This window comes from Zootoca vivipara, chromosome 1 (genome assembly GCF_965207765.1).
Source record: "Zootoca vivipara chromosome 1, rZooViv2.hap1.1, whole genome shotgun sequence".
Classification (NCBI taxonomy): domain Eukaryota; kingdom Metazoa; phylum Chordata; class Lepidosauria; order Squamata; family Lacertidae; genus Zootoca; species Zootoca vivipara.
Genome location: NC_142582.1, coordinates 2,167,594 through 2,298,130, shown reverse-complemented (window position 1 = coordinate 2,298,130; position 130,537 = coordinate 2,167,594). Strand labels below are relative to the sequence as shown.

The window sequence follows — 130,537 nt, the reverse complement described above, 5'->3', positions numbered from 1 at the left end:
AGAACTGCTGCAAATTAAAATACTTTAAAGCTCTAATTGGACAGGCCCTTCAGACAGGCTCCCAAAAGACTTTCCTGGCAGCCTTTCATAAAAGATCACATTGTTTTGCAATTCTTCTTTCTAAAGTTGCCCATAAGCTTAATCCACCCTTCGGCCTTTAGATGAAAAAGAAATATTTCCACATTTGATCTAAGTCATGATATGGGTTATAGAGGGGATGATGTCTGTGTATGAACAGTCCGTTTGCGGTTAATTAGGAGCTACAAGGAACCTTCAGGTCAGGTTTCAAACCCCATCCCATGTCAGGCTCTCTCTTTCGCTGATCCCTTGTAAACTAGGACTTCCACATCATCTGTTTAGGCATAATACCACAACAGGGTTAAGGAAGCAACTCAAACTACAATGGGTTGGGTGCAGATTTAGTCAACAGAACCTCCCATTCAAGTCAATGGGATTTAAAAGTTATGAATAACTTGTCCCATTGATTTCAATGGCACCTAAACTCATCTAATGGGCCAATCTGGCTGCAACCCAACAGAGACTAAATTGTTTACAATTTGTCAGATAGCAGCAGCAGAGTTCTACTTTGAAAAGTATGAGAAGATAGCTTAAAAGTTTAGCAATGGTGTAAATATTTTCCCAGAAAAAATAACCTACTTTTGTTGTTGTTATAAGGGATGAGTGACAGCTTCCAGGTCTGCATTCTCACCAGAGGGAAAGGATTGTATCAGTCATTGGAGGTTTGTAAACAGAAGTTGGATGGCCATCTGTCAGGGAATCTTTAGCTGTGATGCCTGCACTGTTGAGGGTTGGACTAGATGACCCTTTGGTGGTCACCACCAACTCTACAATTCTATACCCACATTCCAGCAATGCAATCCTATGTGTGTATACACAGAATAAAGTCCAATGATTTCAGTGGGGCTTACTCTCAAGTATGTGTATGGTAGGATTGTAGCCTAAGACATTTCAGGCCCATTTGATATCTATGTGCTTAAGTTTGTCTGTGTTGGTTGTGACTGATCTCTTCGCCAGCTATAAATTGATCTGAGTCAGCACAACTGGTAGCACCCTATTATGCAGCTTTGCTGCAAATAGTTCTAGCATTCACACTTGTAAAATGAGGCTGAAAGTTCAAAGGCAGACCTCTCAGAAATGCTTTTAAAATAACCTAATTTGAAATGGGAGCTGATGCAGTGTGGCTTAAGAGAGTGCACTCAGCCCAAATGTCCCTTGTTCAATCCAACGTTGCCTCTTGCATGAACCCCCTTGGTGGCCTTAGGCCAGCTCCTCTCTCTCAGCCTCTGCTCCCACAGACTTGCCTGCCTTGCACAGCGTAAGAAAGAAAACATGTTCATCTCCCTGTAGCAAACTGAACACTCCGAAGTGACAGCGATGCTTCTGTAATCTATGAGCCACTACACACATTAAGAACTTCTGTGAGATGGAGTAAAAATCTTTAAATGAAAAGAATTAAATTATATGAATTAAGATTACAAGGAGAAGATGCAATTGTTTCTTCCATAGAATCAGTGTTAACTTTTGATCATGGTTAAATATTTTAAACATCTTTCTGCTTCGGCTGCAAATTATTGGATGGGGGCCAAATCATTAGTTTAGTTTTGTGGAATGTTACAAGGAAATTACATCAGAGCCACTCCCAGAATATAGGAAAGAAGTTTTACCCTTATGTATCCCAATTGGGACTAAACACAGAGATGTGAGTGGATAGAAGGCAATGTGTGCAGATGATGTCATCCCCAAGGCAAACTTATTTGCACAAATTTCATTCAAAGAAGGGAAGGGGCTGATTAGCAGCAGGCACCCAGTCTTCTGCCTGAAGGGGAGGCAACTTTGGCATGGTATACCACTTTCACTTGAGTGGTATTAGGAGTAAACTGGCAGGGATAAAATTGCCCTAGCCATTGTGCAGGAATGGCTTAAGTTGCCCCATGTAAAGCAATTAGGAAGCTGTAATACCGTATATAAACCGAGTAATGTTGTGAAAGCAAGTTCTCATGTTTCACAGGTAGTGAAAAGTTCTGTTCATTTGCATATGCTAATTTTAATGTACCCAAATTTTTTAAAAATCTCCTTTCTGCAATATTAAGAAAACAAGTTTCCAATGAAGTTGTAAAAGAAACAAGCTTAGTGGGAGGGGGAGAGTGATAGTCCAAAATTTAAACCTGTCTCTATAATTTTGAGAGGCCTTTAAAAATAAAATGCATTTGCAGCTTAAACCTCTGTTAAACCTGCTACAATTCTAAAATGAATGTATATTATCTGATGTAGTCATCCAATGTATTATGTATTTTGTAGTTCTTTTGTCTCGGACCTGTATAGACAAGAACATGGCTGTGCCTCCTGATGCTGCTACTTTTGTCATGGCACAAAATGTGAGGTGTTTTCTTCAGCACTCAAGGGGGACAGTTGGCACACGGCCCCCAAGATGACTTCATCAGGCTGCTGTCTGGCTCCCCTGCTGTGGCAAAGGCTTTGGGCCAGTGTGCCATCTGGCTCCTTCCCTGGGGGTTTGTGGAACCAGGATCGCAAGCGCTTCAGGAAAATTGCACTCAATGAAGCCCCCAGTGGAACTATAAGATATTTCTCAATCCTCCACATCCCCACACCCAAGCAGTAAGCACAAAGCCCTCTCACCCTGTTCCCTTTAGACATTTTGATTTCATAACCATTCATAAGCACCAGTTCATTCAGAAGACTTGCTTGAACTTCTGTTCTTCACTCCTTCTCCACATTTATTTTCCTTTTCACCTGCATCCTATCTGGATTAACACCTGTGGGTTGCAACACCTGTGGGAGAGTTTCAGCTGGACAACAAACCCTCAGGATATAGCTTTTCTCTTGGTATGTGAGCTGAGATGGTAAATAAGTTCAACAGGGGGGGGGGAAGCACATGCATTTATAAACCTCCACCCACCCCAACTCAAAGCCTGCCAAAACAGGTAAAATGGGTGGTGCTCATACTGGGAGAGAAAGAAGAAGGTTGATGAACCTGGCAAGGAAGGAGAGGGGGGAATGGCACAAACAAATGCATAGGTGCCTCCCAGGTCCAACTGCAATAAAATGCATATGGCACTTGGTTTCTCTAATTCCCCATGTTGTCCCCCCTTGGTGCTGCAGTGAGGAGAACTGGCTAGTCCAGAATGAAGCCTCCTCCAGAAAATAATGGCATGCTAGAATAGGAAAGATACAAAGATTTAAATGGAGAATTCCTTCAGCTCAATGCAACTCACTTGCACTGTCTCAGTAATCATAGAATCAAAGAACTGTAGAGTTGGAAAGGACCTTGAGGGTCATCTAGTCCAACTCCCTGCAATGCAGGAATCTCAGCTAAAGCATCCATGACAGGTGACCATCCAACTGCTACTTAAAAACTTCCAAAGAAGGAGAGGCCACCACTGACAACTGCCAAACAGCTCTTACACTCAGAAAGTTCTTCCTGGAATTTCCGGTCTGCTGCGGAGCGGAATGGCGGTGCACTCCATGTCGTCTGAGTAAAAGACGAAACGGTCCTGGCTGACAGGGCACAGGGAGTGAGCACCAGGGCTAGGTGCCCCCCTGAAAGCCCCCCCCACGGATAAGTGGGGACTCCAGGGGTCCAGCAGAGTGAGAGAGCTCACCTTAACCTCGATCTTCCTGTCGCTGGTGTGGTGAGTGGGGAGGGGAAGGGGCTTGAGTCTGCTCACGGCTCCATCGCACCCTACAGCCGAAGCCACATACAGTTGCCGAAAGCAGTGGATCTTCCGATTAGAGGTAAAAAAAAAATTTTTTAAGAAGAAATTAGGTGCAAATTAATTGATTTGGTAAAAACGGAAGCCAAAAAGGAAGCCAGCTTCCGATTTCTGCGGACACACTCTGCAAAGAACTATTTGTGAATGAGAGAGGAGTATAAGCAGCAGCTAATGGAGACTTTTTAGCAATTTGAAGTTTTAGAGACTCTCTTTCTTTTGGATACATATTGGCTACAGCTGTGTCAGTTTGCCCTTCAGAGGGTAACTTTGGGATACAAGTTGACAGTCGGTGGAGATATAATTTGACAGACTGATATTTGGCAGAGTAGAAGGCAAAAAGACTTTCGCATGAAGAGACTGGAATACAGTCTCTAAAATTCTAAACCCTGGAACCTGGAGGCACAAAACCGAGGCTAAGCAGGAGAATTCTCTATTTATATTGGGGGAGGAACCCCCCAGAAAGAAAAGAGAACCTGAAATAGCTGGAGTTGGATTAGAATATAGGTGCTTACTGAGACCAGGGGACTTTATTGCAACACTACCTGCCAGCAAGTAACTTTTTAATACTTTCTGGCATCTTTGGAAGCATACCTCTTAAAGCTTAAAATCTGAAGACTTGGGCTACAATATACTGGATTACAAAGTTAAAGAATTGGCTACTCTTCATTCATTGCCATCTTCTTGAAAAGGAAAAGAACTGCTGAAGAGAAGTATATAATTTTGTATTGATTGTCTGTGCTGGTTTTGTTTAATTTTTGGTTATATTTTATGTCTGAATTGTCCCGTTTGATACTGGGCCTGTCAATTTGGATAAGTAGGATTTGGCTGTGTTAATTACCGTATTTTTCACTCCATAAGACACACTTTTTTCCTCCTAAAAGCTAAGAGGAAATTTCTGTGCGTCTTATGGAGCGAATGCGTGGTCCCCAAGGGCGCAAGGCAGATTGTGCTTTGTTGGGTTTTTTTAATAGAAAGAGCTAAAGGCTAACAAGAGGGAAAGAGAGTGTTGAAAGGACCCGCTCAGCAGCTGATTGCAAGAGATCAGGGAGGGAGATAAGAGACGCTAGCTCCCTTCCCGGCCCTGCCCAGGCTCCTTGCCCAGGCCTCAATTCTTGTCTGCAGAGAGAGGCTGCTTGTTTCCCCAGCGACATGTCACTGGTTGATTAGATTATCTGTCTGGAATCTGTAGAAATGGGTCCCTTTCCTTTCCTAGAGAAGCTGCAGGACTGTGAGTTGAACCCCATAAAAACAGGATTTTTTCCCCTTTGCAAGGTAAGCTCAACAACTTTGAACTGATCCTCAGAAATGGAGCTTTCCCCCTTTGCAAAAAAAGTTTCCTCAAATATTTAATGGGGGGCAAAGGCACCTATGCCTCTAGGAGTTGGCTAGTTCTCCCCCCTGCCACCTCGCCACGCACAGCCGGCATCGGACGGGGCTTCGGAGACCTTCTACGAAGCCCCGTCCCATGCCTGGGAAGACAGGCGGGAGGCGGCGTGGAGAAGCGCTTCTCCCCCCCCCCCGCCGCCTCGCACACAGCCGGCATCGGACGGGGCTTTGGAGAAACGTTGCGCCTTCTCCGAAGCCCCCTCTGATGCTTCCGGGTGCCACACCGCCACGCCAAGGACACCCGGGAGCATTGGACGGGGCTTCGGAGAAGCGCTGTGCTACTCAGAAGCCCCGTCCCATGCCAGCTGTGCACGGCGGTGTGGTGGCTGCCCCTGCCTGTCTTCCCCTTGGCTCGGGGAAGACAGGCGGGGGCAGCCACTGCACTGCCGCGCTTCGGCTCCAGGGGACAGAGCTGAAGCATGGCGAGCGCTGCTTGCCCCGCCTGTCTTCCCCGAGCCAAGGGGAAGACAGGCAGGGGCAGCCACCGCACTGCCGCGCTTCAGCTCCATACCCCCTGGCAAAGGGAGATCAGCTGTCAGCTTCCCGCGCTGCTGATCTTCCTTTGCCACCTTCCCGCGCTACATTCTATGGCAAGACGAAGCGGCGGCCATAGAAAACCTCGTCGTCTTGCGAATGCCTTGCGCAACGCAAAACTCTTTCGTCTTGCAAGTTTTTCATTGTGCGAGGCATTCATCTTGCGAGGTACCACTGTATGTACAAATAAACCAGAGAGGGGAGCTGAGGGAAGTCCTTGGAGGGTGGGAGGGGGAGGGATGGGAGGAAATAAGGGGGGATGTAATTGGATATATGGATTGTTAAATTGTTTTGGTAAATTTGTTTCAATTAAAAAATATTATTATTATTATTATTTAAAGTTCTTCCTGATGTTTGGTTGTAATTTCCTTTCTTGTAACTTGAAGCCATTGGTTTGAGTCCTGCCCTCTAGAGCAGAAGAAAACAAGTTTGCTCCATCTTCCATGTGACAGCTCTTGGGATATTTGAAGATGGCTATCATATCTCCTCTCAGTGTCTTAGTATCTCAGGAACCACAATAACAATGCACTTACCTGGACTTTCCCCCATCAAATAAGGTGACTGCTAGCGAGAAGCAATTTTCAGAAGGGGTGGCCCACTTATGGAATGCCCTCCCCAGAGAGGCTTATCCTGGCACCTATATCTGTGTCATCCTGCTTCTGCCCTTGAGCTATGAGCTGCTTTTCTGGGCTTTTTGTATTTTCTTTGTACTCTTATTGTTACCAAACTTTAAATCTGATTTCACCTTGAGAGCTTTGTTATAGGGCAGCCTACACAATACTTGGCACAAATAGATAAGGCAGGCCAGTATTAAAATCTTTATATTGCAGGATGTGGGGGGCTTGGCTAAGGTCCCTCGGTGAGTTTATGGCTGAGGTGAATCTTGAACCAGGACCTTCTTTTAAGCACCAGGCTGCCTAGGACTTGCATGGCCCTCCGTCATACGCTGTGGGCTCAAATCAGGAGCCATGCAGATCAGACAATGGCTCCTTGCTACCTGTGGCAGCTGAGCTGGAGGCAGGCAATTCCATAACCACCCATAACCTTCCTGGTTGGAAGTTAGAAGATAGGCCAGCCTGGTGATAATGGCAAGTTCAAAGACTTTGAGACCTGCTGACTTCCTCAGGCTGGGCGATGTGTCCCGGAGGGAGGCCTCCTGGTTCTCCCTTCTCACACCTTTGGCTACTCAGCCCCGAGTGGCCTGCCCGTGCCTGAGCAATGGACTTCCCTTGGCATTGATGGCAAATCGTGCAAACAGCCATTCTCAGCTTACACGCAGCGAGCTGTGCTTTGCACTGTCAAGACAATAGCCTTAATTCCCTATCAAACCTGAACCTAGATGGATAGTGGCAGTATTGCACTTCTTAACATGATGCAAGTCACCACCGTGACTCCCATGAAATATGATTGTGTTATGACTTGTTATGCCGTGTCAGCTCTCCCTGCGTAATTAATAAGAGATGATCTGATGCGGCACCAGTGCTTTTGGAATTGAAATTAAAAGTTGTCCGCGCACCACAGAACACATCTGCTTCATGGCATTATTCAAATTAACTTCAGGGGATTGACTCCATTTCAGTGTCTGAGTCAGGGACATCAAATATAAAGGAGCACAGGAAACCCTGGAAGCTTCTGTGGATTCTTGTTAGGCAGATCGCTTTAAGGAGCTGCTTTCCTTGCTAAATGACTGACGCAAACAATTTTATTTAATATGTTGTTGGATACCGAGTGTAATTCTATTAACAGGAACTTAATACTCCAATACCCAAATTGGTATCAACTTTGTGCTTGTTCAGCACTAGAGAGAAGGCTTGAGGGAGGCGGCCGTGACTTCCATTGCATCTCTGAACTTTGCCCAGCCTTCTTCCGCGAGCAAAAGTCAAACCCCAAAGGGCTGCCTGCCACACAGAAGAGGGCAAAGAGCAGGAGGTAGAAACATTTTGTCATTTATTAACTATTATCCTTGCACCTCCAAGGACCTCAAGGTGGTGTGCAGGGTTCTTCCTCTCTCTGTTGTATCATCACAGGCAGGGGCAAACGAAGGTGGCGTGACACCCGGCACGGCAAACCGCTATGTACGGCACATGTGTGGTGTCGCTACATACAGCACATGCGGCGAACGTAGAAATGCTGCACATGCGCTGTACATAGCGGTTTGCCGGCAGTGCCGCTCCAGTGCCGTACGGATGGTGCCGGGATCCTCTGCTCGCAGCTGCAGCCGTGAACGGAGGATCCTCCACATGTGGTCGCAGTGGCGCGATGGCTGCTGGTGCCTCCACGAGCCCCCGAGGGGTGCCTTCTTGTCACCCTCCCAGACATGGCACCCAGGGCGAATGCCCCCCCCCGCCCCGTTGCAATGCCACTGACCCCAGGTTAGGCTGAGAGACTGTGATGGGCCCAGGGAGCCTCATGGCTGAGTGGGGATTTGAGCCCCAGTTTCTCAGGCCCTGCAGCCACCACACCACACAGACTCATTTGGGCAGGAAGAAGAGTTGGGCAATGCAGCCACTGACCGAGAGGGATGGTGGGCTCTCCCTTGCTGGAAGTCTTCAGGAGCTGTCTCTTGAGGGTGGTCTGGCTTTGGGTTTCCTGTGTGTTGAGCAGGGCTTGAGCCTAGATGGCTTCCCAATCCCCCTTCGAGGCTATGCTTCTATTCTCTATTCTGTTCTCTTGATTGTTTTCCTCCACCTTTTTCACTACCACCTTCAGGTTTTGGCAGACCCTCCTTCCCTCCTTCTCTCTTGGTAGCCAAGAGAGCCAATGGCAGTGAGGAAGAAAGCCAGCAGGAAGGAACTCAGGCTGAAGACTATGGGATGGGCTCATGTTGCTATGGGTAGATTTATTTAGCTCATTTTTAAAAGCAAAAGCAACAACAACAACAACAACAACAACAACAACAACAACACAGCAACAATTCATAAAAAACAACAACTGTATGTCCATGGGAAAAAAACCCAATGTGGTGTAGTGATTCAAATCCCCACCTCGCCATGACACTCACTGGGTGAATTTGGGCCAAGGTACACTATCTCAGCCGCATTTACCTCACAGCGTTCTTGTGAAGATGAAATGGGGAAGCAGGAGAAGAGTGTGTGCCACCTTGAGCTCCTTGGAGGAAAGGTGGGATGCAAATATTGCTATTATTACTGTATGCAATTCTTCTTCTTAAAAGAACAGAATCATACAAAATGTAACAAGCCTCTGTAGGACCACACTCCAAAAATAATTCTTCCATGGACCAAATGCTTGGCCAATGTAATGCCTGTAGCCTTTTCTTAAATATTTTTCCAGGGGTGGGGGCCACTGCAGCAAGTGGGAGGGATCGGTCTTTCTTCTTGATCCACTTCTGTTCCATTTGAGGTCTTGGAGCTGACTTGGGTCTTCCAGAGAAAATGCCCCACTTGAATGGTCATTTCAGTGACATTGCCCTCACGAAGGTGGTCCATATCAGACATGGCACAGAGATCCATGACCAGGACACCTGGGAGCAGGATGGTAATCCTTTCACCGCGGCCAAATCAAACCCTGCTCTCCACAGATGCTATTAGTTGGGAAAGGACAGGTCCAACCTAATTTCTCGCCATTGTGGGTGGAACTAGGGGGAAGAACGGGGGTCAAGGACTGAATGAATGACCCCAAGGAGGGTAAGGAAACTCCTCTATGTGCCAAAGAGTCAGAAAGAGCAAAGAAGTAGCAACAAAGACAAATTGTTTATTTGTTGGCAGTGCTCGTTCTTGTCCTTCAGAAGCAAACAAATCAGAGGGAAAGAAGCAGAGCCACATGGCCCCACAGCATGAAATTCTCTCCCATGCTGGGGGAAGCAAAAGGCTTGCCAAAAGGAAGCGAGCATCTCCTTGATTTCCCACAGTGAAATCAACCGCAGCACACATTTTCCTTGCAGTGGCTTTTTGTGGCAACTTTTCTTTACTTATTCGTCAAAATTCCATTTCAGATTTTTGGACTCTGTTCTTTCCAATACACGTAACTAGGACAAATAAACCCATGCATAAATTTATCCCCCAAGAGATCAATATAATATAAAAGTATTTCACTTGGGCTGTATCATGCCCTGTTTATATGCATCTGACTGAATCTTTCCTGCACTCCTTCCTCCCTTCTTCCACAATATTATGTAGTTAGAAATGTATGTGAGTGTGCAAGTTGTTGCATCTATACTCTGAGCATAACTATATATATTTTAGATTGTATACATTCTTTTGTGTGTGGTTGTGAAGTAAACAGGGACTGCCATCTGTAGTGAGCAGTGAGCTGACACACATAGGGAGGTTTCTAAGCTTCCCCGCCCACTTAAAAACATGGGATAAACTCCCAACATCACCTAACATGCTACCACCATTACTCAGGGACAACTTACAATTCAAAAAATTGCAAGTGGAGGAAAAGATTTAAGCAGCCTAAGTGTACCTGGATGGAGACACTTAGATGTACCTAAAGGCTGTATGTGGATTGTGGCCTGTGAATGTCAACTTTAGTACTGTTATATCCTGTTCTGACCACAAGAAACCAAGGCCTGTCAGTGGCTTAATCAGTCAGGCGGCAGGCAGTGTTGGGCTTGAGTTGCAGAACCTTGCATAGCTCCAAGCAGTCAACAGGCTCCTGCAAAGTCCACTCACACCACAGTTACTCCTGTGAAGGAAGTCCACACACTGGATGGGAAGTGGAACCCAGTCCCATCATGCAGCTTCTTGGCTCCACCCCAAGATCTACACATTGAGTGTGGACACAAAGCTGTATGAGCATAGACTTACACATGACCAGAAACCTACATGACAACATGGAAGCCTACATAGAGAGACCTCCAGGCATTCACCACTGCAGATGTCCATGTGTGTTGGCCCAGGGTGACATGTGTTGCCTTGGTCAAGGCCAGCAGGGTGCCCCATTGCCTGTTCTGCTCATGAGGTGGCCTACCATGAAGTGGCCTAAAGTCTGAAGGCTAACTGTGCATGCTTCTTCAGAGAGAGTGTAACCCCATCAAGAGCAGGCCACCTCCCAGCCATCTGGTCTAGGGAACTGCCCTCTAACAGTTGAGCTTCAGTTTGATGGCTCTCATGCAGGCCATTACTGAGGCAAGACGCTGGTCCAGCACTTCCACTGCCTCGCCTGCAGATGTAAAGGAGAAGCATATTGCTGGCAATGTACTCCAAACCTCTGGATAACCCCCACCCAGTGGTTTCATGTAGATGTTAAACAACGTGGGGGATAGGATTGAGCCCTGTGGAACCCCACATTCAAGGTTCCCAGGGCTGAAAAACATTCCCCAAGTAGCACCATCTGGAAATGACCATCCAAGTAAGACTGGAACCACCACAAAGCAGTGCCACTGCCCCCTAACTTGGACAGCCACGACAGAAGCAGTTGAGAGGTTTGGGGGTGTCAAAGCTAATTTCGTTGGAGGAAATAGCCAGACCCAAGTGTGTATTAGGGTGTAGTAATGGTTGTGGTGGACCCACTGATAACCCACTGTTTGAATTGATATTTACATGTTTAGGAGTACAGTAATGGCATTCTGGGTGATGCAAAGGAGGATAATGGCTCTCTCACCTTTAACCGTAATGTAGAAGAAGGAATTCCACAAAACAGGTGCAGATTTTTCACACCTTGTATGTCAAGCAGCACCTGCTAAGATTCCTTCCTCTATATTGTATCTTTAATAAAGTTACAGGGGCCCTGAACTCCTGCCACTCTAATTACATTGTATGTGCAGAATTAAACTAAAGCCATCACCACATAATTTATTCATTATTTAATTAACTTATTAGACATCTACTTGTGTTGAGGTGACTTATGGTATAAATATATCAATGGAATTTACACATGGTCTTATGCAGGCAGAAGATTTTAAGTGTAAACACAAACTGATCTAACAGCCAATAAAACAACCTGTCCCTAGAGCATATACCCCTCTGGGTGCTCTTGAATAGGGTTTCTCTCCCCTTGCCAGATCTGAGCATTCATTGCTGCCCATGCTGGAATCATTAGGTGCTCTGGCCTCCTCTCTCTCCCTGCTGATTTCCTTTTGTGAAACAAACTCTGATCTTTTTGGCCAAGGAATGCCATCTGTTCTGTCTCTACAATCCAGCTGTTTTGCCTCCTTTAATCCCACCCTATTCCCCTGGTGTCTTGGGAAATGCTACTGTATTCCAGTTTGTTTTGATCTTGAAATTAAAACCACTTTACACCCATTCACCCCATTCCACAGCTGCTCATTAGCCTGTGGATAAAAGTAAGGATTACTTGGGCCATTTTGAAAGGATGGGGTGGATGGCCCAAGCAGAGGCTCCCCATTGTAATGTTAACATTTCTATCAAGGTGCCTCTCTAATGAGCAACTCTGGGGAACTGTAATTAAACTTAAAAAATAAGGAGTCATTTTCTGATTTATTTTTTTCTGTACACTAAATCCAGGCTACATGTTTGTGGAGATGGGGCAGGAGAGAGTAAATAGTTCTTTTTTTAAAATTTACCTTTTTTAATAGAAAGCTGAAGTTTGGTTTAGGGTTTATTATTTCAGCAAGTTAGAGTTTGTTTGTTTCTCTGAGATACCAGTCTCCAAATTCTCAGGTAAAGGTGTGGGAAGAAAGAATATTTTCATCCACTGGCTGCCTCCAATCTCTCTCAGTTCTGAAGTAGAAACAAAATAAAAAAAAATCCTTCCAGCAGCACCTTAAAGACCAACTCAGTTTTTATTTTGGTATGAGCTTCCGTGTGCATGCACACTTCTTCTGCGGCTCAGTGTGGTGCCTTCCATAGTACCTTCCTGTAACTAGTTCTGAAGTAGTATGTCAGTGTTTGCTAAGCTGCCTGCTATATTTCTGTGGCCCAAGCAGTGAATGCAATTCACACAGTTTCTAAGAAACATGGCTTTTGAACCCCTGTTGTCTGTGGGAATTTATGGATACAAAAAAGTTACTGGGCACTTTTTGTCCTGAGGGGTGAGTGGGATAGAGAGACAAGGTTGTGGGGTGAAACTATTTGTGTTGCTTTTGATACATTAAAAAACCAATGAAAATATTTTTGGGAGGGAGGAGAGTGAATGCAATGATGCCTTGCAAGATAACAGAAAATCAATCAAGACATGGAACTGGGGTGCATCTCAAGCCAGTCCCATCTTCAGAACTATCTTTGCTGCCTAGACTACATCCTGAAAATTCAGACATAAAAGTTGTTGAGCTTTTTTATATTTTGCCCCAAAGTTGCAAAATCTCTAACAACAACAACAACTTAAATGAAATTCACCAAAAACCCACAGTTCTGACATGGTCTGACATACATCCGGATTTTCCAGGAGATGCTGCATTTTTTGTCCTGAATGCTGTTTCCTTGGGGCGAATACTGGCGATGTCTGGGAAATTCCAGACATGGCAACCCTATTAACTACAGTCTTTAAAAAGTGCAGTACTATGAGTACTACCAGGCTGCTAAAAGGGAAGGGATATATTACATGAATGAATCATGGTTATGCAGATATTCATGCACTAAGTATGGCATATGGTGCTACACAGATAGCACATGTAGGAGTCAATATTATCAACCTTCACTTGGAAGTTCTCAAGAAGGCCTGCACAATATAAGACTGAATGCAGTCCTGACTCAGACAATTGGCCTGTGAAGACATTGCAAGTACCGTACTTCTGTTTCTGGCTTTTGCAATGTCTCTTGGACTGAGAGGCATGGGGTGGTGTGAGTTTTTCCATCTGAGATTCCTTCAGGGTGTGGTTTCTAGGAGAGAGGAAGCTTTGTGCTTTGTTGTGAGGAGGAGTTGAGAGAGAGCAGAAGCAAAGCAAAAAAGGAAGAGAAGAAAGGAAGAGAAGAAGAGGGCTGCAGAGAAACCTGTGATGGTGCAAAAAGAGAAAGCAGGGAGAAAAAGAAGGGGCAGTAACAGAGATGGAGTTGTAGAAAGAAGTTGTGGGGTGGGGAGAAAAAGCAGTGAGATGAGGATGCAGAGGCAACAGAGCATGTGGATTGGACTGAAGGGAGAAAAGGAGGGCAAGATAATGGAGAAGCTCAGAGAGAGACCAGAGGTGATGCAGAGAAAAAAGCAAGCAAGCATGCTCTGCAGTCCAGAGAGATAAAGGAAGTTAAACAGAGAATGGGTAAAAAACAACAACCAGTCACTGAGCTGAGCCCTTGGGTTGCCTCATAAAAAGAAAGGAAGGCAGAAGCACAACATACTTGCAAAAGTTCATGGACGCATGAACCACTTTGTATGTCTATGTTCTGATCTGATCATGATCTGTTGGATATTGACCGGGGAGGTTTGCTCCAAATTGCGGAGGTCACCAAAGCCTCTCTAGGCTGACCCTCGACTTGTGAGAATGGGATGGTGGGGCCATGCACCCACCAGGCCTTCAGATGACAGGACATACTGCCTCGGCCCATCAGGGGCATTCTGGTGACAGATAAATAGGCCTTGTGTGAATGTACTTTTTCTGTTACTTTTTTGCTTTTACTTTTGGATTTTTTGTTCTGTTGCTACTGGGTTGTGTGATTGATTTACTCTTTTAATGTTGTTTTCTGTTTCAATGTTTGTTTGTGAGTTGCCCTGGAGGACTTGTGGAGCATCCTCTATGAAGATGAAAGAGACCAAAAAATTGTATGTAAATTATTTTTTAAAATCCTGCCTGCCTGTCTGCTCAGATCATTGTCTTTTTCTTTTTTAATAATAATTTTTATTAGTTTACAATTACAGTCCAATAACAGCCTCATTATAACAATACCATTGTTGTTGTTGTTGTTTAGTCATGTCCGACACTTTGTGACCCCATGGACCAGAGCACACCAGGCCCTCCTGTCTTCCAATGCCTCCCGCAGTTTGGTCAGACCCAATTTATAATACAGTTATTAATACCAATCATTCAAATACCGAATTATATAATCATATAATTTAGATAAAGTGGGCCCCTGTGTGCTAGATTTGATCATTTGATGTTTTTCTTTATTTCTGCATTCCAAAATCTTATTAATTTCAATTACATTCCGGACATATTCATTATTCCTCTTACAACAACTGCAATATTAATAACTTCTATTCATGTTGACACATTAAATGACTTGTAAAACTAGTGATTAAATGACTTGTAAAACTGCTCATAGTGATTTGGATTGTACTCCCCTTATATCCATTTAAATTTGCCCCAGTTATAAACACTAAGCAGGGAGATCTCTTCCATCTGATCGGAAGAGTTCAGGTAAGCACTGGCAAACTTCAAGGACCAGTTCCAGGAGATCCTGCCCTGCCCTGATATATGAGCCCTGCCTTGTGTTGTTTAGGTAGGTTTTTAAATCATTTTTGTTCAGGATTGTGAGAGGGATCAATAGGGAGTAATCTCTGTTCTAGACTCATATTGATGTCTCTGGATGTGATCTTTTGGATCAAGTTCATTATATAGAACATATATATGTGTTACCTCTGAGGATGTGGACAGGCTGCTTGGACGAGTGAAACCAACCACCTGTCTCCTTCATCCTTCCCATCCTGGCTTATAAAAGCTAGCCAGGAACGGCTGGGCAATGGGCTTCGCGAGTTGGTGAATGCTTCCCTCTGTGAGGGAGCCTTCCCAGACCCGCTGAAAGAGGCGGTTATTAAACCGCTTCTTAAAAAACCATCTTTAGATGCGGCCAATATGGCCAACTATTGCCCAGTCTCAACTCTTCCATTCTTGGGCAAGGTGATTGAGCGAGTGGTTGCTGAACAACTCCAGACACGCCTGGAAGAAGCGAACCATTTGGATCCCTTCCAGTCAGGATTCAGGCCTCATCATGGTACTGAAACTGCCTTGGTCGCAATGGTTGATGATCTCCAGTGGGCTAGGGACAAAGGTGAGAGTTGTTTCCTAGTTCTGCTGGATCTCTGAGCGGCTTTTGACACCATCAACCATAACATCCTTCTGGACCGTCTAGAGGGGTTGGGAGCTGGGGGCACCGTCATACAGTGGTTCCGCTCCTTCCTCCTGGGCTGTGTTCAGAAAGTGGTGGTGGGGGATGAGTGTTCAGACCCCTGGGCTCTCACTTGTGGGGTGCCTCAGGGCTCTGTCCTCTCCCCCATGCTCTTTAACATCTACATGCAGCCACTGGGAAAGATCATCAGGGGGTTTGGGCTGGGTGTTCATCAGTATGTGGATGACACCCAACTCTACCTCTCTTTCAAATCAGAACCAGTGAAAGCGGTGAAGGTCCTGTGTGAGTGTCTGGAGGCGGTTGAAGGATGGGTGGCGGCTAACAGATTGAGATTGAATCCTGACAATACAGAAGTACTGTTTGTGGGGGACAGGAGGCGGGCAGGTGTGGAGGACTCCCTGGTCCTCCTCAGTGGGGTAACTGCGCCCCTGAAGGACCAGGAGCGCAGCCTGGGAGTCATTCTGGACTCACAGCTGTCCTTGGAGGCACAGGTCAATTCTGTGTCCAGGGCAGCTGTTTATCAGCTCCATCTGGTACGCAGGCTGAGACCATATCTGCCTGCAGACTGTCTCGCCAGAGTGGTGCATGCTCTATCTCCCGCTTGGACTACTGCAATGCGCTCTACGTGGGGCTACCTTTGAAGGTGACCCAGAAACTACAACTAATCCAGAATGCAGCAGCTAGACTGGTGACTGGGAGCGGCCGCCGAGACCACATAACACCAGTCTTGAAAGATCTAGATTGGCTCCCAGTACATTTCCGAGCACAGTTCAAAGTGTAGGTGCTGACCTTTAAAGTCCTAAATGCCCTCGGTCCAGTATACCTGAAGGAGTGTCTCCACCTCCATCGTTCTGCCCAGACACTGAGGTCCAGTACCGAGGGCCTTCTGGCGGTTCCCTTGTTGCGAGAAGCCAAGTTGCAGGGAACCAGGCAGAGGGCCTTCTCGGTGGTGGTGCCCGCCCTGTGGAACGCCCTCCCATCAGATGTCAAAGAGAAAAACAGCTACCAGATTTTTAGAAGACATCTGAAGGCAGCCCTGTTTAGGGAGGCTTTTAATGTTTAATAGATTATTTTATTTCATTTTTCTGTTGGAAGCCGCCCAGAGTGGCTGGGGAAACCCAGCCAGATGGGCGGGGTATAAATAATAAATTATTATTATTATTATTTTATTATTAATTATTATTATTATTTATTATAGAAGTATTCAACATATTTTACTGCTGTTACTATGATTGTGATTATGCTATTTTATATGTTACATGGTTTCAAGTTGTTTTGACTTTTGTAAGGTGTCATGGATAAATACTCTATTTTGTATAATTGCTCTAAATGTAAATAAATAAATAGATAAAATAATTGTAATAATACTAAATTCTATTACATTCTGGATATATATGTAATTACTGAAATATGAAAAAATCCATTTAACAGCTTTTAGATTAACATTATTGATCAGAAGCATAGCATCCACCAACAACTTTGGCTCATCAATTTAAACTTTCTTTGTGTGCTAAACATTGCTTTTGTGTGTGTGTGTGTGTGTGTGTGTGTGTGTGTGTGTGTGTGTGTGTTTCATATTTAGTAGCATCTGTGAAAAGGATGAGTTGTAACTCGAATAAATAATCCAAACTGGAATTTAAGAATGGGCATGGCAGAAGTCTATCCTGGAAATGGAATGACCAGAAAGTGCTTGATAAAGGCCAGATGTGCTCATTAGGGAAAGGAACCCCCTGAGTTGGAGCGCAGTTTTGTCTGTGTGAGCAAAGCTAACAGAAGGCCTATTGTAACCATGTAAGTGGTGCAAAGGCATAGGGTGGAATTTCAATGATCCTGAGGCAAGGGACCACTTAGAGATCTGCAAAACTGGCAGCGCTCTGTCCAAACCTCACTGAAAAGACCATGCTTAGACAAAAGGTTATGTTAAAGCAGATTTGTTTTTAATGCAAACATGGCAACCGTAAACTTATTTTAAAGGTGCTTTCAGGAATCATTTCTCCTCCATCCACACAGGAAGCACATCTCTACAGCCTGAAATAGCCTTTAAAGATACATTCAGCTATTATTCCAGTGTTCCTGGGGCCCCAGACATGCTAGCAAGCTGAGATTTATCTACCAGAAAGAGCAGTGGCAGAGCCCTCATGTTGTTCTGCTACCCTTGTGACATTCAGGCCATGCCAATGTTGCTTTATATAAGAAGCCACTGTTGAAACGGAGCTTAATTCATAAAAAGTGCACTTCCATGGTGAAATGTAGCACATAAGCTCCCAATCAAATAGCAATTGGCCACTCTTCCCTCTTTTTTACAGTTAAATAGCAAGTTCTGTTTATCACTTGCCCTCAGTATTACAGCTGATAACAATTCTGTTTTAAAAAACCACACACACGAAGGGAGAGAAGCTTCCTTGCTTGAGGCCAATGCTGAACTGTAACAAGAGCAGTGTTAGTGAATGTGGGGCAACCGACAGCCCTTTTACACTTTTAAAAAAGCATTTCGTAATTACAGTGGTACCTGGGGTTACAGATGCTTCAGATTACAGACACTTCAGGTTACAGACACTTCAGGTTACAGACTCCGCTAACCCAGAAATAGTACCTCGGGTTAAGAACTTTGCTTCAGGATGAGAACAGAAATCGCGCGGCAGCAGCAGCAGGAGGCCCCATTAGCTAAAGTGGTGCTTCAGGTTAAGAACAGTTTCAGGTTAAGAACGGACCTCCAGAACGAATTAAGTTCTTAACCCGAGGTACCACTGTATATATTATATATGTAACTATGTGCTCTGCCCATGTAACAGCAATCTTAAAAGATCTGTGCTGGCTTCCAGCGTGTCTCTGGGTGTCCTCTAAAGCCTTGAGTGGCTTGGGACTGGTCTTCTCCCAAGAGTTTAAGACCAGCATCAGAGGACCACAGCAGGTGAAATTAGCATGGTAGCAACTGGAGATTTAGCCTTTTCTGTGGACAGCCCTCTTCTAGCAAGGAAGGGAAGCCCCAAGCCTTCTATCATTCAGCCTCAGGGTCCTAGCAATGCTGTTGCTACAGGAAGGCAAGGCTGGAAACTGCTGTGCCATATCTAAAATGAGTTAAATCCCAGGGTAAGGAGACCGAAATGGTGGTGGTGGGTAGTTCTTTCACATGGTCCCTATGCTCCAGTCTTCTCCCATTCTGAAATTTTGAACCACCCCCCTTTTCTTCCAGTGTCAATATATTTCTTTTTCTGTGGGACTCTAGAGCAGGCATCTCCAAACTGCGGCCCTCCAGATGTTTTAGCCTACAACTCCCATGATTCCTAGCTAACAGGACCAGTGGTCAGGGATGATGGGAATTGTAGTCCAAAACATCTGGAGGGCCAAAATTTGAGGATGCCTGGTCTAGAGTCACCACCCACACACCAGGTGTTGCAGTACTTGGCTCACCTTCAGCTTATGGGTTGTGCTGCAAAGTCCATCCGAATTAAATCTTTTGCCATCTCATTTTTCTGTAAATCTTTTTATTCTGGAGATCCTTGTGCAAAGTTTGTGGTGCGCAAGGTTCTTGAGGGTTGGGGCAGGTTGCAGCCACCTAAGTCGCCAGGTAGGAGACTAGTCACATTCAATATTTTATGTGCTGTACGCAGCAAGCTGAGGCTGGTTTGCCGGTCGATTTACGAGGCGAGACTCTTTTCAGTGGCTTTTTCAATTGCATTCTTTGGTGCACTGTGTGTGGGCAAAGTGGTGCTGGAGTCAGCACAGGGCAGGGCTCCCAGGGGCTTGCTTTTGCTGGACATTCAGTTGTCTGATGCTGAGCTGGTGCTCACTATTCATAATTCACGAACGGACCAGTTGTGCTGAGGTGCCTCAATGAGGCTGCTTGCCACTGGTTAGCCCGGCCCTTGTCCGGTTGGAAGAAGCAACAAGAGGATCAGCCATTTTAGATCTGATCCTAACCAATAGTGATGACCTGGATAGTGGGGTAGAAGGGGCAGGATCATTAGGTGGGAGTGACCATGCTCTTCTGGAGTTTATTATACAGCGGAAAGGAGCTACCAAGCATACTGTCACAGTGGTCGGATGGGACTACTTCAGAGTAACGACTCTCCACCGCTCTGCATTTTATCTTTTTATTGGTGCTGCGTATTTACAGTGCTAAAGGTAGAGCTATTTACAGAGACACATCTTTTCAGCTTTCATCAGAACCTCCAAATGGCTTTTGGCGCGTCTTGCGCCAGCATAACAACTTGGGGAGCCCCATCCTCTTCCCCCGACGCTTTCTGCAAAGTTCCGGAGTTGGGGGGATGGGTCTGCCCCCCCTCTTTCCTCCTTCCTGTCCCACCTGGGACGCTGGCTCTTCTACCCTGCCAGAGCCTTGGATCCCACTTCCTGTTTCCCCACTGGAGCTGGAGCTCTCCCTGCTCTCAGTCGTGCTCTGGGCTGGGCTGGAACTCAGGAGGGGAGGGGCTTCGCGATACCCCTTGCCCCTCACATCCATCCCCCCCAGGCCCCCCTTCCTCCCTCCTGGGCGGTTGCACAGGTGTTGGTGGTGACTGAAAGCCTAAGAACTCCGTGCTGTCCGAGCCGGTTGGTGTGAACACCTCCCCCCAGTCCCGGTGTCCCCCTTCTCCCTCCTGGGAAGAGGGAAAGCCCAAAAAATCCATGGCCTCAGAGCTGGTGGGGGTGAAAATCTGCTGCCAGTCCACCTCTTCTCCTTACAGGTAGGTAGCCGTGTTGGTCTGGATCGAAGTAAAATAAAAAAATTCCTTCAGTAGCACCTTAAAGACCAACTAAGTTTTTATTTTGGTATGAGCTTTCGTGTGCATGCACACTTCTTCAGATACAGTGAAATGGAAGTTTCCAGGCACTTATGTAGAGAAGGGGTGGGGAGGGGTGGCTTTTTCTTGCAAAACCATTTGCAGTCGTTTGCGGTCATCAACAGCTATCAGTCAGTCAATCACCCATTTCCACCACCCTTCTGAGTGATCCCCCCTCCCCATCCCCACCCCTCCCCACCCCTTCTCTACATAAGTGCCTGGAAACTTCCATTTCACTGTATCTGAAGAAGTGTGCATGCACACGAAAGCTCATACCAAAATAAAAACTTAGTTGGTCTTTAAGGTGCTACTGAAGGAATTTTTTTATTTCACCTCTTCTCCTGACTGAGTGGACCTCGGAGATACCCATATCTCCTCCTCCGTGTCCTCAAACTCTGCTTCCCATCTCCATGGTGAACTGCTTTCCCCCTCCTGTGCGTCCTCCTCCTCCCCCTCCCTTTCCATGTGCCAGGGCTTGGGCCTGTGTGGGAAGAGGGCGTGAAATTCTTCCACTAAGAATTCCTCCTGTATCTGGGTGGCTGGGACCCATTCATTTCGGGATGGCGGGGCGTCCTCCCATGCCATAAGGTACTCCAGGCCCCCCACCCCCCTTCGTGAATCAAGGATGGCCGTTGCTTCATTGAGTGGCTCCCTGCCTCCTCTCTCCCCCCCTCCCTCAGGGGTCTGTGCGCCGTCTCGGAATCTGCTACTTTCCCTGTACGGAGACAGCAGCGATCTATGAAACACTGGGTGCACCCTCATGTCCTCTGGCAGTGCCAGCCTGTATGCCACCGGGTTTACCTGCTGGGTGACCGTGAAGGGGCCCAACCTTCTGGGTGCCAGCTTCTTGCACCTCCCTCTGGTGGGAAGGCCCTCCGAGGACAGCCAAACCTTGTCCCCCACCCTGATGACCTCCCCCGGTCGCCTGTGGCGATCTGCCCCCTTCTTGTACGCTGCCTTGGCCCTCTCCAAGTGTTCTCTGAGCTGCTGGTGCACCGTCTCCAGCTCCTCTGCCCAATCCTCTGCCTGCGGGCCTTCCTCCTCCTCCTCCCCCTCCCTCTCCGGGAAAGATCTGAGGTCGCGCCCGTAGTTGGCCTTAAAGGGCGACACCCCTGTGGAGACGTGCACCGCATTGTTGTAGGCAAATTCTGCCAGTGGTAGACGATCCACCCAGTCCGTTTGCCTCTGGCTGACGTAGCATCTCAGGTACTGCTGCAGAATGGCGTTGACCCGCTCCGCCTGTCCATTGGTCTGCGGGTGCCGAGCCGTCGACAAGCTGACCTCCACCTGCAGGAGGTTCATGAGCCGCCTCCAGAACCTGGAAACAAATTGGCGGCCTCTATCCGAAATAACTCTTAAAGGTAATCCATGCAGTCTGAATACGTGGTCAACGAACAGTTTGGCTGTCTCTTCTGCAGAGACCGCCCTGGCACACGGTATAAAATGGCACATTTTGGACATAAGGTCCACCACCACCAACACTGCGGTCTTGCCCCTGGACGACGGCAGGTCTGTGATGAAGTCCATGGACACTACTTCCCACGGCCTGTGCGGGGTGGCTAATGGCTCCAGCAACCCTGCTGGTGCTGCTCTGACTACCTTTGCCCGCTGGCAGGTGTCACAGCCCCGTACATAGTCTCGAACATCTTCCCGCACCCCTGGCCACCAGAAGTGTCTCATGACTAGGTGAGTGGTTTTGTCCCTTCCAAAATGACCCGCCGTCGGGTTGTCGTGCATCTGCTTGAGGACCTTACCTCTGAGCTGGTTGGTGGGCAGGTACAGGGCTCCCCTGTAAAAAAGAAACCCCCTCCTTTCCTCAAAGTCTTTTGCCTGCTCCCTCCCCCCTCGCAGCTCTCTGAAGATGCGGGTGGCAAACTCATCTGCTGCCGTCAGTGCTGTGAGTTCTGCCTCGCCCACCACTGCTGCTCCGCAGGACCATGCTGATGGGGGGGAAATGTGTCGGGGTGCTGGTGGCAACTCCTCCTCCATGTACTCTGGCTTGCGGGAGAGGGCATCCGCCCTGACGTTCTGCTCCCCCGGTATGTAGTGGATGGAGAAGTTGAAGTGTGAGAAGAACTCTGCCCATCATATCTGCCGCTGGTTGAGCACCCTGGCCGTTCTCCAGAACTCCAGGTTCTTGTGGTCCGTGCACACCTGAATGGGGTGCTTGGCGCCCACCAAGAAATGTCTCCAGTGTTTAAACGCAGCGTGGATCGCGAGAAGTTCCTTATCAAACACCGTGTAATTGCGTTCTGGCTGTGTCAGCTTTCTAGAGAAAAAGGCACAGGGTCTCCACTCTCTGTTGGCATCCAGTTGCAACAGGATCGCTCCCAAAACTCTGTCTGAAGCATCGGTCTCAACGCGTAGGGGCGCATCCTGCACCACGTGGAACAGGTTCTGGTCGGAAGCGAACACCCTCTTGAGGCTTTCGAACGCTGCTTGCGCTTCCTGTGTCCACCTGAACTTCTGCTTGCCTCTCAGGCAGTCCGTGATGGGAGCCGTAACGCGAGAGAAGTTCTTGATGAACTTCCTGTAGAAGTTGGCGAAGCCTAGTAGGCGTTGGGCATCCTTGCGCGTCCTGGGGCTGTGCCAGTCCAGGATGGCCTGCACCTTGTCCTTCTCCATCGCCAGCCCCTTGTCTGACAGTTTGTAGCCCAGGAAGTCCACCTCTTTGGTGTGAAACTTACACTTCTCCAGCTTCACATACAGGTGGTGCTCCTTCAGGCGCTGCAACACCTCTCTGACATCCTTCACATGCTGCTCTGGGTCATTAGAGTAAATAAGGATGTCATCCAAGAAGACCACGCATTTCTTGAAGAGAAGGGACCCCAGGACGTGGTGCATGAAGGCCTGGAAGCATGCTGAGCCCCCTTGCAAACCGAAGGGCATCACCAGATATTCAAAAGAGCCCAGAGGCGTGAACATCGTGGTCTTCCACTCATCGCCTTCCCGGATCCTGATCAAGTTGTACGCCCCCCTCAGGTCGAGCTTGGTGAAGATCTTGCCCCTGCGTGCCGCTGTCAGCAGATCGTCCACTCTGGGCATTGGGAAAGCCACCGGTTCTGTCATGTTGTTCAGGCGCCTGAAATCCACCACCAGACGGCGCTGTTGCGTGTCTTTCTTGTCCACCCAGAAGACCGGGCTGCCCCCTGCTGCCTTGCTTTCTCTGATGAACCCCCTCTTGAGGTTCTTGTCTATAAACGCACGCAGATCCTCCAGCTCCTGATCTGACATGGAGTACAGCTTGGCTGGGGGTAGCGTGGCCCCCGGCACCAGGTTGATCTGGCAGTCAAATGATCTGTGCGGGGGCAGGTGGTCGGATTCCGCTTCACTGAAGACCTCCTGCAGGTCCCAGTACTGCTTGGGTATCGTCTCACCCCCCTTGACGTGCATGGTGGCCACCGTGGCTATTGGAGGCCCCTCCCCTGGTTGGTGTTGCATGCAATGCTCCAGACAATAGTCTGAGCCAAACGTGATGCATCTCTGGTGCCAACTGATGGAGGGGTCATGGCGCGCCAGCCAGCTCATGCCCAAGACGATGGGGGGGTCTGAGATGGTGGTGACGTTGAATGCCAGTGTCTCTGAGTGTCGCCCCACCGTCATTCTCATGGGGGGGGGTCTGGTGGGTGATGGCCCCTCCCAGCAACTCCCTGCCGTCAATGGTGGAGACGTGCAGGGGAAAATCCAGCTGCAGAAGTTGGATCTGGTGCGCTTCTGCAAAGTTTCTCGAAAAGAAGTTGGCCGATGCCCCCGAATCGATTAACGCGAGGACCGTCAGGGGATACCCATTAGGGAGCGTTAGCGTCACTTCTAGAACCACCCCTGCTCTGGGGGGGGGTGGGCTGGCGCTGCTCCTCGCTGTGCGGGCGGGTGGGTTGGGGCTGTTGTGTGCCGACTGCGCCTGGCTGCTGCCCCTTGTCTCCTGCAGCCAGGCTGTCTCGTTTCCCTGCTGTGGTGCTGCGTCAGTGGGGGAGGGCACAACCGTTCCCGCCTTTCCTTGCCATTCCCTGCGATGTGGGCAGTCTCTGACAAGATGCTGAGGGGAGTTGCAGAGAAAGCAATTCCCGCCTCTTCCCTCCTTGCGTCTTGGCGCCGCTGGGGTTTGAAAAGCCCGCCCGCGCGCGCTATCAATTTGCATGGGTTCCTGGTCTTGGCTGGCCCCTGGCATGGCGTGAGATGGCTGTTGGGGGAGTGGCTTCTCCTGCGACCGTGGGAACCAAGCCCGCTTTGCGCGCGTTGCTTGCTTGTCGTTCCACCGGGATTCCTGTCTCACCCCCACCGCCAGAGCCGCTTTGCTCAGCTGATCCATATTACTGGGCTTTGGACCTCTCGAGAGCTCATCTTTCACATCCTCATTCAACCCCAGGTAGAACGCCGCTTCCATCGGAGGCGAGTGCAGTTCCCACCCCAGTCTGTGCACCAGCATGGTGAATCTCGCCCAATATTCGTGAACTGTCATTGTTCTTTGTCTTAAATTATGCAGTTCCTCTTTGGTCTGGTCCATATGGCTATCGGACGCATACATAGTTTTTAAAGCCTCTAAAAATAGTTTGACATTCTTCATGCAAGGATTTTTTGTCGCGATTAACGGTCTGAGCCACTCCCTGGCTGCCCCGGTAAGGTGTTCCACAATAAACGCTACCCTGTGCCCATCATCAGGGAACTCATCATGGTGCAGCTCAAGAGCATACACGATCTCAGTCTCAAAGCCATGATATTCCCTCGGGTCTCCATTGAACTTGCTTACTAGGGTCCCTGCTCTCCTTCCTGGCAGCACTTGGAGTTGGGCTCCCCCTCCTCCCTTGTTTCTCTCTGCATCCAACTTGTTTTGGAGGTCCACGGCTACCGCCCTTAACTGCTGCTCTTTGTCCTGAAGTGCTCTCACCTGTTCAGCAAGGTTGTGCCTGTCCTCTTTAATTTTCTCCGTTTCTTGCTTCGCCGCCTTTAATTCCCCCTGTGCCTGCAACGCCAGTTCCTGCAGGTCCTGCTGGGCTTTCTCCGTGGTCTGCCGCCATGTCTCCGCTTCTGGCGCGCTCATCCCGGCAACTCCAAAGTAGCCCAAAAAAGATTCGGAGGTTGCTGTCACAGTGGTTGGATGGGACTACTTCAGAGTAACGACTCTCCACCGCTCTGCATTTTATCTTTTTATTGGTGCTGCGTATTTACAGTGCTAAAGGTAGAGCTATTTACAGAGACACATCTTTTCAGCTTTCATCAGAACCTCCGAATGGCTTTTGGCGCGTCTTGCGCCAGCATAACAACTTGGGGAGCCCCATCCTCTTCCCCCGACGCTTTCTGCGAAGTTCCGGAGTTGGGGGGATGGGTCTGCCCCCCCTCTTTCCTCCTTCCTGTCCCACCTGGGACGCTGGCTCTTCTACCCTGCCAGAGCCTTGGATCCCACTTCCTGTTTCCCCACTGGAGCTGGAGCTCTCCCTGCTCTCAGTCGTGCTCTGGGCTGGGCTGGAACTCAGGAGGGGAGGGGCTTCGCGATACCCCTTGCCCCTCACACATACTAAGACTCAAATTCTAGACTTTAAGAAAGCCGACTTCAGAAAACTTAGGGAAACGCTGGGTAAAATCCCATGGACAGAAATACTAAAAGGGAAGGGAGTTCATAATGGTTGGGAGTTTGTTAAAAGGGAGATATTAAAAGCACAACTTCAGGCAATACCAATGAGACGGAAACATGGAAAGTGCCTAAAGAAGCCAGGGTGGCTATCTAAAGAACTTTTAACTGAGTTAAGATTTAAAAGGGATAAGTACAAAAAATGGAAAAAGGGGGAAACCACCAGAGTGGAATTCAAACAAATAGCCAGCACGTGTAGAGACAAAGTCAGAAAAGCTAAAGCACAGAATGAACACAGGCTTGCTAGAGAGGTTAAAAGCAACAAAAAGGGCTTTTATGGGCATGTCCGTAGCAAAAGGAAGAATAAGGAAACAGTGGGGTCACTTAGAGGAGAAGATGGTGAAATGCGAACAGGGTACAGAGAAAGGGCAGAACTCCTCAATGCCTTCTTTGCCTCAGTCTTCTCCAAAAAAGAAAACAACGCCCGACCTGAAGAATATGGAGCAGATGATTCAGCAGGGGAAACACAGCCCAGAATAAGTAAGGAGGTAGTACAAGAATACTTGGCTAGTTTAGATGTATTCAAGTCTCCAGGGCCAGATGAACTACATCCAAGAGTATTAAAAGAACTGGCAGAGGTGATTTCAGAACCACTGGCAGTAATCTTTGAGAATTCCTGGAGAACAGGCGACGTCCCAGCAGACTGGAGGAGGGCAAATGTTGTCCCTATTTTCAAAAAGGGGGAAAGAAAGGACCCAAACAATTACTGCCCAGTCAGCCTGACATCAATACCAGGAAAGATTCTAGAGCAGATCATTAAGCAAACGGTCTGTGAGCACCTAGAAAGGAACGCTGTGATCACTAAAAGTCAGCATGGGTTTCTGAAAAATAGGTCATGTCAGACTAATCTGATCTCATTTTTTGACAGAATTACAAGCCTGGTAGATGAAGGGAATGCTGTAGATATAGCCTATCTTGATTTCAGCAAGGCCTTTGACAAGGTGCCCCATGATATTCTTGTAAAGAAGCTGGTAAAATGCGGGCTAGACAATGCTACCATTCAGTGGATTTGTAACTGGCTGACTGACTGAACCCAAAGGGTTCCTCTTCATCCTGGAGAGAAGTGACTAGTGGGGTGTCACAGGGTTCTGTCTTGGGCCCAGTCTTATTCAACAGGGGTCAGCAAACCTTTTCATCAGGGGTACAGTCCACTGTCCCTCAGACCTTGTGGGGGGCCAGTCCACTGTCCCTCAGACCTTCATTTTGCATTGGGGCAGCCACCACCGCTGTGCATTGGGGCCTGTCCATCTGAGCTGATGGATGTCTGACGTATACAGGGGTTATGTGCAGAAGCGGCGCTGAGGTTCAGTTATTAATATTGTTCTGTTCATTCCTAGGTCTGCCCACCCTGCACATCTGGATAGTCGGGCACAGCATTGTCCACTGGGCCAGCAGGAGGGCGTCGGAGTCTGGATTCGGACGCAGACTCGGGCTTCCTGACCATCCTCATCTCCTGGGTGTTCAGACGAGGAATGCATTGGGAGGAGCTTCTTCCAACAGTGCGGGTGACGGTTTGTGCAGAAGGCACACCTGCAGTGGTGGTGGTGCAGCTGGGCGAGAATGACCTGCTGGTAGCTCCCAGTTTGAGCCTGTGGACCCGCATGCAGGAGGAGTTGGAAGAGTTGAAGGCAGCTCTTCCCGGACTCAAATTTTTTTGGTCACAGCTGTTGCAGTGACGTGTGTGGCCAGGAAGCCGATGCCCAGCTGCCACCGAGAGGGCCAGGAGTGCAGTGGCCAAGAAGGTTCTGGCCTTGGGCGGGATGGTGATCCATCACCCAGTCATTACCTTCCGTGATGTGTCCCTTTACAGGCTTGATAGGGTTCATTTGTCTGTGATTGGGAATGATTTGTGGCTGACTTCCGTGTCAGCGGGGTTAAGGGATTGGTTGGAGGAGAATGTGGGTGCTCTTGTGGTGGAACACTCTCGCCATCCCTATGTGAAGGGTATTCCGTTAAAGGAATCCAGGAATTTTAATGGTTTGGTCAACCCCTGAGAGGGGGTTGTGCCTGTGCCTGAGTCCAGGGGGACATTTGGGTGGCGGACCTACTCCGTCACCGACTTTCTGCCTTCCCAGGTGTTCACCCTTGGCTGACCTATGGTGGGTCCCTGGGTCAGCGCTACCTGCAGAGCTGGGAGGTAGTTGAACCAGAGCCTATGCAACCACTCACTTTCTGTAATCAATAAAGTTGTGGCCTAAATTCTGCCAAAAACCAAAACCAAAATTTGAGTCAAGTGTGAATTTATTTAGAGGGAAGCTTTCTGGGTCTGAACACGCAAAAAGATTTCTCAAAACAAACAATTACTGTAGACCCCTGTAATGGTTATTATGGGGGTTGGGAATCCAAAAGCAACTGTGGTGTAATCCTTTTTTTAGGAGCAACTAAAAAGTTATAAAGAAGTAAGCAAGCTTTTGAGTTCTTCATGAGAATATCTGTAAAAAAAAAAAAGGAAAAAAAGAGGGTGGCAAGAGAGAAATAGGCATTGCTGAGTATGATGAAAAGCCCAGTTTGTAATAGTCTTGATATGGATAAGAAGTGGTATTATGCAGCCGCAATTAGGTAAGACTATGCATGATACAAAAAGATTTCAAGCTGCACCAAAGGCTAGCAGTACAAAGAAACATTTTCTTTGAAAATGTAAAAGCTAGCAGTAGAACAAATGGTATAAATTCTAGAGTGGTAATGATAGAAAATTAAAAAATACTTCCAGGAAATCCAAACCATGTAATTTAAGTCTCAAACATCTTTGAAGATTTCAAGCCATAAAAAAGAGGGAGGAAACCCCTTACTCCTCTTGGAAGTGTGCAATATTCATTGTGACTTTCTGTTCCTCCGCCTAAAATTGCTGGCAAATTCCAGCCACTTTGCACAGTGCTCTGAGTGAGAAGCCACAAGTGGCAGCATAGCAGTAAATTTGGTGTCTGCAAGGACCCCGCAGAAAGCTTGTGATTTAATTTTGAGCAACAGGTGCTCAAAAGTAAACATTGTATAGCACTGAACAACACAGACATTTCAAGTTATTTTTAAAATAATAAATATAGAAATTTGTATGACAACACATATAAAAATACATATATTTACACATCAAAATCCTCATTTGCTATGGACTTCCTAGTCTCCTAAACCTATTAATGCCTTACAATTGCACCAACCAATAATTATGTATTTTCACAATAAGAAATAATTTAACCCTGCTTCAAGATCATTGTAACACAGATCTTCAATATTCCACTATAATACTTAGTGTTTTAGAGATTCAATTAATTTAAATAGCTCAATTTGTTCTCACAGCATTTTTGTGTAATTTTTGGCAGTGAAGAAAAATGCCCCCTTTCTTCCCCTTTTTTGACACTTCTAATGAAAATAGACACTGAATTCATTTATAGTACTTACCCTCACTTTCACTTGTCCTCAGTAAAATCATCACACATCCAAATCTGATTGGCCTATGTGGCATTTTGATGTAATCCCCTTCACTAAGTGCACTTTGTCTGAGTGTGTGATTAGCCACAGGACTATTCCTGGGAAGTGGAGAAAGAAGGAACAGTCAGGAATGTGCAAAGAAGAGCACGAAACCAACAGCCACCAGAGAAAGAGAAAATAGCATTTGCGTGTGGAGACCCTCTATCCCAGACCTAGAAATAAATTCAGACATGACTCATATTTTTTGTTTGGTTTTTGGCAGAATTTAAGCCACAACTTTATTGATTACAATATGATTGGTTTCATAGGCTCTGGTTCGACTAGCTACCTAGGGTAGCACTGACTCAGGGCACACCTTGAGTCAGCAGCCAGGTACACACCTGGGATGGGGTTACCTGACTGGCGCACGCCAGCCGGGCCCTGATTCCCCCACGTGTGCCCAGAACATTGGATTAGGGCAACCCCACTTGGGGGAATACCAACCATGGGTCCATGGATTCCCTTAAGAGGAATACCTGAATATATAATTATAGGGTGGTAAGAGATCATACCGCCCTATCAGCATGAACCAGAGTCTATCTGCCACAAAGAGCGTGCACACATGCGCTCCCGCCAACCACTCACTGCTGTAACCAATCCCTTAATCCCATGGCAACAGAGGACAGCCAAAGATCATTACCCTCATCAGACAAGTGGACCCCATCAGGTCTGTACAGGGATGCATTGCGTGTGGTGATGTCCGGGTGTCGGATCACAATGCCACCCGTCAACAAAACCCAACTGGCCACGGCACTCTGGATGCACCTCCTGGCCCTCTTGGTGGCAGCTGGGGAAGGACTACCTCTCCAAATTCGTCGCAGAAGTAACTGTGACCAAAATAATTGAATTCTGGGCAAAAAAAGAAAGCAGTTCATGCAAGTCCTCTTGTATGCGGGAACGCAGATGGATCACCATAGCAGTGGGCGGTCCCAGCTGGGACACTTTAGCTTCCAAGCTTGCAACATCGGGAGGAGTTCTCCCCAAAGCATGCCTAGCCTGGAAATCCAGGACAGCCACACGTGGCTAGGAAGCCTGAGCCTCCATCCCAGTCCAGACACAGCCACCCTCTCGCTAGCCCAGTGGACAATGCTGTGGCCCACAATCCAGACTCGCATGAGGGGTGGACCTGAAAGGCAGCCAGCAAGACAAGATGTTAGCACTGCACTTCAGCGCCGTTTCCGAATATAACCTTTGTATGCCTCGGATTTCCAATGGCCCAGAACTTTGATGCCCTCCACTGAGAGGCCCATATGTGCAGCTGTTGTGGTTGCCCCTATGCGGAAGGAATGAGGTGCAAAATCATTAGCAGGCAGTCCACAGGCTGCAATTGCCTTACACATCACTGCAGCGAATTGGTTCATCCTCATGGATGAACAGGGGGCCCACTCCCAGTGGGCGGAAGGCGAGGGCAATTAGGGAACTATCAACGGAAAGTGAAAGTAGCTTTTAAAGGCACCTAAAATGGCTGCTGCACTGTGTAAAGCTGGCCAGAACTAGATGACTAGGCAAGAAAATGGTGTTCCTGCCCAACAAGATGGCCACCAACTACAAAGAAGGCACGCCTGAGCCAGAAGACTAGGCCCAAGATGGCGTTTCCTGCCCAAATAAAATGGTCACCAAACTGCGAATAATGCAGACCAAGCCCGGAAAAAACCAGGTCCCAGGCGGCGCTTTCCCGCCAAAACAAAATTGACCACCAAACTGCTATGGAGGCTTAACCGGCACCGCAGAAGGAGGCCCCAATAGGGCGTTTCCCGCCCAACAAACAGTGACCCACACGGTATGAATATAGCTCTTAAAGAAGCAAATACTAGAGTCAGTTAAAAGGACTGGTCACTGACGTTATGCAGCGTTTGAGGTAAAGCAACCCAAGCTGGTGCTCCTCAAATGGAAGAAATAGCAAACAGAAGGTAATACAAAATCAAATTCCAACCCCCTCCGAAGGCCAAGTGCCTGGGGGGGGGGGGTAAAATTTCCCTGGAGGATCAAAAGATCTATGGAGGAATTCTCCAAACTTTGCACACTAGCAGCTATTGCTGCACGCAGCAGCAATCAACAGATCCCCTCTTGCTTTGCAACAGCAAAAAATACACCACAAAGGAGATTATTAAACACTGAGTTTTGGAAACCAAAATTCAAATAATAAGAGGATTCCACCTCGCGGACTCTAGCAAAGGGGTTCTAAAGTGGGTTCTTATCCCTCGTATTCAAACGGAGCCAGGGAAAGGGATAAGGAAACCTAACTGACAGATCAACTGGGGGCTGAAATTAAACGGAATAAGGGGGGTAGGAAGGGGGAAGGGAGGGGATTAATCGAAAAGTAAGCGAAAAAGGGAACAAATAAAACAAGAGTGTAAAGAAACAGAAATCAGAACGATTCACCGTAAATGCTCTTCAAAGGATCGCAAGTTCCCTCTCAGGTTAGCACAGAGATGAAGGTTGTGTTCCGAAGCAGCTCAACCAGAGAAGGAGGGTCTCTACGGTGAGTGCAGCGTTAAGTACTGGTCCATCTGACTCTTTGACTGGCAAACCCAATTGCACCCCGTCAGATGGACCACCAATAGGGTGTTGTGGCTGCTCCAATTGTCCTGCCCCCACACTGCAACACATGCCCTCTCTTGCAGGGAGGACCCGATTTATCTCGATGGGATAAAAGTGAATATTTGCACAAATTAATTTTTTTGCTGGGGGGGGCAGGGAGTAAGGTTCTACTCCACCAAATGTAGTAATTTCTGCTGAAAAACTGGAACTGGGTTTTGTTTGCTGGTCCTTCCCATTGTTCTCGTCCTGAGTGTACATTTACCTTAAGGGCATGACAATGAGTCACCATATACAAATGTAGCCCAAAGGAGGCCAGGCTGTCTGGAATATTTAGCTGCTGAGAGTAAAAGCAAACTATAATGTTAAAATAAATATTCATTTTGGGCTTTTCTTGTCCTTTTACAACTAGTTATTTTGCATTGAAAGCATTTTGTACCTTTTCTGTTTCAAGTGCCGAGTTCGTGTAAAAATTATGGTTAATACGATCCTTCCTACCAGAGAAATTAAAACCAAAATATCTCCTTAACTTCAGGACTACATCAAAAATGCAATAACCACACCAATAAATCAGAGGGGGGAATTCTTTGGTATTCATTGCAGAAACAGCTCCAGGACTGTTCCATAAAATCATCACAAGGCAGCAAGAATAAAAATACTCTGCACTGCAAAATGAGTGTTTTCCATCCTGCATTTATTATAATATTACTGTGGAGCAATCAGGCTCCCACTGAATCCATCTGCAGTACATTTGGATGTTCATAAACATATTTTTCACCACCATTACACTCAATATCAATACAGGAAGTTTCAATTTGCAAGCCTAAAATGATTTCTTTATCTGTTCTCAAGCTGTGCCGTCGGAATGAATCCCGGTGATCTATGGCTACAATTACTCAATACTGGATTAAGTGCAGCTACATTATGCAAATGGTTACTGTGATTAGGAAACTGCCTGCAGGCTAATGTGCTGCAAAGAATACCACGCCATTTTAGAAGATCTTGTTCGCTCTCTACAAATTCAGATGTGAATCATCATTTTTGTATGTAACTAAATGCGCATCACAAGAAAATGTAAGAATTACTGACACTGATAAATTTGTATGTAATATCCCCCCCTCCAAAAACAACTACTGCAGTTTCACTGCCCTACTGCCTTCATAGTTCAGATTTATTATTTAGGTGCTGGATCTGAACAGGTGGCAGCCTTCTTGGTGATGGCCCTGAACTGATGCCACCCATGAAGACGGGCCGTGGGATGCTTGGCGGCAGAAACAACTGCCTGTTTCGGCTGAGCCTTGCTTAAGCAACAGGTTCTTCATGAGTTCTGTGGATTCCTATATCCTCTGTCATTCTTATGGCCCCAACTGCTGTTTGGTCCCAGAACGTCTGGTTCCCAGCTCCAGGTTTTGCTTCTAGCATTTAAAGTCCTCAACAACATGGGAACAGCCAGGGTGAGGCAGCCACCTTGGGCAAGTGAAGCAAAGAGAGAGTTGCACTTTCCCCTGTGTGTGATAAAACAAGCTGCACATGCTTGTATTTACTGACAGAGGCAGACTTTGCTACTGTGGCACCTCATCCAGGCCCAAATTTTGTGCCCCCTTCCAGCCCTTGCTCTGTGCCGGGCTGGGCAAGTGCTTACAGGGTGGCAGGTGGGCACCCTCTCTGCTTGGCGCCCAGTGCAGGGAAGAAGAAGAAGAAGCCCTAAAACCCCCTCTGTTACTGATGAGAGAAATCCTACACGTGCTGAAATTTGAAATGGCAAGATCTCAGTGAGTTGGCTTTTCCTTTCACTCACTGCTAAAATAAGCTTGGTATTCTTGCTGCCTTAAATGAGAAAATGAGGTTATGCACTCCCATTTTTCCCCTAGGACTGGTGAGTTAGGAGGCCTTGGGCAGATCTCCCTAGTAAACACAGATCCCAAATGTCAAGATTGCAAGTGACTTTTAAATAGGCAGTTTACTGCTCCTTAACACAGCTTCAATAATCCTTTCTATTTTCTTCCAGCATTTAAACGGAGCCTACTCTGCTAAGGATTTTAACTGAGGACCAGAACAGGGTTTCTTCCTCTAGGTGGCCAATGCTCAGAAGTTTTTCCCAGATGCTTAATTTTTTATATGATTACAAATTCTGCTGCTGAGGAAAGTTACTTACTTCTGTCCTGCAAAATTATCTGACAATTTCTAAGGACCTGGTGGTGAATGTCCAAGTGCATACGTACCAGAAAACAGAGACTTGTTTACAATTTCCTTTCTCCTTTTATATTTTAGGTTTTCATTTTTCTTCTTTCTTTCACACCCCATGTGTGGCATATAATGATGGATGGCTGTGAAACTTCCCTAAGCAATTTTTGTGTGTCTCTCTTATGTTGTATCAGTTGGAGAACACAAGTCCATAGGAAGCAAAATTTTAGTTTAACTTTGCATATGCCCAAGATTAATCTACAAATTTGACCCCTCAATTGCCATCAGATCTACAGCTAGCATTATACATATGTATTACAAATGAAAATCAGGTTGATTGGTGAACAAACAGCAGGTTTATGTTGCGTGAGTCTTCAGAAAGGCTTCATAATGGAAGAACTTGCTGAAGCAGACCAAGGCTTATCAGTATGCATTTACTTGACATTGGTAGTAGTGAACAAAACACAGTGTAGGTAGGTGCTTAAATATAAAAACTCAAAAATTTAGTTGCATTTAGTTCAATTCCCACCAAAACACTTTCATTTTTGAAAAAGTAGATTGTTTCAAAATTTCAGGCATCTTGATGTTTAGAGAAAAAGGCTACATATATATTTTTGCGCATGACCATAAGAATATCTATGTAGCAGCAAAACCGGATCCCTCAGCTTGTCTGCCCTGTGTTGGTGTGCAGGCGCTGTGACTCTCCAACGGATTGACTGCAGCCCTGAAGGCAAACTCTTACATTGTCTCCCAAGACAGACATGCCAACAATTGAGCCTGTGTCAGGTCAGTGGTGTTCCCCCAAAGCATGCCAAATGTATAATTGGCTTCATTGTTTGTATTATGATGTGGCAAGATTTGATTTGACACCAATTGGAATGTTATTAATTGAAAATTAATAAAACATATTCTTTTTTTAAAAAAAGCATGCCCAAGGTGTTATGTGTAAAAACAAGTCATCTCTATATCTGTTGTGGTAAATGTTTTCTAGTTTCTATATATTTCTCTATTTGGGATCAAGCATAAGAGTCTTGGTATGTCTAGAAATGTATCTATCTTCACCTAAGCTTTAAAAGCCAACTGAAGCTGCCTCTTTCAAGCAGGTCTGTGGCGATTCCTAGCTGTGATTATGTACTGCAAATGACAAAATAAGAATCCTTCTATGAAATGTGACAGTTTAGCAAAATCCTTAGATTTCCTTGTAACTGTCCTTGCCCCACATGTGCCCACTGCAACCACTTTGATCAGCAGAATGGGCACTGCTGCAGGTACCACGTGATCCCTGCTCTGCATTTGTAAGAACTCGGTCATGTTATGTAGTGTAGCAGCACTTGCACTTTGGAACTCCCTGCCTATGGAGTTCCAGCAGGCACCTTCATTGTACTCCTTTCGATGCCTGCTAAAAACATCCCTCTCTAGACAAGCCTACATGGGTGCTTAGAAAGCCCAGGTAGTTTTAATCTGTTTTAGAATTTTTAGTTTTGTATTTTTTGAAGTAGGGTTGTAAATTTTTATTGGTTTTACTGTTTTCTCTTTCGTAAAACACTTTCAGGCTTTTTACAACCCAGCAGTAGAATTTTTTAATGAAAGAAAGAAATAAACAAAACACATGGGCAATTGCTTTTTGATTTTTTGTGAAAGAGATATTGGGGGCCTTTCTTGTGAGCAGGGGCTGGAGACCACAGCATCCTTAGCATCCACACCAAGGCCCTCTTCTCAATGTTTACTTTTTTAAAAAATGAGGGGTTGGGGGGGCAGGGGGCTTCTTGTTGGTTTGTTTGGGGAGAGGGTCTGCCTGCATTTTGTGTCTGTGCTTTGCTTGTTTTTGTTTTTTCTGGGGGGGGGGTTAGGAGTGGGCAGGATCTGAGCAGCTATTCTTCTGCAAAAATGAGCATTTTCTAGTGCTGTCAGTGTCTTAGATTTCCAGAGGTGCCTCTTGGTCCCCAAATGTTGGACTCGGGTTTCTTTGCTCAGCATATTCCCTTTCCCCTGCCCCCCCTGCCCCCCCCAACTTGATGCTGAGCAATGCCCTCTCTGTGAGCCAAGAACTGTATTCTGTTCCCCATGGGTTTTCATTTACAAAACACACCTACTCCACCCAAATATAATGGAAAAACGTGTTTTAGATGCCTCATATGCAATTCATTTTGTGTCTCTGTATGTGACAGAGGGGAAAAGAAGGAAAGGAGAGGGAGGGGGGAGGCTGATTTAGGGATAGGAATTTGTAGAATTAAGAGAAACAGAACCAAGTAATTATATCAACTTCTGATGTATGTTCTTTTCCATTCAGGATAAGATGAATATTCTATATAGAACCTGGTCTCTGATGAGAAATGCAGCTACCCAAGACCAAACGGCAGGCGATCCAGAGTTCTGGTTCTTTCCCCTGTTGTTTAAACCCCGGCCAGCTCTTTCTGAGCAGCAGAAGAGCAGCCAGCCACACCGAGAAAGGCTGCTTAGCCCGCTCCCATTCTCCTCCATTTAAAGCTGGTTTTTCACACACAGAGGCAAGAGAGAATTGCTGAATCTTTCCCCCACAGCCTTTCCTTCCACAGGTTGGAAGAGCAGCTTTGGGAGGAGGAAGGATTAACAGGGGAAAGGAAAGCCTGTATAGTATAGTATAGAAAGTATAGCTTGATAATAATTTCTGTTTTCTTTATTTAAAAAAATAAAATGACTGCCTGCTCCCACAGATCTCAGCTAGAGGAAGGGGGGATATCTAGCCAGCATCTGCAAAATGCTGCCAGTATTTTTTCTTTTGGGGTAGATGAAGGTGTTTTCATGCTCCCATCTCCCTCATATCCTCTATTTAAGTTCCCCTTCATTTATACATTACACTTGCCATCTTGTCCATGCAAGTCCCTTCCTGCCACAATACAGTTTTTCTTTGCACCATTGCAGAATCTTGTGCAAGCTCAAATGTTAGGGTCAGAAGTTTGAACTAAGTAAGTCAGTACTTGGTTCCTTAGAGCTGCTTAGGTCCTGGTAATCACATTTGCATATTAATCCTCTTTTTATGAGTGAGTGCAGAATTTGGGCTCATGGGGCAGCTTTTGGATCTTATTTCTTTGTTTCATTTGGTCTGTGTTACGGGAATTTGAGGCTTGTCTTCTGTACTACACTATAGACATAGTGTTTTAGCAGTTGAACCAATGATATATTGCTCATTAATTCATTCCAGGGTGTCCATCTTTCAAATAGCTCAGTTAATCTAATACAGAAAGAAAATCATTCCATTTCCCCAGACTTATCTCTCTCCCTTAGCAAATTGCTGTTATCCCACTTTCCTACTAATAGACTTGTGCTTTATCAGAAAGGGCTAGTCATGAACTTGAAGGAATAGAAAAATGTGAGTGAAATTAATCGAACATCATTTGAGAGATGTAATCAAATTCCAGCCCCAATATCTGCAAAGGGTTTGCGTTGCTGCCTGGCAGTGGCGGATACTTCTTCACCTCTTTCATCACCTTATCCAGCAAGTAGTGAAATGAAATATTTAAGTTGACCTGTTCATTCCCAAATACACAGGCTGTAAGTCCATTATAAAATATTCCAAAAGGAACCAACACTCTGCTATAGACATTAAGGCTTTTTCTTGTTGCCACAAATACAAGCAAATCTTGTGCAGATCTGCCTTTCTCCGTGGATTCTGCGTCCCACTGAAATATAACTCATTAATTAGTATATCAAGAGAAGTCAGTGCCTACCAATTGATGATTTCTTAGAAACTGCATGTTCAAGATCACATTTTTCCAAATCATGTGGTATGAACAGTTTGGAACAGGACAGTGCTTTGAATACATACATTTTACAAGGGAAATATCTTGCATGCCAATTAATGGCAATGTTTAGTTAATTAATCAAATAGCTTGATTGATTAAAACTATATTGGTCAATTAAAAAGTGCAACAGGCTTTCAATATTATTTTTTCCTGTGTAACTGTATCACTCTTCTTCCTCCTCTCCTACACAAAAGGAGTTCCTCTTTGGAGATGCTGCCTAATTCGCTTATGATGCATGAACGTATTATCTAATAAACAAATACCATAATATCTTTTCCCCCCTCAGAATGGTGATTTTAGTTGTGTGCAACTGTATGCAGGTTTAATTAATTATCCTAATGCACAGAAATCAAGTGCACACTTGAAAATCTCATAAATTTAACAGGGGAGTAATTAGAGATGAAACAAATACATGTATTAATTTTTTTTGCCAAAGTAGTTCTAATCCACCATTCAAATTTGGAATCCATATTTTTATTTTAAATGACTTTTCACCCCAAAATTCAAATTTTTCAGCACAATCTGATGTAGGTTCACTTGAAATGTACTGAGTTCAGTTGCACTAACTCCCAGGATAGAGTACATTGGATTGCACCTTTGCAGTCTGATCCCATAAATGTCCACTTGGAAGACAAATGAGATTTGGAAGGCAGAGGATGGCTGGGATAGTCCTCTTGCTGTGTTGTTCCTGACTACATTCATTAAGGTAAGAAACCCAGGTGACAGGCCCAGTGCATAAATGTCACGGTCAGGACTGGGGGCAAGATGATGGTGTGGAAGCAGGAACAGGGTCCGGATGGTGCAGGGCTGAGGGTCCAGCAGCAGGCAGTCGCAGGGTCAAGGAACCGAAGGTTGCATAGCTGCCAAGTTATCCCTTTTTTACAGGGATTTTCCCTTATGCTGAATAGGCTTCCTCGTGAGAAAAGCGAAAACTTGGCAGCTATGGAAGGTTGGGAAGCAGGGTGTCATGGAGGCAGGGGCCCGAGGGTCAAGGAGCAAGGCAGAGGTGAAGGTCTGGGAGTCGAGGAGCAAGGCGTTGGCAAGGCAAAGGTCCAAGGGTCGAGGAGCAAGGCGTCGGATCAAGGAACAGGAGGTCAGATGCAACAAGGCAGGGATCGCGTTGCTGTGGCAAAGAGCTAAAGGGAAATGCTGAGCTTTTATCCCTCCCAATTCTTGCCACCAGGTGCAGTGAGTTATCAAGTGGCCTCACCTGAGTGGCCACTCCTTGCTTCTCCAGCACAAGCTGAGGCAGGCCCCAGTCCTGCAAAGCACTACAGGCCCCAGAGCCTGACTTCTGCCCATACTCCTGACAATAAAGTTCTGCAAATCACCAGTCTAATGAAGGTGCAGGCAGGAAAATGGTGAACAGATTCAATTTCACCCTTTAACAACCCCCCCCCAAAAAACCCCATATAATCTTAACCTATACAGTCCAAGTTCTAACCGAAATTATCTATCCATCCAAAAATACAATTCATTTTTTTCACCCCACTCCCATTTTCCAATGATTCAATGCCCCCTCATCAAATTTCTCTCCTTGAAACCTCCCAAACCACCCTCTACTTTTGCCCTCAATATTGTCCTTTGCCATTTTCAGGTCTTCTTCACTTCTCAGCCAAAATTCATCTTCTCTCCTCTGTATGAAAACGCAGTCCTTCAGTATTTCTTTAATCATTGTGACCTCCTCTCCAAAATCCATATCTTTCTCCTTTCCCTCATTTCCCCTCTCCTCTTCCATCTCCTCTTCTTCATTCTTTTCCTGTAAATCCATAATGCATTCCCTGAATTTCTGCATTTCATAAATACATGCCTTCATTTCCTGTCTGTTTTCCACAATTAAGTTCAACATAGCCTGGTAGAAATCCTCTGTTATGTCTCCCATCTCTCCTGTTTGAAGTTCATGACAGGCAAAAAACAGGAAAGGGGGGGACGACATCTCTCCAACTCAAAATCGATAGTTATTTCGCAGCTGGATAGGGAACTGAGATTGAAAAAATCCTCTCATTGTGATGTCACAATGCTTTTCTGCCACATTGAACCGGGGTGTTACTTTGAAATCCAATTCAGTGATTTTGCAGGGCTTTAAAATACACTTCAATTCTTCCCCCCTTCCCCTGCTTCTAGGGGGAAGATCAAAGTTTGACCGTTGGAAGTTCTTGCTTTTAAAAATATATTCCTGGCTTCAGTGCACATCCTTGCTTCCCAAGGAAGGATGGGTCTCAGTGGGTAGGGGTCGGCTTCCATTTTTAAGTCCCTCCCGTGGCCCAATTTTTCTTCCCAATTAAACCAAATATTGATAGTACTCATGGTACAGTCCTTTTATTATAAATTTCCTTAGAAGAATTGAGCACCAGTGCCAGGCAGTCCCGCAGCTTCGCGCTGTCAAAGGGAATGATCTTAGTCCGTTGTGCCTGCTGCTTCCACTCCCTCGCTCTTGGGGGCTCAAAATAGAGCCTTGCCGGGGAGGGAAGAGCTTGCTTTCGGCACCCGCCGGACGGCTATGCCCCCAAAATGCTCAATCTGGGGTTCTTCTGGGGGTCTGCTGTGCTGGAGTGGCTCCCCCCACCTTTGATGTGCCAAGGTCCGCTCCGCTGAACGGACCTCCGACTGCTCATGGTATCATGCTCAACCGGAAGTCGCACTGAAGGGGTTTATCATCTGGAAAGGAAGAAAATGCAAATGTTCTCATGATGCACTAATTGCATCACTAGTAAGATGCGGTGCTGGAACCAGCATAGTAAAACAGAACCTTTGAAATAACAGATCCAGCTGTTTAGAAGCCAAGCTTACCATTCACAGTTCAAAAGCCTTGTGGTTTGGTTTTGGTCCATCTGCAATTTAAAATCATGGTTTTCATTTTGGACTACCTCCAGGAAGCTTTTCTTTCCTGCAACAATTAAGATCCTAAAATGGAAAATAGATTCAAGCTTATAAACATTTATGCTTGTGCTCCATAAAGTAATTATTTTCCTTTCTGCTGTGTAAAATTTACAACTGAGGAGACCATTAAGCGCCGTGACCTCCTGCCAAACCACAAAGCAAGTTCTATTGGAATAGGGCTGCCTCTCTACCACATTTGGCTCCTACCAGATGGCATGAGAGAAACTAATTTCTGGAGCTCATTTTACTCCAAAACTTGTAAATACACCAAAGCATAACTTTAGAATATGTGCCAGTTGTTTTCTCCCATTCTTGGTGCCATTTTTTGAAGGTCCCTTTATGCTGCATAAGACTGTGCAACCCACAGAAGGAGCCTTGTCCTGCTTCTGCAGCTCATCAGCTCAAACATGGTTGCTGTGTATTTATATTTGGCTGCATAAGAGCAGGATGCGAAATTCAGCCAGAGCTTAATGCACATTTTCATGTTTTGAGTTTGATCCTGAGTGAATTTGATGTTGGTGCTGTAGGTCCCAAAGCAGTCTTTCCCCATCACACCCCTGGACATTTTGAAAACTACATGTTTTTTCTTTGCCCCACTTGCATTTTCTTTAGTACCTCCCCTCCAGTCAAGCACTGTGTGTGCTTATACTCATTTTAAAAACATATTTTAAAAGGAGGAAGAATTAAGAGAGAATTTGCTTGCACACACCTTGCAGAAGGGGCAGACACAAAAGGGGAGAGCAAGAAACCATTGCAAAGTAGAGCCAAACACTTTCCCATCTGTGCACAAATCATCCGTTGGTTTTCTTGAAGGGAAAATGCCAGCTGCTTCTGCTGCCTGCCGTGATTGGGAATACTCAAAAGTGGTGCGAGTCCTCAAAAAAGTGAACTCTTTTCCACCTGTGCACAAAATACACAGCGATGGAAAAGGAAGAGGTAAAAATGGCTTCTGCTTCAAGCTGCTGGAAATTAACATAGCAGGCGCCAGAAGGAGAAGGGGAACCACATTGGAGGCAGCAGGGAGGAACATTCAGTAAGGGAAGGGAGAAGAAGCAACAACACAGCAACATGACCAGTTACTGCGTAGCTGCGCTTGGGAGTTGGATTTTTATTTTTGGATTACCTCTGCATTGGTGGACATGCAGATTCACTGCAAAAAAGAAGAAGTGATGTGTGTTGATTGAGGGCAGTGTTGCATGGAGAACATCCCAAAGACAAGAGACACCCAGCTACAAATCCACAGGACACACCAGTGCGGAGAAGTCCTGAATCTAGACAGCAGGTGTAAATATACCAAGAGAAAGATAAATTACATATATTTGCATTTAATATTTAAAGAAGAAGACTGGCCTATTAAATGAGGGCCAGGACAAGTGAGGAATCTGTGCTACACCTAGGAAGCCGCAGCAGCAGCAAGGTCTACAGTCCTGGCTCTGGCTAGGGATGAGTGACTTTTCCCCATGGCCCATATAGTTCTCTAGGTGTCCTTTGTCCTATGTTCTGTTCAGCCATTGAGAACTTTGAATGACACATGTTGGGCATCGAAGAGATGATGGTGCACAAAGGAATCTTAATGTGATCATATAAACATCTCCACCCTGACGCACACACACAGAGAGAGGGGGTGTGTGTGCAGGAAATCTGATGCCACAGCACTGGATGAATTTTGAGGTCTTTCCTATGACTCTGTAATTATACCTGGATCCCATTTTGTGCTGTAATTCAATCAAAGCACACATTGAGAATTATTTTAGGTTCTGTGATTTTAATCATTGTGTTTGGATGCACATTGGTAACCTTGTAAGGGAACGAGACATAACCTGAAAATTGTACATGGCACAGCAGTCCCAGCTAAGTCCAGAAATCAAAAGTGAAAGAATGACATGCCGCTAATTCATTGTTTGCCTTTTTGGTAACAAAATTAAGTGATGTGAGACCCCCAAATCCAGTATCCCTGGAGCCAGGCCTGCGCTGTTGCCTGCCTCTCCTGCTCTGTGCTGCCCTTTCGTTTCCTAGCTCAGCAGGCCAGAAGCAAAGCCACTTGATGGCCCTGAGAGCTTCAGATGATGCCGAGGGGAGGGGGCATTTGGCTGCCTGAAGTGAAGTCCAGTGGGGGCCCTTCCCCCATTAGGACCAATCCTCTAAAGGATGTTTATGCTCCATTCCCTGGTCTTGTGGCACTAATTCCTGCCTTCCTCTTCACCCCTGCCTGAAGCATGGCAGCAGGTTGGGCACAGGAATACAAGAGTATTTGATTTGCTTTTATCACTTTTAGCCACAGGCAACTTTCTCTCTCTCTCTCTCTCTCTCTCTCTCTCTCTCTCTCTCTCTCTCTTCACATAATTAAAACAGAATCAGTACAAGTCAGATTTTTAAAAACACATTTTCAGTAGTCTCTTAACAAGATACCTACATGCAATGATTTCCCATAGAGAATTATTAAGATGCAAAAGAACTTTGCCTCAGAAGAACATTCTGCACTGTGCTGTGATATTCTATGGAACTCCAGCCACCTTGCCTAAGTCTCCACTTGTGCAACCCAACTGCCCTCCTCACTTCCCCTTGTACCCTGCATACTCCCCAAATCTCCATGTGGTTGGGAGCATCCCTAGAACAGATTTAGGGGAGGTGCAGGGGGAATTTGCACAAGCAGCCATGCACTGACTGGATGAACGAATTAGCTGGATACCACCGCAAAATTTGTATTATTTTAAGTGGAAAGTGATGGGAAAGCTTGAGGTATTGAGGTTGTTTTCATGAAACCCTGGGAAATGTTCAATGAAACCCTGGTTGAAAAATGCTTGTTATATACTGGTTGAAAAACACTGAGAAAGACAGCCATGGGGTCAAATTGGTTTGCTTCAAACAAACCATAATTTGACAAGACAGCAAACTGCAGTTCATCACACACTCCTGATCTCTTCCTCACAGCTGTGCCAGAGGAAGCAACAAGCAACTCCAAGGCTTGTTATGTCTCACTACACTTCATATAGTTTAACATAATGTCTGAACATGGCCTATTGGCCTAGGTTTAATTCCCACAGGCATGGAAAAGTATAGTATAGCAAAGGCAGAATGGTGTTTGCCTCTTTTCTGTTTGCTTGCTTTTGTGTGAAAAACAAAACAGGTATGTATGTATGTGTTCTTCAGCCACGAAGTGGAGAAATGCTGATTCTGAAAAGAACTCTTAAAAACCCATCACCACACTCATGGCGCCAGAGGAAGAGGGTGGTCTCTTGTTGATTTTTTTCTTTACATGCTTGAGTGGCATGGAAATGGACTGCTCTGCTTAGCTGTAAAAGTTAAGCCAGCAAAGAAAAGATTGTGAATGTTGATGGGGAGAGAGAAGGAGAGGAGATGGTTCAATTTTTTACTAGGAGCATCACAATCCAGTAGGAACCTTTGTCTCCAAGTGACAAAATATTGTTGTTTCCATGATAGGAAAATGTGGCATTTCTGCCGTATAGATATTAGCTTGAGAAAAGATTCATTGTAAGGAATTGTTCTTGCTGAACAGATTTCCAGAGAAGACATAGCCTGTGTGGGTTACAGGGAAAAGCTTTATATTTCAAGAACCCTCCCTCTTTGTTTTACTCTGTTATTATTTTTAGTAGAAAACCACTTTTCATATGAGTCTCCTAATTTGGGAGAAGATGGACAGGAGGTTCCTCTGCCCCATTGTCAAGGAACGTCAGAATGAATGATGGAGTCATAATGTGGTGCTTCTGCCCTGAGACCTTATGGCAATGGGCAAATAAGAGATCTAATAAACAAACAAATATAAAGAACACAAACAGTTTCATTTTCAGAAATTAATTTCTCTAATGGACAGTCGAACAGCATGTTTTCACTCACATCCAACAAAACTCAAAAATACAAAATTCTAAAATTTTGAAAATCTTCCTTCCGAAGTACACAATTTAAATTAAATTCAGCAGCAATAGACATAACTACCTTCCTGGCCACCAGTAAATTGGATCAAGGATACCTGCAGTATTTTCCGTGGAATAATAAAAGGTATATTAGGTCCTTTGTAATTCCCCTTGCTAATACAGCTTCTTCAAGCCCTATGCCATCCACGGCCATACTTACAGCAGCATCTCTTCCATGACCTGCTAATCTCCACATCTAATACAAAGAGCACCATCTACTGGAATAGCAGGAGATCAGGTATCGTTCTTCAGTGAGAATGTTGCCTACATTTTCCATGGCTATAACATGGAATTGCTGTCTTCCTGTGTTTTTAGCACACCCACACAGGGTACAATTCAACAAAGTTTAAGGTTGCTTTAGTCCCGCTGATTTTGATGGGAGCATTAAGCATGTGTGTCACTCTTCTTGCTAAAAGAAATGGATTTAAAATGGCTTCTGTGTCACTGGATTGTGGCCATAAATACTCTTTCTATGTTAGAATGTATGATTTATGCTAGTTTGGATCATAACAATATCTAGGTCTGGTTACAGGTAGGTAGCCGTGTTGGTCTGGATCGAAGTAAAATAAAAAAATTCCTTCAGTAGCACCTTAAAGACCAACTAAGTTTTTATTTTGGTATGAGCTTTCGTGTGCATGCACACTTCTTCAGATACGAAGAAGTATCTTCAGAAGTATCTTCAGGTATCTGAAGAAGTGTGCATGCACACGAAAGCTCATACCAAAATAAAAACTTAGTTGGTCTTTAAGGTGCTACTGAAGGAATTTTTTTATTTTAATATCTAGGTCGTTAGACAGAGCTCCAGGGAGGGACTGCCAATTCCACATTTATCTTCAATACCTACACTTGGAAGATCTCCATTGCACTCCATTGCACATCCGGGAGGGTCTATGTTCATCTGGTCCAGTTATGCTAGGGAATGTTTGCCCACAGAATTTTCTACAGCAATTCACTGAGTGTTGGATCAGCAGGACTCAAATACACGAGGAGGAGCTCTAGACTTTATCACAGTTTTGCTACATAGTAAAATAAAGCCAATTGTTCTGCCTCAAATACATGAGCATCCCTGCATTTCCTTCATCCAAGCCAGGCATAGGCAACCTTGGCTCTCCAGATGTTTTGGAACTACAACTCCCATGATCCCTAGCTAACAGGGCCAGTGGTCAGGGATCATGGGAGTTGTAGTTCCAAAACATCTGGAGAGCCAAGGTTGCCTATGCCTGATCCAAGCCATTTACAAAGACGCTGAACAACAATGGGTCCAGAACAGAACCCACTTGTCACTTTTTCCCAGGATGACAAGAAACTGTCAATGAGAACTCCTTAGGTTCAGTCAGTCAACCAGTTACAAATCCACCTAACAGCTACCTCGTTCCACCCACATTTTACCAGCTTCCTTGCAAGAATACCGAGGTACCTCGGTTTAAGTACACAATTGGTTCTGGAAGTCTGTACTTAATCTGAAGCATACTTAACCTGAAGTGAACTTTCCCATTGAAAGTAATGGAAAGTGGATTAATCTGTTCCAGACGGGTCCGCGGAGTACTCAAACCGAGATGTACTTAAACCGAGGTATGACTAAAATAAGAAAATTCCTTCAGTAGCACCTTAAAGACCAACTAAGTTTATATTTTGGTATGAGCTTTCGTGTGCATGCACACTTCTTCAGATACACTGATGGACTTCCATTTCATGCGGCTCAATGTGGTGCCTTCCATAGTTCTAGTTACAGGTAGGTAGCCGTGTTGGTCTGAGTCGAAGCAAAATAAGAAAATTCCTTCAGTAGCACCTTAAAGACCAACTAAGTTTATATTTTGGTATGAGCTTTCAGTGTATCTGAAGAAGTGTGCATGCACACGAAAGCTCATACCAAAATATAAACTTAGTTGGTCTTTAAGGTGCTACTGAAGGAATTTTCTTATTTTGCTTCGACTCAGACCAACACGGCTACCTACCTGTAACGAGGTATGACTGTACTTGTCATCCAGTAGCTCATTTAGTACCCTTGGGTAAAGCTCACCAGGCTCTGGAGATTTGAATTCCATTAAAGGAGCTTGGTTTATTCTATCACCAGATTGGGCACTGCTTTAATTTTGGGTGAAGACAGAGGCAAAGTTGGTGTTGAACAGTTCTGCCTTCTCTCTGTCACCCAATAGCATTTCTCTGTCTTCTCCCTGCAAAGGTCCTACCACTTGCTTGTTCTTCTTCTTGTTTCAAGCATAGCCAAAGAAACATTTACGGTATTATTATTTTAAACCTCTCTTGCAAGCCCGAGCTCATTCTGAGTTTTAGCCTGCCTGACCCTGCAAGGGACCAACAGTGGAGTAGGGATAAGTGTAGAAATGGGACTTGTTTCAGATCAGCCTGATGTACACCCACAGGACTGGTGTATACTACTGGTTAATTGGTGAAACTAGAATTGTTCCTGCTGCTTCATAATGATAACCTGGTGTTAAACTTGATGGAAGAGAAGCTGATGGAAGTCCCTCTGTGCCACTGAGCCCCCCTGAGCCCCCCTGGAATAATGTGGCTTGGCTCCTAGGCATTAAAGGGCAGTGGTGAGCATTCCCTGCAGAGCTCACCTTTGGAGCAATTGGGTTGCAGTCCAAAAGGTTGCAGTACCCTTGCTGTAAAAAGCCGGCAGTTAAACAGTTTGGGCCAGTCCTGCCCTCTTGTGTAACCCCATGGCCAATCAGGGAGTGCCGTGCATCCATTGCAGGGCCCAGAAACTCTTGCATTCCCCCACCGGAGCCCTTTTTAGAATTGTCTTGGAATCACAGCAACTGCTTGCTTCAGTTGCTGCTTATAGAACTGGAAAAGACAATGATCAGCACGTCTTTCCTTTTTTTACCCCAAACAAAAAAGAGATTCTTCTGAAACTGCCATGCTCGGTACAATTTTGAATCAAACATTCTGCATTAATAAGCAGGCCCTTGGATCCTAAGATGTGGCTTTTGTGTTGGGCTCACCGTGAATTTTAATAAGCCTGACTTTGTACGGAAAGTGAAAAAGAAACATGCCCAAGCACCACAAAGACAAATTTCATTAGACTCTAATCTCCAATAGGCAGCTTCTTCTTTGACAAATACTCTCCTGCAGATTTCTCTAAATCCTTTCAGTCAAGCAATACTTTTTTTTTGTTCCAGCCAAAATACAACTCATATCAAAAAAGGCAAACCTTGGATCTACACACAGAACGCATTATATTGACATTAAGCCAGGCAATGATTAAAAAGGCAACGCCTTTCATGAAGGTGAGAGATTGTTAACGATGTCTCCCATGCTGAAGCCTTTGATGAAAAGCACACCAAGCAGCAGAGTCTGATTTATTTGTGTTCATTTTCTTTCAATGGTGGAAGCATTGGCTTGGCTGGGGGGGGGGGGAGGATGGAAAATAATAAATGGCCCAGTAGTTATGCTTATTTTGGCAGCAAGTTTAGAACTGATAAGAAGAAATGAGCACAAAGGCAGGGGAGTGGCATAAGTTGGCAGGGACCCTAGGACAACCCTTCTCAACCCTCGTTCCCCAGAGGTTGTTGGACTACAACTCCCATCATCCCTGACCACTGGTCCTGTGAGCGGGGGGTGTTGGGAGCTGTAGTCCAACAGCTTCTGGGGACCCAAGGTTGAGAAAGGCTGCCCACTTCACGGGCATCTGTGAGCTGCCCTGTACCGAGTCAGCCATGGCGCTCTCTATCCCAGGGCCATTGAGTCTCACTGCCCACCTGTCTTCCAGGCCTTTGGCACACAGGTGTTCCCAGTCCTGCTACTTTTTATTTTTTAATTGGAGAAGAGAGGGACTGGGGGTTAGGGTTTCATGCAAATCCTGTGATGTGCCTTTCCCAGGTGGTGGCAGTGGGTGAGTGGGGCTGTCCTACAAGCAGAAACCTAACCAAATGTGAAACTTCTGTAATTTCTCTCATCAGGTAAAAGGGTGCAGGTCTACATTCCATTTAAACCACCATTTGTTTTTCTTGGGACACATGGCAGCTTCTGTCCAACTCCTATGCACACTTTTGTGGCAACAGGAAGAACTGGGGATGGAGCTAGAATGAATGAATGAATGAATGAATGAATGAATGAAATTTGTATACCACCTTCCATCTGTAGATCTCAGGGCAGTTCACAACATACAATATAAAAACACACACAAAATACATATAAAAATAGGAACAAAAACAAAGCAATTCTACCCCCCAACACATTTAAAAGGGCATCAGATGTCAATCAACCCAAGGCCTGGTTGGAAAGAAACGTTTTCGTCAGGGTCTAGGGGAGACATGCACTTCACATATCCTTTCAAAAATCAGGCTGCAATCTCAAGTTGCTGGATCTCAGTGACTAGGGTTTTATTTATTCCATAACATTTATATGTTAAGTCATGGGTACAGATGTCAGCTCTTGTGTGATCAGCTCTGTGTAGTGATTCAGCATGCCAACAAGGATATGCTAGGAGTCAAGTCTAACAAGAACAATCTTCTTTATTGCAGTAGGAATTTAACTGGGCTGGAGGGAAAGGACGAGCTTCTTTTATACTCTCAGGAACAGGAGCTGGGGATACCGGTACATTTAGATTTTGGCAGGACCCAATCATAGTAAGGATCCAAATTGTACTAACAAGTTAACCAATAGCAGCAACTGTCACCACTCCTGGAGCGGGAAAGGTAGTTACAGAACTTAACAGTGAGATTCATGCACACAGTTTAAACCAATACATAACATTATACACTGCTTTTTTGTAAAGATAAAACAGTAAAATTGAGGGGGGAAATCACAACTGTACTTTAAAACATACGGATTAGAATTACCTCACCCTTATAAGCATCTGGGTAGGCTTGTCTTGTCTAAACAATATATTTTTGGAAGGTGCCAAAAAGAGTACAAGCAAATAATTTGCATACTATGCAGATTATGTTTACTGGATTTAAGGAACTGAAAAGCTTCAACACTGCAAATTTTTAAACATACGAGTGCATTCTTACGCAGTATATTAACATTTATACTTGTCCTGATAGAATAGCACTTACTTGACAAAAAACAGTGTGGTGCACAGAGTAAACACTGAACTAAAATAGAAAGGGAGATTTCTTGAGGAGTTAGCAGAAAAGTGCAGAGCTAATGGCACATTCACCTATGTGGTTCTTGCTGTTCTGTCAGGTGACAGATTTTAAGAGTCTGGCTTTAAGAGTTGCAGTCTTCCAAAGGTGTGGCTCTGAGGCCGTCATTTCCCCAAAGAATGAGTGAGAGCTGGCTGCCTGTGGCTTGGTTTTTAGGCATGAAAGCAAATACCTCATACAGGTCACACGGTCCCTCAGGCAGATTTGTGGAGGGAATTCCTGGAGATGCTCAAGTAAAGGCAGATTCAGTGACTGACAGGAGATACTGAATCATAGCTGCCAAGTTTTCCCTTTTCTCGCGAGGAAGCCTATTCAGCATAAGGGAAAATCCCTTAAAAAAAGGGATAACTTGGCAGCTATGTACTGAATTTTTTCATTTTCAGAAGATGAAAGGTCTGGCATTTCCTCACACAGGACATTGCTTTACTTTTCCACTTGCTAATTTGTTTGTCTTTTTGGATGCAGCTTTTTGGGAGTAACCTGAGGAAAACAGAAATTGTGGTTTCCTTTAAGAAATGGACATACTCCATTTTATTTTATCCAAAAGCTACAGGTGTAAGGGAAATTTGATCCTGTAGAGTTGGAATGATGTTATGAATGCTACAGCCCAAGCCCCAACTCTTACTGCTTTGTCTTAGGAATACTTTTTTCATCCAAGTTTTCTTTAACAGGTAGGTGGGGGTTGGGAAGAAGGGGGAGGGAGGAAAGGGGAAAACTGTGTGCTTGAGAGAAACCAATTTGTTTGAAGCGGATGCCATTCAAAATTTCAAATACATTTCCTCTCAATAGGATTTTTTATTTTTTCATTAATCGTATCCTCCCTCAAAGAGGGCACATGTTGCGGTGCGACCTGGCAACCAAACCCTGTGTTGTGGGTGGGCATGATTGGATAGCCACAACATCCAATTGGTAGGTCCCTCGATGCAGGGTTCAATCAGGCTAATGGGACACAGGCTAAATGGATCGAGGGACCTATATATACCTATGCACATGACCCAGAGCTTCCTCTTTCGGTGCGTGCATTGGAACACCTGCCCACCTTCTCCCTATTTTTAGGGCTTGTGCGGTTGACCTTGCTATGCTGCCGTGTGTCGTCTGTCGTTGGCACAGGGGCACGGCAGGAATTTCCCCCACTTGGCTGATGCCATTTGGGTTTCGCCTGTCGCGTAGCAAATCATCACAACTTGTAAGGTTGAGGATAGGCTCTGGTTCAGGTGCTAGGGATGGGGGAACGCTCTCGCCATCCCTATGTGAAGGGGTATTCTGTTAAAGGAATCCAGGGACTCAATGTGAGGGGTCAATGCCTGAGTCCAGAGGGACATCTGGGTGGCGGACATAGCCTGTTTCCGGATTTCCGCCTATCCAGGTGAACACCCTAGGCTGACCTATGGTAGAGCCCTGGGTCAGCGCTACCTGCAACGGTGCAAGGAGTTAGTCGAACCAGAGCCTATGCAACCACTCACTTTCTGTAATAAATAAAGTTGTGGCCTAAATTCTGCCAAAAAACAAACCAAAATTTGAGTCTTGTCTGAATTTATTTAAGGGGAAGGTTTAAAGGTCTGAACCATAGCTGCCAAGTTATCCCTTTTTTCAGGGATTTTCTCTTATGCTGAATAGGCTTCCTCGCGAGAAAAGGGAAAACTTGGCAGCTATGGTCTGAACATGCAATTTGTGATGTTCCTTCACACACACTAATGGCCCCAGTAACATGCAGTCCCATCCCATATTAAGAAGTGTAATACAACATTTCTGTTCCCATTCTGTTCAAATCCATTAGAAGTACATCTTTTCTGGGGAAATTTGTATGGCTAAGCATCACCTATAAAGCCACCTGCAAATTCTGAAATGGCAAGTGTACATCTGAACCTTTCCTTTGTTAGACTGGGATCAAAACAACAAGATAAAAGAGGGATTGGTAAAGGAGAAAAGACAACATTTTCACAAAACCTTTTATTTTTCATAAAAGTTGCTACTGGCATATGAACATACAATAAGCACAAACATACATGGTTTCTCTAGCATAAGCCACCAACATTTTCCTCTTTGGTTGCACAGATTGGGAAAAAATTCCACGGGGCTCCTCCAGGCAAGCTGAAATGTTGTCTTCCATGCCAGTCCCTCTGCTGGGGGCAGGGCGGTTGTTAACAATTCCCCTGGCAGTCAACATAGGCATGCAGTTCTACTCAAGCAATGTAGACTTGGATTCTGCCTGCAATGGGAAAGTTTACAGAGTTTCTCTGAAGTTGATGGATGACACTTTAAGTCAGACCTAAGATTACTTCATATTTTATATTTTCCCAGGTTGGTGTAGGGGGGGGGGAATCATGTACATTTGATTCATTGTCATGCAGAATTATGTAAATATGCAGCTTCAGTAGGGAAGGCAAACATTTTCCCCTAAAATTGATAAAGTGTTATGTGCTTAGTAGCTCTAAATAGTGGGCTCACTACTTTTGCCATTAATGGAAACCTCTTTATTTCAAAACCATTCCTGGGCACAATCCTTAATGGGCCAAACACCCAGGGAAGTACACTGGAATTGCAATCATAGTATTCTGGTTGTTTGAGAACATTCTTATACTGCTGCCTTAAGTGCAATACTTCTACAATATTTACAACAAACAGCATTTTATTTTATTTTTGAAAAATCTAAAATGTTGTAAATAAAAAATGGGCTACATTCGAGTGCAATGTGTCAAAAAAAAAAAACACAGGAATGATTGGGTTCTTTTTATATTGAAAAATGTGCACCAGAAATTGATCTTAGAAGTATTGCAGAATGAACTGCTGAGACACAAAACAATCTCCTCTGAATGGAAGTTGAACATGTTGCCAAATGCTCCCCTCTATAGAATAGCTGACACCCCCCTCCAACGCAGATAAGATGAGAAAATATTAACAGCATGTGATATTTGTTTGTTTCATAATTTTTTATACTGCTTGATTGCAAAAAACAAAAATCAAAGTGGTTTACAAAAAAAAGTTAAAACAAGGAAATCAATAGAAATCCACAAGCATACTTTAAACATGCAACATTTTAAACACTAAAAGAGATTAAAATACCGTAATATTGTTTGGTGCTTTTCTTGGAATGCACTACCAGCTTTTGTATAATAATAATAATAATAATAATAATAATAATAATAATAATAATAGATCTGGGGAAGGAACAGAAGAAGCTGCTAAAGTACAAAAGGGTTTGTTGCAGACCTTTCTACATTGTGACTTCTGGAGGGAAAGGGGAGAAGCTTTATGCATGGATCATCATTATCTGCACCTTTTAGTTCCAAAAGGAATGATGAGTTTATCTTGAACATATTCTCCTTCCCACCCCACCCTTTTTTAACTTGAAGCATTTAAGCAGCTCCCTAGGTAGGCTGAACTATCCCTTGATAGAGAATCACAGAATCATAGAACTGTGGAGTTGGAAGAGACCCCAAGGGTCATCTAGTCCAACCCCCTGCATTGCAGGAATCTCAACTACTGTAGATCATACATGACAGATCTGCTTAAAAACCTCCACTCCCAAGGGAGTTGATTCCACTGCTGAATGGCTCAACATCAGGGTTGAGTTGGAACCTCCTTTCTTTCAACTGAAATGCATTGTTACTTAAGAAAAGTCTGTTCATTAGAAGGGGGAAATGCTGGGAGGTCATGAGAGGAAGTTATGCTGCAAACAAACCAGATATTATTAGGCATCAGGGAAAGTGGAAACTTTGTGTATGTACTCAGATGTAATGCAAACTTAAACAAGTGTGAATGAGACAATGCATAAGCCGGATGCTGAAGTGGTTTTGGTTCCGCTAGTGTGCTCTTAAATGATAACATGCACCCAAACCTTTGTACGTTCCTGATCCCTACCATGATCACATAATAACCTGTTTACATATTGTCTACTGCAGGCTGTATGATTTATGTGTATGCTTAAATACGTCCCATTGGTTTCAGTATGTTCCCTCCAATATTTCACCATTAAAAATGGGGACACGCTCGTAACATCCTTATTCTTGTGCCAAGTTCATGTTGTGATCTCACTGCCCCCCTACCCCCCCCATCATCCTTTGCTGAGGCTCCTGCTCTTTCCGTGCTTATATGGCAGCACAAGCCCTTTGAATCCAGCTCTGAATATGCAAGAGAATTGGTACTCCACCCCAATTAAACTTGCATATACAAGTAGTCAGTCAAGAATGCTACAGAAGATGTAAACAAAAGGAGACTTCTGGAATAACTTTAAGGAAGTAAGAGCTGTTCTGACAGTGGGACAGTCTCCCTCGGGAGGTTGTGGACTCTCCTCCCTTGGAGGTTCTTAAGCAGAGGTTGGCTGGCCACCTGTCAGGGGTGCAGTAGGTGATGCCTTAGCTGAGATTCCTGTATTGCAGGGGGTTGGACTAGATACAATTCTATGATTATGTGAAATGTAAACAGGGATAGCTGGTGCAGAATACTCTGGGTTTTGGCAGTAGCCTAACCAGGTACAGTTGGTGTAAGGGGAAAATGACACTGGAGTCCCTCTGAGAAACATGACAGGCTTTTAATGCCTATACATGCAGCACTGCAGTGTATCCCCCAGAAAAATATGGGATGATCTGGGACAAAAGTTTTAGAATTCCCTCTTTCTTTCTTTCTCCACCACATCCTTGAAGGGGATTGATGATATTCCTGGGGAGTTGTAACCTATGGAATCTACTATGGAATCTAATATTTTTGTACTTTGCAGTAAGAGATGGAATAATTTGCTTAGATATACGTTTGTTAGCTGTTTTCTTCTTTTCAGGGCTGCTGCTGCTGAATTGGTAACTATTATATCTGAAGTATTATATATTCCGGGGGTGAAGTCAAACCACGGTGTCAGCAGCACCAAAGTGACGTCCCTGGGGCGCAAGCCTGAACATTGGGGCTGGAGGGGGGAGGTCCTGGGCTGCCCAGATGACAAGCTCCCCCCCCCCACTGATGGGTCCACAGGAAAGCAGAGCAAGACATTGGGTACCAGCTTGGCTGCAGGAGTTGCCGGAAGGAGGCGTAGGAGGCGCCATCTGCTCCGGATTTGTGTAGGGTTTCCTCCTGAGCCTTTTCTTCTCCTTAAGATGTCCCGTAAGGCAGCAGAGGTTTAGGATCAGAGTTCTCCTTCTCCTCGATGGACTCCCTTCCCAGGCAGACGAGCCTCACCTGCCCCTCACTTCCTTCTACAGAATGTGCAGAAACAGGAAAAAAGCAACCCTACCGTCTACTGCCTTGCAAGCTGAATATGCTGCACCCACCCAAATTCTAAAGTGTCCTGAAAATGAGGCAGAAAAATGGGAGCCTCTTTCACGGGGGAAGAAAATGTTTGAGAAACTGCAGAGTTTGGCAAAACATTAATCTGCATTCAAACTTTGTGTAATCTTGGTGTAATGAAACCATGTTTCAAACCCCCACATTATACTCTGTAAAAATTCCATTACACTAAGATGACATAACGTTTGCATCCAGATGTTGATTTAGACAGATGTGTTTTGTTACATGTGTTTTGTTTTCATTCAGGTCTCGTTCTAAGCATATATGATGAATCAAAGGACTATCATGTTTAAACAGTGTCCTATTAAATAGTGACTGTCCTGTTAAACATGTCGCTTAAATGACTCAGAACAGTAACTGATTTATGTGTTTGTTATCAATCTGTTACAAATTTGTTATTAACATGCAAAGTTCCCCCCATTTGTCTCTATTTTGCAGGGCTTGAGACCAAGTTCTGCTTGCATATTATATATCTAGACATAACAGCAATTTTTATTTTACTCCTCATCAGTTCTTGATCCCACAGTGAGTTATATTTTTTAAAATCTCCATTTAAAAAACCACTAAACCAGTTAAACAAAAGTAATAAACATATAGTACAACAACAATACTACAGCAAGCCAAATAACCATCAGATTATTCCCCCTTGGTAAATAATTTCTTTTCAATCATTTCCAAAAGATAAAACAATGGTGGGCACCCATCAGTTCTCAGAGGAGAGGGAATTCTATGTCTCCACACGATGTGCTTCTTTCCAGCTGCAGCAGCGGCAGAGCTTCATGCTCCACCACCGGGGGTGGAGAGCAGGTGAGCTGCCCCCAGGGACGTGGTGCGCATTTTGGGGGCGGGTGGGCAGCCGCGATAGTGCCCCTGGGATCGCGCCGCCCCCACCGCCCCTATCTTCTCATTTGTGGTGAGATCAAATGTGGGAGAATCTTCCTGATGCATAGCTGCCAAGTTCTCCCTTTTTAAAGGGAAATTCCCTTATGCTGAATAGGCTTCCTCGTGAGAAAAGGGAAAACTTGGCAGCTATGCTGATGTAGACTAGGAAGTCCCTATTTTCATCTGTGAAATGTTGGAGGGTCTGTGTACATCTGAAGGTCAACCAAACAGACCAAACCTGGGACTTTCCCATATCCATCTTTCTGGGCTATCTACTCCCAGCTGTCCTGTGGGAGGTATTCAAGATGACAGAGGGAGCCGGGAAAAGCCATTTCTAGCTGGTTGACACCCTCCTCAGGGCCACCCACCACCCACTGCCCCATGCGAAGGGGCCTGGTCGCTTTTCATATTCTGATTTGTTCACTTATTTTACTTAATGCAGCTGATTATCTCCTTGGAAGGATTTCTAACCTGATAGATGGGAAATAAGCACTGAACAATGAAGTAAATGTAGGTATTTCCAGCTCATGTTTAATCTGATACATTTCCCCGAAGTGTATAAAGCCATGTAAGGATGAAAGGAAGGGAGAAGAAATGTGACCTTTAAGGACTGCCATTCACCTGATTTCAAATCACTCTGCTGCTGCCCTTTACGCTCTCGCCTTCCATTTCAGATTTGCTCACATAGCCTCTTGTAGTCCTAGAGTTTGGGCACTGAATGAAGCAGAATAAACTCATTCTGTCCTCCTGAAATTCATGCTTGTACCAGATTCCCAAATAAATGCTGAATCTGTGTGGGGCAACTCTAAATCAACACTTGTCTCTTGAGCACTATACACATTAGAGGTGGACCTTTTTGTAAGGAAAAATCTTTTTACAAATATATACATTTGTGTGCATCAAGAATGTCTAAAGATCCTGGACCAACAAGCTGTGTTCAAGACAAGTACCTGTACGTCCATACCCAAAATGAATACGGTAAGTTCTTTGCATGAACAGGCGGAGTCCCCCCAAACCCCAGGCGACCCCTGAGCAGAATAATGACTCAGGACAACATGCTATGGGGTTAAAATTGGCCACAACTTTATTAAGATTCAGATGTAGGAAGACCTTGGCTCAGACATTGGGCGTTATCCTTCCCCGGTCCGCAGCCAGGGATCTGGGGGACTTCAGGGTTATCCAGAATGTGGGGGGGGGGGGTAGGGCTGGCTCTGGAGAACATGTGCTCAAGTCCCTGGAAGAGGGAAAGCAATGACAACCACTCGGTGTATGGGCCTCCCCCCAAGACCCCTTTAATGAGGGGAACCCTAATCTTGACGCCGCAAAGGGGTTGAGGTCACCACCTCACACCCCTCCCCTTTAGGAAGATAGCCAAAAGGAATCCGCCCAAGGACTGAAACTGCCAAAGTTGTGACGTATTGCTATGGGAAAGGCAAAACCTGCCAATGTAGGAAAATTCCTTTCCGGCCCTTCAACAGCGACCCTGACATAGCAGCGCCCGTGCACCTGTGGGAGAAAACGTTAACCTGCAAAAGAAAACTTCAGTTAGGGTGCTCTGGAGCCAACTGCTGCTTGCAGGTAAGATTCAAATCCTATTGTGTGAGCTGGACAGTCCCTCCCCCTTACCTGGCCTGTCCCCTGGCAACACCTCCCCAGGCAGGATTGGACGATTGGCTGGCGTAGGCAGATACCCCAGGTAACCTGCCTGGAGAGGTAGTGACCAGATCCGAACTACCAAGTAGCTGCTCTGTGGTCCATGGGGCTGAGCGCGACCACGCAAAAATCGCCCCCCTTTTAATGTGGGGAGCGGTCATTGTGCAGCCTTGGTGAAAATGGACACTTTTTCCAACTACGCACATTATCACATCTGGTTCCAACTTCCTAAATATGTCTTTGTCTTCTAGTTCCAGTAAATATATCCTGGAATGTCTCACAGTATATCTTTATGGCTTATTTTGTGTGGAATGAAGTCATATGGGTTATAATAATGTTGAGGGCTATGGCAAGACATTCATGAGGTTAACAAAGAAACAAGGTAACATGGCTCCATTTTTTGCCCAGGTCAGCATATTCTCTTAAGAGAATTTTCCCCCTTGTGAGCTTTTTGGATAATGCATATGTTTGATAGACTTTGCGGATATATTTCTAAAGAATGCAAATACAAAACATCTGGAATATTTTGAATGTCTCGTGCAGCATAACACCATAAATGCTGTTATTATCTATCTAAGACCTATGAAGTTGGTCAGCAAAAATATAGGGCTTGGTTCTGGAATATTCTAAATGTTCCATTCTCAATATTCTATTGGACCCTCTTTCAGTTTGCAATGACATGATGGTTTTAGTCTGTGAAATCTAAAGTACCGCTTCTTATTGTGGCATCTCTGTTAGTGGAGAGAATGGAGTATATTGCCAAAACATCCTGTGTAAGCAAGGCATTTGCATAGGGAAAGGGGGCTCCAAAAGGGGTGCCATCTAGTTAAAGTCTTAACGAGGCTTTGCTTTGTTTAGTCTTACACAATAAAAGATTATGGGTGCTGTTCTATGGTCCGCAGGAGGGCATCCCAGGAGCAGCAGGATAGATTGGCTCAACCTTTCAATGTTGAAGTCAGAGGTCCAAAACTGACGAAGGAGGTCTGATGAAGTTCTGAAAAAGCCTCCCTTTCTGCCACTGCTGGATCCACCATTGCCAGACCTCCAGCGTCAGAAGAGTCAAAAGTGGGCCGTGTCAAGGGCATTCTAGGCAGCTGTTTAGATCCAATCTATGCCAATCCCCTGAGGCAGCCAGGGATATATTTATTCACACTCCTGAGCAGTGATGGGGGAGAAAATGGATTCAGTTCACATCCAAAGCCAAATTGATCAAATCCACATTTTCTGAAACAAAATGAGAACCAAACACAGAAATCCTTACCCAAAATTAGCTATATGCAATTATCAAACTAATGTTTACAAAAATGCATGCATTAGGAACAAGTGTGCATAAAAAAGAATATATGGGTGAAAATACCATAACAAAATATGTTGCATTAGGAGAAACTGCTTGCAAAAAAATGTATGTATTAGTCAGGTCAGCATACAAAAACATTTCGGGAGAAAGTCACACTAAAGATATTTGAAGATTTTTCGTGGGGATCTTTTAAAAAACAAAATTTGCAAATGGCTGCAAAAATGTGGATAACTGAATTTAAGATTGGAAAAATGAGAAACTGGGGGAACCAAAATGGACATATCCTTCCATCCCTGCTCCTGAGTGTTAGTCAATCTCTTGCTCCCATTTCTTTCCCACTGTTTCCAAGGGGAGGGCTAATGCAAAATATTTTGGGTAAACGAAACAAAGAGCCTAGGAGATGGTCTAGGAGGACATAAGATAAGCAGTCCAACCACCTCACCTTCCCCACTTTAGGATTGCAATCTTAATCTGGTTTTCGCTGTCCGTACCAAAAATATGACATGCTTGGCACATGAATAAGACATTAAAAGGTCTAGGATTTACAATGATATGCCCAGCTGACAATGCATCAGAACTGTCTTTTTATCATTTAGAACTGGGAAATGTGAATTTTCCAATACATGGGACAGAGCTTCCTGCTTGGTTATAAGGTGGTAGGACAAAACATGGTTTTGTCGTTATCTTGCCCATAAAGATAAACAGAGGAAGGCCCTTCCTCTGGCTCATTATTCCAAGTCAAATTGTCTGGTTGCAGAACTAACAAGACAGTGGGGTGTTGATTTATGAAGTGAGAGCCAATTCCCTCTCCAGAAATAGGAAAAATGTTGTGTTCTGAAACATGAAAGATCAGAGGTCTGACATGTTGCCAGCTCTTGCAAATGCTTATCCTCTGGGAGAAAGGTACAACTGTGCGGATGAGAGAGGAGAACAGACTTTGGCTACATCTACAGATCATTCATTTAGAAAAGATCCTGAATCCAGGTTGCATCTGGAATTCCTTGAAAGGTCCAGTGACTGTAGCAGACAAATACCACGCTGGCCTTGCCTCCTAATATGCTCACTTCTTTCTGGTCTTTGTGCTGCTGTCCTTGCCTGAAACACTGTTGTGGAAGTGTGTTAGCAGAGGGGCTGCAGCTGGCTGCTGCCACACACTTGGAGCAGTATTAGGGGAGACTCTGCACTCGACAGCACAGCCAATAGAATGCTAGCGATTCTCGCCATGTCACTACATGGACTGGCTGACTTGGGCTCCTTGCTTGTACATCTTCTAAAACAGGGGTAGGCAAACTAAGGCCAGGGTCCGGATCCGGCCCAATCGCCTTCTAAATCCAGACTGTGGACGGTTCGGGAATCAGCGTGTTTTTACATGATTAGAATGTGTCCTTTTATTCAAAACTAGCTGGCCCGGCTATGCGTTGCTGTGGGGTTTTGTGTTAAATGGACCTTTTTCTGTTAAATGGACCTCCAGAGTCTCCCTTTAGAATCCCCTCACCTGCCCTGTCCCAACCCTGACTCCCCTACTGTAAGTTTCAAAAATAAGACTCCCCCACCCACGCGTGTTCCTGAAAATGTCCCCCCCCCCACTGCTTTGGCTGACTCAGGGTTCTCCCCCCATGGCCATGTGTTTCCCCCCTCCCTTTGTTGTGCCTCATCCCTGTGCCCCCCCCCCCGGTTGTGAAAGCCCCATATTCTGTTTGTTTTTGCCTGTGGCCTACTGGGCAATGGTGAGGCCTACTCAGTTTTCCCTGCTTGGCAATGCTGCGGCCTATTGAAAAAGCTGGGCCTTGTTTTCAGTTGGTTGCTGTGGAATTTTGTGATGTCATCTGGCGGCGCAGCTTTGGAAGCGGCAGGGTGCGATCTGCCTTTCTATTGGATGCTACTAGAGTTTTCAGAGCTTCTGGTGGTGACATCTAATTTGGGCGCCACTTTTTTGTGCTTAATAATTATTTTAGGTGTGAAAGATGTGGGTTTTTTCGAATTTTTAAAATGCCAGATGCCTCCCTGATGGGCATGGAACGTTGTGGCCAAATTTGTTACATCAAGGTTCAGCAGTTACAGCGAAAGGCCATGACCTCTGCACGCGCAATGACTACATTTATATATATATAGATGAATCTCTGGGTTATTTGTGGGGCCTGCCTGGTGTTTTTACGTGAGTAGAATGTGTGCTTTTATTTAAAATGCATCTCTGGGTTATTTGTGGGGCATAGGAATTTGTTCATTCCCCCCCCTTGCCAAAAAATATAGTCTGGCCCACGGCTGAAAAGGGTTGCTGACCCCTGTTCTAAAACTTTGCAGCTTCACAAGAGCAGCCCCTCCTTGCAACACTCCCTTGGTTGCTTCAGTATGTCTTCCAGGCCTCCTGATAAATTAATTTCTACTGCTCAGCCATAACAATAATAACAATCCAGAGCTCAACAATGCTTTGCAAGCAAATCTTGGTTAGCCTCACTTCTTGTAAAGCCCATGGGCCTACAGAAACCCAGATATATCTTAAAGGAAAGTGTGGAGACATGTGGCACTAACACAGGGGGATGCAAACCTCTTTTATGGTCCCTAATCTGACACAGGTAGAATTGTTGACATCATGCTTCAACTCAGGAGGGGGTGGAAGACCCTCCCCCATAATCTCCCTGATTTGCCCCATATTCTGCCTCCACAGAATGCATCAAGTGCACACCCCTGGTATTTGCCAGAGAGTACAGAAAGAACAGCGGCTGGCGCTGTAGTGTAAACCACTGAGCCTTGGGCTTGCCGATCGGAAGGTTGGTGGTTCGAACCCTGCAACGGGGTGAGCTCCCATTGCTTGGTCCCTGCTCCAGCCAACCTAGCAGTTCAAAAGCACGTCAAAGTGCAAGTAGATAAATAGGTACCGCTCCGGCGGGAAGGTAAACGGCATTTTCGTGCGCTGCTCTGGTTTTGCCAGAAGCGGCTTAGTCATGCTGGCCACATGACCTGGAAAACTCTCTGCGGACAAACGCTGGCTCCCTCAGCCAGTAAAGCGAGATGAGCACCGCAACACCAGAGTTGTTTGCAACTGGACTTAACTGACAGGGGTCCTTTACCTTTTTACAGAAAACAAACATAGATTTTGACCTTTAAAAATGCAATGGTTACATCCAGAATTTTGACCAAATAGTAAAAAATATAAATGAAGATATGCCTGCTATGCAGAACAATCAGGATTCTAAAATAAGTTCCATGTATTTGGATAAGCACAGATAGGCATCTTTAATTTGATATGCACATCTGAAGTTCCTTATGTTGGGGGAGAAATGTGTGACCTTTGCTGGGGTATTTGGCCCCTTCCATTTCCCAAATCAACTGCAGCCTGGAAGTTATTCCGTCTCTTGCAATTAACTGAGCTCGTTGAGCCTCCACAGATTCCACCGCCTCTGAGATATTTGCCCAGTGTGGGCAAGTCTTATTTTATCTAGGCCTTGTGGGATTATCTGCACTGCAGATAATGACTCTGATGGAGAAATCAACCTTTTCAGGCTTCACTGGGGGTGGGGTGGGGGTGGCACAACTACGGTATGTGAAGCGATCCTTCATGCCTCTTCTCCCCTGCACTGCTCCTTGGCTCCATTTCCCCCCCCCCCCCAACTGAGTTGCCAGATCACGGAATGGTGAATTGGAGTGAGCTGCACAAGTGTCTCATGTAAAGCAAGGAGGATAATGATGTGAGGTTGGTGGTTGCTGAAAGTAAGAAGGGAAGAAATAACTTGCATATTGGTGACTTTACGGTGCAGAGGGAGGAGGCAGAGAGCCTCTTTCTTGCAATGTTAGGGATGTGAGAAACATTTACGTGTGGCAAGTTACATGAAGTTCATATTGAGATGAGGTAACATGTTGGAAATGCCATTTGAGAGCTATCACTTTTAAATGCATGTTTCCTATATCCTTTTGCTATCTTCACAAGAAAAGAAATATCTTTTTTCCAGGAAAAGCAATGAGGTGGCTGCGTGGCGATGCCTTGGGTCTCTGTGTGCTTTTCCAGAAGTGACAAGAAATGGGTCCTTGAGGTTGGGTGGCGTGAGGACACCCAGGACGTCTTTCGTAATGGCCCTGTCCATAGCAGGCAGTGGGAGCGGCCAGCAGGCCTAGCAAGTGAGGCTGCTTCATTCTCCTGCCTCCTATTTACTGAGAGGGGAGGGAACAAGGCTGGAAGGAGCTTGGCACAGTGTGGGCACCGCTGCCCATGCAGGAGCTCTTCTCTGCCATTATGTGAGCAATTCCAACATTGCTGCATTGGCAGAGATAGAGATCGCTTGATACCCCACCGTATTGCATGTTGGGCTTGGCAGTTTCAAGCCTGTACTAACATGGCACTTCCTCCCCAGTTAAAGTCCAACAGGGTACCCACCACAATGCCTGCTCAGCAGAGAAACACAGCCCAGCTGCAAGGCCTTGCAGAAGATGCTGGCAGGCCTTGTCTTGCACTATTGGGGTGCCTATGGAAACACACAGCATGTGGCTTTTGACCAAGACAGGCGACCCCAGAGCCAGAGTAGTGCCAGCCATGAGAAGAGGAGAACCAGACAGGTGTCTTCCTTTTTTTAAAAGATACTGTTTTGTGCTCACCTGGTGGAAATTGTATTTCTTGTGCTTTAAAGACAACATCTAATGTGCGGGTGGCATTTTTCAAAAACCTCTGATTTAATAGATGTGATTAATCTTCACCTCTCCTAATTTGTTTCCCCCACTGCAGAAATTGAACGCTAGTCCTGATAGCCAATTCTGAATTAATCATAAGCTACTATCAGATAGCTAATTAAGAAATTACTGTAACCAGTAATTAAAGGAAATTGCTACATATAACTAGGAATTTATTAAATGGTAATACTGAATTGGCAAAGACCAGGGATTCAGTTCCAGTTAGTGGGCGCTGGAGACAAGCAATGGATTTTAACAGCATCAAAAGTGGATTTTGAAAAAGTTTAATTCCCCATCCTGTACACACATACCTCTTTTGCCCCACTGCCACCTCTGGTCAAACAATTACAAAATCTGTTCACTAGAGGCAAATTTTAGGAAGAATGTACACACCACAAGAGGCTTCTGTAACTGAGTCTGGGGGGGAAAGCCTGTTGTCTTTTTCAAGTCTAAGAATCAGGTGGCAAATGCCTACAGACACCAGCTAGTTCAATCTTCCTAAAGCTCACAGCTCTATAGTCTATTTTCTTAAGCCTCCCTCCCATCTGTCTATATTGGGCAGAGCCACTTCCCAGGTTAACAACATTCTGCCCTGCCAGCTTCTCTCTGATCTTGGGAAATGTCGCCTTGAGTTGAACAAAAAAGAGCAATGGATTATGTGACTTGAAAGAAGACCCTGGTCTGCTGTCTAGACTCTAGACCACGGGTGTCAAACACAAGGCCCGGGGCCAAATCCGGCCCGCCAGACCTCGTCATGTGGCCCGCCGAGCGACCCAGCCAGTGGGACCCAGCAGCAGGACCTTGCTGCTGAAGCGCCGCGCCGACAAAGCGCCAACAAACAGCTGGGGGCGGGGGCGGGGGTTAGAAAGGCGGCCAGAGCAGCGCTGTGTGGAGCGCCCCGAGCCACAGCAGGAGAAGGAGGAGGCAGCTTGCCGGGTCAGCGCCCGGCAGCGCTGCACGGAGAGTCCCGGGCCTCTGCGACGCAGCAGTGCTCTGTAGCACTTTGAATCCTCCTCCTCCTGCCACGGCTCGGCGCCTGGAAATGGCTGCTGCTGCTGAAGCACAGACAAAGCACCCAGCAGCGCCGTGTGGAGGAGGAGGAGGATTCAAAGTGCTACAGAGCACTGCTGCGTCCCAGAGGCTCGGGACTCTCCGCATGGCGCTACCGGGCACTGACCCGGCAAGCCGCCGCCTCCGCCTCCTCTTGCCATACCTCCTCCTCCTCCTGCCGCGGCTCAGCCTCATGAACGTGAGCTCAGCAGCGGCTCAGCCTCACGAATGTGCAACTCTGAGGCTTTACGCACTTCTCCTAAAACGGACACCCGCTGCCTCACGCTGCACGGGAAATGCTTTTTGCCCCTGGGTCCCTTCGCACTCTTTTCTGGCGCTGAATCAAGGCAGCGACCTCCCCCCTTCCCTTTCTTTCTTCCTCTCTCTCGTTCTTATTCTTTCTTTCCCTCTCCTTCCTTCTTTATCTCTGTCTTCTCTCCCTCTTTCTTTTTATTTCCTTCTTTATTCCTTCTTTCCTACTCTTCTTTCTCTCACCTCTTTCCTTCCTCTCTCCCTCCTGCTCCCTCTTTTCTTTCTTCCTTCCTTCCTTCCTTCCTTCCTTCCTTCCTTCCTTCCTTCCTTCCTTCTGTCCTTCCCATCTTTCTTCCTCTCCCTCATTCTTATTCTTTCTTTCCCTCTACTTCCTTCCTTCTTTCTCCCTTTCCGTCTTCTCTCCCTCTTTCTTTTTCTTTCCTTCTTTATTCCCTTCCTTATTTCCTACTCTTCTTTCTCTCCCCTCTTTCCTTCCTTCCTCTCTCCCTCCCACTCCCTCTTTTCTTCCTTCCTTCCTTCCTTCCTTCCTCCCTTCCTCCCTCTCCCTCTCCCTCCCCCTCTCCCCAGAAACATAGGATGCTGCTTTATACTTCTGGCCCTTAAACCCTGGAACCAGGAGAGCAGCTCCAGTGAGTCAACCTCAGCCAGTCCCTTTGGTGAAGGGTGGTGGCTCACTGGCAGAACATCTGTCCTGCATGCAGAAGGACGCCAGCATCTCCAGGTACTAGTAGCTCTGCAAAGGTCCTGCATGAAACCCTAGCGAGCCTCCACCACCCAGTGCAGTTACCAAAAATCATTTTTCAATAAATTGTACAATAATTGTACATTTGAATATCTACTTGCCATTATTCTGACTATGTTTCTGCTTTCAGAGCTAGTTACCGGTATTACTTACATTATTACAAAAAACAGTAATAACTGAATGCAGTGACAATAATTTATGATAATAAAGAGTGGACACATAGTCCTACAGATACAACCGGCCCTTTGAGGGTGACCAAACTGCTGATGCGGCCCCCGATGAATTTGAGTTTGACACCCCTGCTCTAGACAATGCTAAATAATGTCAAATAAGAGGTTCCCATTCATGAAGAAATGCAGCTGTATTTCTACTTTCTTCAAACAAGCAAATGAGAAGGTGTATGGAAGTCTTGAAGCGGATTCTCCTTCACCTTAAATGATCAGCTCTGTTTAACTGTTCATGACTATCCATTTCAATACTTCATAGGTTTTTAGGGTTTTACATTTATAGGAGTTAGGTTTGCTTGAAATAGAGATAGGCCCCTGCTAGGTGAAGTGAAGCTCTCACCAAGGAGGCAATTTTTGTGTTCAGCAGCACAAGGGGACCCTGGAAGGGTCATTGTCTAAGTCTGCTTGCTTTGTGCCTGCAGAACCCAAATGGGAGGAGCTGGGGAACCTTTTGCCTCCACAGACGCATGATGTCCGCGGCCAGTGCAGGAAACACTGAGGAAATGAACACAGGAGACAGGCATTGGGATGAACCAGGCCCCACCTTTATGGATTACGGGCAAGAGTGGGTTTGGCTAAGGCACTGGGCATGTATCCTGCATCAGGCAGCCTGCCTGCGACTTCAAATACCCACCCTCTTAAATATGGCCACCCCATATTTAAGAGGGTGGCATATTAATACCTGGCTACCCTCTTAAATATGGCAGGTGTGGGCCCCTTGCCTCTGCCTCGATTGGCCTTGTGGGCAATGGCCGCCCCAAATGGAGGGTCTGGCATGGCCAAAAGAGGGTGTTGCCAAGTGGCCATCCCCTCCCCTGGCCACACAGGAAGATGGCAGCCCCCAGGAACAGCTGTAGCCATTTCATTTGGCAAACACCGCTCCCCCAGAGCCCCAGGTGAGCGGATATTATAATGTTAATTTGCATGCATGCAAATGTCAGGCTGCAATCCTATAAAGAGTCATTTGGGAATAAGCCTTACTGAAGAAATGGGACTTCCTTCGGAGCAAGTTTGATTTAGGGTTGCACCACTGGGGAGGGGGCACGGTGGGCAATCAGCAAAAAAAAAAAAAAGATAAAGAAAAGGAGAGATCTTGCATTCCAGAAAAAAATAGATGAATCTAGAAATGCTCCACTTCCCCAATATGAGGGTTTCAAAAGTTTCTATTCATATGGCAAAAAAAAAGGTTCTGTAACTTGAGACATACTTAATAAATATTAAACATTCATTTCTACTTTAATTTTAGTAATTATTTCACTGAATGGGTTTTGTCTGATGACAGGATAACAAGAAAGAGCTACAGAAGTAGCACAATGCAAGAAATGCTAGTCTTTAGCATGCCCTAAAATGTTAGGGTCAAACAGGAACCATAATTTAATGGCACAGCTAAATCATTAGGGATTCAGAATGAACAGTTATGCAACTGTTAGAAACTAGGCCATTCTTAGTCAAGAATGCATGACCTAACATTCATTTATAGTGGGGAAGATTGCCTGCTCTACCCTGTAGCTTGCAACAGAATGTAAGATTATTAGAATTTAAAGGATCCCAAGATCAAACCTTGGTGATTTGCAGACTCTCTGCTATTAACATTTTCATTCATTTGACATCAGCCTGATTCAAAACAGCCCATGTGTTCATTTCCGTACTTGGTTAAGCTAGACATGGGCAATAAATACTGCTTCTTGGTGAATAAGGGCTGACTCAAAACAGCAGAGGCCAGGTGTTAGCTTACTCCAAAACAGAAACACTGTGCTGTTCTCTGAAGAAGTGTGCATGCACACGAAAGCTCATACCAAAATATAAACTTAGTTGGTCTTTAAGGTGCTACTGAAGGAATTTTTTTATTGTGCTGTTCTCTGTTGATGCTTAGCTTGATCTGGTTTGGCAGGGTTGGCTGGAGAGAGATTTTGTACTTATTTAAACATAAATTATACAGGTTGCCACAGTACCTTAAACTGAAGACCCTGCCCTTGGCGCAAGATCAGACTGAGAAACTTCAGAGCAGGCAGGGCAGGGGCTTAACTCTTGCTGGTGTAGAGAATGAGCTACAAATGAGCGACCCCCCCCAGTCTGGATCTTGCCTCTTCTGTGTGCTTTTGTGATGGAACCGAACCCTCGCGTAATATGCGAGTTACCTGTATACAAATGCATGTTTAATACTAATACTAATAATTTATTTATATGCCACCCATCTGACTGGGTTGCCCCAGCCACTCTGGGCAGCTTCCAACAAATTAAAATATCAGACACAGTAAAGCATCAAACATTAAAAACTTCCCTACACAGGGCTGCCTTCAGGTGTCTTCTAAAAATCAGATAGTTGTTTATTTCCTTGACATCTGATGGGAGGGCGTTCCACAGGGCAGGCACCACCACCGAGAAGGCCCTCTGCCTGGTTTCCTATAACCTCACTTCTCGCAGGGAGGGAACTGCCAGAAGGCCCTCGGAGCTGAATGATGGGGGTGTCCTTATTTTCCAGGGATAGTCCTGGATTTACAGAAGTCACCTCAGTTTCTGATTTGATCCTAGAGTGTCCCACTTTTTCTTAGGATGTCTCTATTTTCATTGGAGAAATGTTAGCGGGTATGGAGTTATGTGACTCCCAAACCAAGCAGATAAGTAACTATACAACCTTTAGTAGACATCTGAATGCAGCTCTGTAAAAGAAAGTTTTTTTTAATGTTTAATGCTTTATTATGTTTTTATGTTGTTAGTTGTCCAGAGTGGCTGAGGCAACCCATTCAGATGGGATAATAATAATAATAATAATAATAATAACAACAACAACAACAATAACAATAATAATAATGGAATAAGAGGTCCCTATTTTCATTGGAGAAATGTTGGGAGGTATGAGACATTCCTTCAGGTAGCACAACAGTGCTCTTCTTCTGATTTTTGTTCTTTGTTGGATGCCATATCCAAAAGCCTCATAATAAAAGCCTTATACAGTATTAGATCCATCTTTTGACCCAAGTCAGAATTTCAAGAATGTCCCGGATTAGTCAGAGGCTAGCTCATCCCAGGATTAAGAGAGGATTTTAGGAATATTGGAGAGTCTAGTTGTGGAGACAGAAACTGAGCATTACTTTATGCCTCTGTTAAGCCCTTTCTTCACCTTTATTCCAGTCACTGAGAGCTTCATCCTCTCTGTCTTTTCCAACGTGATGGCAGGAAGACCCAAGATCATGAGAACTTAACCTCCTCCCTTTCTCTGCTCCCTTTTCTGGCTGTTTCCATGCAGGGGCTCCTAGCATTCATTTTCCATTGTAAGCTAGAAATATTTCATCAGGTGCATCACACTTTTTCTATGCGTCCATCCCTCTCAGTGGTCTCTGCTGAGCTAGATGGTCCAATGGTCTGGCACAGCTGGGATATTGCTGGGGGAGGTTTGGGGGGTTGTTGTTGCTGTTTCTGATATTCTTTTGTATGGTTATGTTAGTTCTTATTATGATTTATGTGGAAATTCTTCAATTTTGTTGATGTTTTATTTATTATTTATGACTACTTTTGGTTATGTTTGTCATTACGTCATTTTTTTCTTGTAAGCTGCCTTGAGCATGGTTTGAAATATAGGAAGCTGACATGCAAATAAAATGATATATTTATGTATGTAGAAGGCAACTTATACATAGATTGTAAATAGATTTGCTCATGTATTTCCTACAACATGAGACAGAGCATTTGGTGCCAATCCTTTCGCAGCTATTTAAGAAAAACATTTTCATTGAAACTGATGACATTCCTAACTACTTGCATAACTTTACTCTATGAGCTGCAAGAAAACTAAGCAAATATGATTCCTATGATGAAGAGCAGTTAAAGTTAGAAAGGGGTGTGTGTGAGAGAGAGAGAGGGGGGGGGGAATATGTAAAACTAGTGCAAGACTTGGAGGTTAAAGATGGGAGAGGTTACCAAAATATTCTCCAGGCAATGCAGTAAGACGTGGAAGATTTCTTGAGTGGGGGAAGGAACATTTGGAATGGCTGCATTACTAAATATTACATGTAACAACCTAAAAAAGATACGTTGTGGATTGAACATAGGCAGGAAAATTAGAGGTAAGGCACGAACTAACCTCTCCCATAACGTAAGTTTCTTTAGCTCAGTTTGTGTAGAACAAAGGAGCTGGAGCCAAGGCCCCTGGTGTCTTCCCAGTGTAGAAGCACAATTCTCATTGATAAGCCAAAAATGCTAATTCTCTGTCAGACATGTTTCCTCCTATTAGACTGAAGCTTAGCTGAGCATGCTCAAGGCCAGTCTCACTTCCTGACAAAGAAGTGCAATGGTTTGGACATGGCGGTGCTAGTGGTGTTTTGGGGTTAGGAGAAGCAGTCATTTGCGTGCAAGAACTGCTGGGGAGGGGAGGAGATAGTAATTAAAAAGTTGAATAGTATATAAATCCAACTACTGTATATCAAAATCCTATAGGGAAACAAGACAGCTTCAGTCTTTGCCCTAATGCGCATGGGGATGGGGGGTGGGGAGGCGTGTGATCAGAGACATCTTCAAAGTTCCATGAATTTGTGGTCCTGTTGCTCTTCTTGCATGAAAGAGGCAGATGCGTAAGACGCTCTGGCACCATAATGCCCTCACCTCCACTCCTTGGGGAGCAGCAGCTACAGAACACAGCAGCGGCACGTTAAACAGATTTCTTCCCCTGCAACACCATCTTGTTCCAGGTTTCCACCCCCAGACTCCCTTCTCCACCTTTTCACCTCACGCATGGATGTGCTTTGTTTTTGGCGAAGGCCAAGATTTCGCTCTCCCATTTCTGTTGTGCTCCTACAACTTCACCGCACAAGTTTCTCCATGGTGTTCTCCACAGCCATCCAACGTCTTTCCCCCACTAGGCAGAGTCCCATAATTGTGGTCCTCACAGCCTTCTTCCTCTGTCACCGTGGACTCTACCGGAGTCATCCTTCTCTTTTCCTTTCTTGGCGGTGGGTGGCAACCGCTGCAGGTGCTGCCTGAGAGCCTCACTTAGAGAGCAGCTCAACAAAGGATTGATTTAAATAAGGCTCACACATACAATCCCCGCCTCCAGCTCTTCCCTATCGGTTAGTACAAGTCCCCTTTGAAACAACAGATTCAAAGTAAGTACCTAATCTACCTTACCCTAGGCCTAGCTAGGATATTAAATTGTACTTTCCACGTTCCCTGGGCAAGAAACTTCATCTACTTTACTCCTTTTGAATGGTTCTGATTACTGCCTTATTGATTCTGAATTTTTGTTGGTCCCCTTCGCCTGGAGGCAACCTTGCAAAATCAGCTAATTAGGGGGGGGGAAATAAAGCATACTTTAAAAGTTATGCCTTTTAACATAATCCCATCTGTGTTTTCAATTAAAGGTGAGCAGGTCAGACCTTAAGAGAAGATAGCTATGAAAATACAAGAGGCAAATCCAATTCTGAGCAGCTTTCTGAAGCCACAGCCACCCTTCCCCTGCAGTGTTTCTACTGCTACAGCTCTGGAGCCAAGGAAATCTGGTCCTGTGTGATTATTCTACACAACTACCATGAAAATTGTGGATGCGGGTGGCGCTGTGGGTTAAACCACAGAGCCTAGGGCTTGCCGATCAGAAGGTCAGTGGTTCAAATCCCCACGATGGGGTGAGCTCCCGTTGCTCAGTCCCTGCTCCTGCCAACCTAGCAGTTCAAAAGCACGTCAAAATGCAAGTAGATAAATAGGAACCACTACAGCGGGAAGGTAAACGGCGTTTCCATGTGCTGCTCTGGTTCGCCAGAAGCGGCTTAGTCATGCTGGCCACATGACCTGGAAGATGTACGCCGGCTCCCTCGGCCTATAGAGCGAGATGAGCGCGCAACCCCAGAGTCGGTCACAACTGGACCTAATGGTCAGGGGTCCCTTTACCTTTACCATGAAAGTGTCTCATAGGCCACACAGGCCCGTAGGCTAGGTAGCCGCCCTTGCCATTCATTTAAGTGTTATGATCTTGCAGGTATTCATTTTGTCAAGTGCCTTTTTTAGAATTTGATTCACGGCTGGTCATTTGCTTTGTATTTTATTATTTTATATCTTTATGATTTTATAGTTTTACAGTGTTTTAATGGTGCCTGAGGTTTTTTTTTATACCAAAAAAGGAGTTGGCAGTTTATAAATATTATTATAAATATTTTTTTTAAAAGATCATGGTGCTCCTGCAATGCTTAAAAGTGTAAAGGCACCTCAAGGCATGGACAAGGCAACCACAAATGACAATTACCGGTATTTTGGATGCTAGACCTTGTTGTAGCTCCTGGGGGAGAAGGAAAGAAAACTTATTTAAATAACCAAGATTCTGAGACTCCTGAGGCATGGTGGGTTATAAATGACTATAATATAAAATGACCCAATTGCTCAAAAAGCTTTAGAAGAAATGACAGGTGATAATCCTTACGGTTTCCTGGGGGCTCTGCAAAATCTCTTCAGGGGACACACATGTTGGCCATGGGCTATTTTTTCTGAAAGCTATAAATGGTGGGAGCAAAAAAGAGCCTAGCTCTGCAGAGGCTCACTTCCAATTAGCTTCATCAAAATGCCCCAACAGAGGCATCCGTGATGCCTGCATAGTATTGCCTTAGGTGATCTTTCAGAAGACAAGATGGTACTTACATTTCCCATTGATATGGATGTGTTCCTTTATCTTCCAAACATTCAGCAGGTCTAGTTATAGGTCATCATTTGAAGCACTTTCTCCCTGCCCCACTCCCCACTCACATGCAAGTGACTATGTCAGGAGATGAATCTTTCTTCCTCCCCACGACCCCAATATTCACTTCACACATAATGCATCTGATATTGATCTGCAATAAACGAACTAGTGTGTGAGGCTCTTTGTCTTCTTTACTTATATTTCCAGTTCCTTTGCATTTATTATCAGAACTAGACCACCCTGCCATTTGCACTTGGCTAAATGTTAAAGCTCTGGCTCTAACAACACTGGGAAATTCTCAATACTGAGTGTTCTCAGCTCCACATTGGATGCTGTGGGATATGCCCTGTTTCTCCTTTTTTAAGGCGTAGTCATAAAGTAAGCCATGGCAGGATTTTAAACCTTTTGCAAAATATAAGACATACCCCGAAAATAAGACATACCTCCATGCCATGTGGAGCGAGACCACCGAGCGCCCCAGCCAGCCAGTGGGACCCAGTATGCCAGCTGTGGCAGCAGCAGCAGGAGGAGGCCTGCTGTCCCGCCACCTGGAAATGGGTGCTGGAACGCGCAGAGCGTCCAGCACCTCAAAGCGCCCAGCAGTGCCCCGAGCTAGCGGCCTGGAGCGGCCAAGGAGACCATAAAGGTAAAGGTAAAGGGGCCCCTGACCATCAGGTCCAGTCGTGTCCGACTCTGGGGTTGCGGCGCTCATCTCGCTCTATAGGCCGAGGGAGCCGGCGTTTGTCCGCACACAGCTTCCGGGTCATGTGGCCAACAGGACTAAGCTGCTTCTGGCGAAACCAGAGCAGCGCACGGAAACGCCGTTTACCTTCCCGTCGGAGCGGTCCCTATTTATCTACTTGCACTTTGACATGCTTTCGAACTGCTAGGTGGGCAGGAGCTGGGACCGAGCAACAGGAGCTCACCCCGTTGCAGGGATTCGAACCGCCGACCTTCCAATCAGATAAGGTACCATAAAAACTGTAATAAAAAAATAAGACATCCCACTGAAAATAAGTCACCCTGTGGGTTTTTTAGAGAAAAAAAGTAATAAGACGGTGTCTTTAAAAAGGGGAAACACGGTGTTTATAATCCTGTAGTAGTAGCAATAGTAATTACTGTATATTCCTGCGTATAAGACTACTTTTTAACCCAGGAAAATCTTCTCAAAAGTCAGGGGTCGTCTTATACGCCGGGTCGTATTTCTTATATGGCGAATATATCCCAAACTCTATATTTTAACTGGAAAAGTTGGGGGTCGTCTTATACGCCCAGTCGTCTTATACGCCGGAATATACGGTATTATTGTTATTATTAGTTTGTTTGTTTATATGCAGCCCATCTGGCTGGGTTTCCCCAGCCACTCTGGGTGGCTCCCAAAAGAATATTAAAAATAGAATCAAACATTAAAACTTCCCTAAACAGGGCTGCCTTCAGATGTCTTCCTTGCTTACAACCACATTTGGATCATAATAATGTTTTTCCTTTCTACTCATCAACCAAGTATTAAAACATGCTCTTTCAGAAAACAGCACACCAAGCAAATATGGCTCAGTGTTTTTCAGTGCTGTACAAGGAGTAAATGCATTGCACTAGTGACTAGCCAAAGAAATACTGGTAATCAATGGATTATTTGAAACTAGAGTGACACTGGGTAATTCTGTAACGTTTTTGAGAAATACTCATAAATTAATAGGATCAAATTGATCCAGAGATGCACCAGATGGAGGGGGGGGGAGGGACCATATATTCCGGCGTATAAGACGACCCCCAACTTTTCCAGTTAAAATATAGAGTTTGGGATATACTCGCCGTATAAGAAATACAACCTGGCATATAAGACGACCCCGACTTTTGAGAAGATTTTCCTGGGTTAAAAATCCCTGCCTCTCTTCTTTCCAGCAGTGCCCCCCAGCCCCCCCAAAGGATTATCAGAGGGCTGGGGAATGCTGCTCAATGAGGTGGACAAGCCATGGGACTAAGGGAGAAAATATGGGAAACTGAGCAGAAACACACTCTGTGAGTGGATGAACTGCATGATGAATGATTATTTGCTCTGGCATAAAACAGTAACAGACCCTCCAAGTGCCCCTATTTCCCCGGGACATTACAGACGCCGTCCCAGGACCTCCAAACATAGCCAGAAACAGAAGAGAAAAATGCATGTTGTTTAATATCTGCATTTCTGCAAATGGCCACAACTTAGAGAATGATAATTTTGTGACTAAGTTGAGTTTTTTAGTTTAAAATGGTGTCTTGCTTATTATAAGCAACCATACCAAGGTCATTTCTGTTTCCATTTTATTTCCAGTCCAGAAAGGTTTGGTCTTGTGTCCAGGTTACATCTGGTCCACCTAGGTAGCTGCAAAGTGCTATTTGGAATGCAACTATCAAGGTTTGTTTTCATCTGCTCAATAGGAACTCCTTCCATACTGTGAAACCTTACCTCAGCCTGCCAAGAAAAACAGAAGACCCTCTTCTTTATGAAGTGGGCCTTCCTCCCTCCCCTTGCATGCTGCAAAGAATTTCTCAGTGTGTTTCTGCTTTAGGAAAATCCTGTTTGGAAATGTCTCGCAGTGATAGTGATCTGTTCAAAGGACTCAGTCTGCATTAATTGACGTTTCTGCCTTGGCTTGGGTCTGCCATTCCTCACCCTTATCCTAGGTTGCATTCTGGAGCCTGAGTCCATCTCTGCTCTTGTACTTGGAAGGTAGGTCTCACTAAGTCCAATGGGACGTACATCTATCCCACGTATCCACTATGAAGCTAGACAGGCACTGTTTTTCTGCTGCTCTAATCAAAATCTCTGCTCGGAGGTTTCTGCTGTGATCTATCTACTTTGCACATTTAATCTGACTTCAAAGTGGTTGAATTGTCAAAGCTTTCCCCATACAGGATAAACTTTTTTTGTGTAATTTTTTTAAACCGGGGATTGTTGTACCTTTCAGAGGTCTGCAATTCCAGGAGATCCTAAACTGAACCTGAGAGCTGAAGGTTGCAATTGTCTACACTTCCCCAGTGGGATTTATGTGTGAGTAAACATGCATGGTCTCAGCACTGGATTTGAAACTGAAGGAGGGGGGGGGGACACAAATAGTTTCTTTTCATAGTATGGGCACATCCATGTCTTTGGAATGAGCCACTCCTGATACTCCTGGGTTTTCTTACTTGTCTACATCTGGATATTTCTGTAAGTCTGCACAGTCTTGGTCCTGAAATGACGTGGGACTTTGCAGGAAGCCCTACCTTTGTATAAGCTGTGTTTTGACCCTGTGCTACATATTCAACAATTGTTTGTCTCTAGCTTCACTCCAGACTTCATTGCCGAATGTGATGATGGAGTCATCTTCACGCTGTCACATAGCATCATATCACATGATAACTTTTCATTCTCCAGCATTTTGGGTGATCATGAACGGTTACCAGGCGCACTTACCAGGATCTGTGTTTCCTTTAGCAATGATAAGACACAATGGAGACTGTGGTGACTTTAAGATATATGGTTTATTTAAACATATAGACAACCTGAATCTAGATGGAGAGAGTACATTCACATCCCGGGGGGTCCTTTTCCTTCCACTGCTGCAGCCTTCAGATTCCAAGAGACCTAACTCAAACTTCATGTCTGACCCTCTCTGCACCATAAAACATGGATAAGAGACCATCTTCTCACTCTTTTTCTCTCCCAAGTTCTTCTCCCTACCACCACTTGATAGTAAATAATTAGAGGTGATCACATTTGTTAGTGTTCTCTCTTGTTTTGTCCCAAGTTTAGCACAGGAGTGTGTGGGGTCAGAGGTGGGTGCAGTGGTGGCCTGGCCTGGTCTGTAGGTGAGCATGAGGCAAACTGTTTCAAAGAAAAGAACCAACACACCAATCTGGCGGTGATGCATGGATGCTGAAGCTCTTCAATGCAGACAGCATTGGGCCGGAGACATGGAATCAGTGATACAGTGACAGAATATGGACAAACTAAATAAGTCTTTAGCCCCCCTCCCCCCGATTCAATTTGTTGCACTTTGTTCCTGAGAAGCTTATTCCTCATTTCTGGGGCCACCACAGAAAATGTCCTACTCCTAATAGATGACAGCTTCACCTCCTGAGAGGACACAACCTGAAGCAAGAACTCACTGAGGGTTTTGCTTTGAAATAAATAAATTGGCAAATCTTAAAGCTCTCAATGAGACATACTGCACTCTCAGTGAGAGGCAGAAGGCTGAGAGGCTCCAAGCTGCTCCTGCCCTGATGGAGCAGCGCCTGTCTCCCTCACAGCTGCAGCAGAGCCCTGCAGTTCCAGATGAGCACAGAGCAAGTGTCGAGGGAGGGGCTTCTGGGTCAGCAGAGCTAGAGGGTGTTGACCTTCCTCCCTTGATCTGCTGCAGGGCCCAACGCAAAGGCCACCTGGCCTCTCAACAAAGCAGGCACTGTACCTGAGGCACAAAGCAGCCACACTCCTGCATTGCAGGGGGTTGGACTAGAGGACCCTCAGGGTCCCTTCCAGCTCTACAATTCTAGGAATCTGCAGTTCTACCATACTGGACTGTAGTTTTCTGCACCACCTCTGAAGGAACACCTGTGTGAAGCATCAGTCTGGTAAAGCAGACATCCATGGATATCTTCTCTTATTTGCTTTTGTTTGTGGTGACCCTTTCCTGGAAGCTGGTGAATGTCAACTGGCTCTCCTCGGTGTGAATCAAATGATCTTCTTCCTTCAAGTCCTTGTGAGGGGCTATAAAGACCAGTTCCAGAAGACTTCCCAGACTCCCTGTCTTGTGGCCTCCCTTCTCATATGGTGAGCCTAGAGGCTTTGGCAAATGCTGCCTCGCAACAGCAACCTACTGGTACTTAAAAGCTTGCACTGGCTGCCCATAAGTTACTGGGATAAGTTCTTGTATTACTTTGCAAGGACCTTAACGACTTGGCTCCAGGATACTTTAAAGGACCGCCTGACTCTCTGTTACTATTCTTCCATGGTTCAGATGCAGGGCTCTTAGCCACCAGAAACTATGCAGTCAGTACTGTGCGCCTGATTCTGTGGAACTCCCTGCCACCTGAGATTAGACAGGCTCTTTCCCTATTGAATTTCCAGTGCTTGACAAAGACCTTTCTATTCCAGCAGGCAATTTAATGAAGATTTCTGTTATTGGGATTAATTTTAATTGAATTTATCCACTTTATGCTTTGTGTGATTTTTCTGTACACCGCTTAGAGATTTTGGTTATTAAGTGGTATATAATTAACATACATAACAACATTCCCGAAACCTTTAGGTATTAGATGGAGAACAGATGGCTAGATGCTGTATACACAATGCAACATATTTTTATTTATTGCGCTAGGCTCAACCCACTTTTCACTATATCAAGAGGAGGTCTATTGTCAAAGGATATGGTACTGTTTGGACTGAAAAGATTATGTATTATGTGATTTTTCCTGGACTGAAAAATCTTTAAGTGTAGAATGGTAAAAGCTCTTAGGCCATTCATGTTGTTGTTGTTAATTGAATTTACCTGCCTATACTTGCAGGTCTCAGGGCGGTTCACAGAATAAAATCAGAATATTAAACCACAAAATGCATAATCAAAATAAAAACAACAACCCAATAACCTCCCCCCAAAAAACACATTTTAATTATTCATGTTTATATGTTCATGTGTTTTTTCCCCCAGCAGGAACTCTCCTGAACTCCGTTGTGGCCCCTCTCATGGGGGCACCATTGGCGTTATAAGAGAACAAGAAAGGTGTTCATGGTGAATTCCGGCACCTCTGTTTATATCTGATGATGATACTGGGTTTCTTACTGAGTTTGTTCAAGTTAATTGCTTTGATTGCAACAAGGACAAAGTAGTTGTAACTGTAGTCAGAAAACCCTGGGATTTTAGAGAAGCTTTGAATCTGCATATGGCAGGCAGCTGTCCATTAACAGCTGAAAAAATAGCCTGCGGTGTTAATGAGAGAAAATCTACTATGCTCACATTCCAAATTGTTTCCATTCATTTTTCAAAGAGTTTAATTGGTGTTGTATTAGAAGAATGGCAGAAGGATGACGTGGGGGAGAAAAGACACACAGCAAGTAAATTAATCTATTCCAAATAATTGGGGGGCATCCCCCATTTTTTTCAAGGCACTTCTATCTTTATTTCTCCCACATTGTCTTTCATTTCCCAGATTTTCTTTGCTATGTGCAATTTTGCCAGTACCCATTGGGTCCTCAGTTGCATTTGGGGTTAAAAGGCAGTCCTTGGTCTGAAAAGTTTGGAGATACTTAGATTACAAAAGAAGTTTGATCTCCATAGCGCCTTTCTAGGGAGATTCTGAGGTGGTTACAGATTGAGACCTAACTCATGTCTGTGTATGCTCCTACCTGGTACAGAAACCCAACCCCAGGGGGAATATGGGGCTTTCCTGCCATAAATCCATGTTTAGGCTTAATCTCAAATTACTATAAATCATTTGATTGGAATTAGAGTGAAGGGTTACTTTGGGCAGATTTATTGTGGCCTTTGAGGATTGTCTTACAATAACAGCTCTGATGCATGATTATAAAATGCTGCCATTTGTATTCCAATCCTAAATGGGGCATTTGTCATAATGTGTTTCCCAGGTAATGCTAACAATGCTGCTGATATTCATGCATAATAGGCCTGGCATTTTTCCTGGCCTTAGAAGAGAGGCCAGACAATGACAAAAGAGAAATGCAGCTGTTAAATGCTGTGTGGCAGTTCTAAGACAAGGTCACAGAGCGAGTAGCCACCTCAATGACACCGCAATAAAGAAACAAGATTTCTGAGTCACAAAGGTCTGGGAATTGAATGTAATGTGCCCTTTTTCATTACTTTCAGAATCTCTTTTCTGCTGGAACTATCCCTGGAAGTGTAGTGTTATCATTTTCCCAGGCTGGAAATAGATAATAGTTCTTCAGAGAGCTGAAACTAGGGTGAAGGAGGCATTGCTTCCTACGGAGCACACACACTCCTTTCTTCCTGCCCTACTGTTGTCTCTGGCCAACAGTTTTTGCAGGTTTTTGAAGAACAAGATTCCTGTGAACCCAAGCATAGCTGCCAAGTTTTCGCTTTTCTCGCGAGGAAGCCTATTCAGCATAAGGGAAAATCCCTTTAAAAAGGGGATAACTTGGCAGCTATGAACCCAAGTGCCATCACATTGCACCACTTTCAAAATTCAGGTGCTCCTCATGGCTCGGCTCCAAATGTCCCACTATGAAGCATTGCTGCTCATTCAGGGCCCCTCTTTCCTCCCTGCTGGAAGCCCCTTGAGCCCACAGGAAACTGGCTTGGCAAGCTCAGGGAATTCCGCAAAGAAGCCTTTCCAATGGTGGCAAAGAAGAAGAAGAAGAGTTTGGATTTGATATCCCACTTTATGACTACCCGGAGGAGTCTCAAAGCGGCTAACATTCTCCTTTCCCTTCCAACCCCACAACAAACACTCTGTGAGGTGAGTGGGGCTGAGAGACTTCAAAGAAGTGTGACTAGCTCAAGGCCACACTGGCTCTCAAAAAAAAGCCCTGGGCCTCTCCACCTGCAGAGGGAGTAAAAGTCCCCTCTGCTTGCACAGCAAGATCTTCACATCCAAGGCAGTGAAACTGGAACTAAAAATGCTGTGTTTCAATTTCAGAATTAACATAATCATTTGAAATTCACCTATTTTTATTGCTTAGAGGAGGACTTCTTAACCTGTCATCGGGAATCTGTGAATGGCGCACAAAAATAATGTTTTTTTCCAATGCAATAAAATAATTTTTACACTACATTTTGTGTATACTGTATGTTTCTGTGCATTTTTCTGGGGAGGGTGTCAGATTCTCAAAGGAGTCCATATAAAACAAGGGTCCCATTCAAGTTTAGCCAGCCTTCCAAGGGCTGTGTGCCAGCCATGGTTGTGGCACATTGGCACACATAGAGACCATGCAGCGCATACCTGTACATGGCTGTACATACAGGCCAAACACACACACACATGCAGACGCACAGCACATAAACATTCTGGCCCACACAACACTCAGCTTTTTGTGTTTGGGCCATTGTGGTTCTATGCAAGTTTGTATTTATCATTTATATATGGATGAGTTTATGCATTTTTTGAACTTTTATTACTATTAAAAAGCACAACTTGGCTTATAACTCTACAGGATTTTTACAGTTTTGAACTGCCTCGGACAGTAGGGCAGGTATCAAATGTTAAAATGCACCAGCTGTTACAATTTGCCAATACTTACTGGTTATATGCAGTGCTCCTTTATGCCAGCTGTCATATATGGAAATGTCCTGGCCCCACGGTAGTTCACATGCTCTATGGACAGTACATTCGCGGTGCAACCCCTGGGATTTCCAGGGAAATGAACTGCAGGCTGTAAGTAGGGCAGAGAAAGACCTGTGCCTGAGACACTGGCGGAGGAAGAGGAGTGGGGGGGAGCGCCCCGCCCCTGGCAGCGCGATCCCAGCAGGGTGCCATCGCGGCAGCCCCCCCCGCCCGTGCTGGGCGCCCCGCCCCCAGAACACATGCCAGCCCTGCCCCACCTGCTCTCAGCCCCCCCCCCCCAGTGCTGGAGCATGAAGCTCCACCACTGGCCTGAGAATCAAGGGTGGCCGGGGGGGGGACGGACCAGTCAAAATGGACAGAAGCAGGAGAAAACAAGCTTGCACCATTTCCCATGTGGCAGCCATTCAGATATTTAAAGATGGTCATCAAGCGCTCCTCTTAAGGCTTAGTTTTCAGACCCTTGATCATCTTGATCACTGTCCTCTGTGGAGCTCAGAACTGGACACAATATTCCAGGTGTGGACTGACGTGGCAGAATAGAGTGGTACTATGGCTTCCCTTGATCGCAGCCTGGATTAGCATTGGCATTTTTTTCTTTTCTTTTTTTGCTGCTGCTGCTGCATCACACTGTGGCCTCATGTTAAGCCTGTGATCTACTAAGATTCCGAGATCTTTTTCACATGTACTACTGGCAATTCAGGTGTCCTCCATCCTATATTTGTGCAGCTGGTTCTTCCTGTCTTAAGTGTGGGACCTTACATTTGTCCCTACTGACATTCATTTTGTTAGTTGGGTTTCTAGACCTTTTATCTTGGTCACCCTAAAATAGCATTAACCTTTTTTTGCTGCTGACTCATGTTCACCTTGCACTGCTGGCAATCCAGGTGTCCCCCAGCTGGTTCTTCCTACCTAAGTGCAGAATTTTACATTTGTCCCTACTGAAATTCATTTTGTTAGCTCGGGCCCAGCTCTCCAATCGGTCATCTTGAATCCCGATTCTATCATCTGAGGCATTGGTCTCCCTTCCGTTTGGTGTTATCTGCAAATCTGAGGAGGATCACCTCAATTTCTTAATCCAAGTTGTTTATAAAGATGTTAAGCAACAAGGGGCCTAATACAAAACCCTGTAGCACCCAGCTTGTCACAAGGACCTCACCTGTTTTCCAGGAATTCTCAAAGATTATAGACAAAGGCTCTGAGATTACACCTGCAAGCTCCTTTATAACCCTTGGATGCAGCTCATCAGACCTTGGAGATTTGAAATTTGCTACATGACCTTGCAAAATCTTCCAATTAAAAATAAGTGCACCAGCATTTAAAAAGCAATTGCCATAGAACAGGGATATCCTCCAAATACCCTTCCACTCATGCACTGGGGCTCTCCCTCCCCCCCCTTCTGACTGCTTCATCCTCTTGGGGGGGGATAAGCTCCCTTCAAGGGTCTCTGTGGAGTCCAGCCATTATCTGCACATAAGGCGACTGGGTCTTTCACAGCTCTAAGCTGCTAGCAAATGGAAATATTTGGTACTGTTTCCATGAGTGCAGCAAAACAGCTACCACAAGATGTTAAAAGCAGCTTCTTGGGTTTATTAATTGTGGGGAGTTCCACATGACCTCACATTTGGTTCACTGTGAAAACTCCTGGAGGGATATGGAAAAGGACCTTTTCTGGAATAAAATGCTCCAAATATCTCTGTCAAACTCATGCTGAGGAGATACAGGGGCCTTATATTTCATAAAATGTACTTTTATTTGGAGCCTATTTCCAGATACATTCTTGGGGCACATGGCTTGCAGCCCTTGACACCATTCATTGCATAGTTTACTTTTAAGCAGCCCTGTAAGCCATAATGGAATGAAATGAAGCTGCTGAGAACATGCGGTATCTTACGTCCACTGCTTCATATCCAGTTGACAGAACTGCAAGTTGGTTGGGCTCTTTAACGGAATTCTGTTTTTCCACTTATAACACCGCTGATTATAATCAGCAAAACTGAGCTGACATCAGAATGAAAACATACTCGGTCAGTTGAATATATCAGGTTGCTGCTATTGTTTTGACTAGATGTGACTCAGCCTGAATATGGTGAGTAATTAAGATCTAGGAAAAGAAATAATTTAAACTTATTTATTTAAATGTTGCCTCACTTACAAGAGAAGCCATGAAGGTGAGGGGAGATGTAGCACAAGGGGGGAAAGAATGCCAGCTTCTGCCTATTGGCATAGACCAGCTGGTAGACAGGATTCTTGCAAACTGCTGTTCACACTGCAAGGCACTTCTTATTGCAGATGGTAATATTGTGCAGCTTGAAGCAGCAGGATGAATAAAAACTGACTCCTCTTGGAATAAAAATATGGTTTCAAAGCTTTACTAACAACCTCAGAGGCCAAATAGGGAGGCCTGATGGGCCTAATTTTGATAAGAGTTGAAGGTTTCCCACCTTGTACTTTGTAAATTTAAAACACACCACAGGACCACAGCAAGAGCTTGGGCAGTGACCTTGGGGCCAGTCATATATTTTCTCATCCTAATTTTCTTCTCATGGATATTTAGAAGAAGAAATGATGGTGGGATTGGGGTGGGGGGAGAGAGACCCACTGCTCTCAGGAAGGGTGGTCCTGTGCTTCTTATATTTAAATAGATAATGCTACCTGTGGAGGAACACAAGTGTTAAATAAGATTCATCAGCTCAATTGACTTTACTGCTGAAAAACTCCCATTTCATTGAGATCCCATGGTTGTAAATATCCTCAGATGACCATCAAACATATTCTGGGAGATATGGAACCTACTACGGTATCTGCACAGATTTATTTATTTTTAATCCCTTTTCATTGAAAAAACTGTTTTCTTGCTCTGGTTGAAAAAATAATGGGGGGCAGGCAGGAATGCCAACAATATGCAGATTTCTCAGAGGTCACTGCTTCTGAGGAATTCTGACCTAGGTACGTTTCTGCATACCTAAGATTGTGATCTTATTTGCTTGCTCTCTCTTCCCAAGGTTAATTCTTCACTGTCAGAATTCCTTTCTTCACTCTCAAATCACTCCAACTTTAGAAATGAGAGTGAATGAAGAATCTGCTATTTCTTAAGTACAACCTCTCCCTAGGTAAAAATACTTTGCTGAAATTATCTGTTTCTGGATTTGTCTTTTGCTGTGTGCGCTGCTCAGCAGGGAGATTTTTGTGGGGAAGTGATGAGGGCATCAATTGCTTTATCAACTGTGCTCCTCACACTCTTGACTCACTAATTTAGGAAGTGACAGAGAAGCCTGTAAATTATTTAAGAAGCCAGCAACCAGAAATAAGAGGTGTTGGATAAGCACCTGCTCTGTGCTTTCCTCTACAAGATAGAGAACTTCTAAGGAGATGATGTTGTGAGACTGCCACAGCCAGTGCACACATGCCCAGCTACTATTGAGTCCGGTGGGCAATCAAATCTGTAATTGTTCCCAACTTGAAGAACAACACACACAAGCCATTGAATAAGGCTAAACTTTTTTATTGTGGCAAAATGCAGAGTCTTTCTCTGTTTGCCCAGCTCAGACATTCAGAGCTGTTCAGCATGGCTGCCTCTCTCTAGCACAGCAGGCAGTGAAGAGAGAACAGCAGTTCCACTTCAGGAACACAACAATAGTAGACAAACATCCTGTCTACGTCACTTCCACTCTGTGGAATGAAAACACATACAGTCATATAATGCACAACAATCCTATGACTGCAGACGGGGAATGAATCTCCCAACAAATAACACTATTTTGGACACACAGAGGTTTCCCAGCAACACAGCTCTGAGTGTTAGTTTCTGCAGAAATCTCCATAGCTGATTTCTTGGTGTAAAATACCAGAACCACACCTGGAGAACTGCCAAAGGACCTGCTTACCAGCCTCCCACTTTCTGAAACTGCAGTAAGAATCTTCCTTTTCCCACTTAGGTAATGCATTTTTCAACATTTAAACAATAGACCTCGTATCATGTGTCCTGCATGCCTGGGACTTGGTTAGACCTTTGTGTTCTAAAATTTGTGTTCCATTATGGCATTTCCTCCTGCACACATTTCTTCACTGTTGGATATACTGTAAGCTCCCTCATCTTGCAGACCTGCAGCAGCCTGCAAACTTCCTTCTGCATTCAAGCAGTCACTAAAAACCATAGGCTCTTCCTCACCAGGCCCAAGGAGATCCACCCTTTCCTTTCCTTATGTGTCCAAAGTACTGTTTCCTCTCCCCACCTTGCCCCAACTCAGATCAAGAGTGTGTTCCATATCTGAATCTTCCATGGTTGCATCTCCTTCAAAATAAAAGGGGCCTGCCTGAGCATGCTTTCAAAACAAAACAAAAGCCATGAATCATGTAGTGTGCAGTTTGGCCCTTCCATTTTTTGATTTTGATTTTCCTATGATTTTAAAAATGGTTTTAAATTTTATGCCGCTGCCTTCTGTTTTCATTAATTCTGTTCTCAGCTGTTTTATAGTTTGAATTATAACAATTCAATTACTTAATATTTACAAAACCTTACAGAAAAGTGATCAATACATTTTAACAACAGCAACAGCAAAAGAAAACCTCTGGCCTTTCTCTCACCCTTCTTTATATTACATAGAAATACTTAATAGTAGCAATTGAATGAACATGTCTGAAATCTCTGTAACAGAATGTGTTCTGTGCAGCCAACTTGTTCTCTCCTTAACACTCAAGGACATTGCATTCTCATGAATGTTTTACATGCCTTCTAGCAATGCACTAAAAACAATCACTTTTAAGTATGACTAATGCCTTATTTTACCCAGCTTTCAGCAGATAAAGACAATGCCATCAGACAATTAGTAGTCTGGGAAAGTTAGACTTGCCTTGATTTTGCCTGATTTTGTTTGTTTAGAGAGCACTTGAACAAGACCTCCACTATTTTAATGACTCCCAAATCACTACTGAAACAAATGAAACAAACTCATTCCAGCAAATTAGTAGCAAAACAAATATTGCTCTTTTAATCATGAGAATTAATGGGGAAATGCAACTTTCCCTCCCCATACAACTCTGAGAGTGATCTGCCAGGGCTCCCTGTATCCTGGCTCTTGGAGAAAAGGCAGGTGGAGACAGGCAGGGGTCATTTCCAGCCATGGTGCCATTTGTGGGGCTCTTTCATGCAGCACCTGCTCTTGCAGCCTTACTTCTTCAGGGCATTGGATGTGTACTCAAACCACTTGGACCACACTCTTTAAAGCGCTCTATAAACACTGAATTGCAGCTCTTTTCTTTTGCAAAGTGATAAGAGGCAGCTTTCTATTCAAGGGACAAGCAACACGTGGACCAGATAGAAGTCCAAACAAACCTGGTGGAATCCAGGTTGCTGCCTCCCAGGTGCTTATCTCTTATCTAGCCTTTTGTAGGCTTCATTTCAAAGTCAATGGATTTCTTAATCTCTTAATGTACTTACTTTAACCTGCATGCCCCACCAAATATGTCTCATGGAGACCTGAAGATGGCCAATTTTTTTCTGACTGGAGCTTCGGAAGCTCCTTCAGACCATTGGTCCAGCTAGCTCAGTATTGTCTAAGCCCGCCATGAGGAAACTTTCCCAGCCCAAGGGCCACATTTCCTTTGGGACAACTGCCCAAGGGCCACATGCCCTTGGTGAGTGGAGTCAGAGGGAAAAGTTTGCAGAGCAACAATGTTAATTTTACTTCTGTTTTGGTGCTGCAAATGCAGCAAAATCAATCTGGGAGAGGTTTTGAGTTCTAAGCTCAACCTGATTGGGATAAGGTACAAGCGCTTCCGGTTTGCCTTCATTGGTGGGAGAGATCATTGTGTGGCATGTCTCTCCCATATCAGCCTCTGTAGCCAGGGGCGTAGGAAGGGGGGTGGGGGGTGCGGCCTGCCCCAGGTGTCAACCTGATGGGGGGTGACAAAATGGCGGGCAGCTCTCGTCATTGCGGGGCCTGCAGCGTGCACGAGCCGAGCCACGTGTCTCGGTGCCCACAGGCTCTGTGCTGTCCACTTGCTGCCCCCCCCCAGCTGTAGGGTGGCTGAGGCCCCGCTGCACACTTGTCCCTATGGGCACCACACACCCCGTCTTGTCACTATGGGCACCGCACATCCCGTGGCGTGCAGCGCCCATAGGGATGGAGTACGCGGCACCCATAGGGACGGCACGGCATGGCACAGGGGACACGACACCCATAGGAACGGGGCGCACTGCGGTGCCCATAGGGATGACACAGGATGCCGTGCGCCCCGTTCCGTCCCCAGGGGCACCGTGCACCCCACCCCTAGGGGCACTGCCCCAGGTGCCCGAAAGCCTTCCTCCGCCACTGTCTGCAGCCTCAGCAGGCGCTGTAACCTTCCAACCATTTGGCTTCACCCTCGAAGGCACACTCCTCCATTGTCTCCTGAGACAGACGGATGCCAGCTTTTGCACAGGGGGCAAGTTTCTATCCTCCATCCAGGCAAGTGAGAGGCATCATCAGAGTTCAAGGGGACATTCCATCCAGGCAAAATCACCTTTTTTGGCAGGGGATGCCACAGGGCCAGTGTGGACTAGGAAGAGTTCCAGGCTCAAGAGAGAGAGAGAGACCTGGAGGGCCTAAGGTTCCCTAACCCTGATTGGTGATGGTTGGCAGTGGCCCTTCAGGGTTTCCAGCAGGAGTTCTTCTCAGCCCTGTCTGAAGATAACAGGACTGAACCTGGAGCCCTTTTCACTGAGCTCGGCCCTTCCGTCCAGGTTCCTTTCAAGGGACAGTTGAACACATGCTGAGCACTGCACATCATCTCAGCCTGCTTTGATTTTTGGCACCCTCGTAACCTTGTGAAGTGGTGGCAATCGCGCAACAAAAGCTGATCTATGTCAAATTCTGCATTTAGTTTGGCAGTTACACAAGCAGCTTAGTCTATGGCAGTGTGGATGAATGAATATCAGCACAGGCAAATAAAAAATGGGCTGTCGCAATTGACCCCGAGTCCTCCCATTAGTTGAAGAATCTGTTCCTGTACAAAACTATCTGCCAAAAAAAGCTACAGACTTAATTCAGTTGTTTCTCGATTATCATGGCTATCTTGTTCCCTCCTTGAGAGATTAATTGAAAATAAAATGCACTTGCAGATAAGGCTCTCCCATGTAATATAAATCATTAAAGTTGTCATCTAGAAGTGTGTCCACTCCTTGAATTGGAATTGGTGTGGGAGTCTTGAACTAGCATCAGAATGAAAAGGGGACATATTCAAAGTGATCAGGAGGAATGTTTTATTAAATTCTTGTACATGTTGAACCTGGTTCAAGAAGAGGGCAATCAGTGGAGCAGTACCAAATACAGGAGAAAATCGAGCATTTGCATGTAGAAGCCAATCTGAAATGAACGAAGATGAGCGCAGGAGAGTTTTCAGAGAAGGTGCCCTAGGCTGAAGGGCAGAGGGAAGAAATCTCACTAAAATGGATTGGGAGAAATGGAGGCTTGCAGGGCAGGGCAGGGCATCAAATCTACTCCTGGAATTAAAGCCAAGGTCAGGGTCTCGTCGTGCCTTGAGTCTTTCCTCACATGGGTGGAGAACTGAGTTAAGGAGAGGTACCACTCTCAAGGAGGGAATGGAATGGCTGGCAAGCTAGTCAAATATTTCACTGCAGACACCACATGCAAGACTTTTCCTAAACCCTGTTGATGAGCTTTCCCTCTCAATAGGCCTATGAGAATATACAGGCTACAACAAGAATGGTTAAACTGATGTGTCACACTCCAAGGAAAGCACATGCACCGCCCCCTCCCATTTTGCAATTACTTTGTAATTAATGTTGACTTCAGAGATCTGAAGGAGTCCAATGCACAGGTGACAGTAGGTTGGGCACCTCATTCTCAGCCACATAGATTCTAGTGGCAAACACAAAGCATATGCATGGCACTGCTGGCAGTTGTGTCTCTTTTAGGAGCAGCATGGTGTTGCTTGAATTTACAACGAGATGGGAAACAGAGCTTACTGCATATGCTCTGTGGTCGTCTTTAGCGTACTTCCATGTAGTCTCCAAGGAACCCATATATGGCAACCGAGGTCCAATTGAGCAAACTTGAGAATGTGCAGAAGAGGCTTGGTGTTCCCACACCTCATTCCTCAACATACCTGCCAGTGAATTTCAATGGACTGTGGTAGACGTGGGTAAACTAAAGCCTGTAGAAATGCATACACTGACTTTCTGAGGGAGATGCTTGAAACTAACTTATTGTGGCACTCTCAGAGTCAAGCTTTAAGCTTTAAGAAATTATTTGAAACCTACTTCTAAACACATGAAATTTTCGGCTAATTAGCAGCAGCAAATCACAAGGTGTACAAAGCAGGACTGTTGTCTAAGGAAGGGTAACAAAAGTGGGCCGTGTGGCCCTAATCCTTAAACCACTTGCTCTGGAAAATCAGTGAAAGTGAAGTGCAGGAGTGAAAGACAATCTGCTCTTCCCAGTTATTTTAAACAGTCAGAGTTGAAGTGTCACTCATCATTATCATCTCATTAGGAAAAGGGGTACTTAGGAGACTCAACATTTTCTTATTTTTATGGAAGAAGTCTGATGGTTAGTGTCACAGTGGCCGGAGTGGGCTACTTCAGAGTAACGACTCTACAAAGCTCTGCATTTTATCTTTTTATTGGTGCTGCGTATTTACAGTGCTAAAGGCAGTGCTATTTACAGAGACACATCTTATCCGCTTGAGTCAGAACCTCCGAATGGCGTTTGGCGCGTTTTTCTCCAACATAACAACTTGGGGAGACCCATCCTCTTCCCCCTACGTTTTCTGCGCAATTCCGGAGTTGGGGGGACAGGTCTGCCCCCTTGCTTCCCCCTTCCTGTCTCACCTGGGACGCTGGCTCCTCTACCCTGTCTGAGCCTCGGACCCCACTTCCTGCTTCCCCACTTGAGACGGAGCTCTCCCTGCTTTCCCCTGCGCTCGGGGATGGGCTGGAACTCAGGAGGGGAGGGACTTCGCTATATCCCCTGTCCCTCACATCCACCCCCCTCCCAGGCCCCCCTTCTCCCCTCCCGAGGGGCTCCAAGGGCGTCAGTGACGACTGAAAGCCTAAAAACTCTGTGCTGTCCGAGCCTGTTGGTGTGAACACCTCTCCCCAATCCCTCGAGCTCCCTCCTTCCGCCTGAGAAGACTGAAAGACCAAGAAGTCCGTGGCGTCAGAGCTGGTGGGGGTAAAAATACGCTGCCAGTCTGCCTCTTCCTCTGACCGGGTGGACCTCGGAGACGCCCATACCTCTTCCTCCGGGTCCTCAAACTCCGCTTCCCATCCCCATGGTGAACTGCTCTCTGCGACCTCCTCCCCCTCCCCCTCCCCCTCCCTTTCCATGTGCCAGGGCTTGGGTCTGTGTGGGAAGAGGGCGTGAAATTCTTCCACCAAGAATTCCTCCTGTATCTGAGTGGCTGGGACCCATTCATTCTGGGAAGGCGGGGCATCCTCCCATGCCATGAGGTACTCCAGGCCCCCCACCCCTCTCCGTGAATCAAGGATGGCCGTGGCCTCATTGAGTTGCTCCCTGCCTCCCCTCTCCCCCCTCCCTCGGGGGTCTGTTCGCTGTCTCGGAGCCTGCTGCCTTCCCTATACGGCGACAGCAGCGATCTATGAAATACTGGATGCACCCTCATGTCCTCTGGCAGTGCCAGCCTGAAGGCAACCGGGTTGACCTGTTGCGTGACCGTGAAGGGGCCCAGCCGTCTGGGCGCCAGCTTTTTGCACCGCCCTCTGGTGGGAAGGCCCTCCGAGGACAACCAAACCTTGTCCCCCACCCTGATGACCTCCCCTTGTCGCCTGTGGCGATCTGCCCCCTTCTTGTACGCTGCCTTGGCCCTCTCCAAGTGTTCTCTGAGCTGCTGGTGCACCGTCTCCAGTTCCTCTGCCCAATCCTCTGCCTGTGGGCCCTCCTCCCCCTCCTCCCCCTCCCTCTCTGGGAAAGATCTGAGGTCGCGCCCGTAGTTGGCCTTAAAGGGCGACACCCCTGTGGAGACGTGCACCGCATTGTTGTAGGCAAATTCTGCCAGTGGCAGGCGATCCACCCAGTCCGTTTGTAGCATCTCAGGTACTGCTGCAGAATGGCGTTGACCCTCTCCGCCTGTCCATTGGTCTGCGGGTGCCGAGCCGTCGACAAGCTGACCTCCACCTGCAGGAGGTTCATGAGCCGCCGCCAGAACCTGGAAACAAATTGGCGGCCTCGATCCGAAATAACTCTTAAAGGTAATCCATGCAGTCTGAATACGTGGTCAACAAACAGTTTGGCTGTCTCTTCTGCAGAGACCGCCCTGGCATACGGTATAAAATGGCACATTTTGGACATAAGGTCCACCACCACCAACACTGCGGTCTTGCCCCTGGACGAAGGCAGGTCTGTGATGAAGTCCATCGACACTACTTCCCATGGCCTGTGCGGTGTGGCTAATGGCTCCAGCAACCCTGCTGGTGCTGCTCTGACCACCTTTGCTCGCTGGCAGGTGTCACAGCCCCTTACATAGTCCCGAACATCCTCCCGCACCCCTGGCCACCAGAAGTGTCTCATGACTAGGTGAGTGGTTTTGTCCCTTCCAAAATGACCCGCCGTTGGGTTGTCGTGCATCTGCTTGAGGACCTTACCTCTGAGCTGGTTGGTGGGCAGGTACAGGGCTCCCTTGTAAAAAAGCAACCCCCTCCTTTCCTCAAAGTCTTTTGCTTGCTCCCTCCCCCCTCGCAGATCTCTGAAGATGCGGGTGGCGAACTCATCTGCTGCCGTCAGTGCTGTGAGTTCTGCCTCGCTCACCACTGCTGCTCCGCAGGACCATGCGGACGGGGGGGGGAATGTGCCTGGGTGCTGGGGGCAACTCCTCCTCCATGTACTCTGGCTTGCGGGAGAGGGCATCCGCCCTGACATTCTGCTCCCCCGGTATGTAGTGGATGGAGAAGTTGAAGTGCGAGAAGAACTCTGCCCACCGTATCTGCCGCTGGTTGAGCACCCTGGCCGTTCTCCAGAACTCCAGGTTCTTGTGGTCCGTGCACACCTGAATGGGGTGCTTGGCGCCCACCAGGAAGTGTCTCCAGTGTTTAAACGCAGAATGGATCGCCAGAAGCTCCTTATCAAACACCGTGTAGTTGCGCTCTGGCTGGGTCAGTTTTCTGGAGAAGAAGGCTCAGGGTCTCCACTCTCTGTTGGCATCCAGTTGCAGCAGGATCGCTCCCACATCTCTGTCTGAAGCGTCGGTCTCAACGCGTAGGAGCACATCCTGCACCACGTGGAACAGGTTCTGGTCTGAGGCGAACACCCTCTTGAGGCTTTCGAACGCTGCTTGCACCTCCGGTGTCCATCTGAACTTCTGTTTGCCTCTCAGGCAGTCAGTGATGGGAGCCGTGACCCGCGAGAAGTTCTTGATGAACTTCCTGTGGAAGTTGGCGAAGCCTAGTAGGCGTTGGGCATCTTTGCGCGTCCTGGGGCTGTGCCAGTCCAGGATGGCCTGCACCTTGTCCTTGTCCATCGCTAGCCCCTTGTCTGACAGCTTGTAGCCCAGGAAGTCCACCTCCTTGGTGTGAAACTTGCACTTTTCCAGCTTCACATACAGGTGGTGCTCCTTCAGGCGCTGCAACACCTCCCTGACATCCTTCACATGCTGCTCGGGGTCAGTGGAGTAAATAAGGATGTCATCCAGGAAGACCAAACAGTTCTTGAAGAGGAGGGACCCCAGGACGTGGTGCATGAAGGCCTGGAAGCATGCGGAGCCCCCTTGCAAACCGAAGGGCATCACCAGATATTCAAAAGAGCCCAGAGGCGTGAACATCGTGGTCTTCCACTCATCGCCTTCCCGGATCCTGATCAAGTTGTACGCCCCCCTCAGGTCGAGCTTGGTGAAGATCTTGCCCCTGCGTGCCGCTGTCAGCAGATCGTCCACTCTGGGCATTGGGAAAGCCACCGGTTCCGTCATGTTGTTCAGCCGTCTGAAATCCACCACCAGGCGGCGCTGTTGTGTGTCTTTCTTGTCCACCCAGAAGACCCCTGCTGCCTTGCTTTCTCTGATGAACCCCCGCTTGAGGTTCTTGTCGATAAACGCCCGCAGATCCTCCAGTTCCTGGTCTGACATGGAGTACAGCTTGGCAGGGGGTAGCGTGGCCCCTGGCACCAGGTTGATCTGACAGTCAAAGGACCTGTGCGGGGGTCATGGCGCGCCAGCCAGCTCATGCCCAAGACGATGGGGGGGTCTGTGATGGTGGTGACGTTGAATGCCAGTGTCTCTGAGTGCCGTCCCACTGTCATTCTCATGGGGGGGGGTCTGATGGGTGATGGCCCCTCCCAGTAACTCCCTGCCGTCAATGGTGGCGACGTGCAGGGGAAAATCCAGCTGCAGAAGTTGGATCTGGTGCTCTTCTGCAAAGTTTCTCGAAAAGAAGTTTGCAGAGGCACCACTGTCGATTAAAGCTAAGACCGTCAGGGGGTACCCATTTGGGAGCGTTAGCGTCACTTCTAGAACCACCCCTGCTCTGGGGGTGGGGGTGGGCTGGCGCTGCTCCTCGCTGTGCGGGTGGGAGGGTTGGGGCTGTTGTCTGCCGATTGCGCCTGGCTGCTGCCCCTTGTCTCCTGCAGCCAGGCTGTCTCGTTTCCCTGCTGTGGTGCTGCGTCCGTGGGGGAGGGCACCACCGTTCCCGCCTTTGCCTTTCCTTGCCACTCCCTGCGATGTGGGCAGTCTCTGACGAGATGCTGAGGGGAGCTGCAGAGGAAGCAGTTCCCGCCCCTTCCCTCCTTGCATCTTGGCGCCGCTGGGGTTTGAAAAGCCCCCCCCCCGCGCACTATCAATTTGCATGGGTTCCTGGTCTTGGCTGGCCCCCGGCGTGGCTTGGAAAGGCTGTTGGGGGAGTGGCTTCTCCTGAGACCGTGGGAACCAAGCCCGCTTTGCGCGCGTTGCTTGCTTGTCGTTCCACCGGGATTCCTGTCTCACCCCCACCGCCAGAGCCGCTTTGCTGAGCTCATCCATGTTATTGGGCTTTGGACCTCTCGAGAGCTCATCCTTGACATCCTCATGCAACCCCAAATAGAACGCAGCTTGCATCGGAGCCGAATGCAGTTCCCACCCCAGTCTGTGCACCAGCATGGTGAATCTTGACCAATATTCGCGAACTGTCATTTTTCCCTGGCGTAAATTATGCAGTTCCTCTTTGGTATGGTCCATATGACTATCAGACGCATACATTACTCTTAAAGCTTCTAAAAATAGTTTGACATTCTTCATGCAAGGATTTTTTGTCGCGATTAACGGTCTGAGCCACTCCCTTGCTGCCCCGGTAAGGTGTTCCACTATAAACGCTACTCTGTGCGCATCATCAGGGAACTCATCATTGTGCAGCTCAAGGGCATACAAGATCTCAGTCTCAAAGCCATGATACTCCCTCGCATCTCCGTTGAACTTGCTTACTAGGGTTCCCGCTCTCCTTCCTGGCAGCACTTGGAGTTGGGGGGGCCCTCCCACCTTGTTTTTTTCTGCATCCAACTTGTTCTGGAGGTCTACCGCTACCGCCCTTAACTGCTGCTCTTTTTCCTGTAGCGCTCTCACCTGTTCAGCAAGGTTTTGCCTGTCCTCCTTGACCTTCTCCGTTTCTTGCTTAGCTGCCTTTAATTCTCCCTGTGCCTGCAACGCCAGTTGCTGCAGGTCCTGCTGGGCTTTCTCTGCGATCTGCCGCCATTTCTCCGCTTCTGGCGCGCTCATCCCGGCAACTCCAAAGTAGCCCAAAAAATGATTCGGAGGTTGTTGTCACAGTGGCCGGAGTGGGCTACTTCAGAGTAACGACTCTACACAGCTCTGCATTTTATCTTTTTATTGGTGCTGCGTATTTACAGTGCTAAAGGCAGTGCTATTTACAGAGACACATCTTATCCGCTTGAATCAGAACCTCCGAATGGCTTTTGGCGCGTCTTTCTCCAACACAAAAGCCTGGGTAGACCCATCCTCTTTCCTCTCCGCTTTCTGCGCAATTCCGGAGTTGGGGGATGGGTCTCCCCCCCTTATTTGCCCCTTCCTGTCCCACCTGGGACCCTGGCTCCGCTACCTTGCCTGAGCCTCGGACACGACTTCCTGCTTCCCCACTGGAATCGGAACTCTCCCTGCTTTCCCCTGCGCTCGGGGATGGGCTGGAACTCAGGAGGGGAGGGACTTCGCGATATCCCCTGTCCCTCACAGTTAGCAATAGCATATTAAATGCTGTAAAATGGAGAGTTCCTGCAGGAAATGAATTGTTATGAGCTTCTCTTTTAAAATAGAAAGGTACAGCAAGCCTTGTGTCATCTCTTGAATTGTGCGGTCTAAATGTTGTACACTTCAGAAGCTAACATGCTACAATATATTCAAAGCAAAGGTAGTTACATTGGCACAAATAAAGAAAGTTCAAAAATCCACATGAGAATTATAGTGGGATTTTAAATCTATAGTTAGATCTGCAATCTTAATAATTCTGTAGAGTTTTATGATATGTAAAAGACACTCACAATGTAAAAGAACATTCAAAAGAATCTCTACATCTGATCATCTTGAACTCTTTATAAAAATGCTTGTGGTAAAGTAATGACTGTAACATATTATTTCTCTGAGTGGTTAGGTTCCACCCCACCCATTTTGCACTGGTAAAGCTCAACAGAACAGAGAATCTCAACCTGTGTTGTTTTAACCCCATTCTAAAAGGCAAACCTCATGCAGGGATATGGCAATTTCATGGTTCAGAAAGTTCTGCGTGGAAAATTGAGTTCAAGCCAGCCGCCGTAAGGTGTTTCCTCTGGAATGCCGATCTTTTCCCCTTTGGAGAAGTCCATATTTCTCCAAAGGGCAGCATATGGAGCACTGCTTGTCAGGGTCATGCTCTACTTATGAGGAGAGGAAGGGGCTTGGGAAAGTTTTATATCCTACCACAGGAAGCGATCAGGAGATAGGAGGCAAAATCTGAAAAATTCATCGCAGGGGTGTGTTTGTTGAAGCAAAACTCTGGACCTGACTGCTTGCTAGCATTTTTCTCCATGGGATGCACTGGATTGATTAAAGAGTCTTTCTCAATGTTCCTCTTGTTTTATATCCATCCCACTTCCCTTTTAGGAACCACCTTAACTTGACAATGGCCCGGAAATGTCTTTTTAAAAGCTTGGCTTCCTTTCACAACACTATCTGCAATAACCTTTCCATTTGTCTCATTAGGTTAATTTCCCACACCCTTGCAAGTGCTCTTTACCCTTATACAGTAACCATAAAGGAACCAGATCTTTAATTTTTGCTAAAGAGGCCCACAGCAGGTATTGTTGGGGGGTTTTTTTTAATAAAAAAATACAATTCAGAATTTTTACTAGGAATCTTTACTGTAATCCCTTAAAAAAGACCCCTAAGCTATACATTAGAGACTGGATTCTCTGTCGGACACAGATGGGAAGAAAAAGGGCACTCCTTCAGGTATACCAGACCCAAGCACCCCTAGGCCAGGGGTGGCCAACTCCCAAGAGACTCTGATCTACTCACAGAGTTAAAAACTAGGAGTGATCTACCCCCTTTTGGGGGGTTCAGGTCAAAGGTGTTGAGTATTTTTAAGGAAGGGAAGCCCTATTTTGGGGGGTTTAGGTCAAACTTGTTGAGCTTCTTTTAGGAGGGAGGGGGGCCCATTTTTGTTTAGGGCTTCAGGTCATAGTTCAGCTTTTTTTAGGGAGGAGGAAAATTTTGGATGAGGTTTTTTTAGGGGTGCCAGTGATCTAGCAGTGATCTACCATAGACATCCAGTGATCTACTGGTAGATCACAATCTACCTGTTGGACGTGCCTGACCTAGGCCATTTGCAGTGTAATGCTTTTGGTGTCAGCAGAAACATACTCCCCCCCCCCAGGGTTTTAATAGATCCAGCCACAGCAGTTGTTAGTTTTATGACACTTTATGGTCCACAAATGACCATTATTTAGCTCTTAATCTACTTTCTCCTCATTTATATTAGACCAGACCCCCCATATATAGGGGGGAAAGTCCCTTTTGTCCCTGCTTTCTAATTTGTTTATTCTATTATGCCAACTTAGTGCCCACCACACATGGATGAGCACACCTTGTTTGGACTTGGGTTTTTGTTCTGTAAAATGCCCCCCCCCCATAAAGCGTGCAAAAGCACACAGTCAGGCAATTGGATATTTGCTTGGGCAGTTTTCTGGTGTTGTGCTTATCTGAAGGATTTAAAGATAAGGGACCCCTGGATGGTGAAGTCCAGTCAAAGGCAACTCTGGGGTGCAGCGCTCATCTTGCTTTCAGGCCAAGGGAGCCGGCGTTTGTCCACAGACAGCTTTTCAGGTCATGTGGAAACTGGGTCATGACTAAACTGCTTCTGGCGCAACGAACACTGTGGCGGAAACCAGAGTGCACAGAAATGTTGTTTACCTTCCCACCAGAGCGGTACCTATTTATCTACTTGCACTAGTATGCTTTTGAACTGCTAGGTTGGCAGAAGCTGGGACAGAGCAACAGGAAATCACCCCGCCATGTGGATTCAAACTGCCAACCTTCGGATCAGCAAACTCAAGAGGCTCAGTGGTTTAAACCACAGCGCCACCCACGAGAGAGAGGGAGAGAGAGAGAGAGAGAGAGAGAGAGAGAGAGAGATGAAGCACCCTTACTAACAGGCTGGAAAAGAAATTAAAGCAATTGTAAAGTCACATCATACACTTTTTGGATTGTTGCTCATTATATCTGGGGTAGGCAGATGTGGTTTGCTTGTGCAGTTTTCTGGTTTTGTACAAATCTGAGGGATCAAATGAAAATATACATATTCCTTCATCCTGGAGTGCACCAGAAATATTTACAATGACAACCAGGAATGAAATAAAAGCATTTATTGATCATGATTGTAAGAAGAAATCTCAAAGCATAAAAAGAGGCACGTCAGAAAATGACGATTGATTCACTCACCCCTCAAACACCAAAATAAATAATCTGAAAACTTGAGTGGAATGGTTTGGAACACAATTTTCCCCAATTTATCAGATTATCCCCATATCGGGTAAACCTGAATTGACAGCGGAGAAGCATTGAGGTTGCTGTTGTTTGAGGGTAACATCATGTGGACTACTCAAATTAAATGGGAAGACAAATAGCTGCACACTCCTAGTAAACTCCAGTGTGGGCAAGCCCTTAATTCATTTCAGTAATGGTTTATCTGTTCTTACTGATGCTGATGATGATATGTATTGCATTTATATGCTTGTAACCCAGCCTGGGATCAAGAATGATAAAATCAATTATACTCTTAATATTTATTGTAAGCTGCTTAGAGGTTCTATCATAATCAGTCAGTATATAAATTTTGCTAAATAAAATAAAATAAATATTTCCTAAACAAATTGACAATAAAACCAATAAATATGCTTCCCCCTTCTGTTGAAGAGCAAGTTTTTGAGGTCTTTAGTTGTGATTAGGCATAAAACAACAGTGACTTCCAGAACACAGATGCTGTGGGGGTTCCTGTTCCAGAGTTTTATATTAAAGTCTGCACATAGCTTTGCCTCAGTGATCTTACAGAATAGAGGTTTACATATATTTAACAAATTAGCCACGAACATACACAAAACAACAAAACAACAACAAAACCCCCAGAAGTTGCACAGTCTGTTTATGATACCGGTATTCTTCAGCAGGATGTTTTTTCTTCAATCAGTTAAGTAACTAGGAATTTATTTGAATTTTATGATGAAAACATGTTTGAGTCAATGTTTTGAGTGACCATGGCTATTTTAAACCTTCACATTTTGAAAAGGTTTTATACAGCAAATTTGTTACTCATTGCAACCTGTTGAATAGGAGGCATGTTCCACAATCAGGGCTGAGAGTTCATTTTTTGGAATCTGAGAATTCCAAAATAATATCATATCTCATATTTAAGAGATCTGTTGTGACAGGACTTGGCATACAATAGCCACACCTCCTTTGCAAATGGGCCCCTTTTGTTAGGATTAATACCGTTTCCTTTCTTGTAATGTTTCAGTTAAGACCAAAGATTGCCTGTTTACTTAAGGAAAGTAGCCTTCAATTGTGACCTCAACCCATATTTATGTCTAAGTAATAAAGCACAGGAACTGGACCATGACCTCATGTGTATCCAGAGATGGAAACTTCAGTGGAGTACACAATATACCACACTGAAACTTTGTCCCAAGTTCTGTAGCTACTTAATACACTGGTGTGGCAGCCATGGCAAAGACAGCTTCCCTCTGTTGCAAGTTCCCTGTGTGGCCTTAGGGAAGCCACTGTACTTCTGTGTTGGGGGTGGCATAAACGTTTAGTTGGAGCTGAGGATTAGTTTAATTTTAGTTTTTTGTTTTGTTTTTGTTTAGTTGCTACTGTTTTATTGGTGTATTATATAATTTATACTTTGTTCTTAAGGGGAGAGGGTCAGAGCTGCCTGGGAGTGGGCCCCAGCAACAGGAATGACTGGGGCAGGTTCCACGGGGGGGATGCACTGGGACGCCTGATCTCAGTGATCACGGGTAGGAGGAGGAGTTATGCTAAGACCAGACCACGTCATTACTGAGGAGGCAGGTTTAGTCGTTGTTTGAAGACTATCCCTGCCTCCCGATCTGGTCTTGACCGGAAGGATACTGGAATTAGCAAGGGAGACCCACATGACCTGAAGGTTCTGCTGTGCAATGCCAGGTCAATGATTCATAAGACCACAGCTACCCATGACTTGATTGTGGATGGAGGACTTGACCTGGCTTGTGGACTTGGTTGGATGAAGCAGATGGGCCTGTGTTTGCCGCTGCTTGTCCACCAGGTATCTCTTACACACAGCAACCCAGGTCATATGGGCGGGGAGGGGGGGTTGCAGTGATTTTTAGGAAGTCATTCGCTTGCACCAGGGGTCCTATTGTTCTCTGAGTGCATGTTCTGGAAGTTGGGCAATAGGGGAAGTATAGGATTCCTTTTGGTGTACCGACCTCCCCGCTGCACCAAGGATTCGCTGCCCAAGCTGCTTCAGGTCATGGCAGATGTTATTCTGGAGACACCTAGTTGATTGTCCTGGGGGATTTTAACATCCATGCCGACAGGACCTTACAAGGGGCCACTTGGGACTTCATGGAAAGCATGGCCTCCATGGGCCTGTCCCTGGATAGGTTTTGCCCAACTCATAGTCACGGACATGCCTTAGACCTGGTGTTCACCTCTATGGATGTGGGTGATCTGACACTAAGTAAAAGCGAAACTAAAGAAGTGCCATGGGCAGATCACTTCCTGGTGCAACTGGACTTCTCTCTGCAGGGAGGTAGAACCTATTTGGATGGTCTGCCCCTGCCACTTAATGGATCCAAATGGTTTCCAGTGATAGGGGATTTTTATCCCATGTTGGTGGCCTTTCAGCTGATTCCCTGGTGTCCCACTGGAATGTAGAGTTAACCAGGGATATTGTCTGCCTGGCTCCGAAGCGCTCTCTCCGATTGCATGGAGCCCAAACAGCCCCATGGTTTCCCATGTAGCTGAGGGCGATGAAACAATTGCTGAGACAGCTAGAGTGCTGCTGGCGGAAAACTCATTCTGAATCGGATGGGACATGGGTTAGAGATAAACGTTGAGCCTACCAAGTGGCGACGGCAACAGCAAAGAAGACCTTCTTGACCGCCTCTATTGCATCTGCAGAAAACAGCAGCAGGAGACTCTTTCAGGTGGTTCACAATTTAAGGGAATCACCTGCACCCCTGAAAGACCAGGTGCGCAGCCTGGGAGTCATTTTGGACTCACAGCTGTCTATGGAGGCACAGATCAATTCTGTGTCCAGGGCAGCTGTCTACCAGCTCTATCTGGTACACAGGCTGAGACCCTACCTGCCCACAGACTGTCTCGTCAGAGTGGCACATGTTCTAGTTATCTCCTGCTTGGACTACTGCAATGCGCTCTACGTGGGGCTACCTTTGAAGGTGACCCGGAAACTACAACTAATCCAGAATGCGGCAGCTAAACTGGTGCCTGGGAGTGGCTGCCAAGACCAAACAACACCAGTCCTGAAAGACCTACATTTGTTCCCAGTACGTTTCTGAGCACAATTCAAAGTGTTGGTGCTGACCTTTAAAGCCCTAAAAGGCCTTGGCCCAGTATACCTGGAGCGTCTCCACCCCCATCGTTCTGCCTGGACACTGAGGTCCAGCTATGAGGGCCTTCTGGCGGTTCCCCCACTGCGAGAAGTGAGGTTCCAGTGAACCAAGCAGAAGGCCTTCTCAGTAGTGGCACCCGCCCTGTGGAACGCCCTCCCGTCAGGTGTAAAGGAAACAAACAACTATTTGACTTTTTGAAGACATCTTAAGGCAGCCCTGTTTAGGGAAGTTTTTAATGTTTAAAGTTTTATTCTGTTTTTAGTGTTCTGTGGGAAGCTGCCCAGAGTGGCTGGGGTAACCCAGCCAGATGAGTGGGGTATAAATACTGAAATTATTTTATTTTTATTTTTATTAGACATGAGTGATTTAGCAACATCCAGTTGTTACTGTTCTGCTTCAAACTGCACACAGAATGCTATTTGCAAAGGGAAAGCTTGAGGTGACAAGAGTTTGTGGCTAGAGATGAGAGGTAGACCTCAAATGGCTACAGCAATCTACATTGGACCTGAGATGCCAAGAAGACAGCTGCAGAAGGGGGGCCCTACATCTGGGGAAGTTGCACTGCTGTTTTGCTGTGTGTGCTTGATATGCTCTAAAAAACAAATTAAGCTGAAATGGGAAAAGGTGGGAGGAGAATGTTTTGTTCACAACATCATCCAGATGCTCCATAAACCATGGCTATTCAGCACTAAATGTTCAGGGCAGAAATAGGTGTCATCTTCATTTCCTGCCTCTCACATCTTTGAAATGGAAGTAACAAGGCTCGTCTACCTCACATGGCTATTGCAATGGCTGCAATATAATGTATGCAAAGTGTTCTGAATTCTGTATAAAAATTAAGGAATAACAATATTTTGCTGTATAAAAGTAAAGTAATTTTAATCTGCATGCTGTGTACGCGAGAAGTTATAAGCCATCCATATGAATGTTCCAATGCCATGGACATGACAGTTATCAATCTCTCTGCCTCACATATTGGCAACTTATAGACTGCATGCAACCCTTGACAGCTTTCTGTGCAGCCCACAGCCCCCTTCCCCACCCCTCCCCTTGATGCCCAGTTGCTTGGGGCTGGAAACAGTTGAAGAGCAGATCCATTGCTGGTCCTTGGCTGCTTCTATATACTGTAGCTGTATGACCAGAAGTTACCTCTTCAATGGACTGAAGACTGACATTTCTGGTTATTTTTTGCTTCTTGCCTTTCTTGCAGGTAATCTCCTTAGGGTGTGTTAAGTGAACAGGTGTATTTAACATGCTTGCAGTGCTAAAGGAGATTTAAAGATCTGAAACTGTGCCATGGTGATTTTTCCTACTGTACCTTGCCTTATTCTTAAAAATGCATTCCTGTCTGGTACTGATAAGAAACTTCCTGTCTTTCATGTCATTTCCAGATGCTTTGGGAGGTTTCCTTTTATGTGGCATTTGAAAGGCACCCAGGGCCGCCCACCCTTTTCTTGATCCTGCTTTACAGATAAAGGATAAAGGAAGGTCTCTCATGTGGGCACCCATGGGACAGTAAGTGAACAAGCTGCATGCGCATTGCGCAATGCCCTCATGGCAAGACATTTGCAGACCCAGGACACAGAGGGCAGCCACCCAGGTCTGTGCATCACCTCTCCAAATGCTTCCTGCGGATGACCACAGGCCCAGGGCTTGCCAGCAGCACCATACATTTGAAGTACATGGCTTTTCCACAACCCTTGGCAAGTGACAGTCCTCATGATTCTTTAGGAGAAGCCATGTGCTTCATGGCTTTGTGGTGCTTTGCACAGCCCCAGAACTGCCTGCTCACAACAGCTTTTCACCTGGGTAAGTCTTGAAGTACCGTATGTAAATAGGTCCAACCAAATGGAGGCGGGAGCCTACCCAGTTTATTATTGCTTGTTATTTTGATGTGGAGTTGAGAGACAATGGCTTGTCCAGAGTCATTCAGTCACCTACTTGTCTACCTGTGGGGTTTAATTGCCCTACAACCTTGTTAAATACTCATCTTAGGAAGAGGCAGAGTCCTTATTTGTTCCATTTCTTTCTTAACACCAGAGCTAAACAGCAACTCAAAGAAGACCCATTGCATCAGTGTGCCTGTCGGAGCTGGACTAACGGTTGTGCGCCAAAACTGTTCCCTTAAAGGGGAACTGCCCGCTAGTTAGCCTGCTCCTTATTGGAGTGCTCACCTCCCTAGGAGGCGGACCCTGTATGGAGGGAGAACAGCTCCAATAGGTCTCTGTACACAACAAACCTGTGCTGTTGCTCTTCCATGACAGTGGCTCTAGTTCGCTTACTCAGGGGAAAGCTGTCTCTCAGAGCTTCTCTGCCTCTGATTTGAACTTGACTAGCTGATTTCTCTAGCAAACCTAGAGGAATTTTATTTACAGTTTCAATAACTCAGGAACAGGGGAGGCTATTACATTTCATCACAGAAACTAAGGGTTTCTGGAAAAAGAAAAAGTGAGAATAGTTGATTTCCTCAGGATTGGCCAATGCTTTATTCATATTCAACCGAATTAATTCTCCTCTATCATGTCCATGATCCCAAAGCAATCAAATAATGCTTAGCCCACTTCTTAGAGCTCTCCATTTCTGAAAGCCTTGTTTAGCTCTTGTTAAACTGAACAAGGCACACTGGGGAGGAGCTGGAACAGTTCAACTGGTTTATGTAAAATGAGCTTTGATTTTCGGAAAGGAAGTCATTTGTGTGCTTGAGAGCAGGCACAATCAGTACAAACCCAAGATTCTCAGGAGATATGGAAGGGTGTGGGGGAAATTTCACCTTGGCTTTCTGTCAATATTCTGCTTACTTGGTGAGTTAAAAGTACATTTTCCATTATTGTACATGGTGTTCAATTTTGGCTTTCCTGCAGAGTTTCCCCCCTTCACATAAGGCTTTTAAGGAGTTCACCTAAGCCTTAGATCGGGTGGAGGACCTGTCCTATAGGTTACTTCATGGGGGTGGGCACATCCATCAATATGCCTAACCATCTCCTATGGGCCAATCTGAGCACAGGTCTTGCTGTGGAGACAACCAAACTCATATTTAATTTCTTTTTACCTTTTTTAATACTTTGTGGTGGGGTGGATGGGATGGATGTTTAGTCGGGTTTGGGAATTTGTTTAATTTTGGCACATTTGTAATTTTTATTGTTTTTGGTTTTTATCGTTTTACTGTGTTTTTGTTTGTGTGCTTATATAGGTTTTATTTTGTTCTTAAGGGGAGGGGTCAGGGCTGCCTGGGAGTGGGTCCCAGCCAAAAAAATGGCTGGGGCAGGTTCCACAGGGAGGGATGCATTGGGACAACCGATCTCAGTGGTCATGGGTAGGAGGAGGAGTTATGCTAAGACCAGACCATGTCATTACCAAGGAGGCAGGTTTAGTCGTTGTCTGAGTACTATCCCTGCCTCCGGGTCTGGTCCTGACCAGAGGGATACTGGAATCAGCAAGGGATACCCACATGACCTGAAGGTGCTGCTGTGCAATGCCAGGTCAATGATGAACAAGACCACTGCCATCCATGACTTGATCGTGGATGGAGGACTTGACCTGGCATGTGTAACGGAGACCTGGTTGGATGAAGCAGATGGGCCTGTTTTAGCTGCTGCTTGTCCACCAGGTTTCTCTTACGCACAGCAACCCAGGCCCTGTAGGCAGGGAGGGGCGGTTGCAGTGATTTTTAGGAAGTCATTAGTTTGCACCAGGCGTCCCATTGGGAAGACCCAGTTCTCTGAGTGCATGTTCTGGAACTTGGGCAATAGGGCAGTACAGGATTCCTTCTGGTGTACCAACTTCCCTGCTGCACCAAGGAGCTGCTTCAGGTTGTGGTGGATGTTCTCCTGGAGACACCTAGCTTGGTTGTCCTAGGGGACTTTAACATCCATGCCGACACGACCTTACAAGGAGCCGCTCGGGACTTCGTGGAAAGCATGGCCTCCATGGGGCTGTCCCTGGATAAGTCTGGCCCAACTCATAGCCGCGGACGTGCCTTGGACCTGGTGTTCCTGGTGCAACTGGACTTCTCCGCGACCCTTCCCCTCTGCAGGGAGGTGGGACCGATTCGGATGGTCCGCCCCCACCACTTAATGGATCCAAATGGTTTCCAGAGAGTGGTAGGGGATGCTTTATCCCATGTTGATGGCCTTTAAGCCGATTCCCTGGTGGCCCGCTGGAATGTGGAGTTAACCATGGCTATTGAGTGTTTGGCGCGGAAGCACCCTCTCCGACTGCATGGAGCCCGGACAGCCCCATGGTTATCCACGGATCTGAGGGCAATGAAACAATCGCTGAGACGGCTAGAGCGCCGGTGGCGGAAAACTCATTCTGAAGCTGACCGGACACGGGTTAAAGCTCAATGTCGAGCCTACCATGTGGCGGTAGCGATAGCAAAGAAGACTTTCTTCACCACCTCTATTGCATCTGCAGAAAACAGCAGCAGGAGACTTTCAGGTGGTTCACAATTTAGCTGAATCACCTGCTCCATCAGGGCCCAGTACGGGCCACATGATCTCCTGCAATGATTTTGCAAAGTTTTTTGCAGATAAAGTCGCTCAGATTCGGGAAGAGGTAGACTCCACCGTGGAAGCAGGGCCGGAACGAGGGAGTTCTAGAGTCCTGTCTAGTCAAATTGTGTGGGATCAATTTCAATCTGTTACCTCCAAGGATGTGGACAAGCTGCTTGGACGAGTGAAACCAACCACCTGTCTCCTTGACCCTTGCCCATCCTGGCTTATAAAAGCTAGCCGGGAAGGGCTGGGCGATGGACTTTGTGGGGTGGTGAATGCTTCTCTATGTGAGGGAGCCTTCCCACACCTGCTAAAAGAGGCGGTTATTAAACCGCTTCTTAAAAAAACATCTTTAGATGCAGCCAATATGGCCAACTATCGCCCAGTCTCAAATCTTCCATTCCTGGGCAAGGTGATTGAGTGAATGGTTGCTGAACAATTCCAGGCACGCCTGGAAGAAGCAGACCATTTCGATCCCTTCCAGTCGGGATTCAGGCCTCATCATGGGACTGAAACTGCCTTGGTCGCGCTGGTCAATGATCTCTGGCGGGCTAGGTACAAAGGTGAGAGCTGTTTCATAGTTCTGCTGGATCTCTCAGCGGCTTTTTACACCATCGACCGTAACATCCTTCTGGACCGTCTAGAGGGCTTGGGAGCTGGGGGCACTGTCATACAGTGGTTCCGCTCCTTCCTCCTGGGTCATGTTCAGAAAGTGGTGGTGGGGGATGAGTGCTCAGACCCCTGGGCTCTCACTTATGGGGTGCACAGCAGATGCACCTCTGAGTCAAGTTTCTGATGTTCCACTGAGCCCTGTTTCACTCTTTGCTGCCTGATGACCCAGGCAAGATGCTTGTGAGAACGCGGCGCCCACTGGTGTGCCCTCTTGACCCTTTCCCTTCATGGCTGATCAAAGATGGCCAGGAAGTCCAAGGTGGGGGAGGGGGGGGCTGCTACCTTTAAGGAGGTGGCAGGGCAGGTGCTCCTTTAAAAAAAACCACCTTAGACCTGATGGCATTGAACAACTACTGCCTGGTTGCAACAAAACCACCCTTTTGGGGGGACAAGGCTTTCTAGAGGATTGTGGCAGAGCAGTTGCCAGCATTCTTGGAGGAACTGATTATTAGACCTATTGCAATCTGGGTTCAGGCTAAGATTTGAGACTGAATCCACCTTGGTTGCCCTGGTGGGTGGATAGAGCCGCATCTTTTCAGGAAGGGACGGGGGAGTGTGACCATGCTGCTCCTGCTTGATCTCTCATCGGCTATTGATTCCATGCAGGATGGTGTCCTCCTGGATATGAGTCTCAGGGGTGCTATTCTGCAGCAGGTGCTGTCTTCTGTTTCTGAAGGTAGCATCAGATTAATGTTTTTTGGTCCCTTGGCTCTTAAGCTAAGGGGTGCTGCAGGGAACAATCTCATCTCCAATTCTATTTAACATCTATATGGAACTGTTGGGAGCTGTTGCCAGGAGTTTTGGAGCCAGGTGTCACCAGCATGCTGTTTATCTGAATTGGGAATGGCTGTGCAGACTCTTGACTGGTGTTGTGCAGATGCAGGGGTCAGGTGGGTAAGACTCATAAGCTGAGTCTGGTTCTACTCTCTGTGGGTGAGAGGTGTGGGGGTCCAGGAACTTGGTACAATGTCTGACCTGGATGACACACAGCCTGAAGGGGTGCTCCTCGGTCCATCTCTGTCACTGGAGGCCCAGATAACTGGAGGGGTGGCTAGGAGTTCCTCTTTACCAGCTTTGGTTGCTAAGACCAAAGGGCTGTTCCTGGATCAGGGCAGCTTGGCCAGTTGCCCATGCATTGCTAACCTCAGTGCTGAATTGCTGCAATGTGCTCTATGTGAAGCCGGTACCAAACATGGTGGCTAGGTCGCTTGTGGGGGAAAACTTCTGCTAGCACAGCTTCAGCACTGGCCTGGTGGAACGGGTGATGCAGTCTCATGACCAAAAGGTCCCTTCACCAATTGCACTGGGCTGTTGCTATGTTTGGATTCTGACATTTACACACACAGTGGGCATAAATATTTCACATAAAGTGCCAAATAAAAAGCAGTCTATTTCGTAGTGGAATCACAGGAATGAACCCATTGTCTGGCTGCAATGTCTACTAGGCTGTTCTTTTTCTGACATGCCCATGGGCTCTAGCTAGCTCACCCATCTGAACTTCAGCATAATGAATTGGCTTATAGCAAACAACAAAGCTACCCTGTGAGCTTTTCTGTATTGATGAGATGGTCACCCTCTTAGAGAAATGTCTTGATAGAGAAAGAGGAGAGAATAAAACAGATCTATGCCAAAGTTACACCACTCTGGACAGAGAGGAAAAGTCACCGTTGGCTCTTGAGTGATAAATAATGGCAGCCCTAGGTGGGGTTCACAGTTGGCAGTGCAGCAGCACCACCACCTGGAGGAAAGAGGAAACGCAGGCCAAGCGGGGCTGAACTACACTCCAATCCCTCCTGTGGCAAATAAACCTGATTAACTGCTAAGAATTCAAAATGACACAGACCCATGCAGAGCCCACCCACCTGTTCTCACATTTAAGCATTTAATGCAGATTCAGCCTCTTCCGAACTTAGCTGCAATTATTATTAATAATAATTTTATTATTTATACCATGCCAATCTGGCTGGGTTTCCCCAGCCACTCTAAGCAGCTTCCAAGACATATAAAAACATAATCTGAAGAAGTGTGCATGCACACAAAAGCCCATACCAATGACGAACTTAGTTGGTCTCTTAAGGTGCTACTGGAAGGATTTACTTTTTATTTTTTACTTTCTTTCGACTACGTCAGACCAACACGGCTACCTACCTGTAACTATAATTGTTAGAAGGGAGTTGTTAACTGCTGCTAAAGACAGGTAGATAGCCGTGTTGGTCTGACGTAGTCAACCCCCCCCCCCGGTCGGATTATTAAAGTAGTTCCCTGGGTTCTCTGGGTCCCCTATTCCAAAATTAGAAAATCCAAATAACACACACACACACACACACACAAAAAAAAAAACCAAAACACACAACAATGCCCAAATCATACAATACCCACGAAAATAAATGACAACCCCAAAATTAAATGAAACAATAATAACTACTGCTTCTCATGTTCTTATTTCAAAAATAATAATAATCTAAATATATAAAAATGTTCACGATGCGTGCGCAGGGGCCAATGTATGGAGATACAGGGGGGAAGGGACAACACTCCCCGGGGAAAACAGAGGGAAGAGTTTCCTACTGAAACACAGGGATGAGCCAGGGGGTTGGAGGGGGGAGGGGCAGGATACGCCATGGATCGGGACAGGGTGGGGGGAATCACAGGGATGACCCACAGCAACGGGCCAGCTAGTATCTAATAAAAAGGCTTCTGGTTTTTTGACAAATGTATTTTTAAACATTTTCTTTAACTAATTATATATCATTTCCCAGAAAGCCTTTACCAATGTACATGTCAGGGCCAGAGTATTAAAAGAACTGGCAGAGGTGATTTCAGAACCATTGGCAGTAATCTTTGAGAATTCCTGGAGAAAAGGGGGAAAGAGAGGACCCAAACAATTACCGCCCAGTCAGCCTGACATCAATACCAGGAAAGATTCTAGAGCAGATCATTAAGCAAACAGTCTGTGAGCACCTAGAAAGAAACTCTGTGATCACTAAAAGTCAGCATGGGTTTCTGAAAAATAGGTCACACTAATCTGATCTCATTTTTTGACAGAATTACAAGCCTGGTAGATTAAGGGAATGCTGTGGATATAGCCTATCTTGATTTCAGCAAGGCCTTTGACAAGGTGCCCCATGATATTCTTGTAAAGAAGCTGGTAAAATGTGGGCTAGACAATGCTACCATTCAGTGGATTTGTAACTGGCTGACTGACCGAACCCAAAGGGTGCTCATCAGTGGCTCCTCTTCATCCTGGAGAGAAGTGACTAGTGGGGTGCCACAGGGTTCTGTCTTGGGCCCAGTCTTATTCTTATTCAACATCTTTATCAATGACTTGGATGATGGGCTTGAGAGCATCCTGAGTAAGTTTGCAGATGACACCAAATTGGTGTGTGTGGGGGTGTGTGTGGCTAATACCCCAGAGGACAGGATCACACTTCAAAATGACCTTAACAGATTAGAGAACTGGGCCAAAACAAACAAGATGAATTTTAACAGGGATAAATGTCACAGGATGGGTGACACCTGGCTTGAGAGCAGTACATGTGAAAAGGATCTAGGAGTCTTGGTAGACCACAAACTTGACATGAGTCAACAGTGTGATGCAGCAGCTTAAAAAGCCAATGCAATTCTGGGCTGCATCAATAGGAGTATAGCATCTAGATCAGGAATCCCCAAAATTCGGCCCTCCAGATATTTTGGACTACAATTCCCATCATCCCTGACCACTGGTCCTGTTAGCTTGGGATCATGGGAGTTGTAGGCCAAAACATTTGGAGGGCCGCAGTTTGGGGATGCCTGATCTAGATCAAGGGAAGTAATAGTACCACTGTATTCTGCTCTGGTCAGATCTCACCTGGAGGACTGTGTCCAGAGGAGGGCAACCAAAATGGTCAAAGGCCTGGAAACAATGCCTTATGAGGAATGGCTTAGGGAGCTGGGTATGTTTAGCCTGGAGAAGAGGTTAAGGGGTGATATGATAGCCATGTTCAAATATATTAAAGGATTTCATATAGAGGAGGGAGAAAGGTTGTTTTCTGCTGCTCCAGAGAAGCGGACACGGAGCAATGGATTCAAACTACAAGAAAGAAGATTCCACCTAAACATTAGGAAGAACTTCCTGACAGTAAGAGCTGTTCGACAGTGGAATTTGCTGCCAAGGAGTGTGGTGGAATCTCCTGCTTTGGAGGTCTTTAAGCGGAGGCTTGACAGCCATCTGTCCGGAATGCTTTGATGGTGTTTCCTGCTTGGCAGGGGGTTAGACTGGATGGCCCTTGTGGTCTCTTCCAACTCTATGATTCTATGTCCACCACATATGGTAAAAAGTTCCCTTTATCTTTACATCTTTAATTTCCAACATAATTTTGAACTTGATTTATACATTTTAGCAATTTTACTCAGTGTAGGATACCAACGATACATCATCTTCATATAATTTTCTTTCAACAAACATCATGCAGTAAATTTTATTTCCTCTTTCCATAACTTTTCACAGGATGCAAATTGGATATTATACCCAAAATCTCTAGCCCGATGTATCATAACTGCCTTAACTTTTTCATCTTTTGTATGCCACTCTAAAAGTTGTTTGTACATTTTTATAACACTTTCACATTACCGTATTTTCCAACTGATCTATTTCAAACCTCGATCTCATTGTATCAAAACTTTTCTTCTTGTCAACCTCAACAACATAATTGGTGATACTGAAGCCAATCTGTTAACAGTTCTCTAATATCTTCATTTTTCCCCAATTTTAATTAGTCTCCTGCCTCTTTTAATAAATCTTTATAGGTGTTTTTTTCTGGGGGTACACATACCCCTAAACATTTAGTGAATATAGGTTTGGCCTCATTGGGTGGCCAGTATGAGTAGGAAAATGAGAGTACCCATAAACTTTTTTTAAAAGAAAAAAAAAGCACTGGGTGGCCCAATAACCTCTAATATTTACCTTTTAACTGAAATTGCTTCTAAGGGAGAGAGCCCCCCTGACAAATGTCCTCAATCAGGGTGACCAAGCCAATTTCAGTAGTGTGACCAGACCTGAAACCAGGCTGTAAAATAGTGGGTCCAAATAATCTCTTTTTCTCAGACATTCCTGAAGTCACCACCTTCTCAAGCACCTTGCCTAGAAAGGGGATATTTGCCACTGGGTTTAACACCACCGAGTCCAGGGAAGTCTTCTTAAGGATGGGGCTCACTGCCATCTCTTTCAGGCCCCCTCCCACCCCCAGACCCACCCAGCCAACCCCCTATGGCTAGCTCTAAGAAGCCAAGATGGTTTGTTGTTGTTTAGGCATTTAGTCGGGTCCAACTCTTCGTGACCCCCATGGACCAGAGGATGCCAGGCATCAAGGTTGTGTCATCAGCATATCTGAAGTTGTTGATATTTCTCCCGGCAATTAACCAAGATGGTTAATAAATGATGATTGATGATGATGATGGTGATAAATTTATACCCCATCCATCTGGCTGGGTTTCCCCAGTAACTCTGGGCGGCTTCCAACAAAATATTAAAAATACAACAAAACATCAAAGATCAAAAGCTTCCCTAAACAGGGCTGCGCAGAGCAGGTGCTCAGCCACCCTTCTTCCAGCTGCCTCTTGTCCACCCTCCTCAGGCTGCAAACCAAGCCAGGACAAAGGAAACAGGCCGCGTTCCGGCACTCCCGGGGGACTTGCTCTGTCCGAATCGGACCAAATTTTGTCCCTAAAGGCCTCACAAAGTTGTCTTAGCAGCCTTCCATGTCAGAGCAATTCCGTAGGCCCCTCTTGGCTTTCTGAGTCCCGGGCTGGGACTACAGCTCCCGTCATCCCCAGGCGAGGAGAGCCGCCCGTCGGGGATGATGGGAGTTGGAGGCTGCGAGAGGCTTCTTTGATTCCATATCTCTGTGGCGTCTTTCCCCCTTCGGCGTGGGTGACGTCAATTCTCTGGGCCGGAAGCGGAAGCCGAGGGAGAGCGGCGAGAGCGCCCGCCTGCGCTCCTTGGAGGACCCGTCCCACCGCCCGCCTGCCGGCCTGGGTTGGAGCCGGCGCCGGGCGCGAAGATGCCAGTGGCGGTGATGGCGGCGGCGAGCGGCGCCCTCGGCTATCGGAAGCTGCTGGAGCAGTGCGAGACTCAGGAGCTGGAGGTGTGTGGGGGGGGGGGGTGAGGTTTGAGGGCGGGGTGTGTGGGCCTGAGGCTGCGCCCCCTCCACACACACACCCCGGGCCCGAGCTCTCCCGGCGGGCCTGCTTCCCTCTCAGCCTTTGGGGGCTCCTTGGCGAGGCCTCTCTCCAACTCATCCTTGGAGATTCCCAAGCTGAAGTTGCGCAGCCCAGACGCAGGTGAAGCTCCTCTTGGGGCCAGTTTGTCTTCGGGGGACGAAACAGAGACGGCAAAGGACCCGAGACATGAACTGGTTAACATAGAGGCAGCCGCTGGGATCAAGGGATTAAAACAGCCTCCCATGCAATGCGGGGGGCGGGGGGGGGAGGGGAATGGCAGGAATAGATGCTGTTCTTCCTATGATGTAATCACTCAGTTGCCATTAATTCTGCAAATCGATTTTATTTTTATTTTTTAGGCCCCTGGAGGAATAGCAACACCACCTGTTTATGCGCAACTCCTAGCTTTGTACCTTTTGCATAATGACATGTAAGTAAAAATTATTTTCAATATACCTCTAATACCTGGACTTGAGAAGAAGTGTGTCCTTTTTAAGCAGCAGCTGCTAGAGGGTCACTCAGAGATTTACTTATTTATTTAATTCTTCAGTACTTTCATATAGCAGGTGGAGATGGGTAATTTCTTGAAGTCCATCAACCTCACTAAGAAACTTGCACAGGTACAGACTGACATCTTCTTTCTGACTAAGTGCAAGAACCTGGCTCATTATACATGATAAAGCTTTCTTTCGCACCTCAGCCCTTGCTTTTTCCTGCAAGACCAATTGCAGTCGTTAACAGTCACCAACAGGTTTACCACTCCTTTCAGCCATTTCCCGCCACCCTTCTGAAGTAATACCCCTCCCCACCCTCTTACTATACATAAGGGTCTGGTAACTTCTGTTTCAGTGTGCATGCACATGAAAGCTCATACCTATGACAAACTTAGTTGGTCTCTAAGGTGCTACTGGAAGGATTTTTTTATTTTGTTTTGCTTGTGAAATTGGAAGAGTTTACACGGGCGCACAAAAGGAGGCTTGTTTTGCTTTGTTTCTCTCTCACGCACAACTTCCTCCCAAAGGAACACATGGCAACAATAATCAGAACTGTTGAAACAATACAATTAAAAACAACAACATCTAAATGCAATCAGATACATCATAGATACTAATTCCAAGGTTGCCACTGCTGGTATCTTTCAGTCCTCAAATGCCTGGGTAAACAGAAAATTTTCCTTGACATTCTTTATTGATACTGTTTTAAACAAGAGTGTGGCACAGCAATAGTAAAGCACTTTGAAGTTCTCTTGTTTTCAGTGAGGGAATTGCACATGTTTTGACTTTTCCCTTCAGAATCAGTGGGCTATTTGGAAGGGTGATAATTTTGATCATGGTTATTTTGTCTGAGAGAGTGAAGTTGGTGTTGTTCCATCTCTTTAGGTCTTTGTTGATTTGTCACCACAAGGGGTTGTAGTTGTGGAGGTATAATTTGTTGAGGTTTCTGTTTATTTGTACCCCTAGGTGTCTGAAATTGGTGCGGCAAAGTTTTATCTTGGTGATGTTGGCGAATTCTTTTTGGGTGTGAGGGGGCATGTTGAAGCACATAGCTTTCAACTTTGCAAAATTTACCTGTAGGCCCAACCCCACTCACACATGAAAACAAAGTTCACCACAGCCAATCACAAACAAGCCAACCCCAACCTCTCTCACCACCAAAGGAACACAAGTGAATAGTAAAGAGAACCTGCACAAGCGACACTGACACAAAACCCCACACAGACATTAAGTAAAATAGAAACATCGCCACCCAACCCCACCTCCACCTCTTTCCCCCTTTTCTTCCTAATGTAGCACTGTCTCAACAAATGAAACCAATCTATAGAAAATGTAACTTGAAAAAAGAGACTGCACATACTTTTGTAAACCAAGAAATCTTTAATAAAAATATGTGTGTTTTTTTAAAAAAAAGAATAAGTGGGATTTTAAAATACTGCACTTTTTAAATTGAATTTTGCAGATCCTTAGTGGGCAAGATTGTTAAGTCAGATAGCAATATTTGTTTCTACAAAGTGAGCATGATTCCCACCCCACCCCACCTGGTACAGCTCACTTTACTAAACATCAGCTCAAGACAAATCAGTATGAGAACCGACTCACCCTTGCTTTTTGACCTTCATAGTTGTCAGTCACAATCCTTCAGAGGCAACAGAAGCAACACTTGGCAGGGTTCCCCTGTCAATATCTCAGCTCTAGACCTAGTTACCACAAGCTTCCTTGCTCACTTTCCCCAGCCCTCTAAATGTCTCCTGCTCCTTCCCATTGCACACAGCTGCATCTGTGTACTTTTGCCCATCTTCTGCTTTCTAGAGATTCATGTCTCCTCCAGCTGTGCTCTGCCCACTGTCTGCATTTCAGGCCCCTGACTACTTTGAGCACTTCTTGAGACCCCCTGTTTCTCGACAAGCTTCTCTTCTGACCCAGCATACAGCCTTTCCTGATCTGAACCATTTTAGACCTTCAGAGGCTCCTCTTCAAGGAACTCGCACTTCAGTTTGCTGCCTCCCTGCTCTTTCCTTTGGGCCTCATTCTCTACCTGTCCATCCTTCAGGTTCATCTGTCTCAGTTCACCCCTTAGCCCACCCTCTGCATTCAGCTTCCTTGTCTCTGGGTGTTACCACACCTTCTCTTCATTTTTTGCTCTTTCCAGTTTTGGCCAGTCCCTGTGTGAGGTTATAATCCCAGCCAAACAGGTGACTTTCACGTCACAGAAACTGGGCTACACATTGTTTTAACTACCCGAGCAACAGAACATTCTGTGCTACCACAGCTTAGCCTATGTGCACACATGTGGCTTACAGGAAGTATCGAGATGTGTTCCAAACCTTGTACTTGGTGTTAGAAGCGAACCTTTATATGCTAAAATGTTTTCTCTTGTACATAGTACAGACTGCCTAAGGACTAAACATGCCCCCATATGTGAACATGCTGCTAGATAAAAATAGAAAATTTGTGAAATCTGTTTGAATTGTTATCTGCAGCTCATATAAAAGTGTTGCATTGTTGGGAATATGTTTCTTGCTTCTCTTTGAATTTTTGCCTCTTTTAATAGTCTTCTAGTAGTAAGCACTTGTTTTCAGTTAATATCATTTAAAAAATACTTTAAATTGACACTTTTTTGTTATTAGGAACAATGCACGGTATTTGTGGAAAAGAATCCCTCCTGCAATTAAGTCTGTAAGTACTTTTCAATACTTTAAAGGACAGAGGTGTCATGCATAACTTTAGGGTTGTGTTTCCAAAAGTGAAAGCTAAAAAGCAACACATTTGCTGGTTGCTGAACAAATGTTCTATTGCTGCTGAGGTTGTGCTTTGCTATTGTTTAATATATACTTTCTGTATTTTATAGATTTGTATTTTATCTATTTATGGTTGTACATCTCAGGTGCTGCATGCAGAATATTTCATGTCTGAGTTCAGACTCATTTCTAGAGTATGCCATGGATTAGGCAGAATAAGTTTCATTTTTCCTGCAAATGTGTTTTACCTCCCAGTCCCTCTTTTTCCACAGCAGCTTCTTAAACTATAGAGCACATGAGGAATTTTGCTTTTGCTTGATAGGAATTGAAGAGATTCTAGATTCTAAGCATGCATTTAGCACATGAAAATTCAGTGTGGCTGACAGAACTTGGGAGTGATGTTGAATGTTAACATCCTTAGGATGGGCACTCCACGAAGAAATAACAATTGCTGTAGAACCATTTTACTTTAGAGCCAAACTCTTCACAAATTGCATACAAGTGGAATCACTTTAACTGATTGAGTGGCCTAGAGAGTCTTGCATGTTGGGCTTTAATTAATTTTGGGAGGATAGTGCCAAGAGAGTTGATGCAATACATATTATCTCCTGACCCCCCCCCCCCGATTTTCTGGAGTGGGATGTTGAGAGGCCAGATGGGGAGGGCACTGTGCTTCACTTGATGCTTAATGTGGGAAGTGAGAGGGCTGGGGAAGGAACTAGAGGAGGATTCTACTGAAGATACACAAAAAGCAGCAGCAGTCAAAATCAAGCACAGAAGTGGGTGCTAGAGCAGATGGAAAGAAAAGAGGTTTAAAAATGCTGCTTCCTGCTCAAGTGCATGGTAGGGCAGAATTTGCGACACAGCAACAGAGGCAACCTAATTCAGTTGCTAATAGGGGAACATGCTGATTTTTGGTTCTCATGGCCGCCACAGCTGAGGTCTTGGTCATTCCAGTTACCATAGTTGTGGACTCTTCATCTGCTGATTAGTGACTTGTCCGTCTAAATAATTTTTCTTCCTTTCTTTGTAGGCAAACCCTGAACTTGGTGCAATTTGGTCAGTGGGGCAGAGAATCTGGCAAAGAGATTTCCCTGGAATTTATACAACAATTGGTGCACATCAGTGGTCTGAATCTATTCAGCCAATCATGGAAGCACTTAGAGGTACATCTTTCTAAAACCCTAGTCATTTTCACTTGGTGTGGAAAGTGTGTTCTTTCAAATGGTTGCTCAAAATCAGCACAAAATTTATAATGGCTGTTTTGTCCTGTTCAAATATAGATTCAAAATCTTTGGCTGTTAGTGTATGCATAATCGCATTTTAGTGCCTGGTGATTTGTCTCCTGTACAAGTTTGATGTAACACAGTACTTGGGGTTGGCCATGTGATAATTTATGATGAAGCAGTTTGACTTATTTTGGGAGTTTCAAAGGGGTGGGATTGATGCTATCTGTGGATGGAAGTCTACCCATAGAGGAAGAGAGTTGGTTTTTACCAGTCCCCCTGCAACCCCAAAAAGCTCTTTCTGAGAACTGGGAGACTCCCCAGAACAGCATTCTTACAGCATTCTTACTTGTATTGCATGATGATCTGTAAATTAAGGTAGCACAACTTGTCTGTATTCCCATTGAAGCCTCAGAATGGTATCAAAGTCAAACTCTGAATAGAGGGTTGTACTTGATAAAATCTTACTCATAGTAGTCCCATTGCAGTCAGTGGATTTATATAAGTCATAAGTATGCCATAGGTAGATATAACCCAGAGGGCTGGGCAGTATCTGGTTTTCAGCATCGTAATATATCACAAGCTAGACATCATGATATACAATATCATGATGTCTGAAATAAGGATGGAGCTATGGAGAGGCATTGGCTGGCTTCACAGTTTTTCCCGCATTGTGATTTTTGATGGTACAGGTACCTGCTCTTGTGATTCTCTGCCGCCTGCAGGAGGCAGGGGAGAGCTGAGCCAGCAGAGTTAACAAGGGGCTACAGGAGTTGAGAGAAGGATTGACTGACTATGATTTTTCCCACATTGTGATTTTTGCATAGGACGCACACACACACATCATGATTTGTGATATATTGCCAGGTCAAAAATTATGAAATCAATATCATGATATGGACTTGAAACCGGTTTTGGACCTAGAGTCCTTCTAAAATACTGAAAAGTGCACAATGTTTTGGCTGAAGGCTGGTTTCTTCAGGGGCTCTTAGTTTTCTTATCAAGACTACTTATCTCCAAGTTGAGTACTTAGCCAGCATATTTTAGAATGTTGCATCTTCACCAGTTTCCTGTGTGCAACAGTTGCTTTGGGGTACAGTACATTGAAAATGCCTTTGTATAACCACTTTCCCATGGGGATATGCTTTTGTCATACGCATTAAGCTCTTAAAAAAACCCAGTTTATTCATTATGCAAAACATTTTTTTTTACTCATTCTCAACATTCTTTCCAATTATCTCTCTAATAGATGCAACTAGGCGGCGAGCATTTGGACTGGTCTCTCAAGCATATACCTCAATAAGTGCAGATGACTTTGCAGCCTTTGTTGGGCTTCCCATAGAAGAAGCAGTGAAAGGTACGTGTCTGTGTGTGTGTGTGTGTGTAAGTGTAAGTGTAAAAGACACGTTATTAAGCTTGGTGTTTCACACCCTGGAGTAACTTTGTACTGGTCTACTAAAGATAGGTTGTGGTTACCAGGTTTTGTTGAATGCCTTCACCTGCAGCCTAGAAAAGCAAAGAAAGGCTATTTTCCCAGTAGCACCCTTAGTCTCATCATGCATCTTCAGGGGTTGGCTGTTTTTGAGAAGTATTTGAATAAAGGATGCTGGGGGTATGCATTGAAATTGCAGTTCAAGACTTATATCAGATTTCAACATAATTTACTGTTTCTTATGTAGAACCATTACATAGAATAGGCATTCCTTACACACAACAGACATTCTGATGAACAAATTCTAATACAAATGTGAGTTGCATATGCCTCAGGGTATGTGAGGGAGAGAGGGTGGGTGTGTTTATGTTTTAACTAAATTTGTGCATGCATGCATACTTAGAAAGTGTGCTTATCAATTCACAGGATGCATAAGAGTTTGAAATTTAATTTTGCACCATAGGAAGCTACCTTATACACAGTCAGACCCCTGGTCCATCTCGCTCTGCATTGTCTGCACTGATTGGCAGCAGCTTTCTAAGGTTTCTGTAACAGAAACTTAACTTTAGTGATCCAGAACAAAGAAGTGTCACAGTTGCCTTTAAAGCATATGATGAAAGAGCTTCAAAATAAAAGTAAAAGTTGTAGGTTTTCAAAGAGTGATGCCCAACTACCGTAAGTCACACTTAGGGTAGACCCATTGAAATTAATGGACTTAATTACTGTTTTAATGGCATCTGACTGCTGAACAGATATTATTCCCATTTTGCTTTTGGCTTTCAAGTGGATTTTTATTTGCTCTCATTATGGCAAAAAAGTATATGGGAGCATAGTAAAAAAGAATGCTTCTTGCACAGAAGATAAGGGAATTTTGGGAATAGAATTTACCTTGTTGAAGGTTCTGTATGGCATTGATGATTTTGCATCTCATTTTAATCGTTTTAGGTGTTCTTTTTTAATATAAATTTTATTCTTTTGATTAATAAAACAAAAAATATAACCACATTACAATAATCAATGTAATACATTTGCTCCGCCGAGCTTGTGACTTCGTTCCCTCCCTTCAACTGGTTTTGTGTTTCCTCATAGATTGTATACGCCTTTCTAATATTTGTTTCTTTAATACATTTGTTTCTTTAATACATATAAAATCCTTCTATTGTTTATGGTCAGAGACTAATTATTGCCCTATGTTGTAGGAAGTATGTCAATCCTGTTAGTGTCTTCAGATTTTTACAATAGTCTCTTAAATATTCAGTAAATTTACTCCAACCTTTCTGGAATTTCTGATCGCCTTGGTTCCGAATCCTCAGTCATTTTGGCCAGTTCTGCATATCCCATCATCTTTGTCTGCCATTCCTCAATTGTTGGTAATTCTTGTAATTTCCATCTTTGGGCTAACAAGATTCTTGCCGCAGTGGTAGCATACATAAACAGTCTTTGGTCTACTTTAGCAATCTCTTCTCCCGTCAACCCAAGCAAGAATGCTTCCGGTTTTGGGGGGGAAAGGTATATTTTAACATCTTTTTAAACTCATTATAGACCATTTCCCAAAAGGTTTTCACCTTATCACAAGTCCACTACATATGGTAAAAATCTCCATCCTTTTCATTACATTTCCAGCATTATTCTCATTTTTTCCCTTGCTAGGCAAATTTCGATAATAGAAATAACATCTTGGGTAGAACATTCATCTTAATAGTGGCAATTCTGCCCCACAGTGACATACCGTATTTAATCTATTCCAAGTTAAGATCTTGAAATTTGCTGATGACACAACAGTCATTGGGCTTATCCAGGAGGAGGATGAATCTGCATACAGTGGTACCTCTACTTACGAATGTTTCTACTTACGAATGGAGCTCCGTCCGCCATCTTGGATGCGGTTTAGATTGGATTTTTTTCTACCTACGAATTTTTAGATAGTGTTGCTTCGACTTACGATTTTTTTCTCCCAATGCATTCCTATGGGATTCGACTTACAATTTTTTCGACTTACAAATGTGTGTTCGGAACGCATTAATTCGTAAGTAGAGATACCACTGTATAGGCGGGAAGTAGACCATCTTGTTTCGTGGTGCACCAGAAATAATTTGGTACTAAATGCCCAAAAGACAGTTGAAATGGTAATTGATTTCAGAAGGCACTCTTCTGTCCTGCCGCCAGTTTCCATCATTGATAACATGGTTGTAGTAGTAGAGTCCTTTATGTTCCTGGGCTCTATAATTTCTCAAAAGTTAAATTGGTCAAGCAACATCAATAGTATTATTAAAAAGGTCCACCAGAGGTTGTATTTTCTGCGTCAACTAAGGAAATTTAAATTGCCCCAGAAAGTGTTGATCCAATTTTACAGAAGCATCATTGAAACTGTTCTCTGTAATTCTATTACTACTTGGTATTACCTCCCAAGACAGATAAGAAAAGGCTCCAACGAGCTGTAAGAATTGCAGAAAGGGTAATTGGTGCTAGCTTGCCTACAATAGAGACAATCTATGCTACCAGAGTTAAGAAGAGAGCAGAGAGAATTGCAGCAGATCCTTTACATCCCGGTCATCATCTGCTAGATTTATTCCCATCTGGACGTCGCTACAGGTCTTCATATACAAAATCGGCCAGGCACAGGAACAGTTTTTCCCCTTGTGCCATTAAATTGTTGAATTTGTAGATGTGTAGCTGAAGGGGAGGTCAATTATGGGTGGGTTTCTTTGCTTATTTGTATTGTGAGTGGAACAGTGTGTGTATGTTTACATTGCAATGTAGCCGAAACAAATTCCAAGTATTTTGGAAAATGTACTTGGCCAATAAATTATTATTATTATTATTATTATTATTATTATATTTTCTAGATCCTTTTAAATTTCTTTCCAGATTGATACATAATTATCATTGAACAAATTGATATTTTTAGGGATCAACCAAATTCCTAAGTATTTAGCTTTTTTGACCACCATAATACCAAATTCCTGTTGCAACTCATCTATTTTTTCTTTATTCATATTTTTCACCAACATTATAGTCTTTCCTTTATTCAACTTGAAACCTGCCAACCTCCCAAATTCTTCAGTTTTTCTCAATGCTTCCCTTACACTGGTTTGTGGCTCTTTCAATGTTAAGACAAAGTCATCTGCAAAGGCTTTCAATTTATGCTCCTTTTCACCAATTCGTATACCTTTCACAAGGGTAAAAAGATAAAGGGACCCCTGACAGTTAGGTCCAGTCACAGACAACTCACCTCGCTTTACTGGCTGAGGGAGCCAGCGTACAGCTTCCGGGTCATGTGGCCAACATGACTAAGCCACTTCTAGCGAACCAGAGCAGCGCACGGAAACGCCGTTTAGCTTCCCGCCGGAGCGGTACCTATGTATCTACTTGTGCTTCGTGCTTTTGAACTGCTAGGTTGGCAGGAGCAGGGACTGAACAACAGGAGCTCACCTTGTCGCAGGGATTCGAACCACCAACCTTCTGATCGGTGGCCACAGCGCCACCTGCATCCCTTTCACAAGGGTAGCGTCCCTCAAATTTTTGTCAGGACTTCCAGGATGATAATAAATAATAGTGGAGACAATGGTCACTCTTGTCTTATTCCTTTCGTTATGCTAAAACTTTCCATTAATATATTATTCACAATCAATTTTGCACTTTGTCCCAAATATATTGCATCAGTACCTCTCAAAAACATTTTCCCTAACCCCAGTAATTCCAAATTTGTCTTCATAAATTGCCAAGATATATTATCAAAAGCTTCTGGTTTCCTGCTTGGCAGGGGGTTGGACTGGATAGCCCTTGTGGTCTCTTCCAACTCTATGGTTCTTCTATATCAACAAATATAAACGCTGCTTGTTTATCAATCCTGGTCTCCAAATATTCTGTTGTTATCAATTATATTATTATTATTACGTTTTAGGTGTTCTTGATCAGGGCTGGCAAGCAGATTCATCCACTCGCATGGTTATGCCTAAAAAGCCAGGTAGGTGGAGCTCTTGATCCATTAAGACCTTGTGTCTGGGTGGGTGGGTACATTTTTTGTTGCTTGCCTTTCGTGTAAATGAATTTAAAAGGATAATTAACATTTGCATGCCAGTACTTAATTCAAAGTTAAAAAACAGCAAGGGGTATTCCTGAAACATAATGTCAGAAATATGACTTGGTTTATTTCTCATGGGCACAGACAGCTTTAATTAAGCAAGCGGGTGTAAAGCTTTTAAGCAAAGGAAAACAGAATGTGCCTTAATTTCTCTCGGCTAGCCTTGGCTTTGGAGACTCAGTTGAATATGTTTGTCAGTTTACTTTAACTTACATGTGTGATGCAAATAAAGTGTAGTGAAAACTTACTGTAGTTGCCATTTTGAAATTGCAACTAACTTAGATGTTAGTTTGTAATTTGGTTGCTGAATCTAATGTTCTGCATTAATGGAATAAAGAACAAACAGGGCATGTTGTGAGGTTTGATCAGTTGCTAAATACTGTCCAAGCCAACTAAAATTTCTCTAAGGCTTGTTTGCTGTCTCTTTAACTAGTTATTAACCTTTATAATAAATACTTAACTCAGTTTGGGGTTTTTTATTGGTGAATAGTTCTTCGGGATACGGGAGTTATCTTACAGAACTGCTCTTTTAAAAGTTTTAGCTTCTTTTAACAACAGCAGGAATTCCTTGAGATGAATTCCCCACAGAACAAAGGAACCTACAACAATTTTACAGTATCTGGCAGAGATGGAGCATAGCTGTAGAACAGTTAATAATTACAGTGTTCTTTTCAGCCGATGTTGGCTCCTGTAGTGATACTTACATCACACAAAAACTTAAGCAAGTATGCAACAAAAATTAATTAACAGCAAATAAGCTAGTCCCCCAACACACACAGGCTTGGGTTTACAATCGCTCTCTTACAAATGAAAGAGCTGGCTACCCAATAGAGATTCCTGCATTACCTCTCATTCCATTCCAGAGCATCTTTCAACCCTCAGGAGGTGATTTTTTTGGGTGGGGGAAAATCTGTTAAAATTTCCCATTTCCTGTGAATATAACTCCATTTTCTAGTTCTCTGGATGCGGCCCACAGAGAATTTTGAGAAGCAGCAAGTAATACAACTCTGTAGCCCTCACAATACACCCAGTGCCCCCTTCTCCAGGCCAAGAGGGAACAGGCTCCTTGTGGAAGTCCATGGGAGAGGGGCCTTTTTAGAAAAACCAGCATTTTTAGTAGCTGGTTTTTCATAGTCTTGGAAATCATTTCTGACCAGCACTTAATTAATGTTGTAAATGCCTCAATGACCCAGCGCTTGGAATTTTTCCAAATTGCAAAATACCTCAATTTGATTTTTAGTATCTTCCAGTCATGCTAGGTGTGATACATGCCATACTTGAGTTCAGGGTAAACTCTGCTTCAACTGATATAGTCAGTTACTGAAAAAGAACGTCTTAATGAGAAGTTTGAAAGGATTCACTGAATGCAGTGCTTTTAGTGCAAATCAAGTAAAATCTCTGTAGCAAGTAAGCAACTTAGTAATGGATAGCTCTATAAAAGATTTCACAGTAAAATTAGGTACATCTAGAAACTCATTCTTGGTGCAGTGATCCTTGAACAATTTATAAATGTCATTTTGTATCTCTGTTTCAGGTCCCCAAGAGCCTTCATTCAACAGATTTCACCCGTTATCAGGTATGTGTTGATTCATGAGTTATGTCTAGAGTGTGGTAGTCTGCCATGGCAAAAACAGCACAGTTAAAAGGTATGGGTTGGATCCAGTGTTCCTATCCAGAGTAAGCCCATGGAAATTACTGGGCGCAGCTAATTTAGGTCTGTTAATTTTAATAGGTCTACTCAGATTGCATCCAGCTAAATTATACTCCAACAAATTTATTATGACATATTCTTTCAGGTGCAGGAAGTATAATCCTATATTGGCAAGCATATAATTGTTAGACAAGTATAGGAAAGTGAGGATGGGAAATGAAATGCAAAAGCAGGGGCAATAATCACAGTAGCCAGTTAACAAGGTATTGTTGTCAATAACACAAAATTGTGTAATCACCAACACTGCCTTGTTGATGACTGTAGATTATTTTGCTTATAGGTAATTCTCTCTGGCCTCACTCCCCTCTGCCTGCCTTAGTCATATGTATGTTTGCTTGCTGATGAAGTGGACTGTGGTCCACAAAAGCATATGCCATAATAGATGTGTTTGGGTGGCCTTCTCCTTCCTCATCTGCTCAGTGCAAGAACTGCTGCAAGTTCAACAGGACTTTCCCCCCACCCATCCTGTGCCTTCCACAGATCGGCTGCAGATGGTTGGGTGAACTTCTCAAACAGATTTGGGGGGGAAGAGTGGGAGGGGGACATTCCATTGCAGGAGCAAGAAATCCTTTTTGTTGGCGGAACCAATTACTTAGTGCTATGTTGAATACATAGCACTAAGTAACATAGAGACGCGGGTGGCGCTGTGGGTTAAACCACAGAGCCTAGGGCTTGCCGATCAGAAGGTCGGAGGTTGGAATCCCCACGACGGGGTGAGCTCCCATTGCTTGGCCCCAGCTCCTGCTAACCTAGCAGTTCAAAAGCACGTCAAAGTTCAAGTAGATAAATAGGTATCGCTACAGCAGGAAGGTGCTGCTCTGGTTCGCCAGAAGCACCATGCTGGCCACATGACCCGGAAGCTGTACGCCGGCTCCCTTGGCCAATAAAGCGAGATGAGCGCCGCAACCCCAGAGTCGTCCGCGACTGGACCTAATGGTCAGGGGTCCCTTTACCTTTATGTTGAATACAACTGTTAGTCTTCAAGGCACCACACAAGTTCATTTTATATCTATGCCATCTAATTTATGTAATTTATATTACATAAATTTATTGTGTCAGAACCTATCATGTAAGACTTGGGGACAAGAATATAACTTGAACTTGGGCCATGATTTCCATGTAGGAGTGAATCCCCCAACAGGGCAAAGAGATCCTTTCCCTCCCTTTCTCCAGGTGACCCTTTACTGGGGCACCCATCCACTGCCTTCAAGAGGAAACCCATTGCACTTGGCAATTCAAAACTAGCGCCTCCTAACTGAATATGGATCAGACACCTCAAATGTGACTTCTCTGTGCTTTTCAGTGGCGGGGGGGGGGGGGTATTACTCAGTTTCTCTTTCCCTATTTCTTCTAATTTTCATCCCGTTTTGTGCATTATTTTCAGAACCTGCTTCAGTCCCACCAATTCCCAATGAACAGCAGTTGGCCCGGTTAACTGACTATGTGGCTTTCCTGGAAAACTGATAACTCCAGTCACTCATTCATTGCATCCTGTGTACTTCTAGACCTTTCAACATTATGTTTGTCCTGTTGAATGTTGCAATATATGCATTATTATGGAATATGCTGGTAAAACATAGTTTTGCATTTCATCTTTATGTGTATTTTGCTGGAGCAAGGGTTTAGATCACTTGATTCCCCCTGATTATCAACCAGCTGCACAGCAATATTATTTATTCAGTTTTAAATTCTTGTGCTTTATTGTGAGGAAGGCAGCTTCTCTCCAACAGTAATGTCTTCTAAATGCAGCAGTGGAGAAAAGTCATCTGTTGCCGTGGGTGGAACAGAAACTGAAGTCTGAAAGGACATGGAAGGATTGTACCCAGATCAGGGAACAAGGTGTAGTCTTTCCATAGAAAGTGGAGTCTGATACTACACGCTAAAGATTACACTCTTGTTCCTTTATAATGAGGTTCTGAAGTTGCTTTTTCTGTTTTTAATTACCTGAAGTCTCCTTACTCGAGGCAGTTTTTGACTGCTGTATGCAATGTGTCCTTTTCTCTTTAAAAGGAAACTAAGCAGAGTGACCATTTAAAAAACATGTTTGAGTACCCATTAGGTCTTCGGGGGAAGATGGAAAAATATTGGGATATATTTTTCAGAGAGCTTCATCTGGCTTCAGTTATCTAGATGATAGTGTCATTGGTGTTTAGGTTCTTTCATACATATGTGGCTTGTATTTAAGACAGTAATTCGATTGACAGCCTTTCTCACAATTCTGGAGCATGTTTGCCATCACTGAAAAAATAGTTCTGTGGTTGATGTAAATGGATGAAATTATGCTGCAACTTTGGACGAACATTTCTGAATTGGAATCCTGATCGTATTGATTGCTCCCTTCAGTACTATCTGGAAGGAAGCAGCTTGCTCTTGCCATGCCCTTGTCTGTAATGCTTCCATTTAAAATGCAGCCCTCCTCTAGAGTCTCATTCTTTTTTCTCTTTTCATTTGTTCCCCTCTTCAGGTGTTGGTCACCATCATTTCATAGCTTGCCTCTGAAATGGGTAGTGTCTGTCCTTTTGTTCTACCAGTGCACTATTACTGTACCTTCTGACAGTGTTTTAGATGTTTTTGGGTGCAAGAAGGTCCCAGTATGTACACAGTTACTTTAAGAGGCTCTTTGTGAGTGTAACCATTGATCTCAAACTATTATTTATTGGGGGGAGGGAGCCTCAGCTCTTGAAATTGTTGGAAGTTAATTTTGGTAATAAAGTGTGCTTACATCAGACCAGAATTTTACTCTCTAAGGTTTTCTTCTAGCGATGCCTTTAGTATTAACATTATTTCAGCACTTAGATCAACATTATCTAGCAACAGTAGTCCTCCATTCTAGGACATAGATCTTGTGTAGAATGTAGATTAAATAGGTCCTTCTCAATGGACTTCACAGTAAGAGCCAAATCATGTTTTCTCAGATGTACTTTCAAGTAAATTTGTTCAGGAATGCAGTGCAATGGAGGAGCAGGGTGGGGAATGCTGCAGAGAGCATGAGTTTCTGGAGGACAAGAGAATATGCTTTTGAGGAAGAATTTTAGGTGCTGAGAATTGGACAGGGAAAGGGGCTTGAAATCATATGGAGCGGTGTGGAAAGAGCATGAAAGGCAGCTGGAAAGAAAAAAAATGCTGAGCAAGCCAGTAAGTAGATGAACATGTCAAGTAAAATGGAATAAGAGACAAAGGCACTCCCAAAGCATTTACTAAACTATTTACTTTTATTGACACAAACATTTGCAGTTTTACAGATATGCACATGCAGTTGCTTCCCTTGATAACACTGACCATAGAGAGAGAGTTCCACAGATCGGATGACAGAATCTCTCTCAGGAAACCAGTTATTTACACCAGGAGTCTGTGGGGCATGGTTTGAATTGCATGTCTGTGATCCGGGGAGTGGCATGGAAGAAGCCATTCAGATGGTATCACTGAAAGCATGTCCATCTTCCCTCAACTTCTCCCCCACCCTGAAGTCATTCATAGAAATGCTGAACTCTGAAAATCCAACATGCCCTCCTGTGTTGGCCTCCTGGGCCCAGGTGGGATGAGCACCACCAACTAGCAGCAAGAACTTGTTGCTTCCTAGGAACTTTTGAAAGTTTTTTGACAGTTTTCACATTCTTGCCTCTAGCTCATCAGTGCATCCCTGAAGATGCTCTCGGCATTCACTGCTAAGGCTTGTATTTACACATCAATACCTTTGTACTGAACTTGCCAGGACTGCGCTAAGTATTAAATACCTCTAAAGTGCCTTTTGTTTTCTTGCGGGCTTTTCTTTCTCCTCCCACCCCCCAATCCTGTTTGTGGAGGACTTCCCATGGACTTCTGGTCAGAGTCCAGCCCTTTCCTCTTGACCCCTCAATTTCCTCTGTGTGCATCCACATGAGTGTCAGTGGACTGTTGAATGAATTTCAGTAAACGGGGGAGGGGAGAGACTGGTATGATTGCTTAAAATCAATTCATTGATATGATGTATTGTTAAATCAATGTATATTGATTTAAACTGATTTCAGTTGGCCAATGAATTGTTTTAAAATTGGCTTGTAGTGATTGTTTCTTGGATACATTTTGTTTAGCTGTTTTGCCTCTTTTGTGATCCTTCCTGTAATTAATTCCTGCTTCTACCATCACAGATAGCCAGCCTCCTCTCCTTCCCACTGTTACACCAGCCACCACGGTTGAGTCCTACAGCCTGTATACAGGCGGAGACCGGGGGGGCACCAAAACATCTGGTTGCCATTCTGGTGGCAGTTACAACTTCAGTGGCAAGGGCTGGACTGGTGTCCTTCTGCCTCTGGCACACGCCCACCCCAGCTGCGGCCGGCAAAATTCCTGCAAGGATCTTAGCAAACCGTCTGGTAACAATATCTGAGGTGACCCTTCCTGAATCCCAAAATGGTTTTTGACCTTTTAGGGGGATAGTGGACATGACAGCTTCAAGAAACATGCAGTGAGCAAAACCAACCCCTGTATATGGCGTTTATTGACCTGACAAAGGCTTTTGACACTGTAAATCGTAATGCCCTGTGGACTGTCCTTCTGAAAATTGGCTGCCCAGATAAATTTGTAAACATCATTCCATGATAATATGACAGCAACAATCGCAGATAACAATGGCTCTCAAAGTGAACCATTCACAGGGGGATCAGGTAAACAGGGTTGTGTTATTGCCCCAACTCTATTCATTATTTTCATTGCCATGATCCTACACTTTGTCGACGGGAAACTCCCCACCGGAGTAGAAATCATATATCGAACAGATGGATAGCTCTTCAATCTGAGCAGGCTGAAAGCAAAAAGTAAGGTTACCGTGTCATAGAGCTTCAGTATGCTGATGACAACGTAGTGTGCGCACGCTCAGAGGATGACCTCCAAACCATCTTAAATATCTTTGCAGAAGTTTACGAAAAGCTTAGCCTATCACTCAACATCCAAAAAAACCAAAGTGCTGCACCAGCAAGTACAAAACAACCCCTCTGCAGCACCACAAATCCAACTCGGTGGTGTAACATTGGAAAATGTTGATCACTTCTACCTACCTCCTCCTACCTTTCCACAAGGGCCAGCATTGATGCCGAAATCCAGCATTGCCTGATCTCTGCGAGTGCGGCTTTCTCCCGATTGAAGTGAAGTTTGAGGACATTCGCAGGGAAACCAAAATGCTTGTTTACAAAGCTATTGTACTACCAACCTTACTATATGCTTGTGAAACATGGACCACTTATAAACGCCATCTCCAACTTCTCGAAAGATTCCATCAACGGTGTCTCCGAAAATTTTTACACGTCACGTGGGAAGACAGGCGAACTAATATTGTACTGAAAGAAGCAAAGATCACCAGTGTTGAAGCGATGATTCTTCAACATCAACTTCGTTGGACTGGTCATGTTGTGCGGATGCCTGATGATCGCCTTCCAAAGCAACTACTCTATTCCGAACTTAAAAATGGAAAGCGAAATGCTGGTGGTCAACAAAAAAGGTTTAAAGACTGTCTCAAGGCAAATCTTAAAAAATGTAGTATAAACACTGACAACTGGGAAACACTGGCCTGCGAGCGCTCCAAGTGGAGAACAGCCTTTACCAAAGGGCTTTGAAGACACTCGATCTCAGGACGCAAGGGAGAAACGTGCTAAGAGAAAGGCACGCTTGGCAAATCCACACTGTGGTCAACTCCCACCCGGAAACCAATATCCCCACTGCGGAAGGACGTGTAGATCCAGAATTGGCCTCCACAGTCACTTACGGACCCATTGTTAAAACCGTGTTTATGGAAGACAATCTTACTCAGATATGAGTGATCGCCAAAGAAGAAGAAGGAGCTATTTATCTACTTGTGCTTTGACGTGCTTTCGAACTGCTAGGTTGACAGGAGCAGTCTGATGAGCAGCCAAAGGTTGAGAAAGGCATGGGTGGGTCAGTATCTTATGATAGGAGGGATTTTATGATAGTCCTGCCAGAATTCTACACACCAGGGCTTGCAAATGGCAGGAAGATGTCAGCAATATGCTTTATGTTTAGGAAACTTATGGAAAAGTTTTAAAACCTTTACCCATTCTTGCACTCCAACATACAAAGGAGATGGTTATTAACATTAACAGCCTCTGCTTTGAGGCAATTTAAGTTCATGATAATGATGAATCACTGATTTTAATAGGACTTGCCTAACTAACAAATGTTAAGGCCACATAAGTCATAAAGCTGCTGTTGCCACAATGCTCCCCATAAAACAAGAACTATGGAATATATCTTCTTGAGATATATTCTTGTGCTCAAAAGTTTCAGCATTTTCAGTGTATACAATCAAAACACAATATTGTCTTTTATTTTTATTGACTTCCCACCCCGTTTTCCATGGAGTATTTTCTCCCCTTCTGCTGCAGCCTATCTGCTATCTATTAAATTGTAACCACAATATTATAATTAATTAATTCTGTTGCTCGTAGCTCCAGTCTTTAGGGGTGTCAAGGGCTCTGCCCCATAAAGCATGTCAGAATGTGAAGCACATGGGAGGGGGTAGCAAAGTTGTTACAG

The 130,537-nt window shown here is 45.2% G+C and overlaps 1 protein-coding gene and 1 pseudogene across 1 annotated transcript; both read left to right on the top strand.

The window, feature by feature from the left end:
- Window positions 1-87,008: 87,008 nt before the first annotated feature.
- Window positions 87,009-105,418, top strand: LOC148687450 (uncharacterized; annotated as a pseudogene).
- A 6,632-nt stretch (window positions 105,419-112,050) lies between these two features.
- On the top strand, window positions 112,051-126,746 carry COPS8 (COP9 signalosome subunit 8). The gene is made up of 8 exons (XM_035139231.3): window positions 112,051-112,248; window positions 112,684-112,754; window positions 115,449-115,497; window positions 116,593-116,725; window positions 118,035-118,142; window positions 122,122-122,184; window positions 123,836-123,877; window positions 125,397-126,746. The coding sequence occupies exons 1-8, from the start codon at window positions 112,165-112,167 to the stop codon at window positions 125,474-125,476; spliced, it is 630 nt and encodes a 209-aa protein (XP_034995122.1). The 5' UTR covers window positions 112,051-112,164; the 3' UTR covers window positions 125,477-126,746.
- Window positions 126,747-130,537: the final 3,791 nt, after the last annotated feature.

What these genes read in the sequence shown, in the direction of transcription:
- COPS8 (XM_035139231.3), top strand. Translation starts at nt 112,165, where the DNA reads ATGCCAGTGGCGGTGATGGCGGCGGCGAGCGGCGCCCTCGGCTATCGG. An exon ending in GCGAGACTCAGGAGCTGGAG is followed by an intron (nt 112,249 to 112,683) that starts GTGTGTGGGGGG and finishes TTTATTTTTTAG; the next exon opens with GCCCCTGGAGGAATAGCAAC. An exon ending in CAGATTTCACCCGTTATCAG is followed by an intron (nt 123,878 to 125,396) that starts GTATGTGTTGAT and finishes CATTATTTTCAG; the next exon opens with AACCTGCTTCAGTCCCACCA.